Source organism: Nipponia nippon, unplaced genomic scaffold (genome assembly GCF_047370975.1).
Source record: "Nipponia nippon isolate SJK-2023a ecotype South Korea unplaced genomic scaffold, ASM4737097v1 scaffold_1, whole genome shotgun sequence".
NCBI lineage: Eukaryota > Metazoa > Chordata > Aves > Pelecaniformes > Threskiornithidae > Nipponia > Nipponia nippon.
The window spans coordinates 167,792,676-167,934,939 of NW_028262290.1; the positions used below are offsets into that span (position 1 = coordinate 167,792,676).

The 142,264-nt window shown below is 46.4% G+C and overlaps 2 protein-coding genes across 12 annotated transcripts; both read left to right on the forward strand.

The window, feature by feature from the left end:
• Positions 1–397: 397 nt before the first annotated feature.
• On the forward strand, positions 398–110,682 carry SMARCD3 (SWI/SNF related BAF chromatin remodeling complex subunit D3). Of its 10 annotated transcripts, none has more exons than XM_087733594.1 (14): positions 398–415; positions 3,924–4,117; positions 48,330–48,547; positions 51,706–51,748; positions 71,541–71,663; positions 84,096–84,218; positions 86,058–86,153; positions 86,641–86,742; positions 89,346–89,507; positions 94,141–94,238; positions 100,500–100,635; positions 102,836–102,958; positions 106,462–106,563; positions 106,662–106,852. In XM_087733594.1, the coding sequence occupies exons 3-14, from the start codon at positions 48,339–48,341 to the stop codon at positions 106,713–106,715; spliced, it is 1,371 nt and encodes a 456-aa protein (XP_087589720.1). In that variant the 5' UTR covers positions 398–415; positions 3,924–4,117; positions 48,330–48,338; the 3' UTR covers positions 106,716–106,852. The 10 variants fall into 10 exon arrangements, with proteins under 10 accessions (XP_087589720.1, XP_087589709.1, XP_087589673.1 ...); XM_087733583.1 differs by lacking the exon at positions 398–415 and adding an exon at positions 434–457; XM_087733547.1 differs by lacking the exon at positions 398–415 and adding an exon at positions 601–1,262.
• A 3,915-nt stretch (positions 110,683–114,597) lies between these two features.
• On the forward strand, positions 114,598–119,255 carry LOC148057735 (uncharacterized). 2 transcript variants are annotated; one of them, XR_015706898.1, is made up of 2 exons: positions 114,598–115,153; positions 115,269–119,255. XR_015706898.1 is itself a non-coding variant. In XM_087767501.1 (2 exons), exons 1-2 carry the CDS (start codon positions 114,853–114,855, stop codon positions 116,110–116,112), a joined length of 1,008 nt encoding a protein of 335 aa, XP_087623627.1. In that variant the 5' UTR covers positions 114,598–114,852; the 3' UTR covers positions 116,113–119,255. The 2 variants fall into 2 exon arrangements, 1 of the variants encoding a protein (XP_087623627.1); XM_087767501.1 differs by having other exon boundaries at positions 114,598–115,016.
• Positions 119,256–142,264: the final 23,009 nt, after the last annotated feature.

Below are 142,264 nucleotides of genomic sequence, written 5' to 3' on the forward strand. Positions count from 1 at the left end.
CGTGGTGCACCGAGCCCTGGGAAACCCTCGCCGCTGCAGCGCCCCGCGGCGGCGCGCGCCCCCCCCCCCTCGCCCGGCGCCGCCCGAAACCGCGCCGCGAGCCCTGCCGCGAGCCGGCGGCGCCCCGCGCTGCCCCGCGGGCGGCACGCGCCCTCCCGGCGCCGCCCTCCCCGTGCCGGCACCCGCCCCGCCGCCAGGTGGGTCCGCGGGGCGGGGCGGGGCGGGGCGGGCCGCTGCCGGCACCGCCGCCGGATGGGCCGGGGCCGCGGGCGGCCGCTGCGGCCCAAGGGCGGCCCGGGCGTGGGCTCCGCGGCGGAGCCCGACCTGCCGGGCGGCCAGGGCTGGGCGGCGCGGGGCTGGGGCGGATGGCGGCGGCGCTGCGGTGCCGCGGGGGCTGTGGCGACAGGGGGCGGTGGTGAGCGAGGGGCGCTCTGGCAGCGGGAGGGCGCCGTGGCGGGTGAGGGCCGCTATGGCGGCGGGGGGGGGCTTTGGCGAGTGAGGGGCGCTCTGGCGGGGGGGCTGGACAGTAAAGGGTGCTCGGGCGAGGGGCGCTGGGCGGGCGCGGGGGCTCCGGCGGTGCGGCGGGGCGCTGTGGCGGGCGAGGGGGCTGTGGCGGGCCAGGCGGCTGTGGCGGCGCGGGGCGCTCCGGCGGGTGAAGGGCGCTGTAGCGCCGGGGCTCCGTGGCGGCAGGGGGCGAGGGGCCGCGGCGGCGGGAACGGGCCGTGGCAGCGTGAACGGACTGCGGCAGCGACGCTGTGGCGGCGGACCGGCGGCCTGCCCGACCCCCTCCCCAGGCTGCCGTGGGCGCCGCCGGCGGGCGAGAGAACGCCGTCCGGCGGCGGCAGGGCCGGGGCGGCTCGAGGGGCTGGAAAGGTAGGGGCGCTGCCCCCGCCCGTCCACAGGCGGAGCTCCGCGCCGCGCCGCGCCGCCCCCGCAGGGCTGGGAAGCGGGCGCAGGGACCGCGGCGGCACCGCCTCCCCGTCGCCGAAGCGGCGCTAAACCGCCGGGGGCCGGAGCGCGGCTGGCCTGGAGGAGCGGTCGCTCTCGCACCGGGACCCTCTCCCCCGCGGCGAGGGCGCTGCGCGCAGCCCGTTCCGGCGCCGCGCTGCCGCTCCTGCGCGGGCGGCGAGCGACGCGCACTTTGCAGACGGTCCCTGCGCCGCTCTCCGCAGCGCCGCGCAGGCGCCCCGCGCCCGGCGCTGGGACGGCGGCCCCGGGGCGAGCGGGCGAGCGGCGCGGCGGGGAGGAGCATGGACGGGACGGTGAGCCTTGCCCCGGGTCCCGGCGCCCCCCCGTCCCGGGCTGCCATCCGGCTCGACCCCGCGGCGGCGCTTGCCGTGGCTCTGCCCCGGGCACCTGCGGGAGCTCTGGCTGCGAGACGCCTCCGCCCGGGCGCTGCCCCCCCGCCAGCGGCACCCCCGGGCCGGGCACGGACCCCGGGCACCGCCGCCGTTCCCGCTCCGGCGCTCCCGCAGAGCCCTCCCGACCGGGAGACTGGCAGGGCCCGGGCAGCGGGCCCCGCGCCGCCGCTGTGCCGCCTCCCGCGGCGCTCCGCTGCCGCCGCGCGGCTCCCCCGCGGAGCCGGGGCATGGAACCCCCGGGACTGGCGCGCGCCGCTCTCTCCGTTCTTCCCTTCGGGCTCGGCGTCCCGCCGGTGCAGCCGCCCGGCCCCTCCGGTTGTCCCGCGCGTGCCTCCGCATCCTCGGCCGGGCTGCGGGCGCTCTGCTGGCCCGCAGGGACCCAGCTGGCTCGGAGAGGCAGGCGGGGAGGGGAAGCCCCATACTCATTTACCACTCCCCGATGTGGACCGCAAGCCCCCTCGGGAGGCTTTCCCTCAGCGGGGAGTGACTTTCCCCCGGGGAGACACCAGCACTCGCCTGGACAATCGCCCAGGCGTGGTCCTCTTCTTAACACCCTGTCCCTGGAGGTGCTCCACACCCCGGTGCTGTTCTGCGACTAACTAACAGCTGTCTCCAGTGCTCCAGGAACAGCCAGCCTTCGTGCAGGAGATAGCGCCTTTGAGAAAGAGTCTTCATCTTGCTGCCTCTGCGGTGCCCTTCAGCTCTGTTTTCAGAGGGAGATTCGTAGTCCCCGATACCATCTCAGGACAAACCGATCCGTATCTGTAGGAGACTAATGCTCCGTGTGGCCTTCCAGAAGATCTTGACTCCCTACACAGGCAGACCATCTCACTTCGGTGCCGTGAGCTTGCTGCTGGAGATTGCTGCTACCTCCCTCCCTCCCTCCTGTTCCCTGGTGCTTGAACTCTCCTCCATTTCTTCTATCAGCACGGCCTGTGGAGGGACCCTGTGTGTCAGCTGCCGCTGGGAAAGGCTGAGGTAGAGATTAAATGGGGGACTGAGGAGAAAGCAAGGTCGCTCACCAGTTAGCATGATCTGGGGGCGCATTTATGCGGTATCCTTGCCTAATGCTGTCAGCGCTGCCCTTCTTGGAGAGACTGGCATCATACCGCTGCCCATTGAGGGGAGTCCTCTGCCTTCTGAAAATAACCAGTTCCGTGGTGCTGCCTCAGGAGCAATCAACAACCTACCGTTTACCGTGGGGACACCGCCATGAGAAAGCAGCCCTTCTTCCCTGGCAGAATCCCCTGCCTGGCCTTGCCCCTAAGGCAGGGTGAGGGTGAGACTCCCGACATCGTCAGCCTTTGGTTGCCTCCTTTTCCGCAGTGCTGCAGTGATGTTCCTTTCCGTACCTCGTGCACTCTCCTGGCCCAGCCCTTCTCACTTGCATTGCCTCCGTTGCTGTGTTCTGCCTCAACCACTGCTTTGCTGGACTCTCTCCTTCCTTGACTTCAGCTCTATTTTATCACAATTCGCTATGATCTTCTTTCTGCCCTTTGTTCTTCCCTTGTTTTGACCCTGCTGGACTGAGAGCCCTGTTACTGTCCCTGATAGTCGTCTGTTCTTGTGCTGACCAGCACTGCCTAGGCTGGCACCGTGATGCTCCTGTTTCCCTTTCTTGCCTATCCATTCTTTGAGCAGTTGCTTCCAGCTGCGTGACTAGGTATGAGCTTACACCCGTGAATGCTGTGGGTGCCGGTGTTCATACCTGTTCTGCTGTAACGCTGCTTTTCTTCATCAGCTACAGCAGAGAGCTGTCAGAAGCAGCAGTGCTTCGTATACACGGGTGCGGCTGGCTCAGCTCTTCCCAAGGAGCAGCTCCCTTTGCCGCCTTTCCCTGGCTCGTCTTCTCTGGCACCTATCATGAATATGCAGACACCGAAGCTGCCTGACTATACCCTAAATCTGTGGCATCGTTAGTTCTCCCTGTCTGCAACACTCTCACCATCCTACCGGGGCAGCTAACAATGCCTGCTGAAACGCTAGAGTATTCTGATAGCCTTTAAGGATTTGATTTTTTAAGAATCAAAGCAAGCTGACTTGGTTCAAGTTCCTGACCTGCTCTGCTTTCCCAAGGGTTACCAGAGATGTCTGATGGCAGAAGCATAACGGAGAACATCTGTGTAAGAAGACGCCCTTGCTTCTTCGTTAGGCCAGGCAAATTCCAGGGGTCCCTTCCAGTCTCAACCGCCCTATGATTCTTATTAGAGCATGCGTCAACGTGCTGACAGGTTATAGGCAAGTGGTGTACTTTCTTCGTGTTTTCTCCAGTCTCCCCAAGCACAAGCTGGCTCCCATCTGTAAGTTGAACAGCCTTGTAAGGATGGCCTAGTGCCTGGGCAAAAGTGCTGTCTTGGCAACGTGGACATGCATCTGTGTGCGGTTGTCTGCAGAGAAGTCCCTAATCACTGTGTCAGTTGCATCTTCTCTTTCTTGCCTTTTCCCTCTTTTTTTCCAGTTGTGCTGCTTATGAAGTGTCACATGGGTTGGTGCTGTTCTAGGGAATTTTATTTATATTGTATGTTACTTCCCTCTCACTCAGTATGTACTTTCTCTTTTCAGAGCTGGATCCAAATGCATCCTCAGCCTGCTGCCTTAGAGCTGTTCCTGCTTCAGGTCAATGAGAATATCTGCTGCTAATTCATCATGACATAATATCTGGTCTCCGGCCCCATCCTGTTGGATAAGTTTCCTGCTTCCTCTTGGTCTGTACAGATGTGACTCCGGGTGTTCATCAGCTACCTAGTCTGGTACAGGTAGGTTTTAGCCCTTTGAAAAATGACCTGTTAGAGGTGGGAAGAATGTGTCTGTGACTTATACTGGGACTGGCAAATGTTTGCCTTTGGACATATGGGAGATGTTGTTTTGTGAAATGAGTCCTGAACTGCCTGCTTGCTGCTATTAACTTAAGCTGGTCCTTTCACTAGCCAGCTGCTTCTGTGATGGTTTCTGCTAGTGCTGGCGGATGATTAGGTAGACTGGCTCAGAGCGAATAATGTCAGAGAATGCAGTTGCTAAGAGCGGGCCTAACAGAGGAAAGAATGAAGAGTAGTAGTAATAGCAGGTATTCTTTCTGGTAATTCATTACTCCATTAGCTACAAGTAAATGTGATTAGTTCTTATCAGATGGTTATTGATTTGTAGGGTTACCATGCTTCTCACAGCAGCTTGAAATCATGGTTAGGTCTTCCCAGCTGGTAGACTTCTCCAGTACCTGCTGTTGTTGGATATGCATTGGTCATCTGCGTGATAAGGTACTCAGATCTGCCACTCAGGTCTTTATTTTCTACCATTAGTTCCATTCTTCTTGTTGCTTCCACTGATGAATATCCACCTGTATCCATCTATCTTTTTTCCCAGTCGGTACACAGTATACCTGTAAGGGACTTTGTTTTTCCCGCAGCCGGATCACTGCCTTTTCACCTTTTACAGCCTGCACAGGTCACTTCACTGGTAGCATAAATTGTCTGGTAGAAAAATGCATTCTATTTTGCATTGGAAACAAATAGCCTAGGTTATAACTTTTTCTATTTTAAGACACATTAGGCTTGTTATTGTCATCTGATTTGGCCCTTTAACAGCCATACTGCTTAGCCTGCTGCAGCACAGTTAGGAACTGTGCCCAGTGCCTGCTACCTCGGGTTTTTCGCTTCTGGCTGAGCCAGGGAAAGTCTGTTCCAGAGAGATACCAGTACTAGTCTACCAATCATGACTTACATGGATTTAAGAACTGTGTTGCGCTGAGTCAGACCAAAGTATCCTGTCTCTGACTAGCAATGGATATGTGGAAAAGAAATAGGAAAATGAGGCAAACGCTGAATCTTTTTGTTCTTCCGCATACCTTCTAAGTTTTTGCAGTCATCTGATTATGGAGTCAGCACTTTGGAGTAAACAATGTTGGAAAATCCCCCAAATTCTTAGGTCTGCTCTTTCAATGTTAAGTTATCTTCATTGGAAGGAGTTGTTGCAGTTTTCTGTGGTTATGTTTTCCATCACTATTCTGTCCTTTTCTGTTCGGTTGAATGTTCTTTTGGATTCTGAGTCCGGGGAGGGCTATAGGACCATTCACTTTGGCATATTCCTAAAGGGAGTGGGTACCTGTATCCAGCTCGCAGCTGTTGCTGAGTAAAGGTATGTCTTTTAGAACGGCAGTTTGGTAGTTCTCCTCGTTCGGGTTCCAAATGATAGAAGACTGAGGGATGGATGAGAGCTGTTTGGCAGAGGGAGAGACCAGACAAAAACGGGGTGACTGCAGATGCTTGGCAAAAGGAGCTGGAAGTAAAGACAATGAGAATAATAACGGGCTAAGCAGGAGATGCTTTTGTGATTTTCACTGGTGTTTGCGCTTACGGATGGTGTTGGGTTCAAGATGGCCGCTGAATGCCAGGCAGCAAACATGGCAAAAGGCTTTTTCTAGTTGACATCTAGGAAAGTTTCTTTATTTTTCAGTTCTGACAGCCCGCTTGATTTCTTTCTGTTCCTATCAGACGTACGTTAACTATCACATGCCATGTTCTCTATGCTAACTTGTTAAGAACCCATTGATGTTAAAGTTAATGCGGAATATACCTGCTAATGTATACTCCTGCGGAGAGTGCACAACCCTTGCTGGAATCAGAAGAGCTTATGTATTAAAACTCCTTTTGCTTCTTGATGAAAGGTAAGGTGTTACCTTTAACCTTCAGTACTCTTAATCATTTGGAGCTCACTCCTCTTCCGCTGTGGCAATACCACAGTGGTTTCCAAACAAGAGTGCTTGGGCTAACACCTGGAATTTGCTGGTCTCCCCTTAAATTGAATAGCATTCTAGGAGCTTAGCTTTTCTGGAAAGGTGCAGTTGGAGGAACTGAATGGTTCTTAATCTAAAATGTAAAGAATTAAGAGTTCTGGTATTATACCACAGAGTTATCCAGGTTTTTCATTTATACAGAAGTGTCCTAAGTGCATAGAAGCAAGCAAATAACAACTTGCATGCTTTTTCTTCTAGCTCACAGAGTTATTGCTGTGTTCTCCATAATGCTTTCATAATGTAGACAACGGCTAGTAGGTCTTGTTCAGGAAATGTTACTCAGAGGTCATCAAGTGAGGTATGTCTGATTTTTGTGAATTGACAGCCCGAGATGCCCTTGTCAAATGTTTCTGATAGCCACTGAGTAAACATGAAAGTAACAGTGGTATGATCATTCTTGTAGCTGGGTATATTGATAGCACTGGCACCTCAATGCTTGACAAGTGTCCCATGAATTTTATGGAAAGCTGTTTTGGTCTTCCTTCCATTTTTAAAAAAAACCTCTCTATTCATTGGTTCCAGTGTTTGAGAGAGAAACTTCCTGTCTTCTCCTTTATGGCCCTTGATAGTCCAACAGCCTTTACTGTTTTGTACTCTTACAATGACGATGTCTGTGTTTGTCTATGGTAGTTGTCCAAAGCTAGGGATAGAAGCGTTTCTCTTTGAATAGAACTATTACCGTGGCTTAAATGAAGCCCTTAGCTAGACTGAAGAATTTGCCTGCTCCAAGAATCTCAGTTTCAGAGTCTAATCAAGATTGTATCTTTTACTTTTTGCCCTGAAATTTGGCACACTTATTCTCTGCCTGTGAATGAATTTTAAAAATAATTTGTTTAAGGGCAGTTCAGCTCCTTTCAAGATCCTAAACTGCAGAGAAGAAAATACAATTTCCCGATTACATATTTTTAAATTTATAGGCACAGCCATTGCACTGAAGTGGGAAATCGTATAAACTTAACTTCTGATAAGCATGTGGCCTTTGATTTGCAAATGTGCTTTTGATGATGTGAAAGACATTGGACTGCATTTGGTGAAATTGCAGGGCCTAACAAGGCATAACATTCAAAATTTATAAATTCGTTATTTTAAAAGATTTAAAACAGGCATTTTCCCCTGGCAAAATACATATGATTCATGGCAACTGCAAAAGTTACAGTTAAAAGGTGATGTCTGGATGGAGAGCAAGAGCTGTGTTTGCAGCTGTTAGGTCAGCGAGGAATGATTTTTAAATGTTACTTGTGGATAATTTTTTAAAGCTTTCCATTTCCCTGGTAGAGAAAGGACATACTGCAAGGTGACTTAAGTTTTTTGTATTCTTGGTTTTTCTTCTTTGAGATCATAGGGATAACCACATAGTAACTGAGCTGGCTGGTACGCTGATCAGACTCTGTGTGGCCAGTGGCCACTACGAGTAGTTGCAGGAGAAAGTACAAAGCTCATTCAGTGTCTGGTTCATAGAATGATAGAATGGTTTGGGTTGGAAGGGACCTTCAAAGTCCTGTTCCAGTGTCTCACCACTCTCATCGTAAAAAAGTGTCTTCCTTATGTCCAATCTAAACCTACCCTCTCTCAGTTTAAAACCCTTGCCCCTTGACCTATCACTGCAGGCCTGGGTAAAAAGTCTCTCTCCATCTTTCCTATAAGCCCCCTTTAAGCACGGCAAGGCCGCAATAAGGTCTCCTAGGAGCCTTCTCTTCTCCAGGCTGAACAACCTGTTCAGCCAGGCTCTCTCATCTTTTATTCACAGGAGAGGTGTTACAGCCCTCTGATAACTTTCATGGCCCTCCTCTGGACACGCTCTAACAGGTCCATGTCTGTCTTGTACTGTGGACTGCAGAGCTGGGTCCAGGTGGGGTCTCAGGAGAGTAGAGAGGAAGAATCCCCTTCCTTGACCTGCTGGCCACGCTTCTTTTGATGCAGCCCAGGATACAATTTGCTTTCTGGGCTGCAAGCACACATTGCCGGCTCAGGTCCAGCTTTTTGTCTACCAATATCCCCAAGTCCTTCTCCACAGAGCTGCTCTCAATCCATCCATCCCCCAACTTGTACTGGTACTGGTGATTGCCCTGACCCAGGTGCAGGATCTTATACTTGGCCTTGTTGAACTTCATGAGGTTCACATGGGCCCACTCCTCCAGCCTGCCAGCGTCCCTCTGGATGGCATCCCTTCCCTCTAGCCCATCAACTGCAGCACTTGGCTTGATGTCATCTGCAAACATGCTGAGGGTGCACTCAATCCCACTATCTATGTCATTAGTAAAGATACTGAACAGTACCGGTCCCAATACGGACCCCTGAGGGACACCACTTGATACTGATCCCCGTTTGGACATTGAGCTGGCAGCTATTTAAAGACATTTTTCTTAGAGCACAAGAACTATTGATTCCCATGTTCAAGAAATCTGGCGAGGAAGGTGGGAGACCAGCGTGGCTGAGTAAGGACCTCCTGGTCAAACCGAAACAGAAGAGGGAAATGCACAGGCAGTGGAAGCAGGAGCACGCATCCTGGGAAGAATATAGGGATACTGCCCAGGAGTGTAGGGATGGGATCAGGAAAGCTAAGGCACAACTGCAGCTAAATTTGGAAAGGGATGTGAAGAATAATAAGAAGGGCTTCTACAGGTATGCTAGTCAGACAAGGAAGATAAAAGAAATTGTACCCCACAATAAATGAGATGGGGAATCTGGTGACAACTGACCTGGAGGAGGCTGAAGTACTCAACAACTTTTTTCCCCCCTCAGTTTTCACTGGCAATTTCTCCTCCCAAATCTCTCGAGTCCCTGAATCTCAAGGCAGGGACTGGAGGAATGAAGTCCCACCCACCGTAAGAGATCAGGTTCTAGACCATCTGAGGATACATGCACAAGTCCATGCGACCTGATGAAATGCATGCCAGGGTCCTGAGGGAACTGGCTGATGGTGAATCCTGTTTCTCCCCAGTAATCTGTAGTCATTAAAGAACATCCTGTGATCATAGAAGCCAAAGTCCTGGCATCAACACCAGCCGCGAAGCCAGGTGCTGATCTGCATGATCATGGTTCTTTACAGAGTAATGGATCTTACGGCTAAAACAGACTTTTGGATCACCTGACCCCTGTATTTTACTGAGCACTAATGGACTTCAATTTGTCCTTACTGTGAGCCTTACACCTTCCAGAAAGACAAGCTGTGGTTTGGTTAGCTATTGTAAATTAAAAATGGAATATACTGCCTGTAGAGCCTCTATCAGCGGAGGGTTTAAGAACTTAGACAAATACCTGTTAAGAAGGGTTTTGGCAGGTCAATACTGACTTGGGGCAAGGAAGGATTTGAAGATCTTCTAATGGCCATGCTAGCCCCTCTACTTTGATTCTGTAAATATTTTGTTCGTGATGGCTAGACTATCCTGAAGGCAAGGGGTGAAGGCTATAACAGTGTCAGCTGTGCTTATGTAGGACAGAGCGTCATTGTAACTGTCTGTTATGAGTGTAATTCCGCACTCCCCCCGCTCCTAACTGACATGCGCTGTGTGGTAAGGGTTTGTGGCATAGTTTGTCTCGTGTCAGCTTTTGTCCACTGGCTCTTGTTCTGTCCTTTTTTCTATTTAATTTAAAAGCTTTTTATCACTTGGGATTTTGTGAATGTTTGTAGTTACATTGAATGTACTTAAACATCATCATCATCATCACGTTTATCTCTCAACTTTATGTTTTGTTCATTAAACATGTTGCATTATTTAAATCTTTCATGGACAACATTTTTCAGACTTCTGGACTGTACTTGGCACTACTTTATTCAGTGTTCCAACATGGACTTCTCTAGCAATTGAAGTATATAGAGAAAATCATCCTACTATCCTTGCTTCCTCCCCTTCATAAATCCAAGGGTTCCCTTGGCTGTCCTTGCCACAGTGTGGCACAGGTCATAGAATCATAGAAGGCCCTGAGTTGGAAGGGACCCACAAGGATCACTGAGTCCAGCTCCTGTCCCTGCACAGGACAACCCCAAAAGTCACACCCTATGGCTGAGGGCGTTGTCCAAATGCTTCTTGAATATTGTCAGGCTTGGCGCTGTCACTGCCTCCCATGGGAGCCTGTTCCAGTGCTCCACCACCCTCTGGGTGAAGAACCTTTTCCCAATATCCAACCTAAACCTGCCCTGGCAGATCTTCCTGCCGTTCCCTCGGGTTCTATCATGGGTTGCCAGGGAGAACAGATCAAATCAAGGTAGTTCAGTCTGAGTTGTTTTCCCACTGTGGTCCCTACTTCCTTTTCAGATTTTCCACTTTTCAAGACACTATCTTCTGCTTTAGGGGGATGTTTTTCATTCTTTGTTCTTAGATCGCTCCTTGCCTTTAAACACACACTTTGAATGGATCCATCTTAATGAGATGGCTTGATCCAACAGTTCTGTCCTGCACTTCAGTTCATTAGAGGTGACTTTGTATTAATTTCCATATGTCGAATGACACTGTTGAATGTTGTCTGACTAGTCACTAACCCTCCCTGTAAAGGTACCTTCACTTTTAACTACATTTACTGTGTAAGTTGTGCCAGCAAATTGGGGACATTATTGATATTTTGTAGTGCTTATTTGTAATCAGAGAAAAATAGCCTAATAATACCCAGTCATCTCTCTAGAATGGTCTTTCAAATCCCTCATGATTAATGCTAGGCAATACGCTGCGCCTCACGGAAGGATCCTGTTAGTTCCCAGTAGAGCCTGGCTTTTGTTCTATGGGCTTTGTTCTTTACAAACTTTCTCGTTGTTCTCTTAATACCTAACGTTACAGCTCTGGATATTCTTGTATGAATGAAAAGGTCTAGTCCAAGGGTATCTGTATATGGTTTGTAAGTAATTCTGGTGCCATTTTTGTGCTTGATAGTCCAGATCTATCTTTGTAAGGAAGCAAACCAGCGGGGACTGCCAAGAATGCCATCACTAGGTCTCCCTGGGATCCAGTGGTATGCATAGACCAGCTAGGGCCCGAGGCAGTGTGATGCAATGTGTGAGACATCTGCTATCATAACTTTTCTGTGGACTGTCTGGTACTTCTCCTCTCTGCCATCCTCTGAAGTATATGGTGCTACGTGTCTTCTGGCCATTTGACATGTAAAAGTTTTGCTGTGTGGCTTGCAAGGTCAAGAAAACTGGATGCTCCTTACCTAGTTGACCCCTCTCTACATCTTCAGTGTCTCTTGGCAAGTCCTATGCCAGTTAGTGCCCAAGGCTAACTATTCTGCATGAAGAAGCTTTTGTTGATTTTTGAGTTTGTCGCCCTCTGTTTTTGTTGGTAGTCCTCTAGTTCTTCTGTTACAAGATAATGTGCTCATAGTTCTGTGTCCGTACTAGTCTTAATTCTGTACATTGTCCCCCTGCCCTGCAATACAAACAAGCATTCTTTTTCAGGTCTTCTTCATAAGAGAATTATTTTGTACCTAGTCTTGCCATATCTGTATCTTTATTAATTCTTCTGTATACTTTTTAGAGATGTGACCAGCACTGGCTGCAGTATGATAAAAGCAAGAGAGAACTACTGACTGATATCGTGTTCTCTAATATCTTCTGTCAGGCTCTTTATAACTCCTTCAAATTTTTTTTTCTGAGTGAATGCTTCTGTCAGGTGCTGCAGCCATCCTCATCTGTTAGTATATTTAACAACGTAAATTGCATGTGAAGTTGTAATTAGTGGAGTCCCGTCTTTTGTTCAAAGGATTGGTGTCTAAGCGTGCCGTTGCAGATAAGGAGTTAGCATGTCTTCTGTAGAGGCAAATGGTGCTCCATGGGTCTGTTATGTTCCTATTCTATTATCTGTTGTGCCCCTATTTTATTAGGATTAGAATTCTTCGACAGGTCGTGTGAATAAGAGTGGGCCTGTCAGCGTATTGTACTTAAGTGTTTTGAAAATGCTCTCAGCAAGGTTTCTAAAGAATGTTAAAGCTAATAAGGGAAGTATATAGTCAGTAAGGAAAACTCCTCATAAGCAGTAAGGAAAAGTAGGAAATCACAGAATGGTTGAGGTTGGAAGGGACCTCTGGAGGTCATCTTGTCCAACTCCCCTGCTCAAGCATAGCTGGTTGCCCAGGGCCACGTCCAGACAGCCTTTGAATATCTCCAAGGTGGGAGACTCCACAGCCTGTCCGGGCAACCTATTCTAGTGCTCAGTCACCCTCACTGTGAAGTAGTGTTTGCTGATATGCCAAGGGAACCTCCTGTGTTTCAGTTTGTGCCCATTGCCGCTGGTCCTGTCACTGGGCACCACTGAAAAGAGCCTGGCTCCATCCTCTTTGCACTCTCCCTTCAGGTAGTTATGTACATTAACAAGATCCCCTCCGAGCCTTCTCTTCCCCAGGCTAAACAATCCCAGCGCTCTTGGCCTTTCTTCATAGGAGAGGTGCTCTAGTCCCTTCGTCATCTTCATGGCCCTTCACTGGACTCTCCAGTATGTCCATGTCTCTCTTGTACTGGACAAGCGCAGCACTGGACACAGTACGCCAGCTGTGGCCTCGCCAGTGCTGAATAGAGGGCAAGGATCACCTCCCTTGACCTGCTGGCAATACTTGGCCTCATGCAGCCCAGGACACCATGTGCCTTCTTTGCAGCAAGGGCACGCTGCTGGCTCCTGTTCAACTTGGTGTTCACCAGGACCCTCGTTTCTTTTCTGACAAGCTGCTTTCCAGCCGGTGGGCCACCAGCGTGTATTGGTGCCTGGGGCTGTTCCTCCCCAGGTGAAGGACTTTGCACTTCCCTTTGTTGAACTCGTGAGGAAATGTAAGGGTATGTGGAAGGTGAGAGTACCCCTCTTCTGCATCAAGTTTATGCAGTCAAGGATGTTTTCGGTGCAAAGGGGATAAGAAGTGAATGGGGGAAGCGCTGAAGAAAAATACACAGAGACACAAACCTGCTAGTCAAGGGATAATGGAGGCAAAGAGCAGAAGTACACTGTCACTAAGTGACGAGCCATTAAGACACTGCGGGTCTAGCTTTGGAGAGGACTAACCTGAACTAGTGGAATCCCCGGGCCCTGGAGCTGCTGGAGGTGGTGGCTGCAGAAGGATGAATAAATGTTCAGTTTCTGTAATGGAAGGAGTGCCTGTTTGGTTCCACATTGGTGTTCAGTGAATGATGAATGATTTCTAAACAGGTAAATAATGAAGCAACAAAATTAGCTGATAATGTGGCATTATTCAGTGCAGTAGAACCTAAACCTGTCTCTTAAGATTGGGGAAGAGTTTCAAAATTAGATGATAATATGGCAGAATAAATTTAAGGTTGATTAATTCATATGTAAAGCGTGTAGAGAAAATAATCCTACCAATGTTGCCACATTGTTGTCAAAATTATCTCTTCTGGCTCAAGGAAGAAATCTTTAGCATCTTTATAGATAGTTCTCTGCAAACATGAGCTTAACAGTAGCGATTAAAATGGAAAATTCAATGTTAGATATTACAGGAAAAGAATTAACAAAACTGAAGTTATTGTTATAACATTCTATGAATCCATGGTTCACCTATGTGCAGAAGAGCGAATGCAGTTCTATATCCCTTAAGATGCAGTGACCAGTAGAACGAGAAGAATTCTAGAAGAAGTGATAAGGATAGTGAGAGGTGGAGAGATTTCCATCAGAGGAGGTATGTGAGAATTCTTCAGAAAAATGATAGCCGAAGATAACTGTGCTAGAGATCATCAGGCATGGAGGAAAGGCACGTTACTATTTATAGAACATGTGGACATGTGATGAAATTATCAGGCAACAGGCTTAAAACAAACACAAAGCTGGTTGGGTGTGGTTTTTTTTTTTCTTTTCAGCTTATGCCAAATTAGATTGTAGCATTTATTACTAAAAGATGTTTCAGCTGTCTACAGTGTAGATGGGTTCAAACACAGGTATTAGACAAGTCCATTGCTGGCTATTGAACATGCTAGTCCCGGTTCAGGATGTTAGTAGACCCTGGCTGCTAGAAACAGGAAGGTTATACAAGGGGAATATGTATGTCTTGTTTTTTGCAACAGTAGTGTTGTGGCTATGATGCTCTACCCATATAGTAAAAAAAGTTTTAATGTATAGGAGTATGTTTATTAGAATACCTGATATAGTTGTAAAAAAAAAAAATCGCTAGATTTTCTTTTTTTATTTCTTATAGTCTTTCTTTGAGCATCTGGCACTAGCTGTTGGCTAAGTGGACCTTTGGTCTGAGATCTGATGGTGTCAGAAATGGGAATTTTTCCACAGTCTTTGTTAAACGTCTGAGGATAGTAAATGATAAAGGCTTCTTTTATTCCAGATGTCAGCCATTGCCGTTAAGCAACTTTAAAGGAAAAAAAAAAAAAAGACGTTAAATAGTTTAATTGAAACTCCCTTCCTCATCTTTGAGTTCGTTGTTTCTTTCATGTATTAGCCCTCTGAACTATATTGGCTTCCCATACCTCTACAAGTCTTTTGTACTGATTTAAAATTGAATATAAAAATCCTTTGTTTCTATTTATAGAGTGTAGTTTGGATGGGAAGAAGAGTGGAGATAGGAGAACTTTCTTTGAAAATCAGTTTTCACCAAAAGGAAGTAAAACTTCACAAGCCAAATTATGTTTTTCTTAGCAAGTCAGGTAGTGGGTGTTCTGCGTGGTGTGGATAGATGGGGTCCCTAGAAGCAGGTGGTAAGTTTAGGGTTTTCTTTGAGTTTCATGCAAGGGTGAAGGTGCCTTGGAGAGAAGCAGAACACAGATCTCGGATCATACCATCCAGTAGGCCTGGGTGACACGGGATGGGAGAGTTCTCATTCCGGATTTACAGAATTGAGAAAAAAGCTTAATAGATTTATGCTGCCGTGTGGTGAATGTTGTGCATATCACAGTCCCTTCACTTTTAAGTTGAAAAACAAACCTAGCAAGTACCAAGCAAAAACACTACTTAAAAGAGAAAATTAAAATGAAACCCTCTGAAATGTATTGCTCAATTCAGATGGAAAGAGTGGGAAATTCTCAAATATTTTAGCAAGGATCTATCTGCACTTAATGCTACTCTGCTGGCTTACTTGCTGTTTAGATTGCACTGTCACATATGACTCTTCTTGCCTTTTCTTTCCTCTGCTTTCCCTCCTTGAACTGCTCTGCGGAGGCCTATTCTGCACATCACATTTGGACTCTCTTGTGCTCTGTTTCTACTGCACAGAATGATGTTCCTGTGCAGCACTGCCTCTTGCCATAGCTGAGAGCCAAGTACTTCTTTGCATCAGTAAAGACATCTGAGTGCATGTTGAATAAAAAGGCAGAGGAGCAGTGGGGGGCTAGGAAGCAGTGCTTTGAAAACGGTAGGAAAATGAGGAAAAGAATATATGACAGAGGAAGGGGTAGGGAGCTCCGGTGAATGCCCGCAGTTCTGGAGGTGGGCTTGGGGGCTGTTTTGATGTGAAATGCAGACTAGGAAACGAAAAACAGCCAGCTGCAGAGTATGCAAAAAGCACTGGGGAAAGGAGCTGTAAATATGGAGAGCTTTCTTTATCCAGGACAACTCAACCTCTTTTGCCTGCCTGCCACCTACTCTTGCTCCTGTTGGGGGGGGAAAAAAAAAAAAAGTATGAAAAGGAAATGGTGGGAAGTGGTTTCGGTTTGTTTGGGGAGAACTTTTTGGCTTCAGGAATGGAGCTGTATATGATGGCTGGGTGGGAGGAACCTGACCTGAGAACTTGGCTTTTGGAGATCCTCACTTTTTTTATTGTCATGATACCAGAACCTGCAATTGTGGAGAGAAATACTGTCATGCAAATTAGAGCGCACATTAATATTATACATTGTCTTTATGAAAGACATTTAATCACTCAATAAAAGTATTACAAGTTCAGGTGGGTGATAATCTTACAGTTATGGTTATATTATGAAGTACTTGCTTATTTTCTCTGAAAGTGCTTCAGGTCACTTCTTATTTACAGACTTTCAGTCTAGTTTCTTCAAGCACCTGTAGGTTATTGCCGAATTTCCCCGACTTTCCAGGTATGAATAGAATGGATGGTGATTCTCCAGCAAAACTGGCAGCAGCTACTCAGTGGTGCTGACGTAGCTAGGCCTTGAGCAGCACGCTTATGAAGGGATCATGCCTGGGCTGTACTTCCACCTCTCACTTCTGTCTCCTGCTCAGCCAGACAATCTCAGTGGCTCCTTGTTTGAATGCTGAGCCTGCGTGGACAACGCTCGTGCGGACATGTCTTCCTGAATGGCTGTTGCTGCCCCACAGTTTCTCTATTGCATTCTGCCATTCAGCAGCGGAATAGCTCCTAGGAAGCTCTTGCGTGGCAGAGGCCATATGAGAGCGTGCTGGTTTTGGCTGGGGTAGAGTTAATTTTTGTCGTAGTAGCTACTATGGGGTTATGCATTGGGTTTGTGCTGGGAACAGTGTTGATAATACAGGGATGTTTTAGTTACTGCTGAGCAGTGCTTACACAGAGTTAAGGCCTTTTCTGCTCCTCACCCACCCCACCAGTGAGTAGGATGGGAGTGCATAAGAAGCTGGGAGGGGACACAGCCGGGACAGCTGACCCCAGTGACCAAAGGGATGTTCCACACCATGTGATGTCATGCTCAGCATTTAAAGCTGGGGGAAGAAGAAGGAAGGGGGGGGTGTTTGGAGTTACGGCATTCTGTCTTCCCAGTAACCATTACGCGTGATGGAGCCCTGCTTTCCTGGGGATGGCTGAACACCTGCCTGCTGATAGAAGCAGTGAATGAATTCCTTGTTTTGCTTTGCTTGTGTGTGCGGCTTTTGCTTTGCCTATTAAACTGCCTTTATCTCAATCCACGAGTTTTCTCACTTTTACTCTTCCAATTCTCTCCCCCATCCCACTGGCAGGGGAGTGAGCGAGTGGCTGGGTGGTGCTTAGCTGCCGGCTGGGGTTAAACCACCACAGAGAATCTGACCATATATCCTCTCACCCCATCACATAGCATTGGTACCATGTAATACAACTTCTCTCTTAACTCTCTGTCCTGTAACTGTTCTTCCTTCTCCTTAGGCACTGACAGTGCTGACGCACGTTTTTTTTGTTTGGTTGGTTTTTTTTGTCTTGCCAGATCCGTGCTCCGTCTTAGCTTCTTTCTTGTCTCAGTAACTTCCTTGCACCTTCTTTGTGGGCCTCCTACCTCGCTTTCTAGTAAATGCTTTCTATACATCTTTAAATCCTTCCTGGATCCCTTTCCCTTATCTGGTCTTACTGTGCTTTTCTCCCCATCTTCATGTTTTGTACTGACTATTTTTTCTAAAGTTTCTGTTGCTTTTACCTTCCTCCTATTTTACCCCTTACACCTGTGTTTTGGCTTTGTTCTTCATGGCTGTTTCAGGGTACCAGGATGACCTTGCTGCTGCAGTAGTGTGCATCAGCCGCTGGTACCAGGTTGTCCCTGGCTCATGCACCCACTTTAGTTCTTGCTTTGTGTGGACAGTTTATGTGCATTGTTTCTTCCATGTTTCTGAAGACCTTTTTAGGTTTCTTGCTTCCCGACAGTGCACATCCCATGCAACAAGTGGTCTGCCTACTCTTTCAGGCTCTCTCGATGCACGTTTATTTATGTATAGTTTATTTTGTTCCCAGTTCACCCAATGACTTGGGTAAGAGTATAAATGACTAGTCCTGTCTCCTTCTGACTTACGCAAGCTTAATTGGTATACATATCCATTTCATACTTTCTCCTGAGTCACTGACAAATATATTACATGATGTTAAGCAGACAACAGGCCCTATCTGACAATGATTCTTCATTTAGCTGTAACTATTTAGGATTTGCTCTCTTTTGACATATATGAAGTATGTGCTGTATTGATTTTTGTGGAGGGTTGAGTATTTTATTAAAAATGTTACAGGGTACAGCAGATATCTCAACAGTGTATACTTGAGTCAGAATCTAGGGTTTCTCTTAACCTGACCAGCATTTAAACTGTTGAAATCCTGAGACTGTCCCCTGGGCTTTCTTGATCTTTTTTTCTCCAAAACCCACTCTTCCCTGAAGGGCCAGCGCTGAGCCAGCAACATGTGGCAATCTTGCTTTTATTCTTTTTCTGATTATACTGCATCAATCCAAATGAGTTTCTTTCAAATGCCTACAAACACAGCTATTTACAAGTGAATTTTATTGTGAATTTTCTTCACCTTTCCTGCTTCCCATGTGTAAAAATGTTTCCAACTGCTCTGCTTCTTTCTTATCTCTGAAAATATTTAAGTAATGGTTTGACATATATGGAATTTATTGATAAAACTGATTTAAGAAGTTGCCACTCTGCCCTGGCTGCTTATTCCTGCTTCTTGTGCTGGTTTTTCTCCCCTGCACTGTTTTGCTGTAGCAATTTGTGGGACCTGTAAATGAGGTTAACACTGGTTCTTAACCTGAACGGTATTCCTCTGTCACTTCTAACTTGTGAAGAAATTCTTGAAACATGAGGAAAACAAGGACTGTGGCCCAGCTCAAGACAACGAGACAGTGTTTTTCAGCTGATGCTGCTCCAGGTGTAATCATCGTTTCTGGAGTTTGCGCAGCAATTTTTTATCACAGCAACTAATTGTAGAGTAGCAGTTTAGGAACACCAGTCACTTTGCAACTGTACATCTCAGTACTTGTTAAATAGTTATGTTGTTCAAAATGTTTTCGCTATACTATTCTGTGGTTTCTTGGGTTAAATTCTGGCACCCTGCATTACAAGTGCATAAAGATGATGTGGTTCATTTGATTAACTGTAGATGTCTGCAACTGAACTAGTTGTCATAGGTTCCTTTTACAGTGAGTAGAGGGTTTGACTCCATCCTTTATTGGATGCAGCGGGCAAACGTAGTGACAGAGGACAAGGAAAAGGCTGAGGTCCTTAATGCCTTCTTTGCCTCAGTCTTTAATAGTCAGACCAGTTGTTCTTGGGGTACCCAGCCCCCTGAGCTGGAGGGCAGGGATGGGGAGCAGAATGAAGCCCCCATAATCCAAGGGGAAATGGTTAGCCACCTGCTACGCCACGTAGACACACACAAGCCTAAGGGGCCAGATGGGATCCACCCAAGGGCACTGAGGGAGCTGGCAGAAGTGCTCACCAAGCCACTTTCCATCATCTGTCAGCAGTCCTGGTTAACTGGGGAGGTCCCAGTGGACTGGAGGTTAGCAAATGTGATGCCCATCTGCAAGAAGGGCTGGAAGGAGGATCCGGGAAACTACAGGCCTGTCAGCCTGACCTCGGTGCTGGGGAAGGTCATGGAGCAGATCACCCTGAGTGCCATCACGCGGCAGGTGCAGGACAGCCAGGGGATCAGGCCCAGTCAGCATGGGTTTATGAAAGGCAGGTCCTGCTTGATTGACCTGATCTTCTACGACAAGGTGACCGCTTAGTGGGTGAGGGAAAGGCTGTGGGTGTTGTCTGCCTGGCCTTTAGTAAGGCCTTTGACACCATTTCCCACAGCATTCTCCTGGAGAAACTGGCTGCTCATGGCTTGGACGGGCGTACGCTTCGCTGGGTAAAAAACTGTCTGGATGGCTGGGCCCAAAGAGTGGTGGTGAATGGAGTTAAATCCAGTTGGCGGTCGGTCACAAGTGGTGTCCCCAGGGCTCAGTAGTGGGGCCAGTTCTGATTAATATCTTTATCAATGGTCTGGACGAGGGGATCGAGTGCACCCTCAGTAAGCCTGCAAATGACACCAAGCTGGGGGGGAGCGTCGATCTGCCGGAGGGCAGGGAGGCTCTGCAGAGGGCCCTGGCCCAGGCTGCCCAGGGCAGGGGCTGAGTCCCCATCCCTGGAGGGATTTAAAAGCCGGGTAGATGTGGTGCTCGGGGACATGGTTTAGTAGTGGACTTGGTAGTGTTAGGTTTACAGTTGGACTTGATATTAAGCATCTTTTGCAATCTAAATGATTCTATGATTCTGTTCTATGATTAGTGACTGGAGCTTGTTCCCCTTCACTGTTAGGGCCCTGCGCTGGTTCTGTAAATTCAGATATAAGGGTGGAGAAGGGGCCTTTCTGCTGCCAGAAATGCCAAACTTCCAGGCTCCCCTATTATGGGAGACTCCGTCCGTGGCTCCTTTAAGCATATTCTCTAGCTGTCCCCCCTTCCCCACATCAGATCTAGGGGAGCAGCGGGCCCCCGTTTCAGTTGACACTCCCTCCCCAAACTGCAAATCTCACCTGCCAGTGCATTTTTTTTCAGAAAGGATGCAGAAAAAGTTGCGCGAGGGAGAAGAGAATGTGAAAGGAGCACGGGCGGCACCCGCAGCCCAGCGGCCACCGTTGCCTGCGGCCCGCGGAGCCCCCTTTGCCCCTGCACGGCAGCTGGAGGCGCGTTTCACGGAGCTTGCGGGGCTGCCGCTGCGGGGCTGCGGTGCAGATCCCGCCTCCGCCGCGGTCCCGCACTGCAGAACCTCGCCCGTGAACTGGTGAACGCTGCCGCGGAGGGGCAGCAAGCAGCTGCACGGGGCGCTGCCGGTGCGGACCGCGGCCTCCCCAGCCGCTTGCCGCCGAGCTTGGAAACGCGGCGGGCGGCCGCCGGCGGCGGTGGGGGTGTGCTGCCATCAGCGCTGCTGCCGCCCGGGGGCCGCCAGCGCACGGAGCCCCCGGATTTTACAGACGTGTTTTCTGCTTAAAAATAGCGGAAGTGGGAGAAGGCGGAGGAGAGATGGACGCTGGCTTTGCCAACCAGCTTTCCTCTAAGTACAGATCAGCATCGCAGGAAAACCATGGAGAGGAAGGAATTGGTTTTACGGCAGGTTAGGTCAGCGAGAGTGAATCGGAAGAGTTACAGAACAATAGTAGAAAAGATTCCCAGGCATACAGAGGTGTTTAGGTTGACAATGTAATTTTAAATGTTGATATCAAAACCAGATATTAGAAAAAATCTGACATATCAAAATGCTTAAAAGAGGTTCTGGAAAACAGGAATGGGGAGAATGATTGACATGTTTAACTGGGGAGGGGGTGATTATGCCTGTGTAAAGCTCCTTATGATCTTAAAGATGCTGAAATGCTTTGGGCACAATGTTCACTGGTCTCAAAAAGCAGTCACTGTCTCCTCGGCAACAAGAAAGGCATGCGTCTGTTCCCATGGAAATGTACTGGGAAGGCTTCACGGGGAAGATTCTGTTCAGAGCTCAACAGCGCAGGCTCCAAGCTCTTTGTTGCTCGTACCTGAAGCCGAGGCAGTCAGCACACTCAGGTGCTCTGATCCTGCAGGTGACAGAGGAGTAAGCTGCGAATAGCGTGGTGCCGTTCCTGGCTCCCCGTATAAAACAGATTAATTGTGCACTATTGCTCCCATCTGAGGAGTTCCTTCCTCAGTCACTAAAGACTTCTTTGCAACTCTTCATAAGGAAAGCAGTATTCTTGCTAGCCAAAGAGGCATCAGAGAGTTTCTGATACTAATTCTTTCAAAGGAGTGGACAGCCAAATCTGAAAAACAAAGTGTAGGCAGGGAGTCTGCATCTCAGCAGTCCTTTCTGATGTCTGAAAGGAGAAAAGGTGAGAACTATGTAGAAGCACTGACAGGTCTACCTGCAGTAGATCCACCAAATAAGAAACTGCTAATACAGTAAACAAATATATATTAGGCACCACTTCTTCTAAACCCATTGTGATGCTCTTCCAAGGGAGCAAACTTACATTTAGCAGGGACCAGAAGGAGGATCCAAGCATGGTTTGATCTTTTTGGTTTTTTTTAAATGAGAGGTGTGGGGTGCAGAAGCACTAGTGGAACAGTGATCATTTCAAAGCGATGGACTGGGAAAATTATTTCAGAAGCAGCATTTTGTATGCATTTGTATGTGTTATGTATAGGTGTTGCTAAGCAGTGTTCTTTTGTTTTAAAGTTTTTTCAACAACAACCTGCTTTTCATTCCAGTAGCTTCTTCCTAGTGGTGCATTAAGGGACAGTAAATAGAAGTGCGTTATTTACCTTTATTATCCTCCTGTTTTGTCCCCTAATACCTACCTTCTAAGGTAAAAAACTCTAGCATTTTCAACCAGTACTCCCAAACTGGCCTGTCTAACCCCTGATTTTTCTCCCCATCTCTGCACTCTATCATTTTGCTGTGCTTGCAAAGAGACAGCAGCTAGCTCTGCACGTGTTTCCAGGTAAGGGCATTCCAGGTGTTTTGTCACTGCCTTGTTTCTGCTGTCAGTCTCCATTCCGTGGTTCCTCATGTGAATCTACTGCATGTTGACTGGGCATGTATTTGAGTTACTTGTAATGCTTAGGTCTTTCCTGAGTAGAATCATAAAATCATAGAAGGGTTGAGGTTGAAAGGGACCTCTGGAGATCACGTGGTCCAACCTCCCTCCCCGAAGCTGGGTCAGCTAGAGTAACTGGCTGACTACCAAGTTCAGTGACGTTTTGAATATCTTCAGGGATGGAGTTAAGTTGCTCTTTGGGCAACCTGTTGTAAGCGAAAAAGCTGTTCACCTGTTCACAGTAAAAAAGTTTTTTTTTCTTGTGTGTAAATGAAGTTTCCTGTATTTCATTTTGTGCCAATTGCCTCTGGTACTGTCACTGGGTGCCACTGAGAATAGCCTGGCTCTGTCGTCTTTACACCCTGCCATGAGGTATTTATGTGTATTGTTAAGATACCCCTGAGCCTTCTCATCTCCATGCTAAAAAAATCCCAGCTCTCTCAGCCTTGCCTCATTATGATAGATGTTCCAGTCCCTTAACCATCTTTGTGAGCACTTGCTCCAGTATGTCCATGTATTTCTTGTACTGGGGAGCCCAGAACTGGACACAGCACTCCAGATGTGGTCTTACCAGTGGCAAGTAGAGGAGAAGGATCACCTCCCTTGACCTGGTGGTAATGTTCTTCCTACTGCAGCTCAGGATGTTGTTGGCCTTCTTTGCTGCAAGGGAACATTGCTGGCTGATCTTCAATCTGTTGCTCACGAGGATCCCCTGGTCTTTTTCTGCAAAGCTGATTTCCAGCCAGTCATCCCTCAGCCTGTCCTGGTGCATGAGTACAATTTCTCCTTCACAAATTCATGCTGACTATTCTCAGTCACCTTCTTGTGCGTCATGTGTTGGAAATGGTTTCCAGGAGGATATGCTTCATTATCCTCCCTTGGATTGAGGTGAGGCTGAATGACCTGTTTTTTCCCAGTTCCTCCTTCTTCCTCTTCTTGAAAATAGAAGTGACACTTGCTTTCTTGCAGTGCTCAAGAACTCTCCCAGTTTCCATGAGTTTTCAAAGATAATTGAGGGGTATCTCGCATGACATTGGCTAGCTCCCATAGCACTTGTGGGTACATCCTGTCGGGTCCCATGGACTACTGTACAACCAGTTTGTTTAAATGTTCCCTAACCTTGTCTTCCTCCACCGAGGGCAAGTCTTCCTTGCTCCAGACTTTCTTACTGGTCTCAGGAGCCTGCGATTCCTGATGGACAATCTTGCCAGTAAAGAAGGAGGCAAAGGCGGCATTCAGTACTTCAGTCTTTTCTGTGTTCTTTCTCAGCAAGTCCCCTTCCCCATTTAGCAGTAAGCCCACATTTTCCCATGTCTTTCTTTTGCTGCTGATGTACTTGTAAAAGCCTTTCTGTCTGCCCTTCATGCTTCTCGCCTTCTCGCTAGATTCAACTCCAGGTGGGCTTCTCTTATCCTAACCACGTCCCTGCATGCCTGGACAGTGTCTCTGTATTCCTCCTGGGTCACCTGTCCCTGCTTCTGCCTCCTGTATGCTTCCTTGTAATGTCTGAGCTCAGTCAGGAGCTCCTTGTTCATGCATGCAGGCCTCCTGCTGCTTTTGTTTGATTTCCTGTCTGTTGGGATGAACCAGTCGTGAATTTGGAGGAGGTGATCTTTGAAAATCAACCAGCTCTCCTGGAACCCTCTTCTTTCCAAGGCCATAACTCATAGGGTTCTTGCAGGCACATCCCTGAACAGGCCAAAGTCTGCTCTTCTGAAGTCTAGGGCTGCAATCCTGTTTTCTGCCCTGCTCCATCCTCTCATGTTCTTGAACTCCTCCATCTCAGGGTCCAGCCAAGGCTGCCCTGACCTTCACATTCCTGACCAGTTCTTCCTTGTTTATAAGAATAATGTCCAGCAGAGCACCTCTCCTTGTCTGCTCCTCAGTCACCTGTGTTAGGAATTCATCTTCAGTGTGTCCCAGAAGCCTCCTGGATTGCTTGTGCCCTGCTCTGTTATCCCTTCAGCAGATACTGGGGCGGTTAAAGTCTTCCATGAGGACCAGAGCCTATGAACATGAGGATTTCTCCTGCTGTCTGAGGTCTCATCTACTTTTTCCTCAGCAGGTGGTCTGTAGCAGAGACCCACCACAATGCTGCCTGTGTTGGTCTGCCTGCTAATTCTGACCCATAAGCTCTCAGCTGATTCACCGTTCATCCCAAGGTGGAGCTCCGTGCACTCCAGCTGCACTCTCAGCTAAAGGGCAACTCCCCCTCCTCACCTCCCCAAGAGCCTGTATCCATCCATCGCAGCACTCCAGTCGTCTGAGTTGTCAGCTACCTTAGAATTCAGTGCACGTTTAGGATGGGAAAGGAGTCGGAGAGAGCAGTACTAACAGTGCGTACACGATTGTGCAGCTTTCTGTGAGAAGAGAGAGGTGGTCTATTAGTCTAGGAGCAGATACTGCACTGTTGCTATAGGAATCAAGAGAATACGTCACACCTTCGTAAGTCTTAAGAGAGTGTCTTCTGTCCTCTAGCCAAAAGCAAATGACTGGAAGAGCATTTGCTTGATTCTTGCTCTCTCTCATGCTTTGCTGCAGGAAGGATCCTAACCAGTTTTATTTTGGGAGACTGCAACAGATTCAGAAGCTGAAAGACCATTAGCTATTTTAGTTATATGTGGTCCGTTCTTCACCAGCTGCCAGGCAGACCAGCCATTTTCTGAAGGTATTCTTCAGAGCTTTGTCTGGTTTGAAATGTCGGAGAACTGTGTCCCGTAAGCATGTAAGAGGGTTCACAGAATTGGTCCTTTGATAGATAACTGGAGTTAGCATACAAAGGCGGGAAATAGCGAAGAACAATGCTAAGCCTTAAAATAAGGCCATAACAAGGAGAGGGATGTAGGCTTGCAACTGATTCTTGATTAAATTCTTTGTCATAAGGAATGGTTGCGGCACTGTGGAAGAGGCAAGGCATCCTGGAGTTAAGTGGCATGATAAATGCATGGCAAAGCTGGCGTAGGGTGGGGTAAAATCAGCAGATGGATAAGACAGGGATGCAGAAGAAGCGGGCACTTTCTTACTCCTTTATTTGGCATTTTAGACAGTTTCAGAGCAAATTTTTGCCAGCAGCATTCCAAATGGATTTAATCAGAGTAAAAAAAGTATTTGCCGAGTTCAGAAAAGACAGAATTGCAGTGGTGAGATATGCAACGGCAGGAGCTTGACTGGGGAAAGGAAGGATCGACTCCAACAGCAGAAGGAGGTGGAGAAACTGAAAAAAAAAAAAAAAGGGTAACAGTTAAAATCAGCTAAGTGGAAGAGCTGTTATAGATCAGATGCAGTAGGAAAGGAATCAGTTACAGACAAAAGAAGCTTTTCTCAAGAGCAGAAACAGGACAAGCTTTTTCTTTTGTGTTGGAATTTTTTTTCCCAATATTCTGCTCCTCATATTTCTTATGGTTGGAATATTAGTGATTGACCTTCCATTACATAAACTTTTCACTAATTTTTTAAGTTTGCTTTATGCTTGTTTAGACTAGGTGAATATCCTACTCCAGATTAATATCCAAGATCTTAACTAAAGGAATTTAAAGAAATAATTTTCTAATTCTCCTGGTATCTCGGGCTTATAACTAGCAATTTAGAAAGCCTTTCTCTCTACAACCTTAGCAGAGGTTTATGTCTTATTATTTGGCATCATATTTATAACTAACATCCAGTGTTGCTGTATCGTATGTACATGTACTGGCTTGGTTGTAGCATCTGAGTGCTAAGGAATCTCTTTGAAGAATCAAGCATACTTACTTCCTGAGAGAGCAGGGTAGACAAAATCCCCCACAAGTATGTTGTTTCTATGGTTTCAAGTTGCAGGCTGGGTATAAATGGATCAGAAAACAGGTGCCAAGGATGGGGTGCACAGAGTAGAAATTCACAGAATCACAGAATGGTTTGGGTTGGAAGGGACCTTCAAGATCGTCTGGTTCCAACCCCCCTGCCATGGGCAGGGACACCTTCCACCAGACCAGGGTGCTCAAAGGCCCGTCCAACCTGGCCCTGAACACTGCCAGGGACGGGGCATCCCCAGCTTCTCTGGGCAGAAACGGCCATTCCAAATAAGCGTAGCTAGGCAGCTGGTGTGCCAAGTCCGCTGCCTGTCAGGATGACTAGCGCGCTCTCTGTTCCGTTGCGCTCTTTCTACTTCCATCTGTTAATTTAATTTGTAAACTGTAAAGGCCAGAGACTACATTGTTTTTATCTGTACCTCTTAGTACTCTCAGGCCCTAGAAACAACCGAGTACGAAGAATGGGAAGAACTGTGAAACGTGACAGACAATATGACATAAGGTACCACACATAGCTCTCTTCCCTCTCAGTTCACATCCACACACAAACACACCCCTCTGCTATTTGAGCTTTACCACTGTAAATTCTGTTTATTTTGCAAAGCGCTGAATGCCATAATGATTCAACTTATGTTTCTTCTGCCTATGTTTCTTCTACATGTGTTGTGAAGCCCATTTAACAAGTAACCTGTGCCACCACTTACGTGCCTTGTCGTTTAGACGTGCTTTCTTTCTGGGAGCATATGCAGTGTGTTACTGTGCACACTTACGACTTCATGGCCCCATTGCCAAGTGCAGTTTGTTGCTCTAAGCTGTGATCTGCCAGCCTGCTGGGCCTGTGCTATGGTGAGAGAGACAAGGAGACAAACCTCTGCATTGTGCTGGAGCCAGACGTTTTCCACTTTTGCAACACTCAGTTGCTCAAGAAGAGCCTCAGTTGAAAGCCTGTTGTCCAGCTGAAGCCTGAGTACTGTAATCATGTCTCTGTGTCATAAGTTGCTGTGTCTGGCATTTCATTATTCCTGTGATTTCATATATGTATTTATGTACTAGGTGAATGGAATGCTGAAAAGATTAGAAAACCATCTTACCTGCTGCTGCAGACACAGCACAGTTCTTTCACCGCAGGATTTTTCTTCTACCACCTGCTTACCTTTTCCAGCCTAAATCTGCTGTCTAACGTTTTAGGCCCATTTGATGATTTTTTTTTTTTTTTTTTTAATCCTCTCTCCTAACTGGCTGTGAAACTTCCCCCAAATCTTCTCATTTGAGGATTTAATCTACGTGTCTTTTACTTCCCTCTTTTAGATCTTTGAAGATGGTAAAACAATCTGGATATAACAACCATCCTTGGTGTCCTTAGTAGCTCCTTCCCTTCCACTTGTTTTTATCATTTGTTTATAACATTTTGTTTATAACCTTTCAGTATTCTTTATTTTTGCTGGCAATTTCATACAAATTATGTTCGTGTTAAGAACTTCAGGCATATCATAATGTTTTACTACATTGCATTTAAGTTACATTTGCCATTTCCCACTGGCTGCCATTTTCCAACGTCATTGATGTTTGCTGTAATTATGTACCGTTTGAGAGTAACTTTTGGGGGGGGTAATCTGCTTGGAATTGTTGTAATTATTCTGCCAAATAAAATAATTTAAAAAGACACTTGGCCTTGTCTGGCAATACAGTTTTTTTATGATCACTTGTTGCTCTCAGGTCCATTGTGCTCGGAGTCTGATGTGGTTTCATTCACCTATTAATTGTTCTGCTAGTTTAGTTGAAATGGGAGGTGGATTTATTAGACAGTCTATGCCAAGATTGTTCTGTTTTCCTTCTTTGGTTGTGTGCTTTCTCCAGTCTCCTAGTGCTTTCTAAGACAAACAGTTCTTATGTAGCTTTGCATGTTAATACATCCTTCAGTCAGTATTTACTTCTTATTGATTTGCTTAAACTATAGATACTTTTCAAATGATTTTCAGTGAGAACGGAATACAATTCCTAGCATTATTAATATTAATCAAAATGGGCTTTAAAAAAATACTTTTTCCTGATAAAGAAACAGGAAATCCTGTTGGTTTTCCTATAATACAGAAGGGCAGGAATACTCTAGACAGTTGCATTAGTGTGATCCTAAGTCCATGCAAGGCTCAAGAATGATTTTTGAAGGAGAAAACAACTGAGCATGAGGAGGATGTAGATGGTAGATGGGATAAAAAAGCAGCGTAAGTTTACTAACCTACTATCTTTCTCAGATAGCTAGTTTTCTACACAAAGGAAACTGTATGTTTTATTTATCTGACTTCACTGAAGCCTTTGATACAGTGCTATCTGAAAATTTAGTTGGGACTCAGAAGAGAGATAATAGAAGAATTGCAAGGTGGGTAGGGAGCTCAGTGAAGAAGACACAAAAGACACTGCAGGTTCTTCAGGATTTGCCTTGGGATTGACGTCATTTAATATTTTCAGTAATGCCCATGGCACAAAAATAGGAAGTGTAGCAATTAAATTTGTTGATGATGCAAAATAGACAGGTATCGTTGAAGCAGAATAAGTTTCATGGAAAGAACTGGATGATTCTGAAGACTACACAAATAGAAATCAGATGATACCTGATGACAGAACAGTGCATAGTCAGGCACTTAGGGACTTGTAACAGGAATCAGCACTGTAAGCTGGAGGCTTATCTAATGGCAGTGATTAAGGAGAAACAGCCCAGTACATTAGTCCACTTGCATGAGAACGTGGGGTTATCGCTGTCATTGGGGAAGGCAGTTGTGAACCTAGCCAAGTTTGGTAGAGATTTCTGCTGGCGAGAGAGTATTAACGCCACACCCCTCTGGAGACTATAGGTGGGGTTCTGTTTGCCCGTGTTTTAGACAGGTTGACTGGGACTGACATGGAAAAGGCTGATGGAATGATGAGGAACGGGCACTCCGTTTTAAGAGACCAAATAACAGTTTCACTTGTTTTGTCCGACAAGAGGAGGAGTGAGTGTGGGTATGACGGCTATGTATAAATGCTTCGAAGCATAAACATTAGACACAAAGAACCATTAAGGGCAATGTTGGTAAAAGAATAAATGAGAATAGCCAGATATACTAAAAGAAGATAGTCAGTCAAAGAACTTAGCAGCTGTCCCATAGGAATTCCAAGGTTTAAAGTGCTATGCAATAAATTCATGCTGAAGGGGTTACATGCAACATGGTTGCTATTGATTATACAGCAGTGGACTTGCTGATCCAGCAGTTCCCCCATCTGTGTTCTGGCAATGAGTGATAGCAGGTGAATCCTTTATGATGCTCTTACCAAACACACCCCAAAGCCACGGTTCTCATCACCAAGTATCACGAAGATATGTACACTTTTCGGACTGGGGGGCAGTAGATCTGTGGGTAGCTGTTGACAGGTCTTTTTCTCTGTTCCCCCAGGATTCCCCACCAAAAATTCCTCTATTTCCTTCACTTCTGAAAAAGAGAACTCCATACTCCCAACACAATCTCCTGTCTTCTCTGTTCTCCTTCCAGGACCAAAGTCTTCCCACTAACTTCTCATACTTTGTAGCTTTGCTTTGGCCTGTGGCTAGAAAATAAAAGGAGTATTGTAGACCGCTGCCTGTAGCACTCTGCTTCTTTGGTAAGAAGGTGTGAGAAGCCGTGCCCAGATGTCACTGCACAGGCTGTGGAATGTGGGTTTGGTGAGGGTGGAAGAGTGGCGGCAGAGGCGTAGTATGGCTAGACAGGTTACTATGAGGTCACACAGAATTGTGCAGAGTTGGGTAAAATACAAGTATGGTTGGTATCATGAGAATACTAAAGACAGTATTTTGCATCCTATAGTAGTACATATCTTTTGTCCATCTTTTGGCATCCCTGCTGTTGCCTTTGATTGCTTTTAAAATAATTAGGAGGTAAGTTTGTAATGATCTCTCTACCTCTGCAGAGTAACGTTTGGAACCTCTGGAGACAGAGCCAGATGATTTTCTTTGCCTTCATTTATTCTTTTTTGCCTTTATTTCAAGTCTTCTTTCTTTCTTTATGCGTGCTACAAATTGCTTATGGTGTTTCCTCATTGCAGATGGATTTTAAAAACAGTTAGTGGAAAGGCCTAACATAAAAAGGTAGGTCTATGAGACAGCGATGCAAGACGGTAGTTGAAGGTACGTGAGTCAAGGAGAGCAAAAAGCCACAGTGTAAAAGCTGTATGATTCTTGGGAAGTCTCAAGGATCACTGGCAGCAATCTGTGTATGCAGATTCCTTCTTCTTACATTGGTGTAGCAATCAGATGTGTATTTTTTCCAAAATAAAAAAATGAAGGGACCCTTTTTCATCGGTTTAAACTTGTTTGCATCAGATATGTGAAATCCGTCAGGGGAAACCACTCTGGATAGAAAAGCGCCTTATCTTTGTCTTATGACATTCCATACAGTTTCTGTAGGGAAATAAGGCAAAAGGAACCCCTGGGAATCAGCTAGTCCCTCGTCCTGCCCCGAGTCAGAACCTACACGGCCTACATCACTCGGGACAGATGCTTGTCTAACCTGTTCTTGAAAGACGTTTGGTGATGGAGATTCCCATCCTTGCTGGACAAACTATCCCAGAACATCTCTACTTTTACTGCTGTATTTTCCTTAATATCTAACATAAATCTTCCTGGGAGAAATTTTAATCCATTATTTCTTGTACTGCGTGTACGGGGAGCAGCTCTTCCCTGTATTTGCAGCAGCCTTTTGGATATCCGAAGACTGACATTTTCTCTTTTGGGGCTTTACAGTTCTTGTCACGCTTACTGTTCTCCCCTGAACCATCCTGATTTCTCCCACGCAGACTTTCTCTGATGCACAGAGCCCCAGACTGCAAAGGACAGTCTGGCTGAGACACCATCTATTCTTACCACAACAGAAGGATTACTTTGGAAGGGCTCCTCAACAATACTGGCAAAATTTAATTTTGCAGCCTCGGGGAAATGTTGAGCTGGGACTGCTTGTGCCCTGGAGAGAACAAGGGATGGGGAAGCAGCAGAGACAAAATGTGCAGGAGAAGAAGGAGAATCTAGAGTGTCGCCGTCACTGCTGCTGCTGCCACCAAGGGGGTGAGAGAAGTGGGGCAGCATTCAGTTACTGCTCTTCTGGTTTGGTTTTTTTTGTCTGCTTATTTTGTGTCAGTGTGGTACTGTTAACTCACATTCACTTTATGATCTATTACATCCCCAAATATTTTTTCTGGAAAAAAAAACCAAACGCCACCTCTTCAGCCAGTTGTTCTCTATCTTCTGTTTATATAGTTGTTGATTTCTATCTTGATGTGGAACCTCGCACTATTTCTGATGATGGCCTGTTTTTTCAAACCACATCTCCAGCTTCTCAGGATTTTAATTTTAATCGTCTCTCCTAGCACACCTGTAACCCCTCCAAACCAAATTTAATAAGCACGTTCTGTAGTCCATTATCCGTATTGTTAATGAGAATATTGAATAATTCTGAACTGAGGAACAAGTGGTCATTTCTTTATAATAGGCAGAGCCTTAGTCTTGGGATATTTTCATTTGTTTTTCAGTACATTTTCTATGCCATATTGCATCAATTCCAGAACTGTTGAGAATATTTTAAGTTTCAGTCAACAGAGCGCTGCTGACTTAAGTGAAAATTGGATGAGAGAAACCACACCTCTTTAAGGCAACCAGCACCTTCACGTACTTCTTTAATTACCTGCAGATCAGAAAGTTGAAAGCAGCTGCAAACCTGACCATCTTAGTTTAAAAATCTTAAAGGCTTGAATAATAGCGCAGAAGTGAAAACAAACCCCCCAAACTTGTGGGAGAACACGTGGCCTCTCAGAGCCCCAAGAGGAAAGGAAGAACGTCAGCCTTTCCTTGAAATAAAACGGGCTAGGAACAGAGCATAAAGTGAGCTGGAAGTGAGCAGTGGAGGCGTGAAAGGAGGCCCCAGGGCGTGCTCAGCCTCCAAGAACTGGTAAAGGAGCACAGGCGTTACAGAGTGAGTCCCACGCCGCTGGTACCTTCTAGACCAGCCGCGGCTGGGGGCTGCGGGGACACTTGTGGCGGTTGGGGAAGACTTGGGTTGAACCAGGCGCTTTTTTAAAGAACACAGACGCTTATTTTCTACACTTTTAAGAAAAAAACATGTAGGGAAAATAGAAAAAGAAACAATTTAAAATAAAATTACATGACTTTTCTCTTAATTTGGGAGAAGACATTCTTGCACCGCAACCGTCGCCCTTCTGTGCGAGGGCGTTGCGCACTAGTTGTCCTCGGCGGCATCGTGGCGAGTGGAAGCATCACAGGGAACAGGTTTCGTTCTGAACTAGGTGATGTTGGGCAAGTCACCTCCAGCCACTTGTACCTTATTTTCCACTTGCAAAACAAAAGAGCTACTTCTACTGATTTCTAAAGTGCTTGGAGAACTACAATATGCTAAGTAAGAGCTGAGTTTTATTATTACATGATATTTTTTTTTTACTTCTACTCATTCTGTCTATGTCTGCAGCGAGTCTGCTATTCCTTAATTTTCAAGTGGCTGACCTTGTAATTTGATGTTCTTTTGAGGAAATCTCTTTATATAACGCCTGTTCAGAACATCCAGACAGAATACAATACATACTGTATGGTATTCAGTTGAAATTCAGCACCGCTTCATAGGATACCCCCTGCTTCAGAACGTAATAGAGAGGCCAGCTGCTGATGGCGATGGCAGCAACTGCAGCTTATGGCTTTATCTAGTATTTTTATTTAGCGCTGACCGCCGCCGCAGCGGGGCGCGGGGCCCCCTCCGCTGCCGCGCGGGGGGAAGCCCGGGGCGAGCTCTGCGGCCAGCGCGGGGCGAGCTCTCGGCCAGCGCGGGGCGAGCTCTGCGGCCAGCCCGGGGCGAGCTCTCGGCCAGCGCGGGGCGAGCTCTCGGCCAGCCCGGGGCGAGCTCTGCGGCCAGCGCGGGGCTCGGCGCCGCTCGCCGCGTCCTCCGGCTGCCGCCGGGCACCAGTTTGCTATCACGGGAACGGCAAAACGTCTGCGAAGCGCCCCGTTTGCTTTGTCTTCCACCTCCAGCCCGGCAAGCCCGGCATCAGCGGCGCCTCGCCGGGAACGTCTCCCGGCGGGGGGCGGCCAGCGGCGCCGAGCCCCGCGGCCCGGCCCGGCTCTGCCCGCGCGGCCCCGAGCCCCGGCGGGGGCGCGGACGGGCGCAGCCGACCCCCGGCCCGAGCAGCGCCGCCGCCCGCCCCCACCGCGACACTGTCTCGCCCCGCAGCCCTCCCCGCACACCGGCCTCCGCCGGGCGGGGCCAGCCCCGGTCCTGAGGGCGCCGGCCCGGGCGGGCGCGGCGCGGAAGGGGTTAAGGCGGCTCCCGCCCGCGCGTCCGGCCGTCCCCGCCCGCGCGTCCCCCGCTAGGCCACGGCTGACCTTCACGGGAGCCGCGCCGGGCATGCGCGCCGCCGCGCTCGGGGCCCGCGGGGAGCTGCGGGCGGCCCGCTTCGCCGCGGTGCGGTGCGGTGCGGTGCGGTGCGGTGCGGTTCGGCCGGGCCCGGGGCGGGCGGCACGGCCCCCGCCCGCCCGCTAGCGGCGCGCCCGGGACCGCGGCTGGCGCACGCCCTGCCCGTGCCGGGCGCGCCGTTGCCATTCGGTGCCGCTGGTGCTGGCGGAGGAGCGCGGGGGGACGCGAGGGGGGACTGCGCGCCGCGCCGCCGCCTGGAGCCGCGCCCCGCCGCCGCCGGCCCCTGCCCTCTCGGCGGCGCCGTGTGCGCGGGCAGGGCCCGGGCCGCTCCGCGGGCCGGGCGGTGCCGGGGAGCGGGGCTGCCGCGGCTGCCGGCGGCTGCTGGCCGGGAGCCTCCTCCGGCGAGCCGCTGCGGCCCGAGCGGGCCGCCAGAGTCTCGTTCGTGCCATTTTGCGCAGTGAGGGCGGCTGCACGGTTCCCCTTAAGGAATGGGAATGGGGATGGGAATGGGAACACCTGCGCAGGCCTGGGTCGGCAGCCCCACTGCAGGGACAGCGGGGGCTTCTGCGGCAAGCGCAGGAGCCACCGGTCAGCGTGGTCGCTGAAGAAAACGCGTGTTGTCTTGCCGGAGCAGGGAGAGGGCTCACAAGATGGGAGCCAACATTCCTGCGTACTTCTGGGATCTGAAAAAAAAATTGCAGATGCAGGCCCAATGCCGCCTTGCCAGGCGTGCTGACACCTAGAGTCGTAGGTTCATTTAGGTTGGAAAAGACCCTTAAGATCGAGTCCAACCGTTAACCTGACACTACCAAGTCCACCAGACACGACGCAGTCTGGTTGCAGATTGCACGTGCCTTTAGTTCAGGTCAGCTAGAACCTCAGGAATAGTTTAGGCACTGAATAAGGCCATGACGCTTCGCTTGGCACGTTCCTTCGGAGGGACTGAGAGGGGGAGGGGGAACGGATAGCAATGCCCACCCCCCCGAAATTCCTGCGATTCCTATGGCTATTGCCGCGCAGTAGCGCTTGGATTGGGGTCACCCTAAAAATCACTGGAGGTTGTTGCCTTCGTTCCCACGTGCAAAAGGCCGTATGATCCTCAGAGCTTGCTCTTCGCTGCTGGCTAATGCAGTATCTCTTCTGTGCTTGTTTTTATTACTGGTTGAGGGCAGAAATTTATTTGTTTCAGATCTGATTCTCTTCTGCGTGCAGTCTTGCCAGAAAATTCACAGCCCCTAGACAAGAATTTCAAGCAGAGGAATAGAATAAACCTCTCTCGTAACCTGGCAACATCTTGTCTATTGCTGTGTTAGGCAAACTGGGAAACGTCAGCCCCTTGCAAGCTGCAGACACACAAGGAGCTGTCAGTAAGCAGATCGGTGCCCCAGGCCACTGCTGCCTGCTCTGCCATTACGGAGGAGCCTGCACCGCTCCTCGCAGAATGGCCGCCGCGCTGCCAGCGCCTGGCGCTGCGTGAGCTGATGGCCGCCCGGGACCGCTGCAGCAGCAGGCGGGTGCGGAGGGGGTGGTCTGCCGCTTTCTGCCCCCTTCCCCTGGGTGGCAGGTGGGCTCCTTGCTCCCAGCGGTGTCCCGGGATGACGCGCGTTGTCGCGCAGGGCTTTGTGTGATAAGCAGCGAGCTGCTGATGTCTCGCGGCAGCTGCGGTGTTAATAATTTGTCTGCGTCTGTCAATCACCCGGGGTCTCTAATGGATCCGTCACAGTGGTACCAAAGCATCCTGAGGGCGGTCACCCGCCAGAGAGGCTGTGGGCGGCTGGGAGCGTGGAAGCCAGTCGGGCGTTGTGCAGTCGCCATGCTGCCCCCCGCCCCCTTCCTCCCGCTGTTCTCACACTCTTTCTTTCCCCTCGCTCTCACACGCTGTCCCTCCCTGTTCCCAGCTTTCTGCCTCCTGCTGTTTCTCTCCCTTGTCCAAAGGGGTTAGTTCTCAGTCTCACATGCTGGAAATGCTGCCAGTGAATGTTTCTGTGTGCTGCCTGCCAGGTCCCTGGGGAAAAGGCCTGGAAATGCAGTGCAGGAGGAGCAGTGGGAGCAAGGGAAAACCATTGTTTCTCACTGCTCTCCTGCTGCATTTTCTAATGGGAAAACGCTCTCTGTGCGGTATTGAGTTTTATTTCACTGCTGAAGTTGCCCCCTCCCCCTTCCCCCTTGCCCCAGAATTTACCATCCCCTGGTGCAGAGGAGGAGAGGCTGCAGCACTGCTACGGAAAAGCTGAGACGTGTTTTCAGTTTGCCTCCTGCTTATCTCTGCTGTTTGGACAGAGGGGTTTAAAAAGCTGGATTTTCTGTCCCTGCAGAGTAAACACACAGAACCCGGCAGCACAAACTATTTCTGGCTTATCAGTGGAGGAATGCAGCAGCTGAGGCTTCGCGCGAGTGGGCCGTCAGGAAGGCCCTGAAGGGGCCCCCTCCCCACTCCGCGCTATTAGAAGTGTGAGAGCCCAGCAGGACTCAGAGGGGAGAGTTGGAGAAAAAGGCAGAAAAGGGAAAGAAAGAGGAAGAGAGAGAGTGAGAGAGGCTGAGCAGACCCTGATGGCTACAGACGAAGTTACAGGAGGGGCTCGCAAAGCTACGAAAAGCAAACTTTTTGAGTTTCTGGTCCATGGGGTGGTGAGTCGGGAAAGTTAGTGAGCTGGCTGGCTCTAAATAGAGGGATGAGTGGAAACTGGAGGCTCTGTGCTGGGCTGGATCGGCTCCTGCAGTGTGCTCCTGGGGCGCTGGTAACTGCCGTGCCAGAGGAGCACCGGGGTCTGTAAAGCCCCCAGAATATGCACTGATTCATTGATAATAGAGGCTTGTGTCTGGGGGGATGTGTGCTGTGATTTTTGCTTTGATTCTCCATGAACGGTGAATAGTGTGCTTTTGAGCCTGATCATGGTGCAGAAACTGCACTGGATCTGACCCAAATGGGCTTGTAGGACACTTTGTTCTGTAATCAAACTTGTGTTTTGAAAAACAATTCTGATGAAAGCCTGATGAAGCCTTGTGGTACTGCCTCTGGTTCTTGTCTCCAGTCTTGGCTCTTGTGTATCCTCTGGCTACTTAACAGGTGACTTTCAGGGGCTTGAAGAGATTAGCTCTGCAGATCTGTAACAGTCGATGGGAACTCACCCACGAGAGAATTTCAGGGTGCCATGCTTAATTAAAGCAATCCTTCAGGTCTTTAAAAATTTTCCAGCTTTTGTTTAAGAATCAGGTCTTCGATCTCCATTTAAGGGGAAATGCTAACCCTGTTTTGCTGCCATTGGAAACGATGTTCTTTAAATGACTCTCTAGTGATTGAGAGCATTCACCATTTATAACATTTGGATTTCTTGTTTGATACACATTTAACAACAATAAGACTGTTAAAGAGCCCCGAGGAATGCAGATATTGCTTGGACACCGATAGTCCCGAGTGTTTTCTCTCTTGAGGATTCTGGCACCTCCGGCGACACCTTTTTGAAGACATCACGTGGGGGCTCTTGTGCGAAGATCACAGCAATCTGTGGAGCTCCCGGCAGGCTCCTAAGTTGTCTCCATAATTTGGGCTTCCTCTAGATGCGTAGGATCTAGCGCGTGTCCTGCAGATCCTGGATATGGCGGGACTTGCAAGGCTAAGGACTTTCAGGTGGCATGCTGTGCTTGTGAGAACAGAGAAGAGGTGATGTGGTGCCAGCGCACAGGAGCAGCCTGTTGCGAGGCTGGCGGATGTGCAGGGATGACTGCCGAGCAGGTGGCAGGTCTGTGGCAGTGGTTTTGTTGTGGACGTGTGCGTTCATTAAGGTAGTCTGCCTCTGCAGGGTTATGGCTGGGCAGAACCATAGGCAAGTTGGGAGGGGTGGGCATACGGGATGCTTTTGCCTTTCCAAGGTTTCTGTTGGCATTTCCACACCAGTGGTCTTCCTTTAGTATCAAGAAGAGTGGCAAAAAGAGTTATGTGAATTTGCTTCTTCTGCATCTAGATGAACTTCATGTGAAAGCAGCATGCTAGCCTCTTAAGCATGGGAATTTTTAATTTATACCAGAATGAACGTGGCAGAACTCATTTCCATTACTTATTTGGATGCTAGAAAAGTCTGTCTTTTCTGCCCTGGGAGTTTTGCCACTAGTGGCATCTTACTTGAATATTTGCGTTTGCCTGGAACATCTGCATTTGTTTGTCATCTTCCTGCTACTTGTTAGAGAGGCTTGGGCTGCTTCTCCGTTACGCTGTTGCCTGAACACCTCAGGTATGACCGTCTCCTTTCCTCCATGATGATCTCCTTTAGTTCTGCTTCTGCTTCCTTGTTTGTTCTTTCCTTTAGTTTCTTCCTCATCTCAGGTTCATTTTGATCAGAACACAGGTTATGGTAGTCAGTCTTCCATTACTTAAAAAAGATAAAAAAGTTATAGCTTCATTTTATCTCTTCAGGTCCTGTATCCTACCAGATAAGAGAGTGTGCCATCACAGCCAGTACCTTGAGGTTACATATCGCTGGCTATTGAGTTTTATTACCATCCATAGTGTGTCAGCATCTGAATTAACTCCTTGAAAAACCAAGTTACGTAGCAAACTTTACTGGAATTCCTTGGAGTCAGATTCTACTCTAATTTCAGTGAAAAGTCTCCTCTTCAAATTACTTATTTTTTATTTTATCTGTGATAATATTGTTTGATTTGGTTATTGCATGCTTCTCCCCCCCCCCCCCCCCCCAATGGGGAGAATTAAATAGAGGTAGAATGTTGTAAGAAAATTTTTTGCTATGTGAACGCTTAAATGAACAGGATAATTTTGTAGTATTTCCTAAGGGCAGTTAGCTTTTGGATTCACTTGATCTTTCTGGAAGCATATGTTCCTTTGCTAAGGTCACTTCGCCCTTTGCTCTTGTGCACTTGATCTTGCCTTTGTTCTTTTCCATATTGCCAGCGTAGAAGATGTCTTCTTCCTTGTTTTTCCCAGTCAAAATAGGATACTTCCGAAAGGCGAAGTCTCTTGATGGTTAAAAATCTCAAGTGCGATACTTCATTCTTCTCCTGCTTGAGTTCTTGATAGTTTGTTACACCTCTGGTTAGCGGTTCTTCTTTTAAAGAGGTTAGATTTCTTTCAGTTATTTATTTTTACAATTCTTTTACTCCTGTTTCATCAGGGTCTTGTACATTGTTTTTGTGGGAAGAGAGAATTTTTTTTTTTTCTCCAAAGGCTTCATCCTTTATTTTGTCCTTTTTTTTATTCCTCTCTGCTCCATTTCTAGCACTTTTATGGATAAATATGGCTTTAATGACCACGTTGATGTTGATTTATCTCGTTATTGATGCATTTTCTACTGTCCAGTAGTATGTTTCAGGCTGTCTTTATGACATCTCCCTCCGGGTGTCCAGCTGTTGCCTTAAATTTTGTTGACCCAAACCAAGTTATTAATCTTCCTGCAGGCCATTCCTTTTCTCAGTTTCTTCTATCCTCTAGACCCTATCATAGCCTCCCTGCTGGCTGGAGCCCTTCAGTAGATGTTACCTGTGTCTCCCTTTTTTTTTTTTTTTTTTTTTCTGTCTTTCATTTTTTTCTTACTCAAACAGGTATCTTCCCATATAGCCTTGAGAAGGTCCATGGTGCAGATCTTGTCAAAGCCCTTGTCCAGACATCTGTCCTCTTGTGACTTAGTTGCAGCAATCGTCTTCTCTTTGGTGCCTTGTACTGTCGACCTTGCCTGTGTCATCTTCACACAAGAAGCTGCTGAGAGGTTCGTTTTCTTGTCCTGTTGTTCTGACCTTTTTAATATGCTTCTGTGTCCTTTTTCTATTCCCACTTTGTCTTCCTTCCAAAACCAATCTTCTTGCCTTTTATACACAAGATACACCTATAAAGGTCTATGTCCTTTTCTTAACTATCGAGTCATATCTGTATTTACAATATACTTGCTGCCAGTTCAAATCACCTTCTTTGTCCCATAGTGATCTTGTTCTTTGTCCTCTGTGCTGTGCTTAGGAAGCTCTTCCTGTTAATATACGTCCTTATCCATATTTATTTTCTGCTAATAGGTGTTTTTTCATAGTTCCTGCTAATCTCTACAGTTTAATATTAGTTATACGTCAAGACTGCTAATTTATACAAACCCATGTATATCACTTATGTGACTCCTTTGCTTATCCTCAGTCGTCTTATTGTCTGGTTACCTACCTCCCAAATCCAGTCATAGAATTTTATGGTAAGTACAGAAACTGTGTTATATGAAACCGCATTTAGTACAGTGAAAGAAGGGTCTCAAAGCATGCCATCATGTAAACAAACATTTAATATCGTGATAAATAGCTCATTGCCAATGTTAAAACAGACAAAAAGACAGGCCTGGTGCCCCAAAGATGTGTATGGAGTGTCTAATAGATTTATCAGTGATCTGGAAAAGGGGATGAGCGATGAATTTCATAAACAAATTTTGCATCTCCTCATACATTGCTGGGTTTTAAATGAACTGTAACCATTCAGGAGGAAGGCTTGCACGTCACTGTGAGCTGCCTCGTGTGTAGCAGCAGCCACTGCTACTAGGAAAGCAAGTAATCTGTTAGCCTGGTCAAGAAATGGGGCAGAGAATTATACAGAACCAATTGTAAATCCGTGGCTTATACTTACAAGAATATTTTTCTGATTTGGGTCATCTGCATGACTAACAAACAAAAAGAGTGACTGAGAGGGCAGGAGTAGTGGGAGGCCTGTGAAGACTTCATCAATAAGAGAAAAAATGGGGTTTTTTTGTTTATTTATAATATCTAAGGATGGAGACTGATTAGGGAAGTTGTAAAATCTCTGTCACTGGAGGCTCTTAGATGTTTACTTCTTTAATCAGTGCCTATCAAAGATGATGGAGATACTGGTGATACCTCTTTGAGATGAGGAAGGACTGGATGACCTCGAGGACTCATATTTCAGTATATTATAAAAATTATATTTGTTTTATTAGAATGGGAAGAACTAAAGATATTCTCCCCAAATGGAATGGCGATCTGTTCTGAGTGGATCAAAGTGATTGTTTCTTCCAGCCAGTCATCAGTTTGTAGAGGTCACTACTAGGAGTAGCGAGGTGAGGAGAATATTAGGTTTGAAAAAAGTAGAACTTTGCTAATGAAAAATATCCCACTAATTTTTATATTATCATGGATATAAATACTATTTTGTCAGAGCATAAATCAGCTAACACTAGAAAGGCTAGAAAAGAGCCTCATGAACTGTTGGTTTTGGACAGTTTGTTCTACTTCCCTAACACAGGGCTGTCTGCATGGTTCTCCGCGCTGGAACATTGTCAGGGGTCCTGGAACGGGGTCACTGGTTTGCCGCATATGTATTCCCTGGTGTGTTAAACAAGGAGATGTTTGGGGTGAGTTAGGGCAGCCTGGAGAAATCAAGGGACCAGTGAAGAAATCTCATTGGAAAGGTACTTGCAGAAGACTGGTAGAGTGAAAACATTGTACAGTGTTCAATCGTGTAACTAAGCTGCCAGCACAAACTGAAGGTTTCTCCTTTCCTAGCCCTGGCCTAATTGCAGGCTAACAAATACAGAAAAGTTCACATGTAATTAAGAAAAGAAAATCATATTAATTCTAGCTAGGGCTTTAATAGAGGTCAATGTGATTTTAGGCAATATGGGCTTGTTAAACAAATTTGAACTGGTCATTGAGAACACTCGGATTTGCTGATGAATGTTGGTGCACAGATGTAATTGATCTGTGAGATGTTTGAATTGCTCTTCTGTTTTTTAAAAAAGAACTACTGTGGGAATATGAACCAACTACCTGACCAACCTAGTGGCCTTCTATGATGGAGCAACTACATCAGTGGGCGAGGGAAGAGCTACGGATGTCATCTGTCTGGACTTCCGTAAGGCCTTTGACACGGTCCCCCACAACATCCTCCTCTCTAAATTGGAAAGAGCTGGATTTGATGGGTGGACTGTTCAGTGGATAAGGAATTGACTGGATTGTCACATCCAGCGGGTGGTGGTCAACGGCTCAATGTCCAGATGGAGATCAGTGATGAGTGGTGTCCCTCAGGGGTCCATACTGAGGCCAGCGCTGTTCAATATCTTCATCAGTGACACAGAGAGCGGGATCGAGTGCACCCTCAGCAAGTTTGCAGATGGCACCAAGCTGAGCAGTGCAGTCGACACGCCTGAGGGATGGCATCCAGAGGGACCTGGGCAGGCTGGAGAAGTGGGCCTGTGTGAACCTCATGAGGTTGAACAAGGACAAGGGCAGGGTCCTGCACTTGGGTTGGGGCAATCCCCGGCATCAGCACAGGCTGGGGGATGGAGGGATGGAGAGCAGCCCTGCCGAGAAGGACTTGGGGGTGCTGATAGATGAAAAGCTGGACACGAGCCGGCAATGTGCGCTCGCAGCCCAGCAAGCCAAGCGTCTGCTGGGCTGCATCCCCCGCAGCGTGGGCAGCGGGGCGAGGGAGGGGATTCTGCCCTCTGCTCCGCTCTGGGGAGACCCCCCTGGAGCCCCGCGTCCAGCTCGGGGGTCCTCAGCACGGGAAGGACATGGAGCTGTTGGAGCGGGGCCAGGGGAGGGCCACAAAAATGATCAGAGGGCTGGAGCACCTCTCTTACGAGGACAGGCTGAAAGAGCTGTTGTTCAGCCTGGAGAAGAGAAGGCTGCGGGGAGACCTTATTGTGGTCTTTCAGTACTTAAAGGGGGCTTATAAGAAAGATGGGGACAGCTTGTTTAGCAGGGCCTGTAGCATTAGGACAAGTGGTGATGGTTTTAAACTAAAAGAGGGTAGATTCAGACTAGATATAAGGAAGAAATTTTTTACACTGAGGGTGGTGAGACAGTGGCCCAGGTTGCCCAGAGAGGTGGTGGATGCCCCATCCCTGGACACATTCAAGGCCAGGCTGGATGGGGCTCTGAGCAACCTGATCTGGTTGTAGATGTCCCCGCCAATTGCAGGGGGGATGGACCAGGTGACCTTTAAAGGTCCCTTCCATCCCAAAGCATTCTATGATTCTATGAACCAGTCACACTGGATCATTTAGCCCAGTGTCCCCAGTTGCAGGGAGCAGCAGGAGACTGCATGGAAGTGTAGGAACAAGGCAAAAACCTAGTGACGCTTCATGCAAATACTGTGCGCTTTGTGGCTCTGGAGCTTTCTGACCCAAAGCTGCTCTCTGTTTGTAGTACCTCTATGGATTTTATTTATGTAGGTTAGTCCACTGATGTCTTCCTGAACCCATATAAACTTCTAGCATTCACAGTATTCCGTGTCAGGAATTTTTGCAGCTTATCTTAGGTGAAGAAGTACCTGGTCCTGCCATCTGCTAGCTGTTGTCTAATACTCGTAAGGGAAGAGACAGTGAGCTCTTGATCAGCCTCCTCTCTCCGTGCTAGTCATGATGTTGCGGAGCTCTGTTGTTAGCTCTCCCCTCCCAAAGCCATCCTTTTTACAGCGCCAAGAGGCGCATTCTGGTAGTTCTTCACACAAAATCCATTCCGTACATTATATCACAGTAGTGGATATGATCAGATCTACTAAAACAAGCAAGCTGATGGAACTCCAAGGTGGTGTACAGGGTTTGTTAGTTCCAGTTCCAAAGACTTCCTTTTTCTTTCTTGGTTGCATCCAAGTGCTTCGTTCGAAGTTTGGTGTCAGATTATTCTGAGCTGTGAATGGACACGCGTGAAATAGAAAGGTGGTCGCTGAACTTGGTCTCAAGTTACAATTCACAGTTCTGCAAATGTGATGTTTTCTAAGTTAAAGATTTTTGGATTGTCCTGAACATTATTTAAAAAGGGGTGGAAGCTGGAACACTTGGAGCCTGATTCTAGGGTGTGAGAGCTTTTGGGGAATGGAGGAAGGTGAATTATGGCAGGCAAGCAAGAACAACTGGAATACTGATGTTTCTGCTTAGTAAATCTCTAAAAGATTCATAGACATTAAAAAAAGGATCTCAAATAAGTAACATCTGTAGTTAGAGGAGAGGAGAGAAGCCGTCTACCACTTTTTTCCTTGTACTTCTAAGAGTCCATTTTGAAACAGCACATTCAGTTCGGAAACCATTTGTGCAGTGAGAAACCTGTTGCCATCAGACCATATCAGTCTAATCTAAATTTCTTAACTGTTCCAGATACTTCTAGTGACCCATTCTTACCTCCAGACAGCATCTGGCATCTCCTCTTGCTTATGTTTATGCCTTATAGAAATCAGTAGTTACTGTAATGCCTTGACATGATGTGTTGTCTAGCCAAGGTAGCTTCTGGTTTTAGTTAAAAAACCATGCTGTTTCTGTACTTGGTAATTGGTGTTGGACTTCTCAAAATCTGTCAGTTTCTCTGCTAACAAGAAGCCCGTGGCTGTGCACTGCACGGCCTCGGAGTCCTCCCGATGGTGCCGAGATGGAGAGAGGCTATGGCTTTCAGAACGGGAGGTTGCTGTAGGTGCAGCTCACTGCTGTAGTGCATTGCGGTGACTCCCTGCTCTCTGTTCAGTCTCTTCCTAAGGCTCTTGTAGGTGTTTTCGCTTTGCTTTTCTTGACGCTTTCTTTTCCTTTTAGCTATCAGTTCTCCAGGTTATTTTCCTCTACCTGGTATGTCCAGACAGGAGCCCGCCTTTTTTCTGCTTCAGCATTTTGGCTACTATGGTGTTGATGTCCCGTGAGAAAAGACTCTGCGGCAGAAATATGTAGAAAAGCACCACTCCAATGTTGTCTCATTTCAGCCATCAGACAGGAGAAGCTCACCTGAAGAATGACAAAGAGGGAGAGGAGAGAGGCAGTCCTCTGATGTGGCAGGAGGTTCAAGCAGGGAAGAAAGTAGAAAAGCCAAATGTGTGGCTTGGGAAACTGGGTAGTGATAGGGACATGGCAGCAGTTGTTGGGGAGGTGGTATGCTTGCTGCACTGACAGTGTGCTCAGCTTTGGAAGGGTGTAGCCAGGGCAGTGATGGACTGTGGCAAAGGGCAGAATTCTTAGGGACCAGTACGCATGCATGAAATACTGGTTGTGTGCCTTTCTCTGTGTGCTGTACTGGTTGGCCTGGCCTAGCTGCTCTGCCAGCAGCTCTACTCTACTCTTTGCCTCATCTTCTCAGAGCTGTGAGAGTGGTCCCTTCAGCTGGGCACATACCGTGGTCCTCCTCATTTCCTATGGCCCACAGTGGTTTTGCCCTCTGTCCAGTAAAGCGTTTGAAGTAGTGCAGAGTAATACATGTATATGGAGTCAATGGAGGAAAAAAGGGGGTAGGTCTGTGCCTAAGAACAGGGTTGGGTCAGGTAGGGGGGTCTAGGGTAGATGATTTCCCAGGAAGGAGGATGTGTCAGTGCTGTTTTGCACTGCAGCCTTCTTCATGGATGACACTTGTTCAGGACAGATTCCGTCCCTCTGAGGAAGAAGGGAGAGACAGATCCTAACCCATAGACAGGTGCACCTCCAAGATCTCTTTCAAAAGGTGTCATGGTATTGTAGTACTCTTTAGTATCAAGACTTTTTTTTTTATGTCAGTATTGTGAAAAATTCAATGTATTGTCTGTCCCTGTCTTCCCTTGCACGTGTGTTTGAGAACAAAATAAGCTTCTGGATAAGGTAAGGTACTGCTTGTGTGTTCTCCTTTTATAACAGTTTAGATAGAGAAAGCATTTCTGTATCTTGGGAGTCTGGTGGGCTTGCGGCAGGGAGATGGCAGTTGCGTAGTGAGTAATATTTTATTACAGGTGATATTGGAGATAGGGACATGAGAAGGGAGGAGAAGGAATGAGGCGGGGCAAGGGGAGGTTGAATAGGCTTTTGCTAGAGCCGTCTCCTTTTTCTCAGTTTTGTCCTTTCACTGTTTCTCTATTTTGATGCTTAACAAAGGGAACTGAAGGAAGTTCAAAGATGTCAGAGTTAGATCGAGAGTAGATTTGGCTTGCTGACCTTGTCCTCCGGGCCTTAAGGTGTCCTTTATAGAAGCAGAGAAGTGGGCCTGCGGTCTGATCCTTGTGGCCAGACGGGCTCCGGGAGGGATGAACATGAGATGGCTGTGCCCAGGTTCTTGTCTCTCCTGAATGGCTGTCGGATGTCCCTGGCTGACTGACAGGCAACAGCAGGCCCAGTGGTCTGCTCTTTGCTGGAGGAGGGCCACGATGTGTAGATTGACAGACAACAGGGAGGTCGTAAATACAAGGTCAAGTGGTCAAGTGAGACGTATTTTCTGGGCCGTTTGTTTCTGCTGACTCTGCCTGGGTCAGAGGGTGGGGGTGAGTACGTGGGAACGGAGAGAGCTGTTCTCTTCCAGCAGTTTTCATAGCTTCGTGTTTATGGGAGAAGATGTTTCCAGCTCTGCACAAAGCCTCAGTTTCGCCTGTTGCTGCCTCCTGCTGCTTCTCTTCTCGGTGGCCATACCCACAATCGGTTTCCTACATGAATACTTGCTGAATTCACCTGCTTGCCTTCCTGCGCTGGTCTCTGTCCTACCTCCGCCTTCCTTCTCTGTCTGTACCAATTACAGTTCTTTGCTGGCCATTCATTCCCCTGCTTTCTTTCTCCAGTTTCCTTCATGCATACAAGTGCAAGGAATATCTAAGACTTGTGATGATCAGGGAGGGCACTGAGCTGGGGCTTTGGGGACTACAGTGTGTTTGGGTGGTTAGTTTGGAGATGCAGGTCCAAATTATATTTAGAATTACATATTGTTATATATTATATATTTAGAAATTATAAAAGGATGAGATAAAGATGAAATAAACTATTTTTTAAAGTTTTATTTTGTTTATTAGCAGTACAAACCCCATTTTCTTCCCACCCCCCAGTGGACTGTCTTGCATACCCTCTGGGGTGCACACACCTCACTTTGGAGACCACTAGTATACTTCTCCCAAGTACTTTCTCAGTCTTTAACTGTTGATAACTCAGAGAAGTTTCTGAGCCCAGTATGTTTTCCATGTCGTTAGCACCCCCTTGGCATGGGGCTCCACAGGCTGACTACCCACTGTGTGCCGAACTACCCCCTTCTGGTTGTCCCTGTGCTGACTCCTCCTAGCCTCCTCTGCTGGCTGTAGTTTATTATTCTGGAAGGGGCAGTGAACAGTCAATCCCCAACTGCCCTCTCCAGGCCACTCATGATTTTGCAGAGCTCTAGCAAATTCCCCCTTAGATTGCTTTGGGTCACCTCTTTCCAGACAGAAAATCATAGTATGTGTACTTTTACTTATGCGGATGCAGTTCCATATCTCAATCATCTCCATGCCATTCTTTGTACTTTCTTCAGATCTACTCTACCATTACTGAACGGCAGGAACCAGAGCTGCACACAGCATCCAACATGTGGGCAAACCGTGGACAGTGGCACAGTGATGTTCTCTGTGCCCTTCCTTGTCATTTCTTTTGTTTAAGGGCTTTTTTTGACCTCTAGTAAGCAGTGAACTGGTCTTTTTTCCCTGGAAGTGTCTGTTTACAGACTCCAAGATCTTGCTTCTGTTGGGCAACAGTCAGCTCAGAGCCCGTTGTTTTGTATGTGATGAGTGGATTGTTTCTTCCTGTGTAATTCACTTCAATATGTATGGAAAGTCATTTTCATCTTCCTTTTAAGTGTTCATTGTCTCATAAAGTCCTTCTGCAGTTCTTTGAAGCTGGCCTTCATCCTTGCCAGCTTGAATAACTTAGCATTACCAACAAACTTTTTCACTTCCTTGCTTTTTCTCTTTCTCTTTTTTTTTTTTTTCAGGTTGCTTATGAATATGCTGAAAAGCATGAATCCTAGCAAAACTCTGCATGTGCCTTCCTTTTATTTTCAGAACCAATTACTTCCACCTCATTTCTATCCTTTAACCAATTATTTATCCGTAATGGATGCCATTGCCTCTTGGTTTCCTTAAAAGACTTTGCCGAGGGACTTGACTTTGAAAAGACTTTCGTGTATGATTATTCTTATTCACATACTGGTTCAAATGCCTATAGAGTGTGTTTGTATTTGTCTGTATTTTCACATATACGTAGACATACAATAAACATCTTGATAATTCTTAGAATGAAACTAAGCTCTTCTCTCTGTTTTAAATTGCATTTTACAGGTGGTAATTATTTTACTGATGTTTTGATGACTATAAACTTTTAGGAATTAGAATTGAGTTTACTGTGTGTCTTGTACAGCATTAAGCTTGTGATTTGACCCAAAGCGGCTCTCCAGAGCACGCTGAAGTCAACATAAATGTTAGGCCTTTAGATTGCCTACAGGGGCTGCTGACAAACTACCACATTCCTTTTTTTATTTTATTTTAGAGGCTTGATCAGGGACATGACCTTTTCTTAAAGGATTCTTGTTGCTTTATGAACTTACACTGCTCTCTGGTGTAGGTGAAGGAGAGGACTCTTAATGGAAAATGTTATATCATAGTGTTTTCGTGGTTCACCTTTGCTTGTTACAGTCTCCCTGCTGATCAAAGCAGCCTGCTAGTCAGTGCAAAATCTGAAGCACTGTAGATGTGAGCTTGCTAGTAGCTTTGATTAGCATGTGAGCTGCACCAATTTGGACTGCGTGTAGCTGCCATGGAGCTTTTTCTTCAGTCTGAAGGTAGAGCTTTCTGCTGTAAGCTAGCCTGGATATGTTACGGACCACTGAGTGTTTTCCCAAGCCTAGTATTTTTCATCCCTGTTTCCTGTCTACTTTATCACTGAATTCCTCTTTACGCTGTCTAGGAAATACCAGTCCAGAGCTCATGTGCTCTGTGTTGCTGCTTAGTGCTTATCAGGATGGTCAAAATGGGGAACTTGCTGCAGCTGGTGTCTGATCATGTACAAATGTCTTTGCAGCTGAAGAAACAGGGACCGAACTGGCTCTTCTTTCTGTTTTGCTTCTTCTCTAGCGACCTGGGATGCCATCAGGAGCTCGAATGCCCCATCAGGGGGCTCCCATGGGTCCCCCAGGCTCCCCATACGTTGGAAGCCCCTCAGTGCGACCTGGGATGCCCCAGACCGTGATGGAAACAACAAGAAAGCGCACTGCACCGCAGCAGGTCCAGCAACAGCAGGTGCAGCAGCAAGTGCAACAGCAGCAGCAAGCCACTCAGAACCGAACTAGGAGGTGAGTGTTCCGGAAAGAAAACATGGGAGGACAATTTGAGGAAGAAAAAACGGTATCTTTTTAGCAATAGGTAAGACCTTTAAGATTGAATGAGGCAGAATAGAAGATTTACATGTGGTCAGTTTCTTGAAGCAGGAAAAACATTGATAAATTTTACTCTTTACTTTGTTTGTGAATGGTCTTGAACAAACTGACCTTTACTAATGTCTGGTTTTGTAGTTACAATGCTTTTACCTCATCGGGTTATCAGGCTATAAATCTGGCCGTTACATTTAGCCTTTAAAGTTAATGAACAGTTCTCTTCTAATATAGTACAACTGTTATATTATTTGTTATCTGTTCTGTATAGTTTCTCTGATTTCTGACTGGCTAACAAAACGGTTTGTAAACGAGACAAGTGGAAAAAAATTTTGGTTGGTCATGTGAATACTTGTACTATGGTCACTCGGGAGAGTGGTCATAAAACTTGCAGTTGTCACAGGCATTCCTACATATAAAGTAAAGAGATATGCACGGGATATAATTTCATAGAATTAGAGGGATTTTTTTTTTAAAGGAACTTTCTTTTTAAAATATACCCACCCGCTTTGTACAGTGCTGAATGCATTCTTTCTTAAATAACAGTTTGCTAATTTCTTTTTGCAACTTATTAGACCACAGTAGTCTTGAGTTCCAAGTGTGAGCCAGTTTCTGATAAATACATAGGATGCAGTCATCTAGGTGGTCTGCTTTTTGCAAAATCTTTATAGGTGTATATATAGATTCAGCCAGTGTTCTGGTGGTGTCATCGTATCTAGTTGAGGTAGAACATGACTCTAAGCTCAGTGCTTCAGGAGCCCTGCTCTGTCCAGGTTATATGCCTTGGATCAGCAAGCCAGACTTGGGAATGCTTATATCTGGGATGCATCTGGAAAGGACACCAATCCTGAGAGTATTAATACATTACGATTGAATAAGATTGGATACAGAAGGAATGTGTGTGAGTGCAGCACGTCAGCACAAGAGATGCATGTGCATCGTGGAGGCCTTGCCCAGCACTAGCCAAAATGCACATTCCACAGCACCTCCCAGGAGGTGCGCCAGGGAACTGCACAAAATGATGCCTAGCCTTCCAATATACAGGGTAGATATAACCTGAAAAATTGCCACTGCTGGATAATTAAGGTAAACTTTAGTCACTAACTAGTTTCCAGGGATCATTAAAGAAGAACGTTTTCTAAAAGTTGATGGCCCAGCTCACAGAAGGAAGCAGTTCCCCCTCCGCAGGTCTTAACTTCAGGGCTTCTAGTTGGGCACCCAGCGGTAATCTCTACTGTAGTGAGTCCAGCTCACACCAGGGCTTCCTAGGTACCCAGGAAAGTTTCTCTGTTTCTTCTGCCATGCCTTCCCTCCAGATAATGTGTTGAATGTTTTCCCCTCTTTCATTTCCACCTCCCTGTCATTTCCCATTGAAATTTTTCTGTTTTTTCAGGCAAACTTTTCTGGCACCTTGGGTCCAAGTCTGGGAGTAGTTGAGTCCTATGTTTTACGGCACAAACAGGCCAAGAAGGTGTAGTCGTCCTTTCTTGGCAGGTTTGGTGGAGACAAAAATCTCATTTCTGTAATAGGCTCTTGGAGAACTGCTTGAGACCCAAGTTATTGGGGGTTTTTGGTTGGTTTGTTACTGGCTTTTTAATTGCAAGCCTTCGGGGTTGTTGCAGGTGCGTGCATATCCCACTTCCCTTTGGGAGGATGGAGTTTGCTCAGGCGTTACTTCCAGATTCTGTGAAGTGTTTCAGTGCAGATTTGATTTTGTGAGCTGTGGAAGGTGTTGGAGGTTCACACCACGTAACGTTCCAGTCCCATTATTCCTACGCTTTTAAAAAGGGACGTTGTTCACCTATGAAGTTGAGTGTGACCGTGTGGATGAATTTTCTGCTCCCGAGGAAGGATGTAGTTTGCACCTGCAGGCACAAAGAGTTCCCCAGGCTTGGCTTATATGGGGATGGGGAAGAATCTAAGAATCTGGTATTTCAGGCCAGGCTTATTATTAGCAAACGTAGGAAGGGAGTATGCCACATCGATGTGTGTGGAAACAGCTTTTACGTGGACATGGCTGATGACAGACTTCCTGCATGAAAACAGTAAGGAGGGGCATCCTTGTGACATGGCAGAGCGGCAGCGGGCGGTTCACTTTTCCCATTTGTCTGTCACAGATGGAGTGATTCATCTCCTGCTTAAGATAAAGGCCTCACAAATTATAGAGGTGAAGAATAAGGCCTGAATTCCCTCTTGGCCCTGTTAGAGAAAGCTAGGTGACAGGTTTGGTGGGCACAAACGGTTCTTAGAAGCTGAAGAATTCAAAAGACAATGTATTTGGCAATCTTCCTGACAGTACCGTTTCTTAGGCACATATACATTTGCGTGTATGTACACGAACAGAAGTATGCTTTTAAAAGCATAGATATATAAATGTGCTTATGTACGGGTATGGACACATTGTATATATACACTGCAGGCACACATACATCTTCCCACGTGTGCTTTCATAAAGGTGAACAAATAATACAGAAACGTAAGCCTACTTACCTTTGTATATCACTCATGCAAATAAGTTACAATAAAACAAGTGTATATACGCAGGGAAGGGTGTGTATATATGTGTGTTTTCATACATCATATGAAATACACATATATATGTGTGTTTTCATTACTCAGTTTTGGGAATGAATGAAGAATGCATGTCATCTGTTTGAACAACTTCACATTCTGCTTACAGGCACTCAACCACTTACATGTGCATATGCATAGGTATATCTATGTACGCTTCCACACGTGTGCACTGTCCTCCTACATGCTTTTTCTGTATCTATAGACAGCATGTGCACATGCACTTGCATACATTGCCGCCCTGCACCATAGAAGATGCTGTGATCAAAGAACTTGCACACTTCTTTCCAAGATGCATAACAGACAGCCCTGATTTGTTCTTAGCTAACTACCTCCCTAGGCTGCTGAGAGAAGGGGTCCTAGGTCCTGGGCATGGGTGAGACCCTTTTGCTGATGCATGCACAGCTGTGCACCAGCATGTGGAGATGTCAGGATAATTTAGCAGGTGGCCTCGTTACTCCTAGATCTGTCACCATGGTAACGTGTTTTTTTCTTTAAAAAATGTACAGTGCCAAGAGGAGGAAGATGGCTGACAAAATTCTCCCTCAGAGGGTGAGTCGCTTTCATTTCCTATTCCCTTCACAATCAGTTCAGCATCTTAGTGTAATTAGAGGGATTTTAGAAAATACTTTCACTTTTTGTTTAAAAATCTAATTAAAAAGTAAGTAGGCAGTGGGTGAAAGTCTAGAGAGCAAGGCTGGGGCTGGGGCTGGGGGCTGGGAGCGTGGAGTGCAGCCCGGCCTGCGTCGTCCTCGTGCACTGGGTTAGCCGAGCCAGCACTGCCACTTGCTGGATGGACAGTGGTGCTGGGCTGCGAAGTACACCACTTGGCGCTGGGGCCCTCTGGGTCTTAAGGATGTTTTTGATCAATTTTTGAGGCTGGCCAAAAGCTGGTTCAGAGCGCAGCTGTGCCTGGAGGAGATGGGCTTGTTCTCAGGTCTCTCTGGCCCAGTAGAGCTGCCAGGTTCTAATTTTTGCGGCTGTGTCCTAGTAGGACTGAAGTGAACCTGTGTAAACAACAGAGTTCAGTGGGCCTGCATTGTCCGGAGAGTTATTAATTCTCTTATCCCTGGCGATATGTCTAGCTTTTGGTGTCTGCCTATGCTTGATCCCCAATGTTTATATCTTCTACTTTCTTTTTAAACGTTGGAATTTCTTTCTGCTCCCCTTCTCTTTCATTATTCCCAGACTCTTCCTTTCCTGTGCCCTCTTCAGTACAGTTCCCCCAAAACCTACTTGGTCCCAAAAGGCAAGCTTCCTTAGTCTTCAAAACACACACCCTCATCACATCCTAGTCCCAGTTTCTTTGGCTTCTGGTGCTTTTTCTGGGCTCAGAATCCCTTGGGGAGGGGTGTAGATCTCCACGTCCTTTTCAGGTCTACCTCTCCGCTGCTAGTGTAAACCCAAACTCGCTGGCAGCCTCCAGATTCTCTTCTGCGACATTCCACAGGTACCTAGTGCCAGCCGTCTGAGGAGGTGAGCCCACTTTGGTACTCCTGATGTCATATTGTCACTTCTTTTCTTGTAATTCCTGCCACCCTCTGAAAGCACAGCCTCTTACAGGTTAGCCATTAGTTCTGTCAGGCTGCTGTTTTGAAAGGACTAAGCTACCATTAAATCCAGACCTTTGAACTACTTGCAGCCTCCATGGTGTTTGTGTTAAAGCCTCATTCCTGCTCTGCTTGGAGCCTGTACTTTCTTAGAATGAAAGCTCCATTTCTTGTGCTGTCAGTTCTGTCTGTCCCACACAAAGTGTTTTCACAGACAACTATACATTCTGTATGGTGAGGCTATTGCTTTAAATATATGTCCATTTCAAGGCTTTTTTTTTTTTTTGGTCTGGTGCCTTTATAAGATAAAAAGGTCTCAGAACAGAGGTAACCAAACTTTTTTGGCAACAGAAGATTTGTGCCTCTGTTCATCCAATCCATGCTAATTCTTTAATAGGTAGAGCCTTATTCAAGTATATCAAAAAGCTATACAGATGCTGGCACCTTTCGGAACCACGCCGGCACCAAGTCTCCTGGCCTTTCAGTATCTTTGTTGCTGCCAGCCAATAATTTTAACTGATGGAGTGATAAGGCAACACAAATTGCTAGAGTTCTGTCTGCCGTGGAGTTTTTATCAGTGCAGCTGGAGTGCCGGTATTGATGATATGATGTTGTGTCTGGATTAAGGTACTCCATTAGGCTGCAGTAGGGTGTCAGAACCTCCTTACACTCACCGTTCATGGGATGGGAAAATGCTGTGTGCATCGGTGTCCTGTCAAGTGGAAGATTTGCACTGGTGGCTGTGGAATGCACACAAAACGCAGGGTAAAACTTCCAACTTTCCGGAGCTGCTTCCAGCCAATCAGCATCTGTTACCCACAGATCTTTTGCAGACTCTTGCTTGTGTTTTCTGGGAACTGTGAAGGGGAGAGGGGAAGATATTAAATACATTTTACTCTTGAAAACTGTCTTATGTAATAGTGTTACTTGCTGTGATAGCCAGTCAGGCAGTTGGCACAGATAACCTGCTGTTGGACTTCCAGGCTCTCTGATCAAGCCTGTGCTGTAGTGCTGGAGCATATTGCTGGTTAGGTAGGGTCGCTCAGCTGCTACAGTTCAGCTATTTGAGAAGGATTTAATTTTGAATGGATATAATCGTATGAGAAAGTTCAACCTAGCAAGCTATTACATGTAGGGAGACAGGATTATGGAACTGCATGGGACCTCCTGACACATCCAGTCTGGTTCCCTCTGTCATGGAAGCCACGACACCATTGCTGCCTCAAGACTAGTTAGGTTCCTTACTTCTGAGATACTTTAGATCTGTCAGCTTTTTTTTTTTTTTTTTTTTCTTTTTGCTAGGCTTGGCAGGGCAATTACTTTTAGCTTGCCAAGTAAGAGGGGCTCCCCACAACTCTAATCCTCTAGTCCTTCGTTATATCTGTTCCAGGTTAAATTCACCTCTTTTGAACCTCTTTAAATCTGCCTCTCAGGAGACCAGAACTATACCTAGTATTACAGATTATTAGTATCACCAGTGCTTGAATGCCACTAATGCATTTTTATCTCTACTGGAAATAGCTAGTGATGCAGATTGGGATCACGTTTTATTTTTTATGGCCTTACCACATTGATACAGCATATGGTCATTCTGTGACTGACTAGTAGTCACAAGTATTTTTACTTTCTATTGTTTGCAACTGATTAATTCCCATATTAGAGCAGGAATTATCGGTAATGACGCTGAGGAACATGATCCTGTGCTTTGTAATGCTATATTTCATCCCATTTCTATTATACAGTTCTCAGCTTCCTTACATTCTCTGTACTATCCTCTGCCTTGTATTGACAGTGCCACCCAAATTTGTCATTAAGTTTTGTTAGCATACTTCTCCTTTTTTTGCTGGAGCTATTAATGAAAATATCTAAATAAAATCAGTGTCAAAAATGGTCCATGAGGTACTTCTTGCTTAATACTTTTTTCTATGCCAGTTCTTTACCACATATTGTTCTTGTTGTAATCCCCATTTTTCAGCCTTAAGTAGTGGTTCCCTTTATGACTGTGCGTCAAATGCTTTACTTAAATGCAAGTCGATTGGATCTACTGCATATCTTTTGTCTAAAATGCAATTTTAATGAAAAGAAAGACTTGGTTAAGCCCAGGCTGACGTACTGTAATGTAACAAGGCTTAGCATTTTTTATAGTGTATTCAACATTAACTCCAGTTCTGTGCAGCAGGCTATACCCAACCCCATTTTCTGTACCTCTGGATCCTTCCGCTGTTCTCAGGTCACTGAAACCGCCATTCAGTTTTGGAAAAGTTCATAGGCATCTTCATTCATAGCTAGGGACCTAGATCTCTGGAGCTGATGTGGCCTCTGTGACCCAAGTCTAGCAGTTGTGCCTCAATTTCAACCTTGGGTCACAAACTGTCTGTAGAGAAACATGACTGCACATCAGATTGCGCCTCTTCTTTCTCCGGGCCTTGTCTCCTCATTACTTCTGGTCAGTGTCTTATTTTGCCTTGGTTCTGAGTCACTACATTTTTTCCCAGGCACCGTGGCTGTGATTCACTGTTCTGTTTCTTCAGCTTCCTTGCCTACCCATTCTGATGCACGAATCTCAACTGAAAATCATTCTGACTCCATAGCTGTGTGACTCTGCTTTTCCCCATTTAACTTGCTGAGTGGAGTGCAACTTTGAAACAGCAAACTGCTTCTCCTTCAGTGGCATGCTTGTCTCTTAGTATTGGCTACTGTTCTGACTGTGCCCCAAATTCCCCTGAGGACGTTTTGTCTAGCTGTGCCGATAGGCTTTTGTACAGCTGTCATCTCCGTTTCACCCTCTCTACTTCGTTCTCCTTTACACAAATATCCAGTCAACTCCCGCTGCTGTTCACTGACCACCACATGAGATTCTCTGCACAGATCACATACCATAATAGCTGTCCTGTTGTCGTTTGGTCACTGCATGGCTGTTGTCCACCTCTTTCTCCAGAGGTGAGGAACATCTGGATCTGCTATTCACTCGTAAGAAAGAAATGGTTAGGGATGTGATAATCAATGGCAGCCTTGGATGTAGCAGCTGTGAAATAATGAAGTTCAAGATCTTGAAGGGAACGAGGAAGGAGAGTAGCAAAGTACAACCCCTGAACTTCAGACAAGCAGAGTTTGGCTTATTCAGGGAACTGGTAGGTGTGATCCCATAGGAAGCAGCTCTGAAGGGCAAAGTGGCTCAGGGAAGCTGGCAGGTCTTTAAGGACCCTCCAAGCACAAGAGCAGTCTGTCTTGATATGCAGGAAAATGAGCAGATTTATGAGGAGCCGAGCTTAACTAAGCAGGGAACTCACAGTGGAGGTCCCAACATCAAAAGGCAGTGTACAAGAGGTGGAACCAGGGACAGGCTACAAAGGAGAAATTTAGAAATGTTGCCTGGGCATATAGGGAATGGTATCAGGAAAGTCAAAGCTCAGCTGGAGTTGAGATTTCCAGGGGATGCCAAGGGCAACAAGAAAAGCTTCTACTGTTACATTAGTAATAAAAGGCTGACCAAGGAAAATGCGTGCCCGATTCTGAGTGGGCTGGGTGATATAGTAACGACAGAGACCGAGAAGTCTGAAGTACTCAAAGCCTTCTTTGTCTCAGTCTACACTAACGATGTCTCCCATACCTCTGTGACGAGTGAACATGTTCAAGAGGAACAGCCAGCAATGGACGGGGATTGAGCCAGGGATTACTTGAGAAAACTTGACAAGTCCATGGTACCCAACAGGCTGCATCTGAGGGTGCTGAGGGAATGGGCCAATGTCCTTGCAAGGCCATTCTCTATCACCTTTGAAATGTCGTGGACATCGGGGCAGGTTCCTGATGACTAGAAAAAGGCAATTGTTGCACCCATCTTTGCAAAAGGCCGAAAGAACAATCCAAGGAACTGCAGCCAATTGGCCTCGCTTTGGTCCCTGGGAAAATCACGGAGCAAGTGCTCTTTGAAACACATTTCTGGACATGTGAAGGAGAAGAAGGTAATAGGGAACAGTGAGCATGGATTTACCAAGGGTAAATCATGCCTGACCAGCCTGATTGCCTCCTCTGATAAAGTGACTGGATCTGTCAGCAAGAGATAGCAGTGGATATAATTTACCTTGGCTTTAGCAAAGTTTCAACACTGTCTCCCTTAGTAGTCTTGTATCCAAGTTGGGACATTTTGGTCTAGATGGGTGGACAACCATCTGGTTGGATGATTCGGCTTAGAGGGTAGTGGCTAATAGGTTGCACTCTACCAGGAAGACAGTGACAAGCAGAGCACTGCAGGGATCTATCCTGGCAGCTATTCAGTTTAGCATCTTTATCAATGACCTGGAGGAGGCAGTGGAGTGCTTGCTTAGAAAATTTGCAGATGACACCAAATCATGGGGCGGGGGGAACCAGTCAATATGCTTATGGACAGGCTGCCATTTAGGGGGAGCTGGACAGGCTGGAAGAATGAGCCAACAGGAACTTTCTGAAATTCAGCAAGGTCACATGCAAAGTTCTTCCTTGGGAAAGTGGGAGGCAGTAAGCTCTTGCTGGGGCTGCCTGGCTGGGGAGCAGCACTGCTGGAGAGGCCCTGGAGGCCCTGGTGGACAGTATGCTAAGCATGAGCAAGAAGTGTGCCGTGGCAGCAAAGATGACTAATGACATCCTGGGCTGCACGAATAGGAGCACAGCCAAGAGACTGAGGGACTTGATTACCCCTCTTTGCTCAGTACTCGTTAGCTCACAGCTAGAGCAGTGTCCAGTTTTGGGACCCACAATTCGAGAAAGACATTGGTGAACTGGACTGAGTTCAGCAGAGGGTTGTCAGGTTGGTCAGAGGCTGGATCAGCACATGAGGAGAGGCTGAGAGAACTGGCCTTGTTCAGCCTGGAGGAAGGATGGCTCTGAGGGAACCTAATAGCAGCTTGCCAGCTCCTAAGAGAGGATGGTCAAGAAGATGGAGCCAGGCTTTCCAGTGGAGCACTGCAGGAGAATGAGAGCCAGCGAGCATACGTTGAAACAGGAGAGGAGCTGGCTATATGTAAGGAGAAACTTTTTCACAACAGGACAGTCAAGCATTGGAACCCAGAGAGGTTGTGGGATGTCCACCCTTGGAAGTTTTCAAACCCCAACATAATCTCATCGTTGACCCTCCTTTGAGGAGGATGTTGGACTAGAGACCTCTCAACATGCCTTCAAGCTGGTACCTGTGATCCAGCTGCTATTCCATAGAGCATCTCTAGCAGAAATCTCCAGAAATGTTGCTTTCATATGCCATCTGACTCCCTGCTCTAGAGTTGATGTTTTTCCGTGCTGATTGACTTTGTCATCACGTCTCCAGTTGGTTCTTTGGACTGTATGCCTCAGAGGTTTGGCAGGGTCATAGATGCTGCCCGGCCAATGAACATAAAGGAGCTACTGAATTGTTTTTGCTACAACTTTGAGAATAACTCGTAAGGACTGCTCATAATCCTAATGCATAGATGTGACCTATAGCCTTCTGTTATGGAATTAAACATTCAAATATGAACAGCGTAGAGCTTAGGCATTTACATGTATTGCTTCTATCTGCCCACATTAGACTGTGCTCATAACTGATTACCATGAGTGGATGGTGAAAGACTTGCTTAACTGTTGCTTGTAGTGTTGCAGGATCTTGGCATTTTTGAATGGTATCTGCATGTGGCCATGAAATTCAGAATAGCACGGTCTTTAATTGTTTTTGCCGTGTTACTGGACTGTGTTACTGGCTCTGTGGTAGCCAGTCAGAAATCCTCTCTGAAACACTATCTCTTAGGGATCAAAATTAATTAGGGTTAAAATTTCTAAGGAGTGTCAGCCCTTAGCTGTCCTTCTTTGACCACCATAGAAGCCTCAACAGTAGAGACACTTTTGTCAATAAGCTATAGGCTGAAGTTTCTTAGCAGGGAAACTGTCCAGTAGCTGATAACTCAGACTTCAGTCATTGTCACTTGTAATATACAAATGCTGGCTTCTGAACACTATTTCTGAGATGTCGAGGTTGTGTGCATCTGCTGTAGGTAGTAAAAAAATTGGCTCAGGATCTCATTGAACTTGTCAGACTTAAGGGAGCAAGAGGTCTTGGCTTTTGTTACCTGTCTCAAAAATGGAAATTATAGGCTAGCCTAATTCTAAGGAAGTTGCCAAATCTCTGTTTATGAATCTGATGATTTTTTTTTTTTTAAGGAAATTGCTGAAACTGTTTTGTTTGTCTTGCTCAGGTAGCGAAGAATGCAGCTCCAATTGTTATTTCCTACCTGAAATGGATCAAATTCTATTTGTTATTTTTTCTAGGACCTTTAATGATAGCCAGCTTTCACCTGGAGAGAAATATCAATCTCAAGGGCACACTCTTCTGTATATTGGGGTTTTTTTACCATCTTTAGTTTAAACTAAAATTAAGGTACGCAGGTGAAAGCATGATGGCTGTCTGCTACAGACAATTTGCCAGAAAAAGAAGGAGACAAAGCTCTTCTTAGACATCTGGAGGAAGCACCATGGTTGCAGGCCCTCAGGCTCATGGGGGAACTTTAACCGCCCTGACATCCGCTTTGAGGGCAGGAGCACTGGGCACGAGCACTACAGGAGACTCCTGGATCGGGCTGGTGACAATTTCTTGATGCAGATGATCAACAAGCCAACAAGGGGAGGTGCTCTGCTGGACCTGTTACTCACAAAGAAGGAAGAACCGGTTGGGGGATGTGAGGGTTAAGGGCAGCCCTGGCTGCAGCAACCATGAGAGGGCAGAGTTTGCGATCCTGAGAGAAGCGAGCAAGACCTGGATTTCAGGAGAGCAGGTTTTGGCTTGTTCAGGGATCTACCTGGAAGGATCCTATGGGACAGTGGGGATCCCTGGGGGACAAAGGGGCTCCCGGAAGCTGGCTGAACTTCAAGGGCAACCTCTTCAAAGCAGAGGGGAATGATCAGACCAACGTGCACAAAGTTGAGCAGCCCTGGCAGGAGGCCAGCAGGGTTAAGCAGGGAATTCCTGACTGGCCTCAAATGCAAAGAGGGAGTGCATGGAGGTGTAAGCAGGGATGGTCTACCCAGCAGGAACAGAACAACAGGGCCCGAGCGTGCAAGCCTGAAGTTAGGAAAGTCAAAGCTCAGCCGGAATTGAACCTAGCAATGGACACGGTGGGCAACAAGAAAGCCTTCTGCAAGTGAATCGGCAGCAGAGGGAAGACTAAGGAAAACCTGGGTCTGGTTCTGCTGCTCATGTCAAAAGCCACGGAAAAGGCCGAGGCACTCAGCGTTGTCTTTGCCTCCGTTTCTCCTGGTAAGTCCTGGCCTCAGGCCTCCCAGGTCCCTGAGCCTACGTCAGAGTCAGGGGAGCACGGCTGTTCAGAGGGACCTCGACAGGCTGCAGAAACAGGACGCCAGTCCAACGTTGTGAAGTTCAACAAAGGCAAATAGAAAGTTCTGCTCCTGGGACAGAAGGACGCCACGCAGTGGTGCAGGTGGGCACCAACTGGGTAGAAAGCAGTTTTGCAGGAGAGGACCTGGGGGTCCTCATGGACAGCAAGCCGAGAATGAGGCTGTGAGGTAAGCCAGCCGTGACAAAGGTCAACTGCAAAACGGGCTGTATTAGCATACGTGTTGCCATCAAGTCAAGGAAAGAGGCTATTCCTTGCTATGGCACGCTTGTGAAACTGCACCTGGTCTTCTGGTCACAGGACCAGAAAGACGTGACATTCTGGTGTGAGGCTCGCAGAGGACCACCAGGATGTCTGGGGGCTGGAGCACATGCCTACCAAAAGAAGCTGCAAGAGCTGCGTTTGTCCAGCCTTGAGAAGAGAAGGGGAAAGGGAGATCCTGTTGGGGAGTGCCACTGCCGTGTGGGATGGCGAAGAAAAGACAGAGCCAGCCTCTTCTTGCAGGTGCACAGCAATAGGATGAGAGGCAACAGAAACGCACTGCAGCATGGGCAACTGACTCTGGATAAGGAACTGTTTTTTTCTTTTTTTTTTTAAACTGTGATCGTCCAAAACATTGGAACAGGCTGCCAAAAGATGCTGTGGGAGGTCCATCCTTGGCTGGAGGTATTCAGAACCTGACTGGACAAGGTCCTGAGCAACCTGATGTAATCTGAACCTGTTTTGTGCAACGGTTGGTCTGCATGACTTCCAAAGGTCCTTCTGATCCAAATTGTTTTGTGATTACTGAGGCGTAAACAGTTGTCTACCCAAATCATGGTTTTGCCAGATATTCAGTGAATCCTTTGTGTGTTTGACGATTGTTCATCAATATAAACCCAGAAATTCAGACTGATTGTTCCCTGGATGTCGGTAACTTTTGTGCTTCTCTTCTGTTGGAAGCAACTGTGGTAGGTGCTTCTGATATGGCTTGACTAGCGAAGAAGTACTGACTGCTTCAACACCGAAGGCTTGTCGAGATCAAGGAAGGCTGAGCTGCATATAGAGTTTTTTGTAGCCAGCAGTACTCCTATCAGGGCTCCACTTGAAGTGACTCAAATTCTTTCTGAATTCAATATCCTACAATGTTAAGTTTGTGGCAGAATGGGTTATCCTCTGTCAGCAGGAAAGATTTTATACATTCAGTCATGCTGGAGGTCAATGAGGCTGACAGTGATATTTCTTAGGTTTGCTGGTGTCCACTCTTCACCTAGGGATGCTAATGAAAACCCAAACAACCCCCTTTTAGAAAACTGTCTATGCCAAAAATGCACTTCCCAGATCCGACGTTTTCTGATGGCAGAAGTCACAGAAATGATTACTATTTTTTTTTTCAAAAGAGAGTAACCAGGAGCTAACCTGTTTGCATTAGGAGAATATTGGAGACCTATGTTTTGTAGCCCATTTGTGTAGTGTTAAGAGCGTGGGAGATGGCTTTGTTCTTTGCAGAAATGCAAAATTTTACATCTTTTTCTCCTTATGTCTCTGATCTCGGCTGTGTCAGTGGCAATGAGTGCAACTCAGGAAAACTTCTGTCTCCAGGTTCAGCTCAGGTTTTCCATGGCTGACACTGATTTTTTTTCTGTCATTTCCTATCAGTATTCTGTCTGTTCTTTATGGTCTGCATACTTGTATATCAACTCCTAATAGTTGTATTGAGAGGTCTATTTAATTTTACTAGAGATTGGCAAGCCTTCTTATGGAAGACTTTGGAAAAAAAGAGCACATATTTGATCTTCTGGGAGAAGAAAAAAAGTACTAATTTATTTTTAGTGTTGTACAACTAGACAAGCTGAAGTCTGACCCTATCATGAGAACTTACTGCTACTTTGTTTTGTTTCTGTTTAACTTCTACAAGACAGGCCTGAGGATTTACTTGTAAGTAAGAGCATATGTATTTAAAATCACTAGTGATTAAATATTCTCTGCAGTCACTGTTGAATTTTTTCAGTGTTTGGCTACACTCCTAAGAATTTTCACTTTCTTTCTCATCTGAACTTAAACAATTTCAAGTTCATTGTGTTGTCACTTTGATAGGCAGAGAAACTTTTTTTTCTTTTCGTGTAGATAGATACATACTCATAAGTGAAGCTAAACTAATTGGCTTTGCGGAACCTTGTGTTATAGAGGATGCTTTCCTGTCTGCTAATCATCTCAATAGCTTTTCTCAGAATTTTCTTGAGTTTGTCAGTAGATTTCTTCATTTGTGACTCTGGTGCTCTTTTAGTGATTATGCTATTGCCAAGCATGGCAGTAATTGTAAAATCCTTAGTCTTGCTCCATGTCTTCCTGCTCGTGTATTTAAGAACTGCGCTGGCCTGTTAGGCTACAGTGGTGTTCTGGGCTATTGTTTCCTCCCCTACCATTTCCTAAATCCTTTCAAGATTTCCCTGCGAAACAGTGAGAGTCTGCATGCTGTAGCTATGTCCTACATTCTTTGCTTCTAGGTTTTTTGGGTGTACAAATACCTTTAATAATTTGTCTTGTTTTCTTTCTCCCAGTTCACCAGAGTGTAGATCCATAGCCCTTTATTTCTGGTTTCCCCATCCTGTGTCACTTGTAGATTCTGTTCTTTAGGTTCAGGTTAAATTATAAAAGCCCCAGAACCATTCCTCTTCTTTATACCTTACGTCTTTGTCTGTTTTAGTCATCTGCTCATGCAGATGACTGCATTAACTTCTCCACAGTGAGTCTGGGTCACTTTCCTCAGTAGCGATGGTCTCATTAGTACCCACCAGTACAGATAAATCGCTTGCTTTATTGTGCATTCCCCTGTGTTTGTTCAGTATTGCAGCTCATCTGCCACCATGCAGCTCGGTCAGCAAACTGAGAAAAAGCCTTTTCTGACGTGTCTTACAGTCTTTTCAGGTCGTGATTAACTAAAAATTGTACAGCTTTTAATGCATTTATGTCTCTCTTGTCCTTTTCTGAATCACTTTAATAAAAATGCCAAGTCAAAGTTGTTGAAAGATGTAAGGTTTCATATGTCACTTGGCCATGATGAAAACGGAATCTTACTGCTGCTTTTCAGCTTTTTTGGGCAACACGTGGCCAGTATTTGCTTTTTATCTATGTGTCACTGTGAATTCCTCAAAAAGTTCTTGTGAAGGATTGTGTCCCTAAGGACCACTTGAAAGTCTAAAATACCTGTTTTCCTTTATTTTTTCCATTATTTCTGACATCTTTAAGGAATAGATGGGACATAATTTTCTTGCAGAAGTGATACAGCTAGGTCTCTTGATATTTAGAATAATAAATTTGGAATTTACATGATGCTTTTAGTACTCTTCCAGCCACAGCAGGAATTAGCTCGGAATGGACACGAGATCAGTTTTGACATAATGTGTATCTTTGCCTATAGCCTTGGAGACGGAAGCAGAGTTGTTTCTTTGGTGTACTTGAGAGAGTTTAGTCTAGATTTAAATGTCCATGAGTCTGTATTTCATAACTGGGAAGTGTTCATGACATTCTGCTTAAAGCATTGTAGGGAAATCAGAGTAAATCTCTCTAAATCTTGCTTGTATCTTTTAGCTGCACATACCAGGTTTATCTGTCCTGGTTCCACATTTCAACTCCGCTTTAAATCAAATTATGACTTAACTCTTCGGTTTTCTTCCCATAACTCTGTGGCTATAAACAGATAAATATGTTTTGTCATGAAACTCTCTTACTTTTGCTAATACTTATTTGATAATGAGATAGCCAGAATAAAGATAACATTCTAAATAAATTTACAAATGCACCGTTCGCTAACACAATCGCATTATTAGGATGATGGTGGTTATGATGGAGTTCTGGCTAAGTGAGGGATAGGACTAGGAGTTAATGGGATGTCAAAGTAAAAAGAGAGGGAAAAAGTTTTTGAATTAGAACACGATTTTTTGAGGGTTGGGAAGTGAAGACTGGGAATTCCGCCTCTGCGCCAAGGATTGCTGGATTAGATTACTCTGCTGCAGGTGCAGAGAAGGAGGGGAGAATGCACTTCTGTTGTTTAAACAATATTTTTCTTATGTTCTTCTCTCTGCTTGACAGCCGCCAAGTCCAGTTAGGGTTCACTCACAGCCCTTCATTTTCTTGGTGACAGGCAGACAGCAAAATATAAATTCAGAGTTGGGAAATCTCTGTTCCCCTCTGGAAGGTTTTCCTGCTCTCTAGATGAGGAAGGATCTTTTTGTTCCACGCCAGGGCTTCTCTTAATCTCTCTGTTAAGTTTTACATTCTTTGAGGAGATCCTTTTGCCTCTACCTGAGTGAAGACATCTGAGCACTTTGATGCTTCATAGAGCCATGTGCAGCTTTGTAAAAATTTAATCTTGTTCAACAAGCCTGCCTTTTTCTGAAGAGATCACAGGATTCTTTGATAACAGAAATTACGTTGATACTGTTGGATTTCTTCAAGACATTTCATCTGTTCTCAATGACATCTCAATCTTACAGTATAGGTAAGCTTATTGGTTACCTTAAATTAAAAAGTCCCTCACTGTCAATTTGGAGACATATCAGTGAGTGAGTCATTTCTAGTGGGACCAGAAAGATCAGTTCTTGGCCCAGTGCAGTGGAGCTTTTTTTTTCCGCAGTGTCATGCATAATATGTGAAATTTGATGGTAAAATTTATGGGTAAGATGAATGGAACAGTAGATAAACACAGGGAGAAGGACATTTATTGCTACAAAGTATTATTTGACTTGCCCAATAAAGTGGTCATAACACAGCAAAATTAGTTTTTCTGCAAATAAGTGCAGTAAATCTCTAACCCAGGAATCTGGCAGTACAAGAGTCTGTCTTGGAAAGCAGTGATTCAGACATGCTTGAAGCAGATGAAGTTGCCAGAGCACAAGCAACAGTTCATTCTTCGTTCTGCCTCTCTCATACTTTCTTATATAATATTTGTTAAGACCAGGAGGAGCTGGTACATGTCCTGTATAGTATAGGCCAGACAACTTCAACCTATTACTTTTGTATTGAATTCAGCAGAGGCACAGGCATTACGATACTCCTGTTTCCGTCTCCTACTGGCAGTGTTCCTCAAGGTTTCTGTTTCACCAGAACAGCAAGCAGTCACCTCTTTCCGTAGTAATATTATTTCTGCTTCATACATAGTGACCATATATCCTTTTCTCAAATCATCTAGTAGATAACTGAATTATTGTACACTCAGAGCAGCTGTTTCCTGTATGTGTGCTTGCTCTGAAGATTGACACTTCTATGATAAGATAAATGTTGCTTTCAGCTGCAAATATAGAAGCAGAAATGTAATGGGCATGTATCAGATCTAGCGTTAACTCCATATGACAGTTCAAATACGTTATCAAGTTTTACTAGTTTGACTTTGTACCACCAGACCTTACAAGTGGCTTAAAGTCAGCATACTTTCGGCACCAGGTACTCTAGCCATTTTGCCAGAAACCTGCAGCTGATTTTGATCAATGTTTTCAGTGGAATCAGCTACTCTCAAGTCTGAAATGGTGGCCTCAAATGTGAAGGAAGGCCACCTCTTCCAGAATTGTTCTTCTCCAGCCATGCTATTGGCCAAGTAAAAGATTTCTCTATCTCTCAACCTTACCTCTCCCGTAGCCTTAGATGCTTCATCAGTAACAATACTACTGTTAACCTATTTTGAATTGAGGATTTCAAAAGGTGGATTATCCCTGACTTGTTTGTTTGGTAATGACAAATTAGCCATTCCTGGTGGCTGCTTCCAGGTCTGAAATAAAGGAAGGACAAAGATGAACTGTAGATCTTAATTTCTTGTTTTCAGAGATGTTAAGGTTAGTGAGCCAGTGTTCTGGAAAGTGGAGTGTCATTACTGGGTTACATCTGGCTGTATAAAAGAAGTTTGCTTGAGTAGCCCAGCTTTATGGAGAGTCCCTGTTGCTGAATGGCTGCTCTGCTCTCATTTACATTCGGTCAATGTTAATGTCCTACACAGTTTTTGATTTGGAGATATCCTTAAATATACATAGAGGATATTAGATAGACTAGCATTTCTATTGATTCTTTTGGAACCCTCCTGAGGAAGTGTAAGCCCTGTTTGCATATGTGCTCATAATTTCAACACATTACTTGTATATTTTACTTGCAGTACATGTAGTACATAAAACATGTATTCACAGTTGCATAGACTAAAATAAAAATTAACTAATTTAGTCTGTGTAACATATAGGCTGAAAATGACCTCTTAGTCCTCAAACACACAAAGGATTCACTGAATATCTGGCAAAACCATGATTTGGGTAGACAACTGTTTACGCCTCAGTAATCACAAAACAATTTGGATCAGAAGGACCTTTGGAAGTCATGCAGACCAACCGTTGCACAAAACAGGTTCAGATTACATCAGGTTGCTCAGGACCTTGTCCAGTCAGGTTCTGAATACCTCCAGCCAAGGATGGACCTCCCACAGCATCTTTTGGCAGCCTGTTCCAATGTTTTGGACGATCACAGTTTAAAAAAAAAAAGAAAAAAACAGTTCCTTATCCAGAGTCAGTTGCCCATGCTGCAGTGCGTTTCTGTTGCCTCTCATCCTATTGCTGTGCACCTGCAAGAAGAGGCTGGCTCTGTCTTTTCTTCGCCATCCCACACGGCAGTGGCACTCCCCAACAGGATCTCCCTTTCCCCTTCTCTTCTCAAGGCTGGACAAACGCAGCTCTTGCAGCTTCTTTTGGTAGGCATGTGCTCCAGCCCCCAGACATCCTGGTGGTCCTCTGCGAGCCTCACACCAGAATGTCACGTCTTTCTGGTCCTGTGACCAGAAGACCAGGTGCAGTTTCACAAGCGTGCCATAGCAAGGAATAGCCTCTTTCCTTGACTTGATGGCAACACGTATGCTAATACAGCCCGTTTTGCAGTTGACCTTTGTCACGGCTGGCTTACCTCACAGCCTCATTCTCGGCTTGCTGTCCATGAGGACCCCCAGGTCCTCTCCTGCAAAACTGCTTTCTACCCAGTTGGTGCCCACCTGCACCACTGCGTGGCGTCCTTCTGTCCCAGGAGCAGAACTTTCTATTTGCCTTTGTTGAACTTCACAACGTTGGACTGGCGTCCTGTTTCTGCAGCCTGTCGAGGTCCCTCTGAACAGCCGTGCTCCCCTGACTCTGACGTAGGCTCAGGGACCTGGGAGGCCTGAGGCCAGGACTTACCAGGAGAAACGGAGGCAAAGACAACGCTGAGTGCCTCGGCCTTTTCCGTGGCTTTTGACATGAGCAGCAGAACCAGACCCAGGTTTTCCTTAGTCTTCCCTCTGCTGCCGATTCACTTGCAGAAGGCTTTCTTGTTGCCCACCGTGTCCATTGCTAGGTTCAATTCCGGCTGAGCTTTGACTTTCCTAACTTCAGGCTTGCACGCTCGGGCCCTGTTGTTCTGTTCCTGCTGGGTAGACCATCCCTGCTTACACCTCCATGCACTCCCTCTTTGCATTTGAGGCCAGTCAGGAATTCCCTGCTTAACCCTGCTGGCCTCCTGCCAGGGCTGCTCAACTTTGTGCACGTTGGTCTGATCATTCCCCTCTGCTTTGAAGAGGTTGCCCTTGAAGTTCAGCCAGCTTCCGGGAGCCCCTTTGTCCCCCAGGGATCCCCACTGTCCCATAGGATCCTTCCAGGTAGATCCCTGAACAAGCCAAAACCTGCTCTCCTGAAATCCAGGTCTTGCTCGCTTCTCTCAGGATCGCAAACTCTGCCCTCTCATGGTTGCTGCAGCCAGGGCTGCCCTTAACCCTCACATCCCCCAACCGGTTCTTCCTTCTTTGTGAGTAACAGGTCCAGCAGAGCACCTCCCCTTGTTGGCTTGTTGATCATCTGCATCAAGAAATTGTCACCAGCCCGATCCAGGAGTCTCCTGTAGTGCTCGTGCCCAGTGCTCCTGCCCTCAAAGCGGATGTCAGGGCGGTTAAAGTTCCCCCATGAGCCTGAGGGCCTGCAACCATGGTGCTTCCTCCAGATGTCTAAGAAGAGCTTTGTCTCCTTCTTGACTGGGTGGTTTGTAGGAGATGCCTCTCTCAGTATCATCTGTTTCAGTGCAACTCTTGGCATTCGGATGAAGCCTTACCTAGTGTGCAGCCTGTTGTCATTGCCTTCCAGGCTGTCATACTGTGCCAGTCATAGAAGCTATCCCGTGATGTTTTCCATATCCCAGAGACTGTAGTGTTGCAGCTGCTCCCTGGCTTCTGATTCCTTCTGTTGCTCCAGCCCTGCTCGTTTGTTTACAGGCGCATGTGGTGGGGCCCCCACATTGTGCTGCTTTTACAAGGAAATTGTGAGAGCCTCTTCTATCATGCTGTTCCCTGCACACTGTCCTCACTGCCCCCACTCTTATCATTTTTCCATTCTTTTGTCACCATCGATAAAAAAAATCTCTTGAAATCAAGGATGAAATTGCCTAATTTAATAATAATCTGTTCTTATTAATTTTTAAACATTTGAAATGTTTGAATTTTCACAATATGAAAAAAATAACCCTAGCCTCTAGAAAGACACTATCTTACTAATGCTAATAACAATCTATTCCAGTTATCCAGGTAATTCTAAGATAAGGTTTAACATACATGTTTCAGAACCTTAGATGATGAGATGCTGCTGCTAGGTGCTTTTTGTGCTTTCTTGAAATAGATAAAGGCCAGAATGGAGAATTCAGGTCTTGAAATAGTCTTTACACATTTATAGTTAGAACTTTTGTAGAAGAAGAGAGGAGACTTGCAGGGAGCTATGAACTTTTCAGTTAGGGCAAACCATGCAAGAAGAAGGAATTAGGCAGGCTGCACAGACCCTTATCACATAAACACCAAGATAACTGAGGTTCAGTTACCTGTGAAGAAAACTAAAAAATTAATCAGGTACTACTGGCTGGAGTGTAAGAGTACTTGGAGTGTAAGAGTACCTTTATCTTTTTGAGCTAAGATATACCAGAAACAAAGAAAATTATTCATTCTGATGGGGTACTGCTGGGGCTCCCCTTTAATTTTCCTCTCACTCTTGAGGGAAAATTGGGAAAGAGTATGAAATTGGAACATTACCATGCCTCCAAAAGATTATTCCAACGGTAGGGTGAGAAAGCAAAAGACTGTATGAGCAGCCAAAACTGGCCTGAGTTGATCTAGGCCAGTATCCCATCTTCACTGTGACCGTAACGCATACCTAGAGCAGAGTACAGCACAGGCAAGTACAATTCTTCTCCCAAATACTCTCCCAACCTGCAGCCATTTGCAGTTCAAGGAATTATATGCAGTATTATCTTTGTTGGCTCATTTTTGAAGTGTTTATTCTTTCTTAACATCTTATAATGTTTAACATCCAGTTTGGTTATAGGAACGGAATAGGAAATACGTTTTCACTTTCATGTGGTAAGAGATGTAATAGTGTGGAATAGAAATATTGATTGAAGATTACTGCTGTTTCTACAAACTTCTTAGAAATTTTGTTAGATCCTGGGTCCAGTACCCTGCCAACCAGCTGGAAAGATTGTATCACAGCTGTAGGATATGCTTTATCTTGAGGGCCGTGTAGGCCAGCTCCCTGCTTCATCATGTGCCTAGGAGTTCATGAACTGACTGTGCTGGGACTTGGAGTTAAAAGACTATGTTCTGGGTCCAGATTTTTAATTGACTGCAGTACAGCATGATTGATTTCCTCTGTGGGGAAGGAAGAGAGGAATCTTTTCTTCTGTGTGGGACAGGATAAAAGCATTGGGGTATTTTGTAGGGTCCAAAGATTTGTATTCACTGTGGGGAGGAAGTATTGCCTAGCTGCCTTTCTTCTGCAACCTGTCTGGCGACGCCTTGATGTTTCCAGGGCAATGCTTGCTCTTCGTGCTTCGCTCTTAAAAATGTTCGTGTTCTTTTATTATTCTGCTGATACTAAGACTTTGCGAAAGAATGCAAGCAGTTAAAAATGCAGTGGTTCACCTAAAGCCGAACAGAGTTTTTGGCTCCGTGGTTTCTGCTTCTCCAAAGTGTCAGTCCTGCTGTAAATAGAGCAGGTGTTCTAGCATCTCAAACAAACAAACAAATAAATAAGGTTGAAACAGACATTTATTTGATAGTCCTCATCAGTCTAAATACAGAAGGGAGGAACTGTTCCTCTTCAGGCTGGAAAAGGAAAATATTAAGAAAGGGATGACAAAAAACTGTAAAATGTATGAGCAGTATGGAGAAGGTGCATAGGGAATCCCTGTCCGCTGCTGCTCCAGCTGTGCAAGAAGATGGTATCAAATGAAAGTAACAGATGGCAGGTTCAAAGTGAGCAGGAGGAGGTGCTTCTTCACACACTACCTGCTGAGGTTCTGGAACACCTTGGGCTGTCGTAGGTACTAAAGAGCAAGAACTTTCAAATGCTGTCAGAGACACGGTACTAGGATAGACGGACTGTTGGGATGACCTTGTGCAACAGTTCTTACGTCCTTGCAAAACATAGCGAACAGGTGTATGCCTGGTGTCCCTCGCATAGGTGTTTGTGTCTTACACCAAATTAAAACTGTAGACTTCTGATTCTAAAGCAAAACAGGAATACCAACGAGCTTTTAATTCCGATAGAACAGAAGTATTCTAACAGTTAAATTTTAGTTAAATAGGTGAAAGCTAGAGTGAATATTGTAGAAATAGACAAAGCGGTCCAGTAGATTTGTTATAATTACTTACAGTTCCTTTCTTTTATGGTTTGCCTGCATGAGTTATTCCCAATGAAGAACCAGCTTTTTCATGTAAGGGTATACTTGCCCATTCCTAAGCTCAGATCATTAGATCTTCCTCCTAACCTACTTCATATCACCTCCTCCACTAACTTCTCTGGAAAAGGGAAAATAAAAAGGGGGTTTGATAATAGAACTAAGGTAGTTTAGCTAATATATTAAAATACCAATAAAAGTTGGCAAGGTCGTAAGTTGACACCTCATAGCTGGTCATGTTGAAACTTTGATGTGAAGATCACTTTCACCTCAGCCAAGAAGATATGTTGAAAAAGGTTGACTTCCTAAATGGCAGTTTTTACTTAAGATGGGTAACACTTGTTTTTAAAAAATCAACATGAACATGCACCCTTTATTTTTAGTCTAGAGAGACACAGCACTTTTTTAGTTTAAACAGGCAAAATTTACCGTACTTTGCATTGCCGAGAGCAGTGGCTCCCAGGCTGCTTGTAGCTAAGCCTCACTTGAAAAAAAGCAGCCATGATTCAGGCCTTGTGGATCCAGCTGGGGTCTTCCAGAGTTCATTAGCTTTAGTTCTGTGCTCCAGCTTTTCAGTCATATGCTTCTACCGTGCCACTGAGACCTGCCCCGCAAATTGGGAACTACTGTCTTAGGGATAACTCCTTCTGAGCACGTCTGTCTAAGGGCTGGGAAGGTGTCAGTATTACTGCTCTGGAACATAGTAGATTCTTGCTTCCAGTGCTTGGATATTCCTTGCTTCCTTCTCAGATCCGGGAGCTGGTTCCTGAGTCCCAGGCCTACATGGATCTGTTGGCCTTTGAACGCAAACTAGACCAGACCATTATGCGGAAGCGTGTGGATATTCAGGAAGCGCTGAAGAGGCCAATGAAGGTATGTCATGAAAAATTTGTAGATTGAGTTAGGGGGAAAAAATAATCCTTGCATTAAATGGTGGAATGGTCTTTCCAGTAAAAGTCCAATTAACAGAGATATTTTGAAACAGGTCAGACAAAGCTCCTAAGAATAAGCAGCTGGGGAGCAGCATGCATGGAAAATTGGTGGAGAAAATTCTGTGGATATTACCAGCTCTAGTTTCTGAATGCCTTTAATAAGGGGAATAATAGCTTCTGGATGAATAAACACTGTTTTTGGAGCTTTGTATCAGAATGATTAAAAAGAAGAAAATAAGAGATTAGAGGGGTGTGCTGACAAGATGTATTAAATTTCCTATTAGAATTCAGTCAAAAGCTAAACTTGTGGAATAACAGAACATACAATGGGAAGAATTACTTACAGAAAAATTGATAAAGATCCTGCGAAAATGTACACATTTACATAGTCTGAAAAAGGATGGTTCATGTAAGAAAAGAATGGATGACATTTTCTGCAATTTCTATTAGGTCAAGTCCAGCACTTCACTGTTCATAATATCCTACTGAAATGGTCTTTTCCTAAGTTTTCTGAGTCTATTCAACTGAATCATGGGAAAGTTTAGGTAGGAGGAAACTGTGGAAGTCATCTAGTTCAACCTCCTGCTCAAAACAGGGTTGTCAAGGCCTTGTTGAGTTTTGAGAATCTCTAAGGATGGAGGTTTCACACCCTCTTCAGGCAATCTGTTCCAATGTTTGGCCACTCCCATTGTGAAGAATTTCTTTTCATGTCTTATTTAAGTTCTTGTGACTGTATTGAATGCTCATACTCATTCATATAGTAAATCCTGTAGTATGAAGAGTTTTGTAGCTGTATGTCTACTGTGAAGCAAAGCTGTCATTCTCGTCTGTACCACAGGAATGGGTATCAGCCCAACTAAGATCAAAATTCCATTCTGTTTGTCACTGTACAGCTATCTGATAAGATGTGGAAGGCTTTTACCTCTGATGTTTTTCCAATTGATGTACATGAAACAGAAAAAAAAAAAAGAAAAAATTAGGATTATGGATAGGAAACTGAAGTGTGGATGGTTTAAATCAGAAGTTTGTAGTCAAAAAGTGTTGCATATAGTAGATTGGACTCTCAGAAGGAATAATTTGTCTTAGCTTCTTAATGTGGGTATAACAGCATTATTTTAAACCAGCTAGGAACTTGGCCATGTTTAAAAGTAATTGAAGACTTAGGCTTGCATTTGTAAATCTGCAGGAAGATGTTTATTCCGTGGCAAAGCCCTTAACTAGGGAATTGACCAGAACATGAGGTTCCAGCTCTAAGCTGTACAATGGAGATATTCAGGGCCTGTAATGGGGAAGAGTATAGGAGGCACAACACTCTACAGAAACTGTAGACAGAAAATTCTGTTTCCGTCTAGGCCTCAGCAAACACATTTTAAATATCAGTTACTCAGCTAGTTAACATCTAAAGAATGATCAAACAGATGTTTTTCAAATTCATGCCTAGACTTAGCATGTAGCAGCTGTGAAATTCAAGACCTGTCAAAATAGAGCTAAGCCTAGATAAGTTTGGGTTGTTCTGATGTTAAGTATTTTCATTTTATTATAGTTGGAGCATTGGTAACAGCAATAAAAGCATTTCCATCTCTTATCAAAGCTCTCGTAATTTTGAAATATTTGCCTTAAAACAGTGGTTCCCAAACTGGGATTGTAATCCTGGAAAACATTTAAATTTGTCTGAGGTATGTGATAATATGTAGGGAATATCCAGGACTGCTCAGAGTTATCAGTTGTAATGGCAGTTATCATTGGTCACAGTGACTGAGTTGTAGCTAGAAACCGTCTTTGGGAGCCACAGGTTTATGGTCTAGTGTTGCTCAGGATGTTTTTTTCTGTCTGAAGACTAATTATTCTGGAGAAATTTTAGGGGGAAATGTTTCAAACACTTTTGATTGAGGACAGTGCATAAAATATGCTGGGCCTGTTGATCCTACTTGGATCTTCTGTGAGCAGCTGCACTGTTGAAACAGCTGACAGCTGCGGGACTGCTCAGACAGCAGGGAAGCCTTGGGTTGTGAGGCTGGATGAAGCGAGGGAAACGGCCTTCACCACCTGCCAGCTCACTTTGCCACTGTCAGCAATCCCTCTCAGCTGCCAGCTTTCCCAGTCTAGATCCTGCCTTGTCTTTTTTCTTCCTGTTGGGTACTAGCGTGTTCTCTCCTCTTCTTCTGTCAGTCCTACGTTCCTGGACTACATTTATCACGAGAGTCTCAGAATTCCTCGTCCGCAGAGCAGGATTTGCTGCATGCCACTTGTTGCGAGTCCTTGCACTGACTTTATGGAAGACCCAGTCACGCACTCAGAATTCCAGAAAGGACTTTTTAGGAGGGAATCAGACAGGCAGGGCTGTTTGACTGCAGTGTGGCTAGAGGTACAGATATAGCAAGCGCCATGGCCTGAAGGAAACAGAAACCATATGGCTCAACTCCAGACGAGTAGATGTCATTAAAGAAGAATGCATTACTGAAAATCTGGACAGCTAGGACCATGGTGGACTTCGGGAGTGGGATTTATTTGGCTAAGTATAGACATCCACATTGTATTTATTTATATGTAAACTAGTCACTCTGGGCTCCCTTTATCGTCGAGAGAGTCACTGTAGGCAATGGAGTTCAGGGCACAGTTCTTCTCATACAGAAGTAGATATTTAAAAGAATATAGATAAATCATGCCCTAAAAAGTGCTTATTTCTTTCCATTGTCTAAGCCTGAGATAACTAGTCAGTTGTGGATGTAAACATGATTTTAAGACTGAGATGATTTTCATCCCAAGGCCTGAATCAGGGGTCACCTGGCTGAAAGAAGGGCATCTAGTGACCCATCCCACCAGCAAGGCTCCTGCTCCAAGCCCTGGCACCACAGACAATAGTTTGCTCTCACCCTGTTATCCAGGGACTGTCACTCTTTCTTAGTGAACTGGCGTGGGACATTGAGTTTACCAGACCTGCATGTAGTTGCAGTTCCTCAAACTAAATGATCTCCTCCCAGATTCTCCATTTTTAGGTTAAAAAAAAAGTAGTAGCATCTGAATACAGTCACAATATCTCTCTCCCTGGTTTTGTAAATTGAGATTCTTTCCCCGCTCCTGTGGTTTAACCCTAGCTGGCAACTAAGCACCACACACCAACCATACGTCATATGGTATGGAGTACCCCTTTGGTCAGCTGGGGTCAGCTGTCATGGCTGTGTGTCCCCTCCCTACTTCTTGTGTACCCCCATCCTGCTCGCTGGTGGGGTGGGTGAGGAGCAGAAGAGGCCTTGACTCTGTGTAAGCACTGCTCAGCACTAACAAAAACATCCCTGTGTTACCAACACTGTTCCCAGCACAAATCCAATGCATAACCCCATAGTAGCTACTACGGCAAAAATTAACTCTGTCCCAGCCAAAAGCAGCACACCAGCTTCCAGGTTTTGAGATGACTGAGGAATTGGTATTGGATTGTTGGCAGAAGGGAATTTGCATTTTTTCTGAAACACTAAGGTTTCTGCCTGGTCCTCTGCCCTCTCAGGCAAGACTGGGTTTTTTTTGCTCAGTATGCCTTGCGTGCGCAGCACCTCATACCTGAGCTCTGCAGCTCTTTTGTTCTAAGAGACTCTCATCTTTTCCATGAACTGAGTTCTAAACCTCGAGCATCCAAGGGATATTCTTAGGGGCAGAAGAACAAATAATTTGTGGAGATTTTTGTGTCATACTCTGAACCCTACTGTCATTGAGCTCCTGGAATCAAACCTGCACTCACTTCAATCAACAAAAGCAGTAGGTATCATTTACCCCAACTTGAGCAAAGCATTTTATTCGGTCTTCATGGGACGTTATGGAGAAAGAGGTGGGGATTACTAAAGAAAATTCAAGGTAACTCAGAGCAGTGGCAGCTCTATCACTTTTTAGCTGTTGTAGATTCCCCTCTGCACTGAGGTCTGTGGCACATGGACAGTGTACTTCTTTTCTGTGATGGTCATGCTGATCTTGATTAATCGGAGGAATTTCTGCTATAAAATAGTTGCCAATTGATTTGAAACATCATTAAAGGTAAGGTTTATTATTTTGATAATAACAATCTTATACTTAATGTGATGCAACTGAGAGAAAAAGAATCTTAGGATAGGTCAGTAACTAGAATTGCCTGTAGCAACAGAAAAGTTCTAGCGTTGCTGCAGAAGACCCTAGTGACATGTGATCCGATTGTTAAAGCTGGAATACAGTGTCATCGATGCTCGAAATGAACAGTTCAAACTAGAGTGATCATGTGAAAAAAGAGCTTCTGGAACAACCTGGGGAAAGGAGGATTCACCTTGTGAATGTCACTCAGTTTTTATATGCAAACACAAAAAAAAATTGGGAGGGACGGGGAGTGGGTGCCTTTTTGGCAGAGAGGGAGGAAAAGTATTGACGTTTAGGCTGACGGACAATGCTGGTACAAGAACAAATGGGGAAAAGGTGACTGAATAAATGTTAGGCTTGAAATTAGAAAGAGGTTGTAATTGTCAGAGAAGCAAAATTTCTCCACATCAAGGAGGGGAAACAAAGATTTCATTTTTGAAATTGTACCTTCATAGGTTCTGAAAAGCATTACATGACACAGACCTGTGACCTGGACTTACTGTTGCTGCCAGCTCAGTGACCCCAGGGCCCACTGGTGAACTCCATCAAGCACTACAGTGGTTTTGATAAGATATTTTAAAGCTCTTCAGGGGAAATGTCTGCACAAGCCATTTAAAGTAGAAACACGTTGAAGGCAAAACAGAATTTATGGCAATTTCAATTTAAACAAAACAATTTATTGAGGGAGTTTTATTAGGAATTTTCTCATTTTTAATCATCAACCATAAAATTTACAAAATAAAAAAAAGCCAAATAGCTTACAGTTTCCCTAGTGTGAGGAGATCACCCTGACAACAGATATATCCTCCGATCAGTGTCGGTAATACATTGGGAGAGTTGGGTCATGGCTTGTGCTTGTCTTATTGTCGTTAGCCTTAACATGAATATTGATCTGCAGTCACCCAATCCTTAGGGTCACCTCAGAGTCAGTGGGTTTTAGGGGAGTCCGCCTCCTGTTGGGCACCCCCTGAGCTTGGCCCTAGGAGTTCCCAGGGTGTCCTCTCCAGGCTGATCTGCGGGTTCTTACACACGTTATTATTGAGAGGACTGAGTTGCGACTGGGACCACACCAACATGTGTTACTGCATTACTGGTTGGCTTGTTGCCTGGATAGTTACTCACCGTCAGAAACTGTGCCCGCAGCCTTACCGTACTATGCTGCTTTTAACTGGTTAGGACTGAATCAAGCCACTAAGCAAAAAGTTCCTCAGCCTCGACAGAAACAGGCAAAGTACGTGTGCATTCTTAACCCATCGCAAACTAGCTTAAGTGTTTGATGAGGATGTGGTTAAATCTTGCATAATCACCCTCCCTCTCCCGCATGCAGTGGCAACAGGAATTACGAGGCTGGTGTGGATCAGGGTCCTTACTTATGGTGACCAGTAACAGGATCACAGATTGGTTGAGGTTGGAAGGGACCTCTGGAGGTCATCTTGTCCAACCCCACTGCTCAAGCAGGGCCATGTCCAGACGGCTTTTGAACATTGCCAAGGTAGGAGACTCCACAACCTCCCTGGGTAATGTGTTCCAGTGCTAAATACTTCATAGGAAGGTGCCAGAAACCTTCCAACTGTAGGTAACAGTTGCACCTAAATTCCAGTAATCAGAGATCAGTTTTTGTTAAGACACAGAAAGGTCTGACATCTTTTAAAATTCTCACATGTTGAGATGACTGGGTATTCCTGGAATCTGTACATAATATAGCTACTCCAGCCCCTTCCCTGTTTTTTGTTTTGTTTGTTTGTTTGTTTTTAAAGAGCTTTTGGCTTTGGTCCAACAGCTAGTAGTTCAACAATAGACCAATTGAGACTGATCGATGTGCATATTTATGACCACTAGAGCAAGATATCAGAGATGTAATAGATTTTTCATTATGTCAAGTCTTTAAACACTGGATATCCTTTAAAAAGAGCTGCCCTGTTTGATGAATGAGTAGAGCCTGTGTTGCACAGGAAATTGAACTGGACGATAAAGTCTCTTCTGGCTTAAAAACCTGCAAGTTTTAAATCTGTGTTCTGTGACAATGAGTTCTGTGGGTTAACTATGGTTCATTATGCTTCATATAGCGTACATAACGTACTTCCATTGGTCGGGTTTGAACTTATGGTCTTGTGGCATAATTTTACGTGTTCTGCTTTTTGCATCGTGAGAAAAGGAAAATGCAAACACCTAATCTCCTTCTTTAGATCAGCCCGTATTTTAAATATGTCTTTCAGGTTCTTTAATGTTCTCTTTTCTTAGGTAACAAATTCAGTCCTCCCAATCGCTGGAGAGAAAGGATTTTTCAGTGCCCCTAGCTATCCTTATCACCCGTCAGTATACACCTCCCGATTCTCTTCCTGAGAGAGTATAGTATACAACTACCAAATAAGCTGCTATAACTGATTTTATAGACTATTTTGCATACTATTCTCCATTTTATTCCTCGATAACATTTGTTTGACTTTTTTGGAGGTGTTTTTTTTGTTGAAGTTTTTACAGAACTGTCTACAGTTGTTTTTCATGTGTTGGTGCAAGTTTGAACTCAGTAAATATTGGGCAGTTCCTTTCAGTATTCACGCTACTTGCATATTCTACCAAGTCACTGATTTTCCTGCTTCGGGTTGAGCATTTTTAAGTTCTTATCCATCTTTTGTTGTCATGAGTTACCTAACTAATTTTGTTTCTTCTACAAATTTTCACGTATCTGTTTGCTGCTACTGTGGATGAGCGATACCAGTATATTCCAGTTCTGATATGGACACTCTCTGTTTCATCTGATTCTTTTATAATGGTCAGACTTGAACACTTGTTATTAGTGCTCATTGTTCTTTTTGTCTCCTGATTTCTAGTCTCCATGCTACTTTATCTTCCACTGGTTTTTTGCTTCCTAAAAAGTTTTTGTGAGACCACAAAACAGTTACTCTATATGCAAACACAGAAACACAGATTTTAATCTTTCCTCTGCTTTATGCATGAGGTTTTTATGCTATGTTGAGGTACATAGAAATCCATCCGTAAGGTGTGCAATGAGAGCTCTTAACACAGTACTATTCATAGGACTGGCAGCCAGATTTCCTTGATTCTGTCAGCAGTGGACGATCTGCTGATAACTTAGTTAATTTGTTTGAAATCCCAAGCACAACTTCCCTGGAAGTGTCCTGGAGGTATTGTGTCCTGCCTGAGAGTTCACTGAAGGAAACTTAAACTTCAGCAGTCGATGGAGGTTTGTCTTGGGGATAGTACATGGATCGTGGTATCTTCAGACGCTTAGTTTCTGATTTTACTTTTTAGGGATTTAATGCTGATGGAAAGTGAAAAAAATGTGGCACTATAAACCAGAGGTAGTTTTCTGAAGGATTTGATGGATTTCCGGCATTTCACGCCATTTACTTCAACTTAAAGCTGTATTGATTTGTGTGAAGATGACATTGAAGAACTTATAGAGAGAAAAAGCTGTAGTTCTGCTGCTCCAGCATTCCCATCAGCCTACTGTTTAGATCTGTTTCATTCCACATGAGCTCTCCCGACGTTTGTGCTGCTGTCGTAGCTGAGACCTTTGCAGTAGTTCATCACTGACACGACCACTCTTCTTTCGCATATGCTTCTTTTTTTTCCTTTTCTCAAGGAGAAATTGTAAGTGAAATACAGTGCTTTTTGGGGAAGGCTTTTCTTTTTAATATGACTGCTATTTCAAGTTCATTTTGCTGAAGAAAAGTCAAAGATACATGTTAAAGATGTGTATCTTACACTTGGAGAATAAGCAGATTAAGCATTTGATTTTTGGGCAAGAGGTTATTTGATTCACAACATTGATCAAGTCTCCATGAAGTTCCCCCCGTTGAGCTTTGTCTTTGTGGGTGGTAAAGTTTCAGGGTGTCTGAAGAGTTGAAATGCAATGCTTTCTTCTTGCCCTAGAGCTGTAAGTTTTCTCTTTAGTTTTTGCTCCAAGCTACTGAGAATCCTACCAGTAAAAAACAAGGCCACAGGTTTTGGTTCGTTGCTTTTCTGTTCTCTGAGAAGCCACCATACAAGAGAGGAGAATAGACTTTAGATCTGTGCTATAATGTGCATTGCTAAGAAATTTGCAGAATTTGTTGAAGGGCGATGGCTTCTTGCCCAAGTACATTGCACTGCGGTATTTAAGCTGCAAAGTAACCATGGTGCACATAACTGATGTTGTATCGTTTCCTGCCTGGATGAGATGGAGTTGCTCAACTGGAGATGGAAGACTCTCAGAGCCTTCTGGATATAAACTTGGCATTATTGTGGAACCCAGGAGTACTGATAAGTGAACTGAGCGCAGTGATTTTGCGTGTCTGTCTTCAGCCAAGGAGAATTTATGGTCTATATAGTGGCTATAAAACCCCAGCCAGCGCCCTTTTGCTGTTCTTCCTTGAGCTCAGTTTTGACTACGTATATCTTCTCTGAGCTAACATCTTGCAGGACTGGACATCCTTATGATAGCAGTATAGCTGTGAGTGCTGAAGTTGTTACTCGTTGGGTAGATCCCTTCAGGAGGTATTCAGACTATACTCTTGGATCTCTGCCAGGATCTTGCTTCATCGGGTGGGATAGTAGTGTCTCACAGCTGACAGGAGAAAAGTCATGGTAGAGGAGAAGGAGCCTGCTGGTCCAAAGAAAATGTTCATTTGTAGAGCTATGGTCCTGATGTTTTGCTAGAGAATTCTAAATGTATTTTCTTTAAATGCCAGTGCTCAAAGTGTGTATTACCACTGTTGGTGATAAGTGTATGTAGGGCAAGTTCAAGTGCCATTCTCTAGTCCTGGAACTGGAAAATAAGATAGTCAGCCCCCCAGAATGTCTTGAGCAGAGCTGTTCCCAGGTAGCTTTTATGAGGAGCCAGTGGTGCTGGCAACACTAGACGTGTAAGGAAGAGGTGGTAGTGGGAATTCTGGGAAGGGCAGAAAGAAGGAAAAAACGGAGCAGAAACTCATAAGGGAACAAACAGGAGGTGGACATGTTGGCAGTAGCTTCAGAAAGGTAGCTGTGGAGGCTTGAATGTTTCTGGGTCGGTACAGTGCTGTACAGAGGAGGACATGTTTGGCTGTTCAGGCAGCGTTCATGGCCAGATGACTTTTTCACATTTTTTTTGGACTGCTTACCAGAACGTCTTTGGCAGATCTGACTGCACTCTGCAGGTCAGGTCTAGAGTTAGCGGTTATGACAATTGTGATGGCTGACACTTGTTTGCAGTTGGCTACGTAGGTTCCTTTTAAAGGGTGGTAGCTCAGCTGTAGAAAGGAAGGCTAGTGTTTGTCGTGTCCTAAGGTGCGCTTGGCCTGGTAGAGCCCTCGGAGGGAGGGGGAGACTGTGCCAGCTGGAGTGCAGGGTAGGGCAGTCGGCGAGGCAAAAAGGATGAGGGACTGCCTCGTTGAGTAAGAAGCCGGAAGAAAAAGCAGAAATTTGGAGTCTCCTGAGAGAAGGCAGTAGCACAAACACAGCTGGATCTTCAGGAATAAAAAGAGAGGATTCTCTGTGTCTCCCTAGAAATGACCCTACAGGGTTTGCTGCAACCTGAGTTGCTGGAATAAGAGCAAGCCTGAAGAAATGAAACATTTTCAAGGACATGTCAACGGAGAAAATTTGGTTTGCAAAACCTTTTTTTTAATTTATTTATTCCATTTTATCCAGCAAATGCGAGTTTTCCTTCTTTACGCTCCCTTATTCTGCTTTGTGTTCTAATAAAGATTTTTATTATGTTTAAAGCCCATTTGGTGTTGGGGTCCTCTTACAGCTCTGCAGTTGCCCTGTTTGACTGATTTCCTGGATATTTGTTATGAGTCAGAAGCAAGGATCTTTCTGTGGTTGCATATCGGAGATAATCACTGCCTTAATAGTGTTGCAAATTTGCGGTACCTTTCGGGCCAAAATCTGAGACACCCCCAGAGTGCAGGTTACACATTTGCCTTGTGGGATAGAGTGTCTTTGCTTAGCAGAGACTAAAGGCTCAGCATTCCACAGTACTTACAGGTTGTCAGTAGTGTCTGTAACATGTTGGAGTCAAAGGCTAAATGGTTTTCAATCTAAAATCAAGATACGTAGAAAGTAGGACAAAAGATAACTTTGGAGATAGCCATTACTTAGGAGTTCTATTCATAATTATTCTAAGTTCCTTTCTGATGACGATGTGGAAGAAGTGGGCTGATTTATAGGGGTTACAGTGAGGAAAGGATTAAATTTGAGAAAGAGAATTCATTGTGTAGAAGAAAGCAGTGTAAATTGAAGAGAGAGATGTGGGAGAAACAAACAAATGATATGCAGACTCTGGCTGGGGCAGAGCAGGGAAAGTGTAGGGAACCCAGCAGGAGACCAGTTCTGCAATGTAAGCTGCATCTGGATTGTGCATGACTTGAAAGAAAAATGATAAGGGGTTAGCAAAGGGAAACGGTGGAAAGTATCAAGGAGAGGTATTTTGTATTTCACAGTGGAGTTAGACGTTGTTACTAACTTGGTTTTAGGTGGACTGTACAAGGAAGCTAGAGCCTGAAAGCTAGGAGAAAGGAGGACATGTAAAATATTTGAATACAGGTGTTATTGCAGAGGATGATCTTGGTGATGAAATGCCAGACTTCGGAGGAAACAGACCCAGTTCCTATCTGGATATGGGGAGATATGAGGAGAGAAGGAGTTTGCAGGGTAAAGGGGAGAAGGGAGATAATGTCTTTGGAAATCAAAAGAAGAGGAAATGGAACCAGTGATATAAATCTGAAATAGCAGTAGAGTATCCAGGAGGAACTACTAAGAAAAAAGCTGCTTATGTATATAGATACAGTTTTGCAAATAATCCAGGTGGGGATAAAATTTAGGAACAGTGCATAAAATGTGCAAGTTAATTTGAAGAGTTGTGAATTTAGAAATGTGAAGTCCTTCACAAGTCCTCCACACCAAATAAAGATTCTGGAGCATTCAAAAAAAAAACCATTTTATATAATGAAAGATCATTTTAGCAACAGAAATCCTGTAGGAAAGGGTGGAAAAAAAAATATAGATTTCCAGGAATATTTTTCTACCTATCTGCCTGTTCCTATCTGTGTCAACCTGTCATTCTCTGGACTCTTGGCACTGTTGAAAATCCTGTTCCCTCTCAGTGCGTACTCTTGACACTCCATTTCCATCAAACCTTTCTGCCAGTGTCTTCTCTAGATTTGGCAAAATGTAGTCATTTTCTTCTTCCTCTTCAGCCATACATCTCTGCCTCCCACATTCTTCTGTGCCATATTAGATTTTTCAGTTTGCTGACCTGGTGTGTATAAGTTCCTTCTCTCCTATGTGTTTGTGTATGAGAGCTTTACAAGACTACTCCTTTTTTATGTTGTATGAAGGTTGTTTTGACCACATTAACTTGACGACTGTAGCCTTTTTGTCATTATATTATAAACAGATATTTGAGATTAGAGCCACAAAGACATTTTTGGCAATATTTTTTCTGGAATCCATGCATCAGAGTTAATGGCCAGGTTTTCCACACGGTGCACGGGAGAGAAGGGCACTGAGAAATAACATAGCCATAAGCCAGTACAGTGACTGGGAAACCTTAGATAGCCTGTAAAAATGACAACAGGTAGACATGATTGTACCTTTCACAGACTTGAGCACCTGGGTTAGGGATGAGCACAGTGCCTTCCTCCACTCAGGTCTCACAGCAAGTTGGAGGTGCAGCATGTTCGATTAGAGTGCAAGGCAGTTAAAGAGGAAGGTTAGGTAGCAGGGGTGTGTGTAGGTGGGTGTGTGTCTGTAGGAAGACTATTACCAGGCTCTGCATGATGGTAGAATGAAGATGGGCAGAGATGTGCCCAGCATGTAATTTGCAGCACTAGCTGTATTTGTGACTGCCATTTCCAAATCTGAACTGATGCAGCTATGAAAGACATTCATGCAGCAAAAGGTTTGCAGCTGAGTCTTAGCGATCTAGCTAGGGTCTAGACAGGAAGGGCATCATATCGTGCTTTTCTTACAATGATTTCCCAAATATCCAGTCCAGAAGTACAGGATGTATAGCCTCATGGGCTTGGCCCTGCAGCCTCCTGTCTTGCTCCATTTACAGTGGGTCTTAGCATGTTTGTATAGTCAGTATTTTTTGAAAGGAAGTTTCAGATTCAGCACTTCAGTGCGTTTCTTATACATAACCAAATCTTAAATTCTAGTATAACCTGGTGCAACTGTACTAAACATGCATATTCTCTACTAAATACGTAACTATCACCTTCCCTGTGGCTTCCTTGGGTCTTGGACTTAAACTGGATGTGTACTTTTCTTTTCTCTATTTGTATAACAGCAAAAGCGGAAGCTGAGACTTTACATCTCCAACACGTTTAATCCTGCAAAATCTGACGCTGATGACTCTGATGGCAGCATTGCTTCATGGGAGCTGCGAGTGGAGGGGAAGCTCCTGGATGACGTATGACTTACCTGTGCTTCACTGGGGCTGGCAAGGATCTAGAGATTGTCTGTGGGGTGGTGGACTTTACTGGGGACATCAACTCAGACAAGACATCTCTGAATGGCAGCATTGGCTTGTTGCTGCTGGGAAGGCGCCGTGTCCAGCCGGAGTGAGGGATAAGGTCATAATGGGAATGTTGGGGAGGGGTGGGGAGGGCAGCAGGAGATGGAGCAGACTTAAGGACAGGACAGGTAGGAGGAGGTCGAGAGAACAGGGCTGAGGTGATTCCCTTAAAAGATACAGCAGGGTTCAGGTCATGAGAGGTGTGATAAGTCAGGCCTACAGCAGGCATTGCATCTTGCAAAGAGCAGGATAACAAGGAGAAGTAGGTAGTTCATATTCCTACGGAGGACAAGAGGATGTATGGATGGTCAGAGCAAGGATGGAAGAAAAGATTTATCATTCTGAAGTCCTCAGAAACCTCAGTGACGGATTCAGCTTTCCCTGGGGAAGGATGGACTTCCCTAATAAAGGTGTCACCTGTTTGAATATGCTTGACAAGCAAAGTATTTAGTGGGATAAACAGATGGAGAACATGCATGTATGGAGAGGGCAAGGCTTTCAAGGCACGTCTGTCTGTCTGGAGATAACTGCACATGAATCAGAATCATAATCTTGCTGGAGGATGAAGGGGCGACAAAGTGCAACATCTGCAAATCGAAGTTAGACAAATTCAGTTTAGAAATTAGAGCATATATTTTAACAAAGAGATTCTTTATTGGAACAAAGTACGTTCTCAGTTACTGGCAAATTTTAAAATGAAGAAGGATGTATTTCTAAAAGATTTTCTGCATTAAATAAGAAGAAATTCATTGAAATCCTGTGGACTGTATTCTGTGGAAAGTCAGATTATGTGATTATAGATCTCCCAGTTTTTAATTTAGACAGTATGAGCTGTGTAGTAAACAGCAAATACTGATAATTAAATGGAAAGGCAAAATGTAAAAGGAAATACTTTCACTTAGTGTATAATTAATCTGTAAAATTTACTGTCATCTGATAAATCAGACCAAGAAATTAGCATTCATCAAAAAACGCAAGCTGTTAAAATGAAAGGTACAGTGGCCTTAGAATCATAGAATGGTTTGGGTTGGAAGGGACCTTCAAAGACCATCTAGTCAACCCCCTCTGCTGTGAGCAGGGACATCTTTCACTGGATCAGGTTGCTCACAGCCCCATCCAGCCTGACCTTGAACACTTCCAGGGATGAGGCATCCACAGCTTCTCTGGGCAACCCGTTCCAGTGTCTCACCACCCTCATCATAAAAAGCGTCTTCCTTATGTCCAGTCTAAACCTACCCTCTCTCAGTTTAAAACCCTTGCCCCTTGACCTATCACTACAGGCCTGGGTAAAAAGTCTGTCCCCATCTTTCTTATAAGCCCCCTTTCAGCATGGCAAGGCCGCAGTGAGGTGTCCCCACAGCCTCCTCCTCTCCAGGCTGAATCCCCCCAGCTGTCAGCCTGTCCTCACAGCAGAGCTGTTCCAGCCCCCGGATCATTTTCGTGGTCTCCTCTGGCCCCGCTCCAGCAGGCGCCGTGTTCACGTTACAAGCCAGTCCTTTCCAGTAACATTAGGAGAGCCAGGGAAATCTTCCCTTAAGTGTTCACTGTTCCACCACTGTTGAGATTTTTGCGTCTTACTCTGCATTTGTCAGAGGGAAAACTCAATTAGGTTTATCGCACTTGTGGTCTATATGGGAATTAATGTTCAAGAGAAAGAGAAAGCCTGAGAAGGAAGCATAGAACACAAGCTAATATGCGCAGCCTTAAACATTTCTGTTTCTTCCGATTGTACAGCTCAGCAAACAGAAACGGAAGTTTTCATCTTTTTTTAAGAGTTTGGTTATTGAACTGGACAAAGATCTTTATGGACCTGACAACCATCTTGTGGAGGTAAGAAAGTCGTGCACCCTTTGCATACAAACCCGATACTAGCACAGATAAACAGCTATGTGCCCGTTGTCTACCTTGTTTAAGTTACCTTGCATTCATTATCTCATTTAAGGTATTTTCAAAGTTTTCAAAATTTCATTCTTTTTAAGAATGTTTGCTAACAGAATCTATATCGTCTGAAACCATAGATGTAGTAGTGATGTGGTGCACACCATAGAACAGAACGTATGAAATGATGGAAAAATTGTGCGCATTTTTCCCAGCAAGTAAAGCACGCTAACAGCAGAACAGATTGTGCACTACAGCTGAATTGTAAGGGCAGAGCAAATGATTTGGGGGGTTTTGTTGTGGTGGTTTTTTTTTTAAATTGCAAGATCTTCAGAAGGCTTGCACTTGTCTTATTCTTGCATGGTGTACTGTGCAAGATGCGCTTCGACGGATCGGTGAAAAAAAGACTGACCGTCTTACTTGTTTTTTCCTTTGGCAGTGGCACAGAACTCCCACAACCCAGGAAACGGATGGCTTCCAGGTGAAAAGACCTGGTGACGTCAGCGTGCGGTGCACGTTGCTCCTCATGTTGGACTACCAGGTCAGTGCGCTGCTTTTGGCATGGAAAATACAGCCATTGGGACATACTGCAACAGAGCAAATTCATCCTGTCACGTACATCAAAACCCAATATACTTGGACTCAGAATGTCACATAGTTCATTGAGATTAGAATAACAGCAAACTGACCAATTATTTAAAATGGAAACAGGACACATCAAGTAAGTTTCTATTACAGTCTAGCAAAATATTGTTCTTGGCACTATGATAATTAGTATTTTTATTGCCCACCTGCAGAAAGAATATGCATTTCCACCTCAGGCTTCTTAAAGAATAGTCAGATAAGTTGCACATGAGTTACGTGTGTGGTCCGGTACAGAAATTCAAAGGAGTGGCTTTTGCTAGTGGTACCTTAACTAGCTGTGTAGCTGTGGCAGCCTTCTTTTGAGAGCAGACTACACAGCTTTCCCGGTGTGTTAAGTTTTGGTTACATTGTCACCCTAATCTGGCATAAGACAACATTGCCCTGCAAGGGTTAGACTTGCCGTTACTCTTTGGCCTTGTTAGGCATTCCTGCTTCCTCTTTTTTGTCAGTATTAGTTCTGTTGTACTAGTAGTATTTGTGGGCTGAACACAATCAAGTCAGGGCACTGATCCATTTGAAAGCTAACAAATCAGTTAGCTGGTCCCAGTCACAGGAAACAACAACAAAAAAAAACAATAAGCAAAATTAGGTTATTCTGCATTGGGACAGAATATAAAAGAGGTTCCTGGGCACAGTTTCAAACTGTTTGAAGCTGTTGTAAAGCTAAGCTGCTCCAAAAAACCACCTTCATTTCAGTTGTGGGTGCGCGCTGCCACAGTCTCTGTTCTCTTGGCACAAACGGTGGAGATTCGCAGTTGTGGAGTTCACTAATCTGACTGAAACCATCCCTGAAAGAAATGTTGCTGTCTTAAGGAAATTGATGGAAATCTCCTGCTGAGAGGAGGTGGGATCTCCCTTTGCAATGGCAGTTCAGTCTCAGATACCTTTTGATTGCATAACTTTAAGAACTCATTCTGTGCTGTTGTCTTTCCCCTCCATGCAAATAGCATCTATCCAGGATAAAGACACTCCATTTTATGTTAACAGAGAGAAAAATGTATTAATTTTAGGGAGCGTACGAGCTAACTGAAATGCTGATATAGCCAGTGAGAATCTTTATTGTTAAGACAATATAATGATGTTTGTTATGCTCACCATTATAAATCTATGCTTTAAAATAGATGTTCTTTTACCTTTAAGTTTTGATTTGTTATAAAGCTAGCTTCGAGTGACCTAGCACCCAGCAGAGTAATTCTTGCCTAATAATGTGGCAAATATTAAACTTGAGTATGGGTACACACTTGAAGCGGCACCAAATTCCAAGGTATCCAAGGAACGTATATTAGTAGAGATGGAGAACAGGGTAGTTGAAGAGTTGTATCACAGAGGTCAGGAGAAGAAATATATTCCATTGACTGGTTGTGGTTGGGTGAATTTTCTGGTACGCAGCAAAATGGTGGGAACATGCCTGAAAAACAGAGTTCCAAGGTACTTTGTTGATGGAAGGCAGCTGAGCAGTTATTAGCAACAATAGAAGCATCATTCTGACTTCATTCTCTCTATCTGTGGTTAACCTCCAGCAGTTCAGAGGAAGGACCATTCTTTTTCTTCTCCCACTCCCTGAAGTCAAATTATGCATCAGTGTTGAAAAGGAAAATTCTTTCCTGAGCCTGCATGCAAGTTGTTGTTATCTAACGCATGTGATACAGATAGTCTGTATGCATAGCACATTGTCCTGGTTTCGGCTGGGACAGAGTTAATTTTTTTTTCCTAGTAGCTGGTACAGTGCTGTGTTTTGGATTAGTATGAGAATAATGTTGAAAACACACTGACATGTTAGTTGTTGCTAAGTAGTGCTTACACTAGTCAAGGACTTTTCAGCTTCTCATGCACTGCCAGCGAGAAGCTGGGAGGGAGCGCAGCCAGGACAGCTGACCCAAACTGGCCAAAGGGATATTCCATACCATACGATGTCATGCTCCGTATATAAGCTTGGGGGAGTTGGCTGGGGGGCGGACTGCTGCTTGGGAACTGGCTGGGCATTGGTCGGCGGGTGGTGAGCAATTGCATTGGGCATCACTTATTTTGTATATTCTTTTATCATCATCATCATCATCATCATCATCATCATCATCATCATCATCATCATCATCGTCGTTGTTGTTGTTGTTGTTGTTGTTGTTATTTTCCCTTCCTTTTCTGTCCTATTAAACCATCGTTATCTCAACACACGAATTTTACTTTTTTTTCCCCGATTCTCTCCCCCATCCCACTGGGGCAGGGGGGAGTGAGCGAACGGCTGTGTGGTGTTTAGCTGCCTGCCGGGTTAAACCACAGCATACACGTAGAGCGTCCCTCTTTCTTTTCAAACCCTAGACATAGTTCTTCCAGAGCACTGACAGTGGTACACATCTGAGCAATTTGTATTTTTGCAGTCACTGCCACTGAATGGGGTGCTTCTCCTGAGTCCCTCGAGAATTAAAGCTGAAACTTAATACCTGTGTATCTATCTGTTATTCTTTCTGTTGCCATCTCCATCTCCTTCTCTTTCTGTTACAGCCTCCACAGTTTAAACTGGACCCACGATTAGCCCGTTTGCTGGGGATACACACACAGACCCGATCAGCCATCATCCAGGCTCTCTGGCAGTATATCAAAACAAATAAGCTGCAAGACTCCCATGATAAGGAATACATTAACTGCGACAAGTACTTCCAGCAGGTAACTCCTTTTTGGACACAGTAGCTCTTAACTGTAATATCCATCTGCAAATTTTGGATGGATGAAAATGACTGATTGTTATCTTCCCGTAATAATTTGCAGTATCTTCAGTACTGAATGGCTTTCAACAGTCACTACAACTAATACAATAAGCACCCTCCCCATTTGCCAGTGTTGTCAAAAAACCATATCTGGTGGTTCAGCGCTCCTGCATAAGTTGTGGCCTTTCCAGGAAGGAGGACTTTCGCTAACTGTTTCACTGTATTGATTTACTGGGTTTTTCCCCCCCAATGTATCATTTTTTACTAAGAAACATGAAATAACCTGCTGATTCTGATTGCCAAATCATATGTAGACCTGTTTTCTTCCCTTCTCTTTCCCTGTTTATGAAGGGCAGAAGACATGGAAAATATAATTAGATAAGCTATTTTTTCCGAAGTCTGCATCGGATTATAAAATACCCTCAGTGATCTGCATGATGTTTTGAAAGTAGCACGTTAAGACTTTTTGTCTTTCACAATGATCTCTGGAACTAACCAAGAAGGCCACTTAGAGGCATCTCCACCTTTTCTGTAAATATGATTATAGTTATTTTGTACAGGTAATGTTATCTGAGCTATCACTATCTTAATTGGCTTTGTTTTTCTGTAGCTCAGGCTTACCTAATTTATTTTGAAAGTACCTGAAGGTAGGGTTTGTGACATACTCCTGTTTAGGGAAAGTACTGGCAGTTATAATAAATGAATAATGTTTTAGTGAGCATTGAAAGTAAATGTTGCAACAAAAGTTGTGTCCTAGTTTTCTTTTTAAGGTTTTATTTTCTGTTATTAATTTGCCCTACAACTGTTCAAAGTGGCCAGTGCTTGAAAAAAAGGCAGCACTGGGTTTTTCCACATTTGAAAATACAAAATACAACAAAATCATTGTGAAATTCATGGGTATTTTTAGGAATATAGAACCAAAATGATCTGGATTATATAGTCACTCTCTTGGTTGGGTTTTTTTTTGAGAATTACAGCATGCAGTCTCTTTCATATGTAGTGAAAATTCCATCTTAAAACCACATAAGAATTTTTGGCAAAATTACAAAGCTGTTCGCTCTGTTGCTTAGATGATTTGATTTCCATTCTCTATTTATCTGTAGCCACTTTAGACTCAGTTTTGTTTGTTTCTGCTGGAGCGTGGCCAGAGCAGGGCAGCGAGGCTGGGGCAGGGGCTGGAGCCCAAGGCTGGGGAGGAGCGGCTGGGGGAGCTGGGGGGGCTCAGCCTGGAGAAGAGGAGGCTGAGGGGAGCCCTCATCGCTCTCGGCAACTGCCTGAAAGGAGGCTGGAGCCGGGGGGGTCGGTCTCTTCTCCCCAGGAACAAGCGATGGGACGAGAGGGAACGGCCTCAAGCTGCGCCAGGGCAGGGTTAGGTTGGATGTTAGGGAAAATCCCTTCCTCGAAAGGGCGGTCAGGCCCTGGCCCAGGCTGCCCAGGGCAGGGGTGCAGTCACAGTCCCTGGGAGTTTTCAGAAAAACATCTGGACATGGCGCTTAGGGACAGGGTTTAGAGGTGGACCAGGCAGTTAGGTTAACAGGTTGGCCTCGACGATCTCAGAGGTCCTTTCCAACCTTAACGGTTCTATGATTCTATGTGCCGGCCCGAAGAGGAAATGGAAAAGGGGAGGTGAAAAAGATTTGAAAAATCATGAGCAGAATGGAAAAGGTGAACAAGGAGTAATTGTTGTTTATTTTGGTAAATAATTATAGGCCATCAACTGAAACTGGCAGGTAGCAAATTAAAAACAAACAAAAGGAATTCAGCATAGTTAAACTTCGGAACTCGTTGCGATAGGACATTACAGATGCTGAAAGTGTATATAGGTTCCAAAAGTGACAAATCAATGGAAGAAAAAATCTTGGGCTGTTATAAATGCAAGGTAATTGCAAAGCTGTGGAGACTGGGAGAGGTTTTTTGGGGAAGGACTAGAATATGTTTCTCCTGTTCTTATATTTTTTCCTTTAGTATCCACTTTTGGCCACTATCAAGGGCAGGTTAGTGTGGTAGATGTGTAGTAGATCCTCTGTCTGATCTGGTACAGCAGTTCATGCCTTACGGTAAGCGGGAGGGCCTTCTCACTTGTATTTATTTTGATTTTCAGCTTAAGAACTTTACTAGAATAAGAACTTGCTGGAGCCATCTTCTTTTCGTGTATCTCATCAGAGGCTTATAAGCTCATAGGTCTCCTTTGTGTTAGACCTCTTCAGGAATACCATCAGAGCTGATAATTGTCTTCCCATCCTCAGATTAGTCAGATGAGAGCGCTGAGAAGTAGTGGATTCCTTTTCTAGGAGACTGAACCTCACTCCCTGCAAGAGCTGGCTAATCTGGAGTAGTTTCATAAGAAGGCAGTGCTTGCATAAATTTAAATCATAAATGGGATTGATTTAAATCATAAATGGGATTGATGCGGTTTCCGTTTTCCTTAGGTCTCTGGCAAAATTGTCTTAAGTAGCTAATCTTGCTTTCGAAGCGGATGTTAGTACTTAGGAAAATGAATCCCATTAAATCAAAGAAAACATTTCATGATTAATATTTTTGTTTTTCACCCTGATGCTATCAGATTGAGATATGGAGGGTAAAGGAACTGGGTTAGGAATGCCTTCCAGTCTAATGATATTTCTGTAGACTATATAGTCGTAGGCACGTAACTCCTGGAAAAAATCATGGTCATAGCTGGAAGTGTGCAGATCACTTAGGGGAGTAGTATGCAACACATCATCTAGCATTCCCTTTTAGATACTGGTCTTCTCATTCGGTATGCCGGCTTTTCTAAATCCTGTGCTGGTGTGCTTGTGGTTATATCTAATGACAAGACAGTACAGACTAAAAAATTATCACTGAATGAGTTACTTCACACACCAGAATTACTATAGCCATATAGACTTTCAGAGCCAGTGGTTATAAGTGTAGACCATTAACTCCAGTTAAGTAGGAATGTGAGATGCTTTAGCAAACTTCCATCTAGCCTTAGTTTTCAGTCTCCAACCCCTTCTCTCACTGTTGTGTGCCCTTGCTCCCTTTTCCTTTCTTAAAGCTCATGTCTCTTGGGTATCCACGTTAGGAGTTTGACATGAGTGTCGAGCCAGTGATGACAGCAGATTGGATGGAGCTTGGGGTGCAAAGATTTTGAGTGGGAATTCCACAGTCATCTGTATCAAGTGTCGGAATTCAGACCTGAAATAGAGAGTGAGTCGCAGACGCAGTAGATTTGGTTATTTCCTTGCTCTTTAGAAACTAGCTGGTGGAATTCCTGGATGCAAGTAAGTCCAGCAAATTGGACAGATTTTAGAGTTGATGAAGAAGGATCCTTTTCTGTTTAGAAACACTGTTTACATCAGCTGGGAGATTTGAAATCCACTGTGTTACAAGCAAAGGCAAGAAAAAAGGTCCAAAGGTATTTCAAAAGCCCGGGCTGGCTTCTAGGTGTTTCTGCTACCAAATCCCCTCACTCCAGAAAAATGTGGATTTCAGAGGATACTCTAGCTGAGGAACCACAGCATCCTAGTTGAACAGTCTGACTTCGTATGTCCATTCTACAACCTGTTAGTCCATTTTTTTCAACCCTGCTTGCATCCTTTGTCTCTAGAGCTGCAAAGCATGTTTCTGCTTATAGATACAATACTACAAGTAGTATCTCTCTTCTATCAGGTCGAAATAGTTTCCCTAAGAGGCATTTGAATTTGCATAGGCCTCAACATTTTTACAAATTGCCTCCACGTAACAGCATGTTTTAAGGCAAATGTTAATGTATAGTTCGGGGGTTTTTAAAGTCGGTTTAAATGGAATATCTTTAGAGAAAAGCTTATTCACCTGTTCAGAGCACTAAAAATCCCAGTAGGAAAAAAAGGCTGTAATAGTTATATTTCTGAAAACTCCAGGTGTAAGGAGTGGTTCTAGATTCATGGCAACACACTGCAATTACTCATAGAAAATTTCCAAAAACTACAGATTTTGATCCTTTTCAAAAGATTTTTCTTTTCTGAATTCAATACATATTTAGCTTCTGGACCTAAAGAGAAGGTAACCACGAGATGTTGATTGGAAAAGAGTGGATCCATTCCAAGAGGCTCTTTAGGTTTTGGTTAAAAATAGGTAAAACCATGTTGACTTTTTTTTTTCCTTAATCTTAAAAAATAAATTGCAAATGGTTTTAAAATAAAAAAATGCTTTCTTGGATTTTTCTTTAGCACAAAATATTGCAGGAAACGTGCCTTGGGAAAAAAGCAAACTGTTTTTATATTTCCTCTAGTAAAAAAAAAATGTTTTCTGTATGATATGCTGCTGCAAACCCTTAGTGAGAGAGGAAGCGTTCAGTCCTCTCCCATCATTAAAGTGGCCTGTGCCCTTCAGCAGCTAAACCAAAAGTGGGACATATGGAATTGTCATCATCTGATGCATCTGTCGGCTAGCCCAGATTGTAGGTACAGCAGCAATTCACAGGGACAGAAATGACCAAAAATTTATTCTGTGCAAGGAGCCAGAATTATAGCTTTCAAAATCACCTTACTTTTGAACTGTTGATTTCTTACCTTCTCATTTAATTGCAGGTTAGGTTTTGGACAAGGATAACATGCTTTATTGTATTCCAGATCTTTGACTGTCCACGGCTAAAGTTTTCTGAAATTCCTCAGAGACTCACTAACCTGCTGCTGCCACCAGACCCTATAGTGATAAACCATATCATCAGGTAAGCTGGTCAGTCAGCTCAGCGCTGACATGTGCATATAAAATGCAGAAACAGCTACAGTAGCAGGGACCAGAATCCAGTTTTTATAACTTCCAGGTGAGTACCTTGGACTTTGTTATCTGTTCATTCTCTGTGTCATTCTGGTCTATAAAATTCTGAATTAGTTTCAATGGAATGGCACCAATTCTTTAGGAGTATGCAAAACTTCTTATCATTTTTATCCTTACGAGAATACCATTGAGAGAGTTGGTCAGGTTTCTTTCCTAAGGGGGGAGGAACGAGAGTTTGAATCCACTTACAGTGGAAAAAAAGGAATTCAAGTAAGATATTGTACATCATGGGCAATCATTCTAATGGCTGAGTTATTATGTAAAACGTACAACGGTATTACAGTTTCAGATACAGTGGCCAGTCCATGCACGCTTTGTTGGGACTGGGTCAGCTGTTTGGGTGTTAGTCTTATTCTAAGAATGCCAACTAGTCAGAGATCTCAAGAGATTTACAATAAAGAATGCCTAGATTCAGAGAAGGCCATTGTGACCAAGATACTGAACTTCTGGCATCCTTGTCAAAACAGATGTATTTCTGGCATGGTAGATGAAATACAACTTTCAGCTATCTAGGGCACTTCCAGCACATTCCTTATTTAAGTGACAACTGGGGGGGGATGGGAGGGGGAGAGGGGGATAAAGAGACTTTCTGGGATTGCAACCTTGCTGTTAAGATATTTCAGTCTTTCCCAAGTTCCTTTGTGGTCTTGGTCAAAACTCTGATTCTGGATGTTTAAACATTATTGTTAGTTGAGTGTAGTGATTTGATTTCCTATAGAATACTGACAACAAATATTTCCGAATATGCTTGAAATTGGCTTCTTTATTTGAAATTTGTAATATATATGATATGAAGTTTAAATATTACATAGGCTATCAAAATAAAATTTGCTTTTCAATTCATTTGAATATATAAACCAGAGTAATCAAAAAGCAGCTTGACTACCATGCAGATTGATAGCTGTGTAAATACTGTCATTGAAGACAACTCAGTGACCTGGTTGATGGACCAAAAAAAGCTGAGGTCCTCAGAGATGTATAGTCATTGTCTTGGAGAAAAATGACAAGGCGGTGATGGTTTATGTTTCCAGGGCAGAGAGGTGGCAAAGGGTTTCTGGAGGCAGTATGTTTTCTGTTAGCTACAAGCTAAAGAGCAGGACCTTGTGTATGGTAGCATTCTCTGATACACGGTCTGCACCACACAGCACCTGACAGCGCTACACTGCACTGACACAATGCTGTGGAAAGGGGAAGTATTAACTTCCTGAGAACAGGGAATACTTTTGCAATAGAGTCTTTACAGTCTCAAGCTAAGCTAAAATAAATCTGGAAATCTGGCGCTGAATTTAAAGGAAGTAATTTTTAGACTCATAAAATCACAGAATAGTGTCCAGTAGAAGGGATTGCTGGTGGTCATCTAGAGCTCCCCCCTCCCATCACAAAGCGGGTTCAAATTATATCAGGATGCTGAGGGGCCTAGTCTGGTTGAGCTTTAAACAGACTCTCACAGACCCTCTGCCCTGCCCCCCTGCATTCAAATTCTAAGAGTGAACGTAGTGAACCACTGAAACAATTTGCCAACTGCTTGTTGTGGTTTAACCCCAGCCGGCAGCTAACCACCGCCCAGCCGCTCGCTCGCTCCCCCAGCAGGATGGGGGAAGAGAATCGCAAGCGTAAAAGTGAGAAAACTCATGGGTTGAGATAAAAACAGTTTAATAATTGAAATAAAATATAATAATAATAATAACAACAACAAAAATTGAAATGAAAAGGAAAATAACAAAGAGAGAGAAATAAAACCCAAGACAGACAAGTGATGCAAATGAAAACAATTGCTCACTACCAACCAACCGATGCCCATCAAGTCCCCAGGCAGCGCCTCCCCCCCGCCTAGTTTATTGCTGAGCATGACGTCACATGGTGTGGAACATCCCTTTGGTCACTGGGGTCAGCTGTCCCAGCCATGTCCCCTCCCAAATTCTTGTGCCCCCCAGCCTCCGCGCTGGTGGGGTGGGTGAGGAGCAGAAGAGGCCTTGACTCTGTGTGAGCACTGCTCAGCACTAACGAAAACATCCCTGTGTTATCAACACTGTTCCCAGCACAAATCCAAAACATAGCGCCATACCAGCTACGATGAAGAAAATTAACTCTATCCCAGCCAAAACCAGCACACTACTACAGGGAAATTTTCATCGCTAGTGATTTTAAATACATGTGCTCTTAATTCAGATGAATCCTCAGGCCTATGCTTTACAAGAGGGTCAACTAGATCACAATTATTCATTCTAGTTTTAGAGTATGTGCACAGAGACTAATATGTGGAGTATTCTAAACTAATTCTAGAAATAATAGTATTTTAGAACCACTCTTAAGACACCAACCACCCCCCTTTTTTGAAAGGGAAAACAAAAAATGCAATGGGATTGAATTGGAAATGAACTAGAGATGAACAGAAAGCCTCTAATCTTGGTAAATATTTTAAATATTAGGTAGACTCAAAGAGAATGCAGAATGCAATTAAAAAATACGGTGTATAGTAGTTGCTGATCTCTGCAATACCAGATGCATGAAATTTAAAACTGGTAGAAGTCAAATCTTCTTACCTGAGCTCAAGCTGGAGCTGGAGCTTTTCTTGAGTTGCACTCCTTATTGCAGCTGACACACCTGAAGTCAGAGGTATAAAGAGAAACATCTGTGGGATTTCCCATTTCTGCAAAGCAGCAAGCCATCTCCCATGCTATTAACTTTACACAAGTAGACTACAAAGCATAGCCCTCCAATATTCTCCTATTGCAAATAGATTAGCTCTTGATTTCCCCCTTTTGACTACCATCATGATTTAAAAAAAACAGTTCCTTAATCCAGAGTCAGTTGCCCATGCTGCAGTGCGTTTCTGTTGCCTCTCATCCTATTGCTGTGCACCTGCAAGAAGAGGCTGGCTCTGTCTTTTCTTCGCCATCCCACACGGCAGTGGCACTCCCCAACAGGATCTCCCTTTCCCCTTCTCTTCTCAAGGCTGGACAAACGCAGCTCTTGCAGCTTCTTTTGGTAGGCATGTGCTCCAGCCCCCAGACATCCTGGTGGTCCTCTGCGAGCCTCACGCCAGAATGTCACGTCTTTCTGGTCCTGTGACCAGAAGACCAGGTGCAGTTTCACAAGCGTGCCATAGCAAGGAATAGCCTCTTTCCTTGACTTGATGGCAACACATATGCTAATACAGCCCGTTTTGCAGTTGACCTTTGTCACGGCTGGCTTACCTCACAGCCTCATTCTCGGCTTGCTGTCCATGAGGACCCCCAGGTCCTCTCCTGCAAAACTGCTTTCTACCCAGTTGGTGCCCACCTGTACCACTGCGTGGCGTCCTTCTGTCCCAGGAGCAGAACTTTCTATTTGCCTTTGTTGAACTTCACAACGTTGGACTGGCGTCCTGTTTCTGCAGCCTGTCGAGGTCCCTCTGAACAGCCGTGCTCCCCTGACTCTGACGTAGGCTCAGGGACCTGGGAGGCCTGAGGCCAGGACTTACCAGGAGAAACGGAGGCAAAGACAACGCTGAGTGCCTCGGCCTTTTCCGTGGCTTTTGACATGAGCAGCAGAACCAGACCCAGACCCAGGTTTCCCTTAGAATTCCCTTAGAATTCCCTTAGAATTTCCACAGAATCTCAGAATGGTTGAGGTTGGAAGGGACCTCTGGAGATCATCTCTTCAAATGCCCTCCCCTGCTCAGCAGACCCACCTGTGGCCAGTTGGCCAGGACTGTGTCGAGATGGCTTTTGAATATCTTCAATGTGGGAGACTCCACAACCTCGCTGAGAAACCTGTGCCAGTGCTTGGTCACCCTTACAGTAAAAAGGTGTTTCCTGGTGTTCAGATGAAGCCTCCTGTGTTGCAGTTTGCACCCATTGCCTCTTGTCCTGTCACTGGATACCACTGAAAAGATACTGGCTCCATTTTCTTTAAACCCTCCCTTCAGGTGTTGATGAGTTCCCTCCCCTCCAAGCCTTCTGTTCTCTAGGCTGAACAGTCCCCGATCTCTCAGTCTTTCCCCATGTGTGAGGTGCTCCAATGCCTTAATCATCTTCATGGACCCTTGCAGAACTCTGGTAGCTCCATATCTCGTACGGGGAAGCCCAGCACTGAACACAATACTGCAGGTGTGGCCTCACCAGTGCTGAGCATAGAGAAGGATCACCTCCCTCCACCTGCTTGCAACACTCCTAATACAAATCTATCCATGGAAGTTCTTCTGCTCCCCCAAGTTTAACAAGCTCAATTAGATCCTGAGCCAATTTTTTTACTACGTACAGCCAATGCACACAACCTCGACATTTCAAAAACGGTATTGAGAAGCCAGCATTTTTTTATTATAAGTGACAATGACTGAAGTCTGATTTACCAACTACTGGGCTGAAAAACTGTTTTCTTGCTAAGAAATTTTAGTCTAAAGAGAAAGTAAATGTTAAGTCTACATCCCAATAAATTAAATATAAATTTAGGATAGGACAAGCCGAAAAATAATACTGATATTTAGCTTGTTAAAGATGAAAAAGAAAATAATAAGTTTGGTTGAAATATATTGGAAGTAGGAAGCCTACTACTGAAACTGATAAATTAATAAGGTTTAAAAAAACTGTTCTTGGAAGGCAATGCGCTGCTTAAAGTCAGATAAGAAAATCAAAATTCATTCTTTCAATTAATGTTAACTTCAGAGATTAGGGAATGTCTCGTACCTGTGCAGTAGTATGGGTTTTGGAGGGCAGGTGGAAAGACTGTATCTGAAAAACCTTATCACACCAAGGTGTCAAACAGAAATAAATTTAACACAGACTAAATGAGGAGTTGTAAATGATTTTTCATGCAGGACTGTCATGAAATTGCTTAACTACCAACTACTGTCCCTTTGTACTCGGCACTGGTGAGACCGCACCTTGAATACTGTGTTCAGTATTGGGCCCCTCACCCCAAGAAGGACATGGAGGGGCTGGAGCGTGTCCAAAGAAGGACAATGAGGCTGGTGAAGGGTCTAGAGCACAAGTCCTATGAGGAACAGCTGAGGGAGCTGGGGTTGTTTAGCCTGGAGAAAAGGAGGCTGAGGGGAGACCTTATCGTGTTCTACAACTCCCTGAAAGGAGGTTGTAGTGAGGTGGGGGTTGGTCCCTTTTCCCAAGTAACAAGTAATAGGACAAGAGGAAATGGGCTCAAGCTGCGCCAGCGCACGTTTAGGTTGGATATTAGGAAAAATTCCTTCACCGAAAGGGTTGTCAAGTGTTGGAACAGGCTGTCCAGGGGAGCGGTTGAGTCCCCATCCCTGGAGGTATCTAAAAGAAGGGTAGATGTGGTGCTTAGGGACATGGTTTAGTGGTGGACTTGGCAGTGCTGGGTTAACGGTTGGACTCGATGGTCTTAAGGGTCTTTTCCAACCTTAATGATTCTATGATTCTATGAAATGTGTTACCTATTACTGAAATCTCCTTCACTAACAGAGGGCTGGTAAATAGTTAACATGATGCCAAGAACATACTAGGACCAGTCCTGGGTATTGGAAGCCAATTACTGTACTAACTGTAGTACAGGATGGAGTTAATAGACGTGATCTATTGGGGAAGAGTCAATACAGACTCCGTAACAAGAAGGTATGACTGGCTATATTCTTTGAAGAATTAAGCAGGCAACTTTACAAACGAAGTGGTGGTCCCCAAATTCACCGATACCTCTTAAGAAGCAGCTGGGAATAATTACAATGCTGCAGAGCTGCCAAAGCAATTACAGTACTAGGAATTACTAGAGAAAGAACCGAGAACCAAATAAAATGTCATTATGTGCTCACATCCAGAATGGTAGTGTACAGTTCTACTTACCCTATCTCAAAAAAGATGCAGTCGAGCAGAGACCAGACCAGTATGGTATTTACCACTGGAGATAGCTTTGGAGGCCAGAGTTACAACAGGTCTCGGGAAGATCTTACACAATTTAATGAAGATTATGTCCATTAGCAGCTATTAAAGTTGATGGTCTGGACAAAACCTCCAGCTCAAAAGTCTCTGAATTCTGACTGATGAAAGATGAGAGGATGTACTAGGATATACAAAGATACCCTGTTCTTAAACTCTTCTCACAGCATCTGCAACAGGCTTTATTAAAGAGTGTGTTCTGGGTGGGTATTTATCTGGTTCGTTATGGCAGTTCTCATGATCTTCTGTTATACTCTCCATAGTGTTGACCCCAACGATCAGAAGAAGACGGCTTGTTATGACATAGATGTAGAAGTTGAAGACCCATTAAAGGGACAGATGAGTAGTTTTCTTCTCTCCACAGCTAACCAACAGGAGATTACAGCATTGGACAACAAGGTACTAGCCCAGGAGTAAAGTATCACATGGCATATATATATACTCCTTGCGTACCTTCATGTGGGTTTGGTGTGACACATCAAAGGCAGTAATGTCGTGAGGCAGGGACTTCTCAATTGGATGTGCTTCCAAGGGATGAGTCAGCCACGTGCCATGGGAATACAGAGGCGTGAGTGGCATTCCCGCGTAGGATTTGATCCAGGGCCTGACACAGTTGTCGAGGTGATAGAAGCAGAGTTTCACAGGCAGTATAATGAGTCCCCTGGCATTCAAGAATCATCTGAACTGTTTGACTATAACTTTTTATTGAGAGGTCATGGTATCTTGCTGAATTGCTATAAGGCAAAGCTAAGAGAATCTCATACTCCAGATGTGTTTTGTGCACGCGTGGCTGCAGAACAGCTCTCTGCAGTAGGTGCAAATACAGAAAATGCCTGGCAGAAAAATCACTTGGAGCAGTTTGGCAGACTTGTTTTCAGTGTAATTGAAAGAGAATCATGCGCACTTCAAATAATAGTATCTGTCTTACAGCAGTGGTGAGCTCTGCAGGCTGCGTTAGGCGTTCATGTCATGGGGACTGTTAGCCAGCTTTTGACACGTGTGTAAATGGCTGATGAGGCTTGGTAAGGGATAAACAAAAGTGGGTTCTCAGAGCAAGGGAAGAAGAAGAGGTGTGACATTATAGACCAGAGATGATTTATGTGACATACAGTCAGGCCCAGTTTCTGTTTGTTTACCTGTAATGCAAACAAATATGTTAAACTCTGGTCTTCATGCAATTTTAAAGGGGGTTTGGACACTAGCGGTCCTATGGATTCTGGTAACTGTTGCAGCATCTTTTGTTTTACGGCTCTTGAGGAAGGCCCTTTTCAGTAGGGCAGCTGCTCAGCCAGTTGGTTCCCAGCCTATATAGGCTTGCATGCAGCATGCATAGGATTCTTCTGTTTCCAGTCCAGCTTAGGTTTTCCCATGTCTGTATCGCCTCATTTTGGAGCAGTTGCTACAGCAGAGGGCAAGCTGTGATTAGTGAAGTTACTGAGGTCACCTCTGGGTAAGCAGGCATTGACTGCTACATTGCTGTCATCTGTACCATTTCTTGCTGTGCTGCCACAGAGTCCTCTAGTGGAAACTCGGTGCGTGCCAACAGATTTCTCTCCAGCATGGCTACATCATTTTCCCAAATAAGGAATGATTTTAAGTTGACAGCAGCTCTCTTCTGTTAACATACCTTTCAGTTGTGCCTACGCTAGTGGCCTTGATGGAATAGCCAGATCAGGGGAGGATTATTTTTCTTCCATGTGCCTGGCCACATTAGCTGTTTTGGCAAAACAGATGTATACATGAAATTAAACAAGGTAGTGTTACAATCTCAAACTAGAATTTTAGAGGAACAGGGTAGCAAAAGTTTGCTTTTCTCTGTGTTTGTGCAAATGATTCATTAGCTGTCCTCCCATTGATCATACTTGATTCTGTTATCCAGGATGATTGCGGGACCTTGACTTCTCTTTGGAGTCTTCATTCTTCACTGCTGGTTAATGTTAATTTCTTTCATAATATTTCTGAAGATATGACTCATTTTCTATAAACCTTCCATACTCCTGATTTCTCATTGTTCACACTCTTCTTTTTTCAGCCATTTAGTAGGCTTTCTCATAAGAAAAAGTCTAGAAGTCATAGCTGTTATGTGAGTTCATTTAACATGGACTTGATCAGGCAATCACTAGGAATTCTAAGGATCACAGCAGGGTATTGAAGATACGATGATGACTGATGAGGGGAATAACTGCTTTGTTGCATTGGGCACTGTTTAAAGACATATTTATATAACGCCTTTCCTGGAAAATCCCAGACTTGGCAGAAAGACTTATTATATGCAGGAAATTACTACATTGTACAGTGACATGACTTAGCTCTTCAGTATTGTATATAGCATGCCATCCAGCAGTTCAACGCAGGTAGTGAGGAAGAACCTTGTACATACTTGTGTTGCAGAAGTACGAGTGAAACCAACATGTAATTGCAGGATTGCGGTTAACTCCCTCTTCGAAGGGAAAAAGCCATGGGTACCTGCACAAGTCTGTGGTGTAGAATTGTCACCTTTGTACATTACAAGAAGTACGAAGATGCTAATGGGGCTGACCTCAGTGTCACTGGAGCAGGGGAGGAATTAAGTAACATCTGCTTTGTTTTTTTCTGTCAGATTCATGAGACAATCGAATCCATAAATCAGTTAAAAATACAACGTGATTTCATGCTGAGTTTCTCCAAAGATCCCAAAGGATACATCCAAGACCTTCTCCGGTCTCAAAGTAGGGATCTGAAGGTGAGCTAAGGTTTGAAGAAGAATGAATAATGGAACCAGAATGTAAGAATTTTATCTAAATGTATATAGAGTGTATAGCTAAAACATCCAGGATGGAAAATTGGTGGAAGACAGACAATGAGTGGAATACTGCAATCCCAGAGGACACAGTATGCAGGAAAGACAGTTTAGCCTATATTCCACTTCCAGTCAAACAGTCGTGCTTAATGGGGGAGATAGGTGAATTTGTGGTCAGACAGTAAGACCGAAGTGCAGGGCTGTGTTGGTGTACTCTGTAAAATTAAAGCTATATGAAACTCAACAGGAACATCCTATAGTACAATAACACAATTTGGGTGTTTTGTGAGTTCATAATTTAATCTTATTTAATAAATAGAGAGATTAAATATCAGCTGCCTTTGAGCTTAGGTTTCAGATACCCAAGAAATGGAATGTAAAGAAGTTCAGTTGTTTGCCAGCCAAAATTAATAATTTGTTCCTCATAAAGTTTCAGACTTTGTGTCTTTCTCAGACATCTCAAAACCAGTTATATTAATGAATCCATGAAATTATTTTAGTAAAATCATTGTGTCTTTCAAATATAAATGTCTAGTTTGTAGCTAATAGTCTTCAAAAAATCTGTTAAGATTATGACTATTATTATTTTTATCGTATTCAAAAGGGGACCAGCATCTGAAAGAATGTTTAAATAAAGCAGACTTTAACTTGAAAAGCTTACAAACTAAGGTGTTGTGGAGCTTCTCTAGCTGCATACATAGAACAGTTGTTCAGCGTTCTCCCTGACTGACAACCAGGCCCATAAGGGCCTTTTCTATAATGTTCTGCCCTGCTGGCATCAGAATTGTGATTGAACAATACTACTCTGCAGAAGATGCTAATAAATGCTGATAAACCCTTGACTCTGTGATGCTGGAGACTTAGTCATAAGAATTTTTTTTTCTATAGAATCATAGAATGGTTTGGGTTGGAAGGGACCTTCAAAGATCATTTAGTCCATCTCCCATGCCATGGGCTGGGACATCTTTCACTAGATCAGGTTGCTCAAAGCCCCATCCAGCCTGACCTTGAACACTTCCAGGGATGAGGCATCCACAGCTTCTTCGGACAACCTGTTCCAGTGTCTCACCACTCTCATCATAAAAAGTGTCTTCCTTATGTCCAATCTAAACCTGCCCTCTTTCAGTTTAAAACCCTTGCCCCTTGAACTTTCACTACAGGCCTGGGTAAAAAGTCTGTCCCCATCTTTCTTATAAGCCCCCTTTAAGTACTGAAAGGCTGCAATAAGGTCTCCCCAGAGCCTTGTCTTCTCCAGGCTGAACAACCCCAACTCTTTCAGCCTGTTCTCACAGCAGAGGTGTTTCAGCCCTCTGACCATTTTCGTGGCTTCCTCTGGACCAGCTCCAACAGGTCCATGTCTTTCTTGTAGTGTGGACCCCAGAGCTGGATGGGGTGCTCCAGGTGGGGTCTCACCAGAGCAGAGTAGAGGGGCACAACAATCCCCTCCCTCAACCTGCTGGCCATGGTTCTTTTGATGCAGCCCAGGGTACGATTGGCTTTCTGGGCTGCAAGCGCACATTGCTGACTGATACCTATTTTTTTGTCCACCGGTGTCCCCAAATCCTTCTCTGAAGGGCTGCTCTGAATCCATTCATCCATCTGTCTGTATTGATACTGAGGATTGCCCTGACCCAGGTGATGACATCAGTTGCTCTTCCCTTTTCCGCCAATGCAGTCACTCCATCGTAGAAGGCTACTAGATTAGTCATGCACGATTTGCCTTTGGTGAAGCCATGTTGGCTGTCTCTAATGACCTCCCTGCCTTCCATATGTTCCAACATGTCTTCCAGGAAGATCTGTTTCATAATCTTTCTGGGCACAGAGGTGAGGCTGACTGGTCGGTAGTTCCCAGGGTCCTCCTTTTTACCCTTTTTTACCCTTTTTAAAACTGGGTGTGATGTTTCCCTTTTTCCAGTCACTGGGGACTTCACCTGACTGCCATGACTTTTCAAATATGTTGGAGAGTGGCTTAGTGACTACATCAGCCAGTTCCCTCAGCACCCTGGCATGCATTTCGTCAGGTCCCATGGGCTTGTGTATATTCAGGTTCCTCAGATGGTCTCAAACCTGATCTTCTCCTACGATGGGAGGGACTTCTTTCCCCCTTGAGGTTCAGGGGCTTGAGAGATGTGGGAAGAGAGATTACTGTTGTTAATTAAAAGTTAGCCTTCTCCGTATTGGTTGTCACCAGTTCTCCTGTCTTATTTACCAGAGGGGTGTACATTTTCTTCAGTCTTTTCTGGCCGACATACCTGCAAAAGCCCTTCTTATTATTCTTCGCATCCCTTGCCAAATTCAGCTCCATCTGTGCCTTAGCTTTCCTCAGCCCATCCCTACACATCTGGGCAGCATCCCTATATTCTTCTCAAGATACATGTCCCTGGTTCCACTGACTGTGCATTTATGGAATTCTAGAATTGTTTAGGTTGGAAAAGACCTTTTAAGATCATCGAGTCCAACCGTTAACCCAGCACTGCCAAGGCCACCAAGGCCACCACATGTCCCCAAGCACCACATCTCCCCGGCTTTTAAATACCTCCAGGGATGGGGACTCCACCACTTCCCTGGGCAGCCTGGGCCAGGGCCTGACAGCCCTTTCAGTGAGGGTTTTCCTTCTTACACTTTAGCTTGACCAGGAGGTCCTTAGTGAGCTATGCCAGTTTCCTGCCTTCCTTGCCCAGTTTCTTACACATGGGAATTTAGAGCTCTTTCACTCTAAGAAAAATGTCCTTAAAGAGCTGCCAGCTCTGTTTAGCTCCTTTGTCCCTAAGGGCAGTTTTCCAGGTGGTCCCATCCACTAATTCCTTAAACAACTTGTCGTTTTTTCAAATCTTGCTTTCTTGGCAGTTGTGTAGAGACTGAAAAATCAGCTGAGGACTTTGCCCATTTTGGAATTACTAGGGTTTTCTGTTCCTTGCATTTCAATAGAGTTATTTTTCCTTAATACTTTCCCCATCAGGACTTTCCTTGAAATCAAGGTAAGATATACTTTGAAATAAGGGCAACAGTGGTATAGAGTTGTGCTTCAATCTGACGTGAATACCTTATTAATTTCAAGCTGGTACCCTGTGTATGGGTAACTACTGAGGTTCTTTGGATACATAGGCTATATACAGTGCTGGGGAACTTTTCCTGGGCATTGGAACTAAACTGTCCATGCTGTTAAATTGTTAGATATCGTGGCACTTAGCCTGGGCAACTACTGCTGTCCAGAATTATTCCTTGGCACAGTTGAGGAGCAGAGGTTAGGAGCTGTTCACAGTTTGTATGCGACCATCTTGTTTTTGTAGTAAGCACACATGCCATTCATTGTTCATTTGCCTTGGGCTTAGAGAACAGTCCTGAACATTTTTAATGTAGTAATGAAGATAAATTTTGACTCTAGGTAAATCTGAATGTTTCTCTACGTGGTAGAAGCGCTATAGTGAAAAATGTGTTTGTCACAGGTGATGACTGATGTAGTTGGAAACCCAGAGGAAGAACGCAGAGCTGAATTTTATCATGAGCCATGGTCTCAAGAGGCTGTGAGCAGATATTTCTACTGCAAGGTATGAAGGAATTATCCACACTGCTGGCTTATAAATGAATCTTCCTGCCACTGAACAATTGAATCTGCTGAACTGTATAGTTTCTCTTTTTTTTTCAGATCCAGCAGCGCCGGCAGGAACTGGAACAATCTCTGGGAGTGCGCAACACATAAGTGCTGCTCACAAGGTCCCATTGGCATCATGACCACCAAACCAGTGGACTTTTCAGTGTTACTTAGCTCACTGTTACACATGGACCTGCTTCCTGACTGGATGAGAATATACCATCAACCCGCCAGTCAGAACACCAGCTTTAGAGTGACCCTTGAAAATCTTGCCCATGAGGGGTGTCTCAAACCATTCCAGGCCAGAGACAGCGCCGTACAAGTGTCAGTGTTAAAGAAGACTAAAGGTTCATTCATCAACGCGCATCATTAAGTTTTAGTGGAAAGTTCAGACACTACACAGCAAATCCTAATGGGCTATGCATAGAATCATGGGTGGCATTGATGGGGGAGGCTGAGATGGGTGTTATAGGAGACTACAGATTTAGAGAAATAAATGCAGTTTTCATCCTGTGTTACCTAAGAGTCTCAAATAGTAACTTCTCTGGAATTAGACAAGATAGTCTTTCTTATAGCTGTGGAATGCTTTATATTCCTGAATAGCGTTTTTATTCCAGCTGGAGCAGTGCAAGAAGCCATCTCACCATGTGAAAGAACAAACTAGGAGGATTTTCATTCCTGGAATGAAGAGCCCCTCTGGAAGAAAGAAGTATAGTCAGGACATCTCTTCTGCAAACTCTAACACTTCCTCTTCCCCTCATCACTGCAGTGAAAGGTAGACTGAATTACATATCACTAGATGTGTATGATCAATGTGCTGTACTGAGAGGAAGAGAGTTGTCCCCGGGATAAGAGCTTCTTAGGCATCCTTAGTATCAGTGGTGTTAACAAAGCTGAGGTTGAAGCAAGAAATGAGGCATTCTGAGAAAATGAAAATAACTTAATGGTGCTTTGCTGATACCTGCCTTGAACACAGCAGATACTAACAATAAGCATTTATGTAAAATACAAGATTTCTTAAATGTTTCTCTGCGTGCCAGTAGGAATCAGCACGGAAAAGAGCTTCCCTAATTGTTGAGTTGGTGCAGAATCCGAGAAGCTTAACTTCATATAACATGGCAGTTTTCTCTTTACTTCGAGACGTTAACAGAGTCCCTGGATTGGTCTCACATTTTGATCATAGGTGAACTGCCTCTTACTATGAATTATTTAGTTCCCCCATACATGATACATACTGGTTATATAGGATGCTATTGAGTTATAAAGCATTATCAGCCTTAAATAGCACAGAGAACATATCCCTTGGAAACCATCTTCTTTGTAAATGTACAACAAATTCAGACTATGGGAATTTATACCATATTTACTTGGAAGCAGGGACATCTTCATTAAATCCTTCCCCCCCTTCATTTTTTGTAGTACATAGATTAGTTTGTAATTAATGGCCCAATCTGATTTCTAGTCCAAAAAGCAGCTGCCAGAGTACAACTCTTTGTCCAGATGATGTGGCACTCAAAATTCTCTTCTAGGTTACTCCTTTTCATCTCCTTTCTTTCACTTCCTTGGAAAGAGAATCAAATTCACATGTGGTCCGAAAGGGAGGCAGCTCTTCTGAATAATGCGTTTTGCTGTAGTATTGTCCTTTTCTCTTCTGCTGTCTTTCTTAGTTTAACTTAAAAGTTTCTTCTGTCCAGTCACAGAAGAGAGAGTCTTCTCTTCCACCCTTTTATTTAATACCTCTGCTTTCACGTTAATAGTGCCATAGCTTTTACTCTGACCGTTGTGTTCAGAGATGTCTTGGAAAATTTACATTTAATTGCAGTCATATGATGGCAGTACTGTCACACAAAACCATTGGTGTAAGAAGAAGCATAGCTGTACCTCTTTGCCTGAGGCCTTTTACCGGGAATGGCTTTGTTTTGAATTTTTTTGTGTTAAAACCTCTTTTTACAGTAAAACGTGAAATCCTGCAGTCTTAAACTGAGTATAGTGAGGGGCTGTGAGGCTGCCAGACAGTGAATGACTTGAAATCTTATTTACTTCAGGACTCCACTAATTGGACTACAAGCAAGCATCATGAGGGAAAACAGTGAGGGTCATCTGCTACTGTGCTTCCATATTTATTATGCTGCTGTGTCAGTTGTGTGCATGCTGTCCAGTGTATAAAACTCCTTTCTGTATGTGGTAAACAGAGCAGCTACATTCAGGGGATGCATTCAGTCTCCAGGAATAAGAAATGCAGAGAAAGATATGCAAGGATGTCAGAACGGCATGGGACTGGGATAGCTGCCTGCAGGATGTCTGCCAGGGAATTCTGGTTTTTGAGAACTTTCCCACTGAAGTGGCAAATATTTGTATAGAGAAATTTCAGTCACTTGCCACAGCTGGCAACATAACGGAGTCCAGCCTGCTTTTAGATTCTCTCTGTAGAATTAATTGGATGGATCTGTTTCCAAGTCTTTTTCAGAGCTAATGAACGAAACTAATGTGATGTTGCTGCCCGGTCTTCACAACAGCATCACTGGAAGGTCAATCTGTGTTAAGCACCAATGCTATACTGAAGTGTGTGTGTGTGTGTGTGCGCACGCACGTGCACGGGCATGAGTCAGCCACTGTAGATGGCACTGAAGATGGCAATCCAAAATCTAAATTCTTACATCCCACTGTCCGCATTCCTACTTTACGTAAAAAGACTGGTCACCAACAGTGAGTCTTAGGAATAGCTGTCACATCTGTCCTTTGGTTAAACTGGGGTTTGAGATTTTTATGCTTTTGTCCTGTGTTCAGAAGGAGTTCAGGCCTTTTACTGAAGAGACACAGAGAGAAATTTTGTCCTCTGTTCCAGGAGTGCAGCCAGGAGCTTGCTTGCTTGCAAAAAAGAGAAATTATATTTGAAGAGAAATAACGGAGCAATACTGGGAGGAACTGGACCAAATGCTGCTTGGGCATACGAAAATGAAAGGCAGTGGTACTGAACAGGCATGTCATTGTGGCAGATTGTGAATTACAAATTCATTTTAAGTTCAGGATTGTTGTCTTTTTGTGTGTATAAAAGATGACAAGAAGATGTTTTGGGGTCTTCAGTTGCTGCCACAGTACAATACAAATCTGTGCATACTGCAAAAAAAACCCATTCTGTGCATAGATGTAGTTAATGTATAGATAATAATATAGATTGTTAGAAAATACAGCACCAAACTAGGAAAGGGTTAAAACAAAATTCTGGAGTACCAATAGAAGGGAAATATATCTTGGAGCTGAAGTGTTGACATGGCAGGTTTGAAACACTTTTTAGTCCTCTGAGCTGTTGGCCATGAGTCAGGATTCAGACCAAGCATTTCTTAGAAATTAAAGGGAAAACAAATGTTTGATTGTGGAATAGAGAGAAGAATACAGCAGTGGAAAATGAAATAAAAAGATGGAGCAGAGCGCCACTGAAGTGCCAGTAAGACGTAGCACAGGATAATGTGCAGAGTACTGTTGGAAATAGCACAGTCCATGTGAGTCAGTATATTTTGTGTGCTTGTGTGTATGTATACGTGTAGAGAGCACGTGGGAGAGACCCAGTCTCAACTTGTACGTAGCCTGGGAAATGGGCGTGCAGGACAGAACCAAATGTTCTGCAAATAACTTTGAGACACATTGTCAAAACATTTTCCACTGTTATCGACAGGGATTCAGTTATTTGACTTAGCAGGGTTGGTAGTTGTAGTGCAGACGTTGTTTCAGCTGGCAGTTTTTTTACACCACATTGTTTAGAATTTATCCCGTGGAAGCTGAGTGAAAATATTAGTGCATATATCAATATTGGTGCATATCCTAGGGCTCCTAATTTTGCCAAAACGCTAGTCAGGTATTGGGGTTTTTTTGGCCTGTTTTTGTGTTGAGAAATGTTTTATGGCAGTGCAAATAGATGAGGGGGAAAAGAAAGATCTTTTTTCCTGAAGAGAGAGGTCTCCTTTCTGTAACTGCTCTGTTGTTTAATAGGATGTATCTGTTCTGCCAGATCCTGTATGATAAACACCTTTTCCAATCTCATTGAAGAAAGGAACTCCATTAAAAAAATACAACTGTGGGCTTGTGAGAGTGAGCAAATACGTGTATAAAAGGGGGGTGGGGAGGGGGAGAGAGAGAGAGAGACTCCCTCTACTCTGTAGCCACCATATCTTCATTGTACAATGCCGAGTGATTCGTAGAAAAGCTTTTAACAATAAATACTTTGTTTCTTTGTATCTCTTGCACTAACCTTATGTGTCTTAACAAAGACAGGTATATTTGGGTTCTTTCTGCTCCTGAAAATATTCTCGGGTTTTTGGATTCCTGTTCATTTGTGTGCGCGTGCACGTGTGCCTGCACGCACGCACACACACAGGGGCATACATATACAGGTTTTAATGGGACTTCACAAAGGTGAGAACGGTTGCTCTTCAGATCATTCTTACGTGAATTTGTTTCTTCACTGAATTCCATCTTCAGCCGTTTCCATACTGAATAAGTGAGAAATCCTTACCACTGGAGAGGTCTGGCTCCTCTCCAGGGCAGGTGCTTGGTCATTCGGAGTACATTTATCATTATCACTGTTATTAGTTATAGTCAACAAAAAAGTTGCAGCTGGGGTTAGAGCTTGGATGCCAAGAGTAGTTGTAGGAATTATACAGCCGCCACCTAGACCATGGTAGGAATTCTGCGGATGCCACCTCAACAGGGCTCGTCCCTAGGTTCCGCTTTAATAAAAGAATCAGAGTTCCTTCTACTATGTTTAGTATGCCATAGTAGTTACAGTTTGAGCTGGGTGCCTCCGAAGAGGGACCCTGCCTGTCAACTGTTACTGGATTTTATAGTCTCTATAGGCGGCTTGATTTCCTGATGGCACTTACGCTTATCCAATCCTGTTTGCAGAGTATGGGGTCTTCTCCGCTTCTGATTTTCTCCCACAGCCTCCAGCCACCCTTTTTGTCTCTGTCTTGACACATTTCCTTATCTTTTGTTACAGAATATCCTGTAGTTAAAGCTTTACTTATAATTCCTTATCTACCGGTTACATTTACATAGATAAAACCAAAGGTTAAAGTGTAATTAATGTGGCCTAAGGCTTCATTTACTTTAGTCACTAGTGCTAAGCTCTGGCACAAATTGGTCTCTCACTCCAGAGGAACCTGGAGTGAACTGTGCAACCAGCGGCCTTCCAACAGAGGTACTGTACAGCCAATAATATTAGAAACCTTTGTCAGAATGAGCAAGCTGCAATTCACCAGCTCAGTGAAGAGGATTTTTGTTTCTGGGTTAAGGTTTCTTAGCCCAACAGACTGTCAAGAAAGAATGATGTAAAGAAGTGGGGTGGGTGAAGAGCAGAAAGAGGAAAGGAAGACCTAGAATTACTTCAGCAACTCAGTGAAGGGGAAAGCAGTAGTAGTAACCTATATCTGAGAAGAAAGCAAACAGACTTGAAAAAAAATTCCTAATTGTCTATATAGATATTCCACCTAGCGTGGGGAAAGTTCTATCCGGAAAGTTGTCTAGGAAATCTCAGCAGCTGAGATTAACAAAAGTTAATTTTGTCTTTGAAAAAAATGAGTCTCTGCACACTGCCTTGTGCAGACGGAAAAGCAAGTAGCAATAACAGCAATCATCTTGTAGTAACAACAGTCCCATATATTTTATCCCTCTCCTTTTGGAGCAGCAACAGGCAGGCTGTTTTTCCAGGATTCTGAGAGGAGGAATGCAGATTTTTTTTGTTGTTGTTGTTTCCTGTTGCTTCTTGTTCCTCCCTTGTTCTGTCTGCTCTCCATCCCTATCCCGTTCCCCATCACTATTTTGCTCTCTCTTGGTTTTTCTTTTTTTTTTTTAGGAAGTTCCCTGTGCCTTTTCTTTCACTCCCTCATTCCTCTGTCTTGTGCTATGTCCCATTTTTGAGGCCATGGAAGTGACATCAGGAGTGATAAGTTGTCAGAAACAGGTCCTCCAGCCCATCACTGTTTTTACCTTCTCCACGTCTTTGTCCCAATCTGCATCTCCCTCTGTATTACTCAGTCCCTCTCCCCTGTTCGCTGTCCTATTTTTTCTCTCCCCATATGTCCCACTCCCCGTCCTCATCTTTATCCATCCTTCTTCCTCTCCTTTGTCCTATTGTCCTGCTCCCTTACTCTATTTCTTCCTCCATCTCACTGTCCTTTTCCCTGTACCTTTCTGTCTGTGCTCCTCAGCCCTTCTCCCTCATCTTACTTTTCTCTTTATAACCCTCTGTCCTGCTCCCCACCTCTCTCTTTCTCCATCCCTCTCTGCTGCTCCCTGCCTGTGTGTCTTTCCCCCATCATTATCTCTCTGTCCTTCTCTCCCTCTTTGTCTCTCTATCCCTCCGTCATTCTTGTGTCTCTGCCACTCTGTCCTGCTCACTGCCCCTCTTTTTCTCATTCTGTCCCAGTGTCCTGCTCCCTGATTCTCTTCCCCTCTGTTGCTCTGTCCTTCTATCTGTCCTTCTCCCCGCCCCCACCCCATTTCTCTCATGCTCCCTCTTCCTTATTCTCTGTTGCTCTGTCCTGCTCCCTGTGCCATCATTTCTCACTGTATCCCTCTGTCCTGCTCCCTGCCCCTATTCTTTTTTAAACCTGCTCTGTCATGCTGCCCATCCCAGGTTTTTTCTTCTCGTGCTCCCTGTCCTTATTTTTCTTTCTGTCCTGCTCCCACTCCCTCTTTCTGCCTGTCTTCCTCTGTCCCTACTGCTTCTTTCTCTGTCTCTGTGCTGCTCCCTTCCCCCCGCCCCTCGCTGTGCCTCTGGCCTTTTTCTTGTCCGCCTTTTCTGTTCTCTCACTGTTCCCTGCCTCATGCTTTCTCGCTACACCCCCACTGTCCAGCTGGCTGCCTTTTCTCCTCTGTTCTAGCGTCCTGTGCCCTGCTCATCATTTTTGGCGGCCTCCACCTCTGCCCAGAGGCAGTTGCTCCAGCAGCCGACAGACTGACTGTCTGTTCCCAGCCAGACTGATGAGCACAGCTCTGGAAACAACTGCCGAAGTGTCCCAGGGCAGGCTCCGAGCCCCGGAGCAGACTCGCTCCCAGGACGCGTTATGTGCGTGACTGAATAAACGCTCGCCTTCTCCTTTGCCCTCCCTGCTGTACTTGCACTGCCTTTGCACCGGGCAGGAGGCTGTGACGGAGCCCAGGGCAGGAGCTGACGCGCTGTGGGGGTTGGGCGAGGGCCCCCTGCTCCTGCTGGGCCCCAGCTGGGGGCCGGGGCTGGAGAGGCCCAGGTGCCGGCGGTGAGGCTGATGGCGCCGGCCCCTCCCTGTAAAGGGGGGCTGCTGGGGGAGGGGCTGGTGCTGCCCTGCCCCAGGTGGCCGTGGAGGGGCTGGTGTGAGCCCAGGGAGGGGCAGAGTGGCGGCCGCGCGAGTGGGGTGCAGTGTCAGAGCCGGGCAGCGGGGACTGTCTGGAGCCGGAGGCAGGCAGCAGGGCTGCCAGGAGCTGCGCTGCGGAGCGCAGGATTGCGCTTGAGGCTCGGCCAGGCTACCGGCTGCGTCGGCGGTGGGGGAACGGTGTCCCCGCAGGGTGAGAAAGCCGGAAAGGCTGCCTCTCGCGGCATGCTGGGAGCTGCACTTCTGGGGCACAGAGCTGCCGGTCGGCCATGTTGTTCCCCAGGGCATGCCGGGAGCTGTAGTCTGCTGGCAGTCAGCTGCCGGGCGCCATGCTGCGTTGGCCAGGGCATGCCGGGAGGTGTAGTTTATATGGACGTGGCTGCCGGGCAGCCGCGTTGCTCTCGGGCGCATGTGGCATGGCATAGTCCTCGCTACTGCCGTGGCCCTCGCGGCGCGGCATGAGGTGTAGGTTTGTTACCGGATTCGTGCGGTTTCTGCAGGCTTCCCGCTGCGCCTGTTCCCTGAAAAGCGCTGCGTCCGCACCTCGAGTGCGCATGCCCCTGCTCTCGCTGCTGCTGCCCAGCGACCAAAATGCGGTACTGCAGCAGGGGCGCTGCACATGCGCGACGGCACGCGCCCCCACTGCCCTCGCTGCTGCAGCTCAACGGCCGAGCAGCCGCACTGCGGGTAGGCGCCGCGCATGCGCAGAGGCGCCGCCGTGCTCCATGTTGCCGTCTGCAGCGACGGCAATGCGGTGCCCGCGGGGTGACGCCGCCGCGCTCGTTGCTGCCTCCCGGTAAGGAACGGCCGCTCCCGCCGCACGGGTGCTCGCTGCTGCTGCCTCGTGGCCAAAGTGTGGTACTGCAGCGCCGGCTCTGCACAGACTGCTGAGGGCGCGGATGCCCGTTCCTCCCCTGGGGATGCCGCTGGCTGCACCCGCCTCAGACTCGCGTGGGTTGTCTCTGCCGGGCCTCGCTCCCCTTGCGGTGCAAGGGGACAGGCGGAGCGCTTACTGGCTGCGGACAGGAGCTGCCACAGCTGAAGCCGGAGAGGCTGGAGAAAGGTAAAGAAGAAGAAACGGAAGGCCGTCTGGCCAACAGCTGCCTCCCGCTGCAGGCAAGAGGGAGCCTGCCTCTCCGGGTGAGGAAGGATCCCTCTTCGTAGTCCGCAGCAGGCCAGACCACCAGCGTGCACCGCAGGGTCTGTATGCGTAACCCAAAGCACGGTACAGCCGAGTAGCGCGTGAGCGAGCGATGCTGCCTGTCTAGGAAGCCTCGCGTCATACGAGCTGTGAGACACCCACGTATCCTCTTAGGTGGAGGACAGCCGAGCGACCGGGGTTACGGAAGAGGAAGGGAGGGGAGAAGGAGGAAGAAGCGTCTGAACTGGCCGGTTGTCCTGGCAGCACCGAGAGCGAGCGCTGCAGTGAGTGCCAGGCCCTTGGGGCCCTGTCGCCCCTCTTCTGCGTCCTGGGCCCTCCCTACCTCTCCTCTGGCCCCTGCTCTTTTGCACGCTGCTGTGAGGTTTTCTTCTTGCTTCCCTTCAGCTCTCGTCTCTATTCTTCTGTCCTCCTCCTCTGCCCTCTTTATTTCATCCTCCGTCTCTGTCCTGCGCCCAGTGCTGGTTTTTTTCCTTTTCCATCTCTTTGTCCTGATCTGCATCTGTCTCTTTTCCCCCACAATTGCTCTGCCCCATTTCCTGGCATTCTTTTCCTCTCTGCACCTGCAAGTGCCGCTCCGTGTTCCTGCCTCCCCCCCCCTTCCTGCCTTCGGTTTCTCTCTCTATCCCTGTGTCTTGCTCACTGTCTCTGTTTTTTTTCTATTCCATATATCACTGTCCCAGTCCTCCCTCCTGTTCATCTCTTACTCTCTCTGACCCTTTGTGCTACTCCCTGTCCCTACTGTGTATTGCTTCCCCTCTCTGTCCCTGTTTGTTCTCGTGGTCCACCTCTCTGCCGTTCTGTCTGTTGCTCTTGTTTGCTCTTTATCTCAGCATCCTGCTCCCTGTCCCTCTCTCTCTTGCAGTATCCCACTTTCTGGCTCCCTGTCTCTCAGCTGTTTTCTATATCGCTCTGTCCTCCCCCCAGTCTTTCATTGTCCCTCCAGCCTGCTACCCGTCTCTGGTTTTTTCTTTTTTTTTTCTACATCTCTCTGCCTTAGTCCTGTCACTGTCCTCTCTCAGCTTCTAATGTTTCTTTCTCCATCTCTGCCCTGTTCTCTGTCCCTTTTCTCCTCTTCTCTCTGTCCTCCATCCTCCCCCTAACTTTTTGTCTGTATATCTCCATACTACTGTTTCTCCCATTGTTTCTTGCTATGTCCCCTTGCCCAGCTTGCTGTCCCTTTATTCCCCTCTGTCCTGCTCCCTGGCCTTTTTTTCTCATCCTGCAGCCCAGTGCTGGCTTTTCTTTCTCCCTCTCTTTGACCCAATTTGTGTATTTCTCTTTCCCCACTCCATCCCTCTGGCTCGTTCCCTGTCTTTTTTTCTCTTCCTTCCTCCCTTATTCCTCTCATGCAATTTTTCTCTCAATCCATCTGTTCAGTTCCCTGCTCATCATTTTCTCTCTCTTTCCCTCTGTCCTGCTCCCTTACCCTGTTTTTCTTCTGCCATGTCCCTGCAGGGCTCCTCATCCCTTTTTTATTGACTTATCCATCTCCCTGTCCTTTTCTCTGTACCTTTCTTTCTCTGCTCCTCAGTCCTTCTCCCTCTCTTTTTTTTTTTTTCCTTTCTGTTCCTCTGTCCTGCTCCCTATCACTGTATTTTCGTTTTCTGTATCTGCTACTCCAGTAATCACTGCCGCCTTGTCCCACGGCAAGGGTGATCGTACAGGCAGCTAGCCCCATAGCAGACTCACTCCGTACGCATTAATGAATAAACACTTGCTGTCTCCTTTGCACTCACGGCTGTGGTTGTACTCCTTTGTACTTGGTGAGTGGCTGTCAGAGAGTCCAGGGGAGCAGGTTACACGGTGGGTGTCAGGGGCCATGGCTGCAGCTGTGGGCTGCGGCCGGAGGAGCCCCAGGGGGCCCGGTGAGGCTGATGGTGATGGCCCCTCTGTGTAAAAGGGCTGCAGCCCCAGGGGATGGTGCTGCTGGGGCATGCCTGCTGGAGAATGCCGACAAGTCGCGAGGATGTTTCCAACCCACCAGTGCAACAGGCTGAAGTCAGTTGGAGTCAGGCCCCATCAGGGCAGGTCCAGGGATATTCCGAGAGCTGGTGGAGAGGATGCACGAAGAGGGGCAGGAGATGGCTGCCCCCACCCCTCTGGGTGCCCACCCTCTGGAAAAGGCGCTGGGTGCCTCTCCAACTCAGCAAAACTCCTCCAGCCCTGCTCGCCCCAGGCAGCTGCCCCCAGCTCCAGCACCTCCCCTGAAGCCTGTCCTGTAGGCATGGACTGCCCCCAAACCCTGTCCTCGTGGCAGCAAGCTGGCCCTTGAATATGATTTATTCTCCTTAAATGCAGGTGCTATTAGCTTCAGTTCAGGGAAAGAGCGGCGTCTCCAGCAGCTCCTGCAGAAGGAGGGGTTCCTGCCTGAGGAGAGCTGCAGTCATCCCTGTGGATAATGGTTGGTTGCTTGTTCTTTCCCTCTCCCAGAGGCAGCACTGAGGACTCGGTTGGTGGTTCCTCTCCAGGGATGCTGGTGATTGCATCTGGCTCAGGTTTGTGTGGGTTGCCTTTGGCCTCATTTTCCTAGCGGCATGGGCAAAAATGGACAGCTGGACGCTTCCTGGCTGTGGACAGGAGCTGCCGCAGCTGAAGCTGGAGAGGCCAGAAAAAGGTGAAGCAGCTGAAGAATAAAATGAAGAGGAGCTAGCCGGCAGCTGCCTCCAGCTGCAGACAGGAGACAGCCTGCCTCTCAGTGTGAGGAAGGATCCCTCTTAGCATAGCCCTCAGCAGATCCAATTGCCAACGTGCATTGCAGGGTCTGTATGTGTAACTGGAAGCACAGCACAGCCCGGTAACACGTGCACGTGTGAGGCTACGTATCTGGGAAGCCTTGTATTGTAAGAGCTGTCCTGTTCCCTGTCCCTCTTTTTTTAATCCTCTCTGTCGTGCAGCCCATAACTATTTTTGTCTTTTTCCATCTATCTGTCTGTCTTCCTATCCCAATTTTTTAAATTTCTCCCCATCTGCCCTTTAGCCCTTCACAATTCCCACCCCCCTAACTCCATGTCCCTATTCTTTAGTTCTTCACTCTCTGCCCTCTGTTCTAGATATATACTTTTACTTTCTTAGATTCTCTTGTTCCAGGTCCCCGTCCCTGTCTTTTAATTTATTCCCTCTCTGTCCCATAGCCTATTTTTGTCTTTATCGTTCTCTCTCTGTCTAGTTCCCTGTCCCTATTCTTTAATTCCCCTGTCTCTCCCCTTCAGCTCATCAAGGTTTCCTGGCATTTCTCAGTTTATCTCTGTCCACCTCACTGTCCCCTTTTTAAAATCCTCCCTCTCTGCCCTGTGGCCCATCGCTATTCTTTGTTTTTCTCCATCTCTCTCAGGCTGATTCCCTGTCACTTCCTCCTCTCTGGCCTGTAGCCCATCGCTATTTTTTCCCCCCTGTACCTCTCCCTCTGTGGCTCCCTTTCCCTATTTTTCAGTCCCCCTTCTCTGTCCTGCAGGCGATCGCTGTTGGATTGGGTTTACGTGGCAAGGTTTTGTTAGCTGGGGCAGGGCAGGGGCTGCAGGGGTGGGTTCTGCGAGAAGACACCAGGAGTTGCCCCCATGTCAGGCACAGCCACTTCCAGCTCCAAGATGGATCTGCAGCCGGTCCAAGCTGAGTCCATCGGCAATGCTGGTTGTGCTTCTGGAACGGACATTTAAGAGGGGGTAAAAAATGCTGCGCAGATGCTGCGATAGAGAAAACGTGAGTGTGAAACAGCCCTGCAGACACTAAGGTCGGTGAAGAAGGAGGGGGAGGAGGTGCTCCAGGCACCGGAGCAGAGATTCCCCTGCAGGCTGTGGTGAAGGCCACGGTGAGGCAGGTCGTCCTCCTGGAGCCCATGGAGGTCCGCGGTGGAGCAGACATGCACTCGCAGCCCATGGAGGACCCCGTGCCGCAACAGGTGGATGTGCCTGAAGGAAGCTGTGACCCTATGGAGAGCTTGCGCTGGAGCAGGCTCCTGGCAGCACCTGTGGCCCTGTGGAGAGGAGCCCACACTGGAGCAGAAGAAGAGCATGAGGAGGAAGGAGCAGCAGAGATGATGTGTGATGAACTGAGTGCAACCCCTGCTCCCTGTCCCCCTGCATTGCTCAGGGGTGGGATGTAGGGAAGTCAGGAGTGAAGATGAGCCCAGGAAAAAAGTATGGGGCGCGGGGGAAGTGTTTTTTAGATCTGTTCTGATCTGTTATTGTCCTACTCTTGATTTTGATTGACAATAAATGGAATTAATTTCCCCAAGCTGAGTCTGTTTTGCCTGTGACAGTAATTGGTGAGTGATGTCTTTGTCCTTTTCTCGACCTACAAGTTTTTTGGTTGTATTTTGTCCCCCTGTCTTGTTGAGGAGGAGTGACAGGGTGGCTTGGTGGGCACCCAGCAGCCAGCCAAGGTCAACCCACCACAGTTGCCTTCTGTCAGGCTCCCTGTCCCTATTTTTCAATTCTTGCCGGTGTTTCTTGTACCCCATCGCTTTTGAAACTTTCTTTCTACCTCTCCATCCCTAGTTTTTAAATCTTTGCATAGGTTTTTCAAACCCAGTTGCTTTTTAAATTTTCTTGCTACCTTTCTCTCTCTCTGTCTCCCTGACCTAATTTTAATTTCTTGCCGGTGTTTCTTGTACCCTGTCGCTTTTCAAATTTTCTTCCTATGTCTCCCTCTTTGCAGCTCCATGTGCCTATTTTTTTTAATTCTTGTGTATGATTCTTGTATCCTGTCACTTTCAAAATCCTTTCTCCATCTCCCTCTTTCTGTCTCCCTGTCTCTATTTGTTAGTTCTTGCCTATGTTTTTTTCTACCTTGTTGCTTTTTGAAAGTTTTCTTTCTATGTCTGCCTCTATACAGCTCCCTGTTTATAATTTTTTTTTTTTTTATTTATTGCCTATGTTTCTTTTCCCCTATCACTTGAGAATTTTTCCCCATTCCTTGTCTTGTCCTGCTGGTCCCTTTCACCTCTCTCTCCTGCTCCCTGTCTCTCTTGCTCTACACTGGTGTGGCCTCATCTTGAGTACTGAGCGCCCTTTTGGGCGCCGCAGTACAAAAAGGATACAAAGCTACTGGAGAGCGTCCAGAGGAGAGCCACAAAGATGGTGACGGGTTTAGAGGGGAAGCCGTACAGGAGCTGCTGCAGTCACTTGGTCTGTTCAGCCTGGAGAAGAGGAGACTGAGAGGAGAACTCATCGCGGTCTACAGCTTCCTCACGAGGGGAAGAGGAGGGGCAGGCGCTGATCCCTTCTCCCTGGCGACCCAGGATAGGACCCGAAGGAACGGCAGGAAGATCTGCCAGGGCAGGTTTAGGTTGGATATTAGGAAAAGGTTGCTCACCCAGAGGGTGGTGGAGCACTGGAACAGGCTCCCATGGGAGGCAGTGACAGCGCCAAGCCTGACAACATTTAAGAAGCATTTGGACAACGCCCTCAGCCATAGGGTGTGACTTTTGGGGTTGTCCTGTGCAGGGACAGGAGCTGGACTCGATGATCCTTGTGGGTCCCTTCCACCTCAGGACATTGTATGATTCTACTTATTCCTCCATCTCTCTGTCCCTGGTTTTCTCCTGCAATCCCTCTGCTCTCCTCTCTCTACACAGTTGTCCTGCTCCCTGTCCCTCTCTTGTTCGCAGCATCCCGTTTTCTGGCTCCCTGTCCCACACCTCTATGTCCCTCTGTCCTTCCGCCTGCTTTTCTCTTTCCTTTTCTCCCTCTGTCCTGCTGCATTTGGGCACTGAGCCTTGCAGCCAACTCGCCGCCAAGATTTCTTAACATGCATTAATGAATAAACTTTTCCTGCCTCGTCTGTGCCCCTGGATGTGTTTGCAGCCCCTGGGTGCAGAGCATGTGGCTGTGGAGAGGTGCAGGGGAGGGGGTGATGTGCTGTGGGGCTTTGGCAATGGCCCCTATTGCTGATGGGCTCCAGCTGGGGCAGCCCCAGGTGTGGCCAGTGAGGCTGAGGATGGGGCTGGCCCTGCTGTGTGAAGGGGCTCTAGCTGTAAAGGGGGCTGCCTGGGCATGCCTGCTTGAGAAAGCTGATGAAGGGGAATGGGCTGAGGAGGGAGTCCTGCAGGCAGGTGCCTCCTGCAAGGAATGGCCAGTCTGTGTGGCGAGGAAGGATCCCTCCGAGCCGTCCCCGACAGGGCAGACACCAGCACACAGTGCTAGGAGCTTAGTGCCTCTGTTGGCTACGTGGGTGAGCCACCAGGTATTGAGGAAGCCTTGCGGATGAGGAGCAGAGAGGTGCCAGCTGCATGCTGCTGAATGGGCGAGGGTCCGGCGTGCAGCACTGCAGAGGAGGAAGGGGCAGAGGCAGAGAGAGAAGCGTCGAGGCGGTGAAGGTCTCCTGCCGGCACCAGGAGCTGTGGTGAGTCACGCGTCCTCTCCTCTGTATCCTGGCCCATCTCTGCCACCCTTCTCCAGATGTCTGCCTGCCTCCCTTCCTCCGTCTGCCTCTCTGCCCACCTCCCTGTATGGCTCCCCAAAACTTGTTATTCTTCTGCCAACTCTGGAGAATACGCCGTTGCATTTTAAATTTTTTCTATGTGTCTCTCTAGCCAGCTCCCTCTCCCTATTTTTCAGTTTTTCTGCACTGCCTTGTGGCCTATTACTTTTAAATTTTCATTTCTGTATCTCCTCCTATCCAGCTCCCTGACCCTATGTTTTTTTAATATCTCCCTCTGCTCTGTACCCCATTGCTTTTCAAACTTTCTTTCTGTGCCTCCCTCTATTTAGCTCCATTCTCCTATTATTTACTTCTTCTCACTCTTTCCTTTACCCCGTTGGTTTAAAAATTTTCTTTATACCTGTGTGTCTCTCTTGCCAGCTCCCTGGCCTTATTTTTTAATTCTCACCTGTGTGAATTGTTCCCCATCACTTTTTGAATTTTCTTTCTATTTGTCCCTCTATCTTCCACCCTGTCCCTATTTTAAAGATCTTTCTGGTGTTTCCTGTACTGTGCCACTTGCTAATTTCTATCTATCCCCCCATCCATCTCCCTGTCGTTATTTCTTAATGTTTTCCTATCTCTCCTGTACCCTGTTGCTTTTTATGTTTTATTTCTACACCTCCCACTACGTGGCTCACTGTCCCTATTTTTCAGTTCCTCCCTGTAGCTGGGGAAGGGTCTGCCCAGGCATGCCTGCCTGAGGGAGCTGATGAAGGGGAACTGTCCGAGGAGGGAATCCAAGGGGGTCTCGCAGGCAGCTGCCTGCAGCAAGGAACAGCCAGTGCCTGCAGCGAGGAAGCATCCCTCCGAGCTGTCCCTGACAGAGCAGACACCAGCACGCGGCGCTGGGAGCTCGGCGGCCCCATCGGCTGCACTGGAGAGCCGCCGGGAAGCCTTGCGCTGGAGGAGCATTGAGGCACCTGCTGCTGAGGCAGAGGGAAAACCACTGGGGCGACCGAGGTCTCCTGCCACTGGCAGGAGCTGCAGTGAGTTGCGTGTTCGGTTTCATTTCTTTCGCCGTCTCTCCCTGTCTGGCTCCCTGCCAGGATTTTTTTAATTCCTCCCTATCTGTCTTGTAGCCTGTTGCTGGTTTTGCTTTCTCTGTGTCTCTCTGTCCGGCTCCCTGTCTTTACTTATTTTTGAAAGATTCCTCCTTCTCTACCTTGTGTGCATCACTCTTAAAATTTTCGTTCCCTGACGTCCCTCTGTAGATTGCTCCCAATCCCGTATTTTTTTAAATGCCTCCCTCTCCGTCCCGTGGCCTGTTGTGCCTGCCTCTCTCCTTTTTCCCAGTCCTTGGTCCCTACTTTTCCATTTCTCCCTCTTGGCCCTGGAGCACAATGCTAGTACTTGTCTTTCCTCATCGCTCCCTGTCCCCGTTTGGTAATTCCTCCCTCTCTGCCCCGTACGTGTCACTGTTTTTCCATTCTCTGTCCCACTCCCTCTCCTGAGTCTTTCATCACTCCCTCTCTGCCCTCTACCTTGTTGGAGTTGGTCTTTTTGGTCACCTTTCTCCATCGCACCATGTCCGGCTCCCTCTCCCTTCCTTCTTGATATTCCTCCCTCTCTGTCTTGGCACCCACAGCAGTTTCTCCTTTCTCCGTCTCTCTCTGGCTGGCTCCTGCCCCTGGTTTTCACTTTCTTCTTTCTCCATCTCTCTGTCTGGCTCTGGATGCCAATTTTTTAATTCCTCCTTCTCTTCCCTGTAGCCTGTCTTTCTCCCCACCTCTAGCTTCCCCTCCCTATGCTTTAATGCCTCCCTCTCTGCCCTGTAGCGTGTAGCTATGTGGTTTGTTTTGTGTTGTTTCTCCCCTCCTGCCCCTTCCCTCCATAGTTCACTCTCCCAGCTCCTTGTCCCAGTTGTTTTATTCCTCCCTCTCTGCCCTGTTCTTGTTGCCTTTTTGTCTTTCTCCACCTCTCTCAGTCCGGCATCCTGCCCTTATTCTTATTTCATCCCTCTCTGTTGTGCTGCCTGTCCCAGGTTTTTCCTGCATCTCCATCCTGCTCCCTGTCCTTCTTTCTTGGTCTCTGTCCTGCTCCCTCTCCTTCTCTTTCTCCCTCTCTTCCTCTTTCCTTGCTGCTTCTTTCCCCACCTCTGTCGGGCTCCCTTGTCCCTGTCCTTCCCTCGCTCTCCCGCTCCCTGCCTCATGCTTTCTCACTACACCCCCTGACCAGCTGGCTGCCACTTTTCCCTCTCTTCTAGTGTCCCACGCCCTGCTCCTCATTTAGGTGGCCTCCATGTCTGCCCAGCAGCCCATGGCTCCAGGAGCCAGCCGACCGACTGTCCCTGCCCCACCGAACTGACGAGCGTGGCTCTGGGAACAACTCCCGAATGCCCGGGGACCAGAGGGAGCATCGGGGGTCCCGAGCACTGGAGCACGCTCACTCCTGGGACTTGTGCCGTGCCTGACCAAATCAACAGTCGCCTTCTCCTTTCTCCTGCACGCCTGCGGCTGTGCTCCCTTTGCACCGGGCAAGGGGCTGTGGCGGGGCCCAGGGCAGGAGGTGAGTGATGCACTGGGGGGGTCGGGCGAGGGCCCCCTGCTCCTGCTGGGCTCCAGCTGGGGGCCGGGGCTGCAGGAGGCCCAGGTGCGGGCAGTGAGGCTGCTGGGGCTGCCCCTCCCTTGAGAAGGGGGGCTGCCGGCGGAGGGGCTGGTGCTGCCCTGCCCCGGGTGGCTGCGGAGGGGCCGGTGTGAGGCAGGGGAAAAGCGCAGCAGTCGCCGGGCTGCGGCTGCACCGCGGGAGAAGGTGAGCAGGGGCCGGGCTATGGGCCGGCGGGTCCCGGGGAAAGCCCCGAGGAGGGCGGCAGGGCCGGCGGGGTCCGTGTGGGAAGCACGGAGCGGCGGGGGTCCCCTGCCACGCCAGAGCCGGCGGCGGGACGGGGGGACGGTGTTCCCGCGGGGTGGGAACGCGGGGAGGGGAGGGCTGCCTCTCGCGGCATGCCGGGAGCTGTAGTCCTGGGGCACGGGGGCTGCCGGTCGGCCATGTTGGTTCCGCAGAGCATGATGGGAGCTGTAGTCCTGGGGCATGGGACTTCCGGTAGGCCGTGTTTGTTCCGCAGAGCATGCTGGGAGCTGTAGTCTTGCAGCACTCGGCTGCCGGGCGGCCATGCTGCGTTTGCCAGTGCACGCTGGGAGGTGTAGTTTTTACAGCCGTAGCTGCCGGGCAGCCGCATTGCTCCAGGGCGCGTGCGGCGAGGTGTAGTCCTTGCTGCTGCCGCAGCAAGTGTAGTTTTGCTGACGGATTCGTGTGGTTTTCTGTGGGCTTCCAGCTGCGGCCGCACCCCATAAGTGGTGCAGCCACGCCTCGAGGGCATGTGCGCGGTGACGCGCTGCCCGCTGTCCCGACAACGGTGCCGCAGGTGAGGCGCCGCACGTGCGCGGAGGTGCCGCTGTGGTGCGTGTTGCCGTCTGCCGGTAACGGCAATGCGATACGGTGGTGCCTGCAGGGTGATGCCGCCGCACTCCTTGCTGCCTCCCGGTGAGGAAGCGGCAGTGCTGGCCCACAGGCGCGCTGTCGGCGGGCGCTCGGCGCGCAAAACGTGGAACTGCAGTGCCGCCCTGAAGCCTGTCCCATAGCCCCACATCACCCCCAGGCCCTGTTGTGAAGACCACAAGCTGGCCCTCGAATGGGCTGGATTCTCCCTTAACGCAGGTGCCGTTACCAGCAGTGCGGGGAAGGAGCAGTGTCTCCAGAAGCCCCTGCAGAAGGAAGGGCTTAGGCCAGGGGCGATCTACGGTAATAACGGTCGCCGCTTCTTTCCCTGTCCCAGAGGCCGTGCTGAGGATGCGGTTGTCCATTCCTCCCGTGGGGATGCTGCTGACAGCACCTGCCTCAGGCTTGCGTGGGTTGTCTCTGCCTGACCTCGCTCTCCTTGCGGCGAGGGGGCGGAAAGGGACAGGCGGAGCGATTACTGGCTGTGGACAGGAGCTGCCGCGGCTGAAGCTGGAGAGGCCGGAGAAAGGTAAAGAAGAGGAGACTGAAGGCCGTCTGGCCGACAGCTGCCTCCCGCGCACGCAAGCGCGAGCCTGCCTCTCCGGGTGGGGAGGGATCTCTCTTCGTAGTCCATAACAGGCCAGACTGTTACCAGAAAGTGGCAAAATAATTCACTCTCTAAAACTTAATTTTGGCGTTTTAGAAAGCAGGCATTCTTTATTGCGGTGCTGGGCAGCACTGCGGATCATTCCACCATGAGGGCTCCGACAGCCTGATAAACTTTCAGTAATTACATACTATGAAATCATACACATTCATAGGATTTCTGAGAATTTGTTTACATAAACATGAGATTTCCTGGAACTTATTAACATATGCAAATGTCTGATCTGCATGTGCAGTCGTCTTCTGTGGTGTCTTCAGATGAAGGCTTGTAGTCGTCTTCACTGTGTTCGCTGACTGACCTTTACTTCTGCGCGAACTCGGTTCTGGGATCCCGTAGACGATGTCCTTCAAGGTCGGTTTGTTCTGGTCATTTTGCACCTTTCTTACTTTATGGCTTCACACATCTGCTCTCCCAAGGCCTAGCTGTCTAAAGCTTCTTATCTTACAACTGTCCTAACTAATCACAAAGATTTACTTTTGTTTGGTTACATCTGTTGTGCAATGATTCTAACAACAACTTGAATTGATAGTTTCTTATTTATATTTGCAGGTATCAATCCCTCCTTTTCTTTTGAGGGCTTGTAGTTTATATGCTGCAGTCCTCACTGTACAAACTTATTATATCTTGTACACCAGTTACAACGTCGGATCATTATGCAGGCAAGAATACAAACTATGATAATAATCACTAATAAAAATAATCTCTTCAGCCATAACCAATTAGGTAACCAAGAAGTGGGAGCATTCCAAATCTCTTCAAACCCAAAAGAGGTATTTTCTTTAGTTACTTCATGTAAGGTTATTGTTTGGCCATGTATGATTTTTAAATCTTCGGATATCCTTCTACTTTCATCAATGTGTGTACAGCACCTTGAATTTACTATCGCACATGTTCCTCCATGGGAAGCCAACATCATGTATTAGTTTCTTCTTGTAAAGCTTTTATAGCATCGGATGTGGCATTCCCGATTTTCTTGATGACTCCTTCTATGTTTACTATTGCTTTTTCCAATTCACTGACTCCTAATGCTGGAATTAACCATCTTACAAATGAGTGAAAGGCAGTAGACCAAGTAATCAGTGGATTATCCGTTGCTCTTTTTTTGTTTTCCAATTGGGGATTTAATCCCCCCATTCCATGGAGATGTGTTATTACTTTAATGTCTGGGACACCACCCCTAACGTACAAGAACCTGTCCACCAGGGAGGCAGTACTTTAAGGGCTTGGTCTCTGCACAGCCAATACCATCCCATTCCTTTGGGCACTTCCCAAAATTTTAAACTTTTGGGCTGTCCCAAAGGATATTCCAAGTGGTATTGAAAGGAATTGGTAGGCCAATTAGTGTTACATTGGACCGAGTACTGTGCTTTGGGAATCTAGCACAAATCCAACATTTGCTTGCATTAATAGCTGAAGCTACTTCTGCTGCTAATGGCACAGGAACATTCTCGTGCCATGGACCTTCCTAGTTTTGGCCCAAACACTTCTGAACTTACCAGTAACACAGAAACTAAAGTTGTCATTTGAAAACGAGCTTCAGAGGAGCTGCCTCCTTGGAAGTCCATGGTTTAGGAGCCTTTTTGACTCTTGAGTAATGAATCCAGGCCCCTTTCTTATCTAGTTTCATGGCTGTGTATGTTGTCAGTAAAACCTGAAATGGTCCTTTCCACTTTTCTTGCAGGGGCTCTCCGGTCCACGACTTCAGGTATACCCAGTCTCCAGGCTGGAACGTGTGTACTGGGGAATCGAGATTCAGAGATTTATTTACAATCATGTTCTTTTTCATTTCTTGTATCACTGTCCCTAGGGTATTAGATACTTTTGTAAATCTGTTTCACCACGGATGTTTAATTCTTCTGGTAATTTAGGAATCTGGTACGGTCTCCCATACAACAGCTCATAAGGGCTTAACTGATGGTTTCCTTTAGGCTGAACTCTAATTTTCAGTAGCGCAAGTGGAAGTGCTTGTATCCAAGTCATTGAGGTTTCTTGGCAAATTTTACTCAATTGCAGTTTTAAGGGCTGATTCATGCGCTCTACCCGTCCACTGGATTGTGGGCGATAGGGGGCATGCAGCTCCCATGTTATTTGTGATACTCTGCTTGTCAGACAATGTCTGCAGCAAAACGTGGCCCCCTATCAGAGGAAATCCCTAAAGGAACACCAAGTCGGGGTATTATTTCTTTAAATAAGATTTTGACAACTTCCCTGGCCTTGTTGGTGCGACATGGGAAGGCTTCAGGCCATCCTGTAAAAGTATCCACCAATACGAACAGATAGCTTAACCCTCCTTTTCTTGGCAGTTCAGTGAAATCTATCTGCCAGCGCTCTCCTGGAGCATCTCCTGGTTTTGTGGATCCAAACTGAATTCTGTTCTGGGTCTTTGGATTATTTCTAAGGCATGTTTCAACTATGGACCTTATAATTTCTACCATATTATGATTCACCACTGACTCTTACAGATGTTTCAGTAAGTTCTCAGTTCCCCAATGAACACTATTATGTTCTTTCTTTGTTATTTCATGCATCAAAATTGGGGTTAGAATTACCTGCCCCGTAGGAGTAACAGCCCATCCATTTTTCTGTATTTCAGCTCTTAATGTTTCAATTAAGTTTCTGTCCTGACTGTCATAGTTAGGAGATTCTCCTAATTCTGTTTTCTTTTCAGGTATTATTGCCAATATTCCTTTACCCTTTTCTGCAGCCTTACGAGCGGTCAAATCGGCCAATTGATTGCCTCTTTCTTGTGGGGTGCGGCTGGTTTCGTGAGCTTTGCAGTGCATAACAGCCACTTCGTTTCTGTACACTTTTGAGTAACTTTAGAATCTGCTCCGCATGTTTAATTCTGGTCCCTTGAGATGACGATAGTCCCCTTTCTTTCCAAATCGCTCCATGTGCATGTAATACTCCAAATGCATATTTGGAATCGGTCCATACATTCACTCGCTTTCCTTCACTCAATACTAAAGCTCTTGTTAGTGCAATCAGTTCTGCTTTCTGGGCTGACATTTTTGATTGCAGAGCTTCTGCTTCTACAACAGTATCCACTGTGGTCGCGGCATATCCCGACATCCAGATCTCTTGTTTCACAAAGCTGCTCCTGTCCGAATATAGCTCCCAGTCTGGGTTTTCCAGAGGGGTGTCTTTCAGGTCAGGTCAGCTGGAATACAGCTCCTCGATGGTCTGTAAACAATTGTGTGGGTTCTTCTTCCAGTTGTCGAGATGACAGGAAAACTGCTGGGTTTACTACTGCCGTTGATTTAAAAACAGCATCATTTTGTTCAAGAAGTGCTACCTGGTACTTCAACATCGGGCTCGGAGACCACCAGTGCCCACCTCTTTGGTCCAGGACAGCGAGTACCACGTGTGGTACAGACCCAGTCATTTCCTGTCCCAGTGTCAGTTTCCGGGCTTCTTGGATTAACAGCCCAGCAGCGGCGACAGCCCTCGGACCACCTGGCCGTCCTTTGCTGGTACGGCTCCATTGCTTGGAGAAATAGGCCACCGTGCGTCTGTTGCCTCCCGGCATCTGAGAGCGCTCCCAGAGCCGTAGCTTGTCGCTCGTGAACGAACAATTCAAAAGTTTTAGTTGGATCAGGGAGTCCTAAAGCTGGTGCCTTCATCAGAGTTCTTTTTATTCGTTTGAAAGCATTTCTGGTGCTGCTGTCCCATTCCGAACATCCAGGCAGTGAAGTTTTCAGTAGCTCATACAAAGGTTTCACAATGAGTCCATAGCCTGCAATCCACAGCCTGCACCACCCCACCGTTCCCGGGAAGGCCCGCAGCTCCCGTGCATGCTGGGGCTCGGGATGCTGGCAGACAGCTTCCTTTCCTTCTGTGCTCAGTCTTTGTCCTTTCAAAAGCTCAAATCCCAGATACCTGACAGATTCTCAAATGACTTGTGCCTCTTCTTTTGAAACTCGGTAACCATTCATTCCCAGAAAATTCAAAAGATCAATATTAATTGTCAGCACTCTTCCTGGGTTACAGCTGCAACTAGAATATCATCGACATACTGCAACACAGTCCCTGTCTTTATCCTCTTTTCCAGGTTTCCAGTTCTTTGGCTAATTGATTTCCAAATATTGTAGGACCATTTTTGAATCTCTGTGGCAACACTGTCCAAGTGTACTGTGATTTACGACCAGTTTCTGGATTTTCCCACTCAAAGGCAAATATATTTTAACTTTCTTGCTCGAGAGGTATGCAGAAAAAGGCATCTTTCAAATCTATAACTGTGAACTATTCTAGGTTTTCATTTATTGTTGTCAGTAAAGTGTATGGGTTTGCAGCTACTGGATGAATATCGTGAACAATTTGATTAATAGCTCTTAAATCTTGTACCAATCAATAACTTTTCCCATCTGCTTTTTTTACTGGCAAGATGGGGGCGTTGTATTCTGATTCACATTCCCTCAGCAGACCGTATTCTATAAATTTCTCAATAATTGTCATTAACCCGATTCTAGCTTCTAGTTTCAAAGGGTATTGCTTTTGTCTTACTGGCTTTGCTCCTGCTTTGAGCTCCGTTTTTACCGGTTCAGCATTCCTACCTTTACCAGGGACTTCTCCAGCCCGTACGAGGGGCATCACTGCATTTTTCCACTTCTGCTGGGATGCTGGTTCCTGAAGTTTTATCTTCCTGCAATAGGAACGCAGTTGCTTGTACAAGTTTAGATTCAGGAATTAATACATCGACCTCCCCGTCTTTAAATCGTATTTCTGCTTCCAATTTTTCTAACAAATCTCGCCCTAGCAAAGGTTTCGGAGCCCCCGGTAAATACAGGAATTGATGTGTTACCCATTGTTTTCCAATTTTGAATGTTAAAGGCTTGAAGAATGGCCTAGTTTCAGTGTTACCAGTCACACCAACAACTTTGATTCTCTTATTACAAAGTTCAAAACCTTTTCCATTCAAAACCAACTAAGCTGCTCCAGTGTCTACCAGGAATTCTGCTTCAGTTGGATCTTCCCCCAGCTTTATTTTCACCAGAGGCTCTGCTGGGGAAGACTCCTCCGTCCCCTTCATTCCTCAGTGTTAACTGCAGTTGTTGTTGTCAACACGGAATCGGCTCCTTCTGTTCCCTGTCGGGAGGGGCAGTTCGCTTTCCAGTGTCCCTCCTTTTTTACAATAAGTGCCTCTAACTCGTCCTCTTCCTCCGACTCCATTCCTACCTCCTTGAAATCCTCCTCTACTTACTTGCAATCCTTCTAAAGCTGCTATCAACTGAGCATCATATTTTTCTTTCACCTGATCCCTGTTTCTGAAAGCTATTCATGCGACTTCCAACAATTTCCCTAAGTCCCTGACATCTGTGCCCTGCAACTTTTGTAATTTCCTCTGAATGCCATCTGTTGACTGTCCTATAAAGAGGGACACTGACTGATTTTTCCCTTCTTCCGATTCCAGGTCCATAGTGGTACATCTTTGTGCAGTTTCCTTTAGTCTATCTAAAAATTCAGTCGGTGACTCCTCCTTATTCCGCTTAATCTGATACAACTTCCACCAATTCACCGCTTTAGGAACAGCATTCCTAATTCCAAACAAAACCAGCTCTTGGTATCGTTTTATTAATTTCCGTTCTGTCATTAGGATCCCAGTCTGGATCTCTAGGAGGTAAATGTTGCTCCCACCGACCCTGCAATTGTCCTGTAGCAATTTGTCCCTCTGTTTGAGTTCTTGCCTTCTAAAGATGATTTCTCTTTCTGCGCTATCAAACAATACCGACAGAAGAGCATCGATAGCCTTCCAGTCAGGGTCTGTAGTTCTGATCATTGTGTCAAAGGCTTTAGCCACCTTCTCAGGGTTATCGCTATAATTGCCTGCTGCCTGCTTCCAATCATTTAAATCAGCAATCGAAAAGGGCCCCCTCACAGTCAGGGGTCCTTCGTTCCCAACAGCCGTCCCAATGGCGCTCGCGGCGCTGCTCCTGCCGACCACGCGTCCTCCCAGCCACTGGCGTCGCTCCTCTCTCTCTGCTCTCAGTCGCCCGCTTCAGGGGGCTCAGGTTTGTCATTCTGCGATCTCTGCCTCGGCCCGGGAGCAACCAACGCTTCTGGGTCATCCTCTGGCTCATCCTGAACTCATTGTAAACACCTCTGTCCAATACCACCAGCAGAACAACACCTTTTCAAACCTTTCCCTTTTCCATTGCTCTTACTCTCTTTCCAATGCTAGCACCAAAGGATCTGAGGCAGCCAAATTTATCCCGCACTTCTGCTGCCATGCAGGGTGTGAAGGTAAAGTGAAAAACATATCCGCATGCAGGACTTCATCCCACTTTCCTTCCCGTCCTAAAAATAACGGGCAATTGCAACAATGATGTATAACGGGCAATTGCAACAATGATGTATAACGGGCAATTGCAACAAAGTATAACGGCAATTCAAAGTTCCACTAACCGGCCACTTTCCTCCATCCCCCAGGTTATACACTGGCCACCACCGATTACAACGTTTGGTTAGATCAGCTTGCTTTGCAGCTCCTCCCGGGGTCCTGCTGTTTGCTCCCAATTGTGTAAAATGCACCCGAGAGGAGATTTCTCTAAGGTCGTTTCCCTTTTAGAAGTTGCAGTTCCCATTTTAAAAGCAAGACACAAAACAATTTAAACCAAGCTTTTCACACCACCACCACACAATTACAAACGCTTAGGGCCACAAACACACAAAAGCACCCAGTTACAGCCGCGACCCTATTCAGCATTCAAACTCGCAGATCAGGCAAACTCCCCAGCCTCGGTTTCTGGAAGGAGACCTATCCTTCAGTTTGGATCCAAGGGTCCTTTCCCTTTGCCCCAGGGATTCAGCCCAACCCTGCGCAGCTTTCGCTAGGACTGACGGGCAGGCAACAGAAAACAACGCTGAAAGAATGCCTTTACCTTATTGCCGGTCCTGGCTCAGAGCTCTTCGGTCCGGGGATCGGAGGTTCTCCCTGAGAATCCCTCGGTGCCAGAGGGAGGTCCCACAGTCCCTCGGATCCATCGATGTTCAAGAGCAGGGTCCCACCTGGGGTGCCAAAATCTGTTACCGGAAAGTGGCGAAATAATTCACTCTCTAAAACTTAATTTTGGCGTTTTAGAAAGCAGGCATTCTTTATCGCGGTGCTGGGCAGCACTGGGGATCATTCCACCATGAGGGCTCCGACAGCTTGATAAACCTTCAGTAATTACATACTATGAAATCATATACATTCATAGGACTTCCGAGAATTTGTTTACATAAACATGAGATTTCCTGGAACTTATTAACATATGTAAATGTCCAATCCGCATGTGCAGTTGTCTTCCATAGTGGTCTTCAGGTGATCTTTGGGGTCTTCAGATGAAGGCTCGTAGTTGTCTTCACTGTGTTCGCTGACTGACCTTTACTTCTGCGCAAACTCAGTTCTGGGATCACGTATACGATGTCCTTCAAGGTCGGTTTGTTCTCATCTGATGGTCATTTTGCACCTTTCTTACTTTATGGTTTGGCACATCTGCTCTCCCAAGGCCTAGCTGTCTGAAGGGGATTATTCAGGGGCTTCTTATCTTACAACTGTCCTAACTAATCACAAAGATTTACTTTTGTTTGGTTACATCTGTTGTGCAATGATTCTAACGACTTGAATTGATAGCTTCTATCTATATTCGCAGGTATCAAGACCACCAACATCCACCGCGGGGTTGATACACGTAACCCACAGCGCGGTACAGCTGCGTAGCGCATGAGAGACAGAGGTTACGTGCCTAGGAAGCCTTGTCTCGTAAGAGCTGAAAGACACCCACATTTCCTCTTAGGTAGAGGACAGCCAAGCGACCGGAGTTACAGAAGAGGAAGAGAGGAGAGAAGGAGAAAGAAGCGTCTGAACTGGTCAGTTCTCCCAGCAGCACCGAGAGCGAGAGCTGTGGTGAGTGCCAGGCCCTCCCTGCCGCTCCCCTGGCCCCCTCTCTTTTGCACGCTGCTGTGATCCGTAGCGGTCTGCGAGTACAAGGTACGTCCGCGTTGTGTGTCCGCGTTTTTCCTAGGGCACTTGTAATATGGACTTCAAAGTTAACGTCAAGAATGCACCAGCTCTCCTTCCTTCTGTAGTTTTTCTAGGAACTATTTTAACGCAGATCCTAAAAGGAAAAGAAGGTCTGCGCTGGAGCGTGTTCTGCCTGTGCAAAGCCGACTTCCCTCCGTTTATTTTGCCTTCCTGAAAGCGCAATCTTCTGTTTCTGTGCGCTTACTAGGAAATGATATCGGGAAAATAGTTGCGTCCTAAAAGAGGAAAGACGCCGTTTGTAAGAGTTCAGGCGTTCAGATGAAACAGGCTTTGTTTTCGTCATAGAAGCTGTGTGCTTTTTCAGTCAATAAGTTTTGAAAATATCTTAGAGCAGTACTTGAAAAGCTTACTGAGATACTAGCGTCTGTACTAAAAGCGATCCAGGTCCAAGGAGAGACGTGGACAAAAGAGGAGGAATCGGCGTCACTTTCCCGGGAAGCATTGCCAGCCTTGTAAGTAGCGACAGCGAGTCCTGACGTGGTTTCGGTGAGTTACTGCTTCGGCAGCGTCCTTTTTCCTTAACCTACAGCGTGTGGTTTCTTACTTCAGTTGGAAAGAGATTTTCCAGAATGGAAGTCTTTCTCATTCAAAGAAGTTGTGTTTTATGAACTCCCCATCAGAGTGGGGATCTTCAGAGATGATGCGCTTGGCAGTAGAAGTCAGCAGCAGCGAGACTTTCCGCTCTCAAAAAAAAAAACAAGAAAAAAAAAAAAAAAAGAAAGAAAAGTCCGTTTGCTTCCAAAGAGCCGAGCACAGCACGTCTTCCGGAAGTCGATGGCATCGCTGGTTCTCAGTTGCAACAGCCGAGATGTCATCAACACGCGTTCCTCTGCGTGCTTCGGTGCAGCCAAACGCGTTAGCAAATCTGCCGGTCCTTTTTGGTAGCCTTAGGCATTGCAGCCCCGGGGATTGGATTCCGCCCGCAAAGTAAAACCGTATGGGGGATCTCTTCTCTCACTGATTTTTCTACCCTAGATGTAACTTTAGGAAAAAAAAAAAAGTTAAAATTGTCTATGCAAACTGCCTTGCGTTGTTTCACCTGCAACTGCCAACTAGCTGTGGCGTTGTTTCAACTTTAACTGCCAACTAGCTGTGGCGTACAATTGCTTAGGTGTATTTGAGCCGTTAGGTATTTGTTCTAAACATTGACCAGGAGAGGCAACTGAACGTTACGGGGTTTTCCCCCCCACCCCCCTGCTCGTTTGACGGAGTGCTCTGAAGTACTTTTCTTTCTGTCTGGCTTTCAAGGGTGCGTTTCCCTGGCAGTTCAGTAGCATCTCTCTCGGGCAGCGCGGCTGGCCAGATGTCACTCCTAATGACGTAAGGCGCAAAAAACCCCTGGTCAAATGATAACTGCGTATCTTGGAGACAGATAATCTGCTGGTATCGATTCACAGCTGTGCAAGTTAAATTAACGCAAAAGGAAAATCCAGCCCTTCTCCAGTAGAAGTATTTTTATTGGATGTCTGTAAGCACACGCACAGCTTTTTTAGTATGAAGCGAATTGCTGCGATTTGTCCTCTGGTTTTCCTTTTACCCTCGAAAGCGTTACGCTTCGCTTCCAGCTTTATCGACCGAGCCAGCAAGATGTGCAGCAGCAGTGCAAGGACTTGTACTCATTTCAGCTGGGTTAGAGTGAAATTTCTTCTTAGTAGCTGGTATAGCGCTGTGTTTTGGATTTAGGATGAGAATAATGTTGATAACGCAGTGATGTCTTGTTTGTTGCTGAGTAGTGTTTATACTGGTCAAGGACTTTTCAGGTTCCCATGCTCTGCCAGGTGCACAAGAAGCTGGGAGGGGGCACGGCCAGGACAGCTGACCTTGAGTCAGAGGGACTGCGACCTGTGGATGAGTCCACGCGGGAGCAGGACACCCCGAAGCATCCGTGGATGTGGTAAGCCCATGCCAGAGCAGGTATGTCGCGAAGCGTCTGTGGCCATGGTTATGTCTGTGCCGCAGCAGGTATACCTCTGAAGGGATTGTGGCTGAAGGAGAAGGCCACGCTGGAGAAAGTACCCCTCGAAGCACCGGTGGCTGTGGATGAGTCCGCGCTGCAGCAGGTACACCTTGAAGCATTGGTGGCTGTGCATGAGCTCATGCTGGAGCACCTCAAGGCGTGTGGGCATGGGTAAGGCCATGCTGGAGTAGGTTTACTTCTGAAGAGAACGTGGCTGTGGGTAAGGCTATGCTGGAGCCAGTATATCTCGGAAGGCATTGTGGCCCGTGGAGAAGGCCACGCTGGAACAGGTGCACCTCTAAGTGACTGTGGAGAAGTCTGTGCCGCAGCAGGTATACTCCTGGAGAGACTGGCTCGTAGATAAGGCTCCGCTTGGAGCAGGTAAACCCCTAAGGGACTGCAGCCCCTGGATAAGTCCAAGCCAGCACGGGAACGGAGGGGGAGCACGGCAGAGCAGAGCCTGAGCGAGAGGTGCGTCACCGTCCCCTGGCAGGCTCCCCCCGTGGCGTGGGGCAGCCGCCGGCTTGCGGGACAGGGGCTGGGGGGGGCTGCAACCGTTTGGGGGGGCTGCCCCCATTTTATTTCTCTGGCGGAGCTCCCCTTTTCGGGGGGGCGCCTACATATGTAAACGGCATTATTAAAGTAGTGAGCTGCCGGTCGGGGCTGTTTTCCTTGGTTTTGTGCCTTTTTTTTGGGGTGAATTAAAAGGGTGGGGTGGGGTGGAGGAGCCTTGGGGGTGATGATGTCATTTGGGGCACCCCAACGTCCCTGGGGGCGGGGGCGTGATGATGAAACAGAGGAGCAGGTGAGTGGGGGATGAAGGTGTCACGGGGAGGTTTCCCCCCAGAGGAGAGGGGTCACAGCCCCAAAATGCCTGAAAATTCATTAAAAACATTAAAAACTGTAAATACAGGTGTGAGGCATTGCAGTAGAGAAAAATCTCTCGCCTTTATATATATATATATACAAAAATAATATTCACTTATATATATATAAAAAAAGGATTTCAAAATACAAACCTGTATCTGCTATATTATATAAAGGGTTTTAGACTATTAAAAAATCTAAATGGAGATAGATAGGGTTTTAAAATAAAAAAGAACTTGTCTATATGTGAAGAAATAAAGGAGTTTAAAATGCAAAAAGAGATGATGGATATGAAGGAATTTAAAACAGAGAAAAGTCTGGATAGGTAGAGCTTTCTACGCTTACTGTGTGTCACCGAGTAAAAGGTTCTATGGAAGTGTAAACAGATAACTAAGACTAAATAGACAGAATTGTAAGTAGGTATCTAAGTCTAAAGAGGGAAGTCTAAGATATCAAAGTGTCAAAATATCCAAGTCTAAACAGCTAGCTAATCTAAATAGATGTTCTATATAATAAGTGTAAATAGCCACGTACATGTCAATAGATATAACAGTGTAAACAGGTAATATGCATCAAAGGTATCTGTTGCCTGAATATGTGTATGTGTAACTAGCTACCTAAGTGTAAATGTCTATGCTACAGAAGGTTTATAAAATGCAAAGAAACCCTGTTTATAGAAAGGATTTAAAAACTCGACCTCCCCCTCGAATCTCTCTTGCAGGTATAAAAGCACTTTCCAAAGCTGTCCCTTCCCCCTTTTCCCATCCCGCTTTGGGGCCAGTTTCCCCCAAACGGGGACTTTCCCCTGCGGGGCCACACAATTTGGAGGGGGGGAGCAACACGTTTGGGGCTCCCAGGAAAGCCGAATCCACCTGGATTTGTGCAGCTGGAAAGCAAACACTGCCCCCCCCATGTTAATGCAGAAAACCAAAACCAAAAATGACCCATTGTTATGTTGTGGAAAAGCGCCGGAAAACCCCAGAACTGAATATTTTGGAAAGCAGAAACCCCCAAGTTTTGTATGATGTCAAAGAAAAAACAAAAAAACCCACAAACAACCAAAACAAAAAACAACCAAAAAACAAACCAAACCCCACCAAAAAACACTGCTAATTTTAGCAAAAATTGGGGTGAAATGCTGGCAGTTCGAGGAGCATTGCTGGGAATTATCTGGAGTGGATTTGTTCTCTGGCATGGATTCCTTCTCCGGAGCGGAATATCCGTTGCGGCTTATCCCAGGTGAGTTATCTGCTGTGGATTATGCCGGGCGGACCCCCTGGTGTAGGTCATCCCCACCCGTGTCCCCCCGTGCACCTTTCTACCCACACACAGCCGCTGTCCGTCCGTGTCCGTCTCCTGCCCCCCGTCCTCCTCTGCCTGTCTCTGCGCCCTCCCAAGTGCTCTCCACCCAAACGTCCCCCCACACAAGGTTTTTCCCCCCGTGCGGGTTTTTTTTTTCCCCGTGACGTGCCCCCCGCGTCCCCTGCCCTCCAGTCTCGTGCCCCCGCTCCCCTGCTCCCCCTCCCATAGCTCCTTTGCTTCTGGACCCCCGGGGCGCTGCCTGCACCCCCATCTGCCCATTGCCCCCACCCAAACTCCAACACCCCCCCACCCGCTCCCTGTGTTGTCCGAAAGGCGGATCCTTTGCCCGGTGTGCAACGGCCCAATAACCACCCACTCAGGAGAGACATTGATCACTGATTTCAGGTCTGCGCAAAGCTGGGTGCTTGGCGATTTCCCACAAATCAGGCACACCCTCACACAAACCGGCAGTGTATTTCTCAGGTTACAAGATCGGTATAAGCCTGCCTAAATTTACACTTATCGGCTGGTGATTAACATTTCATACACTATTGGTTTGCTGTACTTAAATTAGCCTTGCTCGCTATGTAAATTAGCAGGCGTGCTCCTTTCAGGTGGGGGGGCAAGTCTTTTTGGTCCTGAGTTGAGTCGGCGGTTGCGATCTCCCCTCGCCACGTTTACCTTTCACCCACTTTCTGCAGTTTGATCAAACTTCACGCTTCTCTGGCCACCGTCCAGTCTTTGGTGCCAAGATGCTCCCTTTTATCGGTCTGTGAGCTCTTCCTCAAGGCTGGAGCCGTTAGTTGTCCACAGTTTGTTACTTACACAAACACTTTCATCTCTTTGAGCTCCCTCCCAAATTCCGTTCCCAAGGCACAAGCAGTTAGCAGTTTTGCTAATTGGAAAATGACTGTTTCCGCAAGACACCACCTGCACCCTGCTCCCATCCCACTCTCCCTGCCCCTGTGTTTTGGATTTGTGCTGGAAAAAGTGTTGATAACACACGCAGGGATGTTTTAGTCACCGAGCAGCACTTGCACAGAGTCAAGGCCCTTTCTGCTCCTCACCCTGCCCCGCCAGCGAGCAGGCGGGGGCACAGAAAGCTGGGAGGGGAGGGGGCTGGGGCAGCGGACCCCGGCCGACCAAGGGGACATCCCGCACCGTGTGCGTCACGTCCAGCCATAAAATGAGGGGGGAGGCTGGCGGGGGGCTGCGGCTCAGGGACTGGCGGAGCATCAGTCGCTTGGTGGTGAGCAATTGTTTTCATTTGTATGGCTTGTCTGCATTGGCTTTTGTTTTTCTCTTAGATTTTTAGTTTTCCTCTTTTCTGTAATGGTGGCTGTGGTTGTTGAACTGGTTTTATCTCAATCCGTGAATTTTCTCACTTTTACCCTTCTGGTTCTGATCTTTTTATTTTTTTTACTAAAATCTCTCCAGGGTCTGTTGACTCGCTGGTGTCACTCTCCCACCCCTGATGCCACATGCAGATGAATCCAGCACTCCCGGGGGCTTGCTCTGGGGGCAAAAAAGCCGAGGCGAGGCAAAGGTATTGACCAGGTTCCCTGTGCTGCGTCCCCCGGCTGGGTGCTGGGGTGGGGGGCGCGGCGAGAAAGGGCCAGCAGCCGCTGCAAGCTGTCAAGTGCAGAGGACTGAAATGCTCGAGCCGCTTGGGTGCTTTTTGGTGGCGAGGCGATGGCTGTGGCTGCGTGGGCTGTGAGCGGGAGCAGGGGCAGAGAAGGGCGAGGCTTGTGACACCCCCCCCCGTAAGGCGGCGGCGGCTGCGGGCGGCCCCAGGCGGGCCGGGGGGCGAGTCCTTTCTCCCCGCGGGGCGCGGTCGGAGCGCCGGGCTTGGTGTGGTGCTGCCGCCTGGCGGCCAAAAGCGGGTACTGCAGGGCGGGAGCCGCGCAGGGGCGGTGGCGTCCCCGTGGTCGCCGGTGCCGGTGGCCGGTAACGGGCATGCGACAGCGCGGTGGCCGCGGGGTGCTGCCGCCGCAGCCGTTGCTGCCTCCCGGTAAGGAAGCGCCGCTCTCGCCGCACGGGAGGCGCTTGCCGCTGCTAGCACTGCCGCGTCCGCCTCCGCTGCAGCCCCGCCCCGCCGAATGCCCCGGTCCTGGTGTGGAGCGGCCCCGCCCCTAGCGCCGGGCCCCGCCCCTGGATGCCCCCGGGCAGGGGAAGGGCACCACCCCTAGCGACAGGCCCCGCCCCTGGAGACCACGCCTGCGCACTGTGTTGGGGTGGAGCTTAGCCGCGGGGGGCGGAGCCTAGCGGTGGTAAGGCGGAGCTTTGCCGTGTGAGGGCGGAGCTTCACTGGCGCATGCGTGCTGTGTGCAGGGCACAGCTTTGCTGCAGAGGGCGGGGTTTGCCGCTGGGGGGGCGGAGCTTCGCCAGCGCATGCGAGGTGCATCGGGGGCGGGCATCGCGCCGTGGGTGGAGCTTCCCCCCGCGGAGGGGCCAGCGGGAGCCCGGGGCGGAGCGGAGCGGTCGTTGGGCTGCGGCTGCACAGAGCACACAAAAGCTTAAAAAACCAAACCCTCCCCGGCAAAAAAATAACTCGTCCAAACCACCAAAATGGCCGATACAGTCCTCCCGGATCACAGAGAAGGTCGTCCAGACCATAGAGATAAGACAGAAAGTCGTCCCAGATTCTAAAGACTGTCCTTCAGACCATCGAGATGCAAGCGGAAGTCCTCCCGGAGTATAGGGCGGCTCCGCAGACCATGGAGATGACACCGAAAGTCCACCCAGACCATTGAGAAGGTCCTCCAGACCATAGAGAGGAGACAGAAAGTCATCCCAGATGCGAAAGACTGTCCTTCAGATGATAGAGATGCAAGAGGAAGTCCTCCCGGAGTATAGGGCGGCTCCGCAGACCATGGAGATGACACCGAAAGTCCACCCAGACCATCGAGAAGGCCCTCCAGAGCATAGAGGTGAAACGAGAAGTCCCCTGGATGATACAGAAGGTCGTCCAGCCCACAGAGATTAAACTGGAATTCCTCCCAGACCATGCGCGGTGCGTCGCGGGCGGGCATCGTGCGGTGGGCGCAGCTTCCCCCCGCGGAGGGGCCAGCGGGAGCCCAGGGCGGGGCGGAGCGGTTGTTGGGCTGCGGCTGCAGGCAGGGAGGAGGTGAGCGGGGAAGCCCCGAGGAGGGCGGCGGTGCCTGGGGGGGGAGCGGCCGGGCCGGCGGGAGGCACGGAGCGGGGAGGGTGCGGTGCCGTGTGGGAGCCGGGCGGGTGGGGCTTCCCAGAGCCGGACGAGGGGGGGCGCGCCGGGTCGGGGCCGGTGGCGAGATCAGCCCGGAGTCGGGCGGGGGCCGCGCCGGTCCGTAGCCGGGCGGCGGGGGGCTTCCGTGCCGAGCGGCGCTGGTCCGGGGCCGGGCGGGAGCCGCGCCGGTCCGGGGCCGGGCAGCGGGGGGGCACCGCGTCGGGGCTGGGCAGTGGGAGGGCGCCGGGTCGGCGCCGGTCGTGGGAGGCCGGCTGCAGCCGGTGGCGGGGGCTGCCCGGAGCCACGCTGGGGGCTCGGTGGGGCTTCCACGTGCGGCGGTGGCGGGGGGAACGGTGTCCCCGCAGGGTCCCAAAGCACGGAGGGCTGCGTCCCCTGGCATCCGGGGCTTTTGGTCGGCCACGTTGGTTCCCCGGGGCATGCCGGGAGGTGTAGTTTCTAGGGCCGTGGCTGCCGGACAAACCGCTTCCTTTTTTGCCTCCTCCTTTCCCAGCGTCACCTTCTGCGTCCCGGGAAGAAAATCCCGCGTGGGTGATTCCGCTCGGCGCTCAGGTAATCGCGTGTCTGGGGCTGCGGGAGCGGGGAGAAACCCTTGCCGGGTCAAAGACGCTCCAGGGGCGCCACATCAAAGCCAGAGGAAAGGCAAAGCCGCTGCCCGTGCAGAAAAGCCGATGACAAATTGCAGCTGAGAGAGCGCGCCGCGTTCCTGCAGTGCTCCCTTGGCAGTTTCGGCTGTTTGCCTTCCAGGCAAAAGAACAGACTTTCCTCTAGGAGAAATGAAGAGCTGCCTGTTCCCTTCTTTAGGGTCCGGTGTTTCTCTTCTGGTCGGTCGTGCTACTTTGATGGGCGAGCTGGAAATAGCCTGTTGTTTTGATACGCAGAACTAAATTGTTAGTAACATGCGGTGTCAGTAGAGTTCATTTTGGAGCACCTAGGTGCCAGTGGAAACGTAAGGAATGAAACGTGATGGAAACCGATCTTTAAACTTTAGTTTTCCTTGGTTTTTCTTTGCCATCAGAGCGTTGATGGCATGGTGGCCTGTGGCTCGGTGCACGTTCTGTTCCGTGGAGCCTTCGGTCTAGGACTTTGAAGTAACAAAGTTTGTCCTTCCAGAAAAGGGCTAGTCGCTCCTAGGATTGAGGTGTGGGCTTGGAGAGTCTCTTAAGCACGTGCCTAGAATTAAAGCCGAATTTCACTTCGTGTTGCTGCTGTTTGTCTTCACTTTCATTCCTTTCGCCACGGCTCCATCGTGAGC

Bases quoted from the DNA above. Each gene is read 5' to 3' on its own strand.
- LOC148057735 (XM_087767501.1), top strand. From the start codon at position 114,853: ATGCCCGTTCCTCCCCTGGGGATGCCGCTGGCTGCACCCGCCTCAGAC. The intron at 115,017-115,268 runs GTAAAGAAGAAG...GTATCCTCTTAG, and splicing joins GCCGGAGAGGCTGGAGAAAG to GTGGAGGACAGCCGAGCGAC.
- SMARCD3 (XM_087733611.1), top strand. From the start codon at position 36,080: ATGGCTACAGACGAAGTTACAGGAGGGGCTCGCAAAGCTACGAAAAGC. The intron at 86,154-86,640 runs GTAAGAAAGTCG...TTCCTTTGGCAG, and splicing joins CTGACAACCATCTTGTGGAG to TGGCACAGAACTCCCACAAC. The intron at 102,959-106,461 runs GTGAGCTAAGGT...TGTTTGTCACAG, and splicing joins CTCAAAGTAGGGATCTGAAG to GTGATGACTGATGTAGTTGG.